Here is a 144179-nt window from a genome sequence, read left to right as displayed (position 1 = left end):
AATGTAACAACAAAATAATAATAAAATAAAATATCATAATTAGATGTAAGAAACCACTTAAGGTAACACCAAGGCAACTAACAATAATGAAAAAGCATTACCCTAATTGGTGCAAAGTCTGCATGCCCTATCAGAACATTTAATTCTGCGTGGATTCCTGAAAAAAAACTCAAGTGCCCTGTCGTAAGGGAAGTCATTGGGTTCGGGACCATTTATGGAGATTCGTAAGCAGGCTGCCAGGTGTTCCCCTTGGAGCCTATTCCTGAGGTCTGTTTTAATCTATGGATAAAAAAGTACATTTTCTTCATCATTAAAGCATTAAAAATTTCCATTACATCAAAAAAATATACAAAGGAATACTGAATTTCTATGTGCTTACCCTATTCATAGCTGAGAAATCCCGCTCGCAATTCTACTTCGCCAATAAAGCTAATAAAGATGTTTCTTAAAATATTCAGATTTTATGCTTCAGATAGCATCAACTAGGCATCCCCGCAAGTATAACATTTTATTTAGGCTAGTGGGAAATCCTTATTTATTGTGAATGTCAAGCCATTATTAATAACTTGCATGAATGCTGAAGCGGGATAAACGGGATAATGCAATAAGGCCAGTTCCTCGCGTCAAGCTGCTACTGTATGCATCAAAATTGGTTTATAGCCTGACTCAGGGATGTCCATTTCCTGTAAGCCAAGAAGGCTATGATAAAGCTCATCACGAGCACGACGTAGGCTACCTTTTAAAATAAGGGGTCGGAAGGCGAATTGGGAAGGCTGCGTTATTTTTAATTAGCCTAACAGGCCTACTTGCAGTCCGGGTATATGCGCAACGGCAGGCCTGTGTACACGCCTCTCCGTCTCTCTCTCTCTCTCTCTCTCTCTCTCTCTCTCTCTCTCTCTGTGTGGGTGTGTACGCGCGCGCGTGAACTAGAAGAAAGAGCACTATGAATGAATGGAATGATACGCAACGGAAATTTTTTTTTTTCCCCCCAAAATCGCGAGTCTGATTGTGTGGCGATAGGAATCCATTGTGTGGCGCTGCACCACACAGTGGTCTTTGTATGGGAAACCCTGTGATTCATGTAAATAGCTAACTATTTTAGAATATAACTATAGTTGTTTTGATGAAAAATATTGAGAGCTTAGTGGTCGGAATGATAGTTTTAAAAAAACACGGAAGTCAGAAACGCGAGTGTCAATTTCACTTCAGTTAATTGGAGTTGTTTTTGGATGCGGCTCACTTTTTTTTTTTTTCTAAATTAGCCTTGAAAACTGTGAATGTTAATCGAAATAATTTATATTCTTTCATATAAACACTAGTAGGCCCTACTTAGAAATACAAAGGCCTACAGAGCACAAAGAGGGTATTAGAAATATTCTTTTTTTTATGTTGATAGAGAATGGTAGATATGAATGACGTTCAATTCTTATGTATGTATATTTTATAATTAACATTGATTTCTCCTTTGTGATGCATAAATGTGAGTTAAGATCAGCTTTATATTGCACAAATAAAGCCATTTGGTGAAACTTTGAAGAAGAGTGTACCGATTTAACGTGTTACCTAATTAGCATAGTCAATACTAATTTGCATAATTGGTTTTTTCTAATTTTTTAAAACTTTGTATTCAGTATACAACCATCTATATAGAAAATATAAAAGAATAAATAAATAGAAAAGTTATTAAGAAAAAAAATTGATCTCCTTCGTTAATGAAACCCATTGTGGACCATGTGATCCTCGTACATAATATTATAGCCGTTTTCTGAAAATTAAGGTGTTTTTTTCAATCTTTGATTTGTAATATCTCAAGAACGGATTAAACATCTTTCAATTCTGTAAAAAGTATAACGTTTAGCATTCAACTCTGAATTCAGTGAGATCATTTCAAGCATTTTGGATTGAATTTGAATTTCCACCTGATATGCCGAGTAAGTGCTTTATCATATAAGTGATTTTAATAATGGTGGCCAGTATTGACCATTATAGTTGGAGGTATGGGTTTTTTTTTGTGAATGTAAACTTATTAATAATATTGTTTTCTGTAAAAAAAATTTAATTATAAAGGAAAGCAACAGAAATAATTTCTTATGAAATCTTAAATAAATGGGTGGCGCGGTGGTGTAGTGGTTAGCGCTGTCGCCTCACAGCAAGAAGGTCTGGGTTCGAGCCCCGTGGCCGGCGAGGGCCTTTCTGTGCGGAGTTTGCATGTTCTCCCCGTGTCCACGTGGGTTTCCTCCGGGTGCTCCGGTTTACCCCACAGTCCAAAGACATGCAGGTTAGGTTAACTGGTGACTCTAAATTGACCGTAGGTGTGAATGTGAGTGTGAATGGTTGTCTGTGTCTATGTGTCAGCCCTGTGATGACCTGGCGACTTGTCCAGGGTGTACCCCGCCTTTCGCCCGTAGTCAGCTGGGATAGGCTCCAGCTTGCCTGCGACCCTGTAGAACAGGATAAAGCGGCTACAGATAATGAGATGAGATGAGATGGTATGAACCATGAGACACTTCTGAGCCTAATTTTGTTTGAGTTTACGTCAAATGTAGTTGTATGACTATAGGGTTTTTTTTTTTTGGTAACACTGACCTTGCTATGCTAAATCCAGTGACCTTTCAGCCACCCAAATACCTGTCCACTCTCCTCCATACTCCTCCTTGATTTATTAAGTGCAAATCCTCTTGTGCAGGATCATCCTGACCTGATTTTGGCTGACCGCTTGATGAAACTTTAGGAGACATCCACCTGGAGTCATGCATGGAAAATAAAATGCTAAAGGATAGTTGCAAAAAACGAATGCTAGCTCATGTTTATACAACAGTTAGTTACGGTCCACTAATTTGATTGGTTATGCAGCATTCCAAGAGTCCTTATGCTTCCTATAAGCATGCCGGGACGTTTCACTGTTTGTGTCACTCGGCCTGTCTGTGTTTGCCATGTAATATTCCCAGAGGTAGGCAAAGTACCCAACTTTGTTACTTAAGTCAAAGTACAGATCCCACTGGTCAAATGTTACTCCGATACAAGTGAAAGTTGTAAAGTACTGAAGTACTTGCTTTTAAAAATACTTAAGTATTAAAAGTACATTTTCTGTCAACGCATCTCTGTATTCATGCACATATCAATCTGTCTGTGGAATCATGGTGGTTTAACGTTAAGCTAGCTAGTCAGTAAAGCACCACCTGACATGCTAGCAAACTCTTTTTAAACTTAAAATCATGTTGGGTAGCTAATGCTACTAGAAAAGAAAGATCTCTACATTTTGTTTATTTGGCAAGATTATGCTAAAACATATTTCTGAAAGGACTTCAGATAAGTTAACGTTATTCATGTTAGCGTAACTCCATTTTTACACGCTAACTAACAGTGTCCAAGTTAACTAGCTATGTGTAAACGTTAGCCGTGGACAAGGCGATGGCAGCTTGGCGGGTAAATCCATAGAAAGTCATTTGACTAACCAGACTGCATAGCTATTGCAGCGTTATCGCTAGCTGTAAAAGCACAGACAACTTCATTGCAATCTTTCTCTTGGAATAAAACATATTTATATACCTCAATATGCTTCTGCAGGTTGGACGGCAAGTTTTTGTAGGCTGTGACATGCTCTGTTTTAGGCAAACAAAGCAAACATTTAAAACAAAACGAATCTTTAATCCTTTCAGAAAACTGAAACATGGGTTCCAGGTAAAGCCATGAGTGCGTGCATTCCCCAGAAGAACCGCCTCCTTCCATTCTGCCATCAACTGATCGTGTTAAATAATGCTGCTGAGAAATCACTGAACTTGATTTTATCCAGTCTATGGACATGACGTGACCCTAGTGATTACTGATCGGCTGTCTCAGTGTCACCTGGGAAAAAAACAATCACGTTTTAGAAAAGAGAAAAAAAACATCCACTTTCAAAGCCGCTTCATAGTAACGAGGACCTTGACAGAAATGTAGTGGAGTGAAAAGTACGATATTTGCTTTTCAAATGTAGCGAAGTTAGTCATAAGTTTCCAAAAAAAAAAAATACTCAAGTAAAGTACAGATACTCAAAAAGTGTACTTAAGTACAGTACTCAAGTAAATGTACAGTGGGGCAAAAAAGTATTTAGTCAATCACCAATTGTGCAAGTTCTCCCACTTAAAAAGATGAGAGAGGCCTGTAATTTTCATCATAGGTACACTTCAACTATGAGCGACAGAATGAGAAAAAAAATCCAGAAAATCACATTGTCTGATTTTTAAAGAATTTATTTGCAAATTATGGTGGAAAATAAGTATTTGGTCAGTAACAAAAGTTCATCTCAGTACTTTGTTATATACCCTTTGTTGGCAATGACAGAGGTCAAACGTTTTCTGTAAGTCTTCACAAGGTTTTCACACACTGTTGCTGGTATTTTGGCCCATTCCTCCATGCAGATCTCCTCTAGAGCAGTGATGTTTTGGGGCTGTCGCTGGGCAACACAGACTTTCAACTCCCTCCAAAGATTTTCTATGGGGTTGAGATCTGGAGACTGGCTAGGCCACTCCAGGACCTTGAAATGCTTCTTATGAAGCCACTCCTTCGTTGCCCGGGCGGTGTGTTTGGGATCATTGTCATGCTGAAAGACCCAGCTATGTTTCATCTTCAATGCCCTTGCTGATGGAAGGAGGTTTTCACTCAAAATCTCACGATACATGGCCCCATTCATTCTTTCCTTTACACGGATCAGTCGTCCTGGTCCCTTTGCAGAAAAACAGCCCCAAAGCATGATGTTTCCACCCCCATGCTTCACAGTAGGTATGGTGTTCTTTGGATGCAACTCAGCATTCTTTCTCCTCCAAACACGACAAGTTGAGTTTTTACCAAAAAGTTCTATTTTGGTTTCATCTGACCATATGACATTCTCCCAATCCTCTTCTGGATCATCCAAATGCTCTCTAGCAAACTTCAGACGGACCTGGACATGTACTGGCTTAAGCAGGGGGACACGTCTGGCACTGCAGGATTTGAGTCCCTGGCGGCGTAATGTGTTACTGATGGTAGCCTTTGTTACTTTGGTCCCAGCTCTCTGCAGGTCATTCGCTAGGTCCCCCCGTGTGGTTCTGGGATTTTTGCTCACCGTTCTTGTGATCATTTTGACCCCACGGGGTGAGATCTTGCGTGGAGCCCCAGATCGAGGGAGATTATCAGTGATCTTGTATGTCTTCCATTTTCTAATAATTGCTCCCACAGTTGATTTCTTCACACCAAGCTGTTTACCTATTGCTGATTCAGTCTTCCCAGCCTGGTGCAGGTCTACAATTTTGTTTCTGGTGTCCTTTGACAGCTCTTTGGTCTTGGCCATAGTGGAGTTTGGAGTGTGACTGTTTGAGGTTGTGGACAGGTGTCTTTTATACTGATAACGAGTTCAAACAGGTGCCATTAATACAGGTAACGAGTGGAGGACAGAGGAGCCTCTTAAAGAAGAAGTTACAGGTCTGTGAGAGCCAGAAATCTTGCTTGTTTGTAGGTGACCAAATACTTATTTTACCGAGGAATTTACCAATTAATTCATTAAAAATCCTACAATGTGATTTCCTGAATTCTTTCCCCCCATTCTGTCTCTCATAGTTGAAGTGTACCTATGATGAAAATTACAGGCCTCTCTCACCTTTTTAAGTGGGAGAACTTGCACAATTGGTGGCTGACTAGATACTTTTTTGCCCCACTGTACTTCGTTACTGTCCACCTCTGAATATTCCCCTTCTAAGTTCAAAACCATTACTACAGTCAAGCCGGTGACATCAGCAGACATGGCAAATGATGCTTTTCAGGTATAAAACTTTTTGACTTAAAATATGTAAGCACATCAGATGAAAATATAAAAGAAGGGATACTAATTGTACCGTAAGGACCTTTAACAGGAATGTACAAAAAAAAAAGTTTTTAAATAAGTATTTTGTCAGTTTGCTTGACCTTAATATTAAAGCCTGACCAGGAGCATTTTAAGGAAGACAATCCCACACATGTAAATAATTTTGTGATGAGACTTAAACAATAAAACCGTATGCACATTAAAAGATGCTGTTTAGCAGGTTTAACATTGGACGTCACCCTCAAAATATTTGATCCAGCTCCTCCCAGAACAGCTTGATTCATTTAAGCTGTACTGACTGACTGATGGGAGGTCGTTTTGTTACAGACCTGCAGTGCCTCCTTCTTGTATTATCTCTTGTACATGCTTTTGGGGTTATTGAAAGTCAAACATAACTGTCAAGGAAAAGATGAACCTGGTGTCCCTGCGACTGATATAAAAGACCAGGATCCAGGGGTACAAGATGTATCCCATGTATATATTGTTAAAATATGTAACAACGAAGAGGGCAATAAAATCGGTACTGCTCACACAGGTTACTAGAAGGGAAAACTACTTCTGCACCAAAAGTCATAGGAATACAACCAAGGTTTTGTTTTGTTTTTTTTAAAGCGATTTTAGTATTTGGAAATTTGAGGTAAATTCCGATGTAACGCATAACATGAAAGCTGCTCACCAACAGAACTTTTATTCACTATTAAAAAAAAATGCATCAGTTTTCTTAAATTTTTTAATGAATTTTACACTTTGGCTCTTATGCTAACAATATAGACCCAAACTGGAGAATATGAAACTTGAGAATGAAAGATTTCAAGCAAAATAACAAAACGCGCATTAAAGCCTAGGTCACAGCCGGATGTACGATTTTTTGGCCGTGCGATTTTTGGCGTTTCCCAAATCGCTGCGGTTTTTTTTTTTTTTTTTTTGTTCGTGGAGAAAGACGCACGTTGGCCGTAAGTTTGTCTTGCAACCTGAAAAAAACGTAAGCACCCGTAGAGTTTGTTTGACATGACAAAGAACCTCTGCGGCCGGTCTGCGGCCAGTCTACGGCTCGAAAATCAGCATGTCATACGCGCGCCCTCCGTGCGTTTCTTGCGTTTTTTTGCACGTAGACCGGCCGTGGGAGCACGTACGGCCGGTTGTGACCTAGGCTTAAGCCAGTATCTCACTGGGCTGCGACAGCTTGTGACAAATTGCGAACGTCATTCGCGAGAGAGTTTCAAAAGTGTCTTGAAACATTCGCGGGGCTTCTCAATTTCCTCGCATGAGTCGCAAAGTGTCGCTCCTTCGTCGCTGAAATTTTGAACATGTTCAAAAAATTTGTGCGACAGAATTTCTCTCAAAATAGCCGCAAATGCGTCGCTGGTGTCGCAAAGCCGTCGTGAACCCTTCTCAAGTCGGTTTCCGTGAGGTTTCCTCTACTTCCCTGCCTGCCGAGGGAAAGCCGGGCTGCGACAGCCTGCGACTAGTTGGAGACACAACAATTGCGGTAAAATATGCGAATATCGATTCAGTGTGATTCCACGTGAAAATTTTATCGCAATTATTGTCTCCAACTAGTCGTGGGCTGTCGCAGCCCAGTGAGATACTACCCTTATGTAACATTGTTTTTAATTATACTCATATATATAAAATAAATCACTAAGTTTTAACTTCATACACTCTAAAGTTCTCTTCCAAAAAAATGCACGAGTTTTCATACGATTTACTTCCTGTTTGTGAATTTTCAGCTTTCTATTTCTAATAACGATTCCAAAATTACACTGAATTCTCAACCCCGAGCACATTTATGCAGATAAAAATTGCAGAACAAGTCAGCCATTTTGCTTTGGAAAATGCTTTCTTGGGATCGCGTCCAATGCATCTTAACAACGGCAAGGCTTGAACTGTCATTCTCATATCCCAAATGTTCTTTTGGTACCAAATCTTCTTGATTCCATCGTAAACAGCTCCCAAAATGACACATTTTCTGAAACCCCGAACACACATTTCGATCAACAATATCTCAGGATTGCTTTGCTTGTATCAGTTTACAAAGCAAGCGAGTGTCGTAAACAAAAAGGTTCGAACTTACTACTACTCTGCTCGCTTCGTGGCCATTTCTTCTTCGCGTGAAGGTCTTTTGATGAACTGTTAGAGGGGGGCTAATAAAATAGTACCCCTAGTAACAATAGATATGACGCACAGCCTTGCTAAACGTTGTGTGACTAGCGAAGCTAGCGTGACTTTTTACGCTGTGCTTGCGAAACAACATCACAATGGAAGGTTTGATGAATTCAGTAGCGATTTGGAGAAAAAAAACACAAAAGGAAGAAAAGACAATAAATGTGAAAATATCCAAAAAGACCATCCCTGCAATGCATTCTGGGTATTGGTTAAAATGAACAATATAATGGATAATCTCTCAAAATGACTAATATATTTGTTCTCGTGATCAAATCTAATAATCAATATTCTGATGACAGATAAGTGACTTTGTGAAATTGTTAGTTTTTCTCATATGTTCCACCTTTGTACCCCTGGATGCCGCAGCTGATCTTAAAGAACATCAATACAGTAGATGTCGTCATCTCCTATGCTACAGAAACGTATTACTAGAACACCAAATGACGAGCAAGAAAAGACCATAATCAGACTAAGAAATGAAGATGGCACATCCCAGGATGGTGGTGGTGATCCTCAGGGTTGGATGGATGAGAGTGTAAGGGAATATCTCTGTGCTGTCAGTCAGCCTGCTGTAATTATGGAAGGTGACCTACATTCTGCTGTTTCTACAGAGAGAGACTCCAGTTTGGTGGGGTTTTTTTTCCTGCCTCTAGAGGGCATTCACTGCATCCAGTTCTCTGGCCTGTCTCCCGAAAGCACAGGGTTGCTCCAGTTTCATCGTGGTGGTGGCGGCATGTTGCGCTACAGTACATGTCACTCTGCAGCAGGGTTCCTCAGTTCGTTTTCCCCACAGGCCAAATTACATCAAGCATGCCAGGCCAAGGGCCAAAACGTCCAGGGTTAAGCACTGATACACCCTCCAGCACTGAAAAATAAACATCGTGGCATGCTCCCCCCCCCCCTTTTTTTTAAATGTCTGACTCAAACCAAAAACATTTATTATTCTGCCTCAAAGCAATGGCTAACAGCGCTACAGCGGGAAAGGCCCAAGTATCCTGAGGCAAAGACGACAGTGTCAACATATTTACAAAGTATTGGCATACTGTATGTCTGCATACCAGCTATTACACCAGTGCTGATTGTTAAACAGTGCAAACATCTGCAGAATATTCAAACAGCAGGGATGAGAATTTTCCGCGGCTCTGCGGAATTCCGAGTTTTTCCCACTGAAAATGTCATTTTTGTGAAACGTGTAAATCCGTTGAGAAAATTTGGGGGGGTCGGTGCAAGGCGAGGCCAGGGTTCCCGCGGGTCCTTAAAAAGTCTTAAATACAACTTTCGGTTTTCAAGGCCTAAAAACGTCTTAAATTGTTTGGAATGACTGGAATTTTTGAAAGGGAGGTATTAAATTTAATATTGGACTGAACGAGTGAAATGTCCCCATCCGGTTTGGGGTATTTTTTTAACCGTAATTTTAAACGTGAGCAGCGTACCTTTTGGGGGCAGCATTGGTTCTGTGCATTCCGTAGATCAAGAGCTAACGTTAGGAGGCTACTGGAGGCGGTGTGGTGTGGTGTGGTGTGGTGGTTGTGAAGAGTGAGAGATGCGCAGGTAGTTTACGCGGGCGCTAGAAAGCGTTGATAATTATGTCTGTTTAATGACAAGTGGCCGGGGGATGACAGATACCCCCAAAATAAGGAGAAGAATCGTTTGCGATAAAGCGCTGGATCGCACAAATGTGTTTAAAGACGATAACACAGCGCTGGGGACACGGCGGACTGGGAAACTGGTTTTTCACCGACACGAGGCGCGCGCGCGTTAGAGGTCAAGCGCTCCGGAGTGAAACGCAGGGGGGTTCGCGCATGCGCACAAGAGTCAGGTGGAAAATGGGGCTTATAGGACATAATAATAATGATTAGCATCATTTTTTTTTTTTTTTACATAATTAACATTGTTTATTGTACCAAGTTTAATATAAATATATAAACAACCTTTATTTCAAAACTCAATTAAAAAGAACTCCAGAAAATACAATAATTCTAAATATAGTACAATATAAATAATTTGTACAAAAAGTTTTTTAGTTTTATTACTTATCGTCTACAAGAGTGTTTTTAATATAATAATAAGAATAATAATAACAACCACTAATAATAATTAGTAGTAATAATTATTATTGATTATTAATCATTACTACTTATGAATTAGTGATTAATAAATACTAGGGATTATTAAATGTTATAAAAGTAAGTTATTAAAAATTATTACAAATAATTATTAAAAAGTAGTAATTGGTAGAATACAAACAAATACTCATGGATTATAGATAATTTTTTTTAAATAGTGAACATTGATATAAAATAACTGTACTACTACTACTACTACTAATAATAATAATAATAATAAACAATAGTACTACTAGTAATACTTGTTGTTAATGTTATTATTATCAGTTCAATTGTTATATCAATGTTCACTATTAAAAACAAATTATCTATAATCCATGAATAATTGTTTGTATCACTACTACTAATAATAATTACTACTTTTTTAAAAATTTTAACTAATCTTATAACTCAATTTTATAGCATTTTAATAATCACTACTAATTTAGTAGTTGATGATAATTACTACTTATTATTAAATTACATTTTGATAATCACTGCTTATTGATTAAGTAGTAATTAATAATACTGAATTATAATTGCTACTCTATTATTAATTAATATAGCTAATAAGTAGTGATTATTAAAATGTTATAAAATTTAGTTCATTTTTTTATTATTATTAAAAAGTAGTTGTTGCTATTAGTAGTAGTAGTAGTAATACAAATAATTATTCATGGATTATAGATAATGATTATTTTTGAATAATGAACATTGATATAACAATTGCACTGATAATTAGTTTACAGTTATTACAACACATTGATTAATATTGATAATGGTTATGAAAGGTGACAGTTGTTTTTCTGCGTTTAATGTAACGCTCTGATTGTATGACTGCATAAACAGGTTTATGCTGTTACCTGCTATAATGCAGAAGATACTCGAGAACTTCCTCAGCCAGCTGTGTACTGTACGACACTCAGACTGATTTTGCTGTCGGACACAAAATCACACATAGTCAAAGATGATCTTTGGGGATTGAAATAATGCCGGCTAAGGTTGTTCAGCTGGTTCTACTTGCCGTTTATTGTTTTCGTTTTTGAAATGATTCATGGTGTTTTCTCCAGTAAACACCAGTCTTCTCCTTGCTGCTACAGTAGTTCTGCAGGCCCAGAACACACGACTTTGCTTCAGCTGTTTGCGTGTCTAACAGTTGGCATTGATGCACCCTGTTGTTCACCAATTGTGTGCATTCTTCTTAAAGTTAGTAAAAAAAAAACTATTGCAGAAAACAGTTTTAAGTTGTCGTATTTATCATTTTCTTTGCCATGGTACAGTCTTAATTTTTCCATTTAGAGGTCTTGAAAAGGTCTTAAAAGTCTTTAAATTTGTACTTGAAAAATGTGCAGATACCCTGGAGGCTTGTGGTGGCACAAGTAGGCAGGACCGACCGACCGCCCGCCAGCATCTTTCGGCAGCGCTCATCACAAAATTAATTGCAGCTGTGATAACAGAAATCGTCATTGCTTTCTTCAATATTTATGCTAACAATAACTCACGACGATTTCCGGCAACGTTTTGGCGCTAGTTTCATCTCACTTCTACAATTCACGGAGAAACAAGCTATACGTACACAGTTTTGATCACTTCTTAAGTTCTGGTTATTTTGGTTAGTTTTCAAAGTTACTTCGCCAATATGGCGAAAGTTTTGGACCACAAAAATGAGGATCGTGCCAGGGAAATCGATAAATTGAACGGGATAAAGAACTGTTTCCGATGGGCACGGCTCGATAGTAGCGTTACCGTGCATATAGGGACACAAACTGTGACGACGTGCCTTACGGAACATATCCGAAAAGTGGATGTGCTGGGAAAGGTTCTGTGTATTCTGTGCTCAGATATGATCAATTATGGAAACAGAGGAGCTAGAAACATCCAGGAGCACATCAAAACAAAAAAGCACAAAGGTACGTTTTACTTAAATTGTCAAAGATGGAGTCAGGAGGAATCTATATACATATAAAATTATATCTGTAGGGATTTGTTATCTTAAAGTTTATAAACGTTTTAAACCATCATTGAATTTGAGAACATTCATATATATATATATATATATATATATATATATATATATATATATATATATATATATATATGTGTATGTATGTATATGTGGGAAAGTTGGCAGACATTTCAGAGGTTTTTTTTTAAATGTCCCATTCTCATCCCTGAAACAGCTTTCCACATCAGGGCTCGACATTAACTTTTAAACCCACTTGCCCTGGGGAGTGAAGATCACACATTGAGTTGAAGTTTGGTTATCGGTTACTTTTTACTTGTAACGGACAATAACAATTTTATCCAAAATGGTTTTTCCTGCCTTAGCCGCTTTATTTCCATTTCACATGCATGCAGCTGTTGTAAAGTTCCGTGTGGTTGTGTAGAACTCTCTCTGACTGTAGGTCCATTACTCGATAATGTAGAAATCTATAACAAAGTTTGTATGAAGAAAACAATAGGGTGCCAAGACTTTTGAACAGTACTATGTTTGAGAATATTTATATAGCTTTTTTTTTTTTTATTAATTATCCACCTGTAGGTTTAAAAAAAAAAACCACACTGCGTCATGATGGACAGGATAATGTTTGAGTTTAAAATTACTGTTTAGTGTGTAGGTTGTGGGTGTTTTATACAGACCTGGCAACCTGTAACTGAATCAGTGTCTGTCATGAAGCAGCGCGTTTCTTTTCTTTTTTTAAACCTAGAGGGGGCGGCATAGTGGTGAGCACTGTCGCCTCACAGCAAGAAGGTCCTGGGTTCAAGCCCAGCGGCCGGCGAGGGCCTTTCTGTGTGGAGTTTGCATGTTCTCCCCGTGTCCGCGTGGGTTTCCTCCGGGTGCTCCGGTTTCCCCCACAGTCCAAAGACATGCAGGTTAGGTTAACTGGTGACTCTAAATTGACCGTAGGTGTGAATGTGAGTGTGAATGGTTGTCTGTGTCTATGTGTCAGCCCTGTGATGACCTGGCGACTTGTCCAGGGTGTACCCCGCCTTTCGCCCGTAGTCAGCTGGGATAGGCTCCAGCTTGCCTGTGACCCTGTACAGGATAAGCGGCTACAGATAATGGATGGATGGAAAACCTAGAGGTAGATGATATAACAAAAAACAAAAGATATATAAATATTTTGCACAGGACTGTGTTCCTCTGATAAGAGAAACAAAGCTCCAGCTCTCTCTGCTCTTAATCTGTTCTGTTGTTTCAGGATTTATCGCATATGTCGCTTCTTGCTGAGGTTTTTTTTTTTTCCTTATGCCCAAGGTTTTAAACCAATCTGGGTTTTCTGTGTCAAATAAGGAAGAGGCTTCACCTGTAAGAAAATCAAACACTTTCGTGAAGGCGCTAACTTGAATGCGAGCAGAAAAAAATAAAACGAGATTCTTAAGCAAACTTGTCCAGCCTCACTTCCGACTTTTTGTTTTTGTAAAATGCATTTTATATCAATCGTGAATTTCTCTGGAGTTTTCAGGCTGAGCTCCTCCTCATATTATTTAACCACTCATTTCCTCGTTGTTCTTGAAGCATTTGCTTCTATTTAACATTTTTCTTGATAGCGGGGAGACGGTAATGCCTTTCAATCTATTTCTCTGTTTGAACAAGCAAAAACAGCGCAAAAATGAACCATATTGAAGACAGATTAAGCCTTGTCTGTCTGACCCCAGCTGTAATTATCACGTGATGCGTGACGTCATGCACAAGGGGTCTATAAACTGTACGCGTAACATACTACAACAGTGGGGGTATATAAAATAACTTGCAAAGCAGTAAATGAAACAGAGACTAAGGCCCTGTCCACATGGCAACGGATTCAGGTGAATCCGATAAAATTGTTTATCGTTTCGGCCTGGCGTCCACACGGCACCGGCGTTTTGGGTGCCCCAAAACGAAATCTTTTGAGAACGGGTTCCAGAGTGGAAAGATCTGGCAACGACGCCGTTGCGAAGTCGTCTGGATGAGTAGAACGGATTTGTTTACGATGACGTCACAACCACATGACTGTGAGTGCTTCACGCCGGGTAGAAGTGTAACGAACTCGATGCGAGTTGTCAACAAATCCTATAACTTGGTTCATGAAACGCGCTTACAAAATATTTTCACTGTGAATATTTATTGTGTAATGGTGCAAAGTGAGAGAGAGAGAGAGACTCTGCCCTTAGGGCAGAGTCAATCCCGCCAGCAAAAATAGGGAAAAAAAGGAGCGATCTCACCTCTTCAGATGTTGGTTTAAGTCCTACAATACATTCCTCAAAAAGGGTGTAGAAGAACAAATTAATCCATCAATGTGTAGCATTCAATTTATTCCGGACCATTAAAGACGCCGCCTTCCGCGTAGAATCATACGTCATCCTCGCCGCCATATTGGATGGGGCAAAGCGGAGAATAAAGATGCCTCATTCATGTGCTGCGTTTAACTGTACCAACAGGTTTACCGTCCAAACGAGATCACATGGGATTACCTTTCACAGGTGAGACTGGAAAAATACTTTTCATTGTATTTGGTCATTATAACGTAACTTTACGAACAGATTTTCCTGACTTTGTGGCTAATATGAAGTCTCGCAGATAATAGTTTATGCGCATGCGTCCTTACTTCTTCTATTGTCCTGGTGTCTCCGATGGGACCGTCTTACAGCGCACCTAGAGTTGTGGCATGTGTATTGCATTGTTTTCAGCAAGCGTTGCGTTGCCATATGTACCTGATGTTTTACTGATCCGTTGCCCATGTGGACGCGATATTTTTTTTAATAACATCTCGTTGCCGTTGTCGTGTGGATGTAGCCTAAGAAAACAGCCAGGACATAATGGCGGATGCATAGTGAGGAACGCTTTTAGGAACTGAAATAAAAGATCAAAAAGCCTAATTTTTGTGGTGCTACTTTGTAATATATGCTCATTCCAACTTGCCCGGTCGGGCATGTCGAGGGCATATCCCACTTGCCCGAATGAATGTTTCACTTGCCCCGGGCAATCGGGCAGTCCTTAATGTCGAGCCCTGTACATAGAGGGCTATCAGCAGCATCTCTACAACCACATTCACCTCAAGAAGAGCCAACTGAGACTGTGAGCAAAGAGTCAGAATGGAAGACATTTTTACGCACACACACTGAGACAAAGATTTTCAGTTTGTCACTTTTAATATGAAGTTAAATACCACACTAACGCATTATAAAATTTGTGTTTGCAAACTAATATCAGGCTACAAATACCAGATTGTATTGCTTGCTTTTCTTGTGGCGGACAGTATAATTTGCTTTTACGCAGACAGCTGTGGTCTGCATGCATATCAGGCATGTCGGTTTAGCGCTGGCGTGAGCCGGTCAAATAAAACAAAACTAATCCGTTCAGTCACGTTTGAACTGTGGGTTTCCTGGACAATGTTGCACTTTTTCATGCAGGCCATGTTGTTCTTGGTTTAAGACAGTTAATGATCATCTGTTCCTGACTTGTGATAACAGGCAGAGATGACTGGGTGGCTTTAGCTCGCTAGTCGAGGACTGTACAGGGCAGAGCACAAATGACTTCTGACATCTACATGTGCTTTACGGAGTAGGTCAGAGAACAAGTATATGGTGTGGGATTAGACCAGAATAAAATAGAACAGCGTGCACTTTATTTAATCTTTTATGACGGGTGTGTTGGTGCCAGTGGGTCAGCGCGGGCCAGACAATTGGCGCTTGTGAGACAGACCTGGCCCGTGGGTTGCCGTTTGGGGTTCCACAGCATCCCAGTAGCCGTCTGATTGCCTGGTTTCTTGTGAAATGAGGCCTTGATAGAAAGCACAGGGAACTGATTGATTTAAATATGATTTTAATTAATCTATGCCTAGTATTAAGAGGATTAAAGGTCTGTTTCGGCTTTGTTCCACTGCAGCCAGTCGCGCTGGATGAAAGTAGCCTCCATCACAGCCTAGTCTGAATTTAAATCGTGACTGTTTGTGTTTGTCTGTACAAATTTTATTTTCTCATCTCATCTCATTATCTCTAGCCGCTTTATCCTGTTCTACAGGGTCGCAGGCAAGCTGGAGCCTATCCCAGCTGACTACGGGCGAAAGGCGGGGTACACCCTGGACAAGTCGCCAGGTCATCACAGGGCTGACACATAGACACAGACAACCATTCACACTCACATTCACACCTACGGTCAATTTAGAGTCACCAGTTAATCTAACCTGCATGTCTTTGGACTGTGGGGGAAACCGGAGCACCTGGAGGAAACCCACGCGGACACTGGGAGAACATGCAAACTCCACACAGAAAGGCTCTCGTCGGCCACGGGGCTCGAACCCGGACTGTAGGTTTGTGTACATTTTTAATTTTTATTTTTAATATTAATTGCTTCATGTATGTTGTTTCAGGATTATATGGGTGAAACCCCCATCCATAAAGCTGCAAGGGCAGGTAGCATGGATTGTATCAATGCCCTGTTGTTCTCAGGTGCAAAACCAGAGTAAGTTCTATTCTGTGCTTCTCCTTTCATTGTTACACTTCTCTTAACCATGATGCACTGTCCTTAAGGGATATCCACAAAAAAAAAAAAAAATTGACTGTCCGTCATCCTACTAGAGTTTCCCATATAAAGAAGCCAGATGATGTACAGTGCCCCAAGTCAAAATAATTTGACCACACTTTCACCAAATATGGATGGTTTTTGGTGCACAAGGGCTTCAAATCCATTTTGTAGCACATGTAGCTCTGAGTAAGTTGTTTGTTTCAGCTCATTTCTGAAGACAAGCCATTTCTATTAGCTGTATTGACTCGGTCCGCTGACGTCATAATAGTGTAATGTTTTCTGATGAGTCTGGCTTTTACTGACGTATCGGAGATTGAACAGCAGAATGAATGAATGAATTTCCCTGCTGTGTACCATTTTTAAAAAGGCCATTGGTATTAAACAAGCTGAGCCCTTTTTTTTGTGGATTTCCTTTTTTCAAACATTTGTTTTAACCTCTTGCTTTGACCTGAAGTAATTGATTTTTTTTTTCTTGAGTCTGTAATGAACAGCCATATTTCCTTTAGGTTAAAAAAAAAAAGAAACATATGCACAATTCCTAATTTATGCCCAATACTAATGTCCAAAATCATGAATATGACTCATGCCCATAAATTGTCATCGAATGGCTCTTCTTAGATATGCCACAATTAAATTTATTATTTTCATACTTGTAAGTGTTTTCTGTGTAATTAGGAAAAGTTAAGACTTGAAGTTTCTAAACGAGTGCATATTGTACTGCAAGCCTATCAGACTCTGCGATGCGTGGCTCATTAAGGCTGGCGTACTCTTAGTTGGACTTGGCTCGTGTTAAACTCAAGCCTTTGTCATAAGTAATCAAGCGAATTATAGCGTTAACGAACTTCATTTTCCGTCCCATGTTACACTTGTTTGATTTAATGCTGCGTTCAAACTAAAATTAGAATATTATTCGGTCTGGTCTGGTAGTCCGACCACGTCTTGTAATTCCCAGTTGGTTAATTAACGGACGAAATGGATTGTAGTTATGTGAATCCTCATATTACGTTCGTGACGTGGATTCTCTGAGATATCTGAAGACATGAGGCATGAAGAGGATTGTGCATTTGTTCAGTAAATGTAATGTAATTGTATAATGTGTTAAGGCAATAGACAAGCGTGTGTTGCGCGTTTGCTGCTAAAATCCGTACTTGAAGAGAGGAAAGCTCATTGTGGGGTTTTTGGTGGGTGGCCTGTGGTTCAGATTTAAGGGATTGGACTTGTCTGAACCATTTTATTAGGCTATTCGACCTCAAGTTCTTAAAAATTGTGGTGACCGAACACAGAATTATGTCTAATAAATCTGAACCTCGTAAGCAGACATTTCCATCCATTGTGCTTATTAAAATAGAGTTCATATAATTTATAAAGGACTTTCTGTAGCCAGTGATTGTCATTTTTCCCTGATTCCTGCAGAAATTACATAATATTGTTAGTTTATTGCAATTCTGTAAAGAAAATGATCTCTAGGGGATTTCTTTTTAGGGTTCCACATCTTGACTGATAGACTTATTACTAGGGCTGTCAAAATAACGTTAATTTAGATTAGATTAATTATAGAAAAAAAAACAACTTGTCAGGAAATGAACACAGATTAATCTTAATGATTACTCGCATTGATTTCCGCCTTGGCCCCATACGTCACTGTGCATAGCACAATTCGAACATGTGTTGCCTTCACGTGCTAGTCTGAAGGTACTACTACTTTTATAAATTCATATGTTTAAAATTTGTCTGGAATGTTATTTCGATATACAGCTGTTTTGTGACAGTCTGTTAATATAAATATTACACAAATACATTTAGACTTGAGTTGTGAAGTTGGAATTACGAGTATGTCATGTTCAAGCGCTTTGTTGTTGGAGTGAAAGGTCCTCTCCTCTGCCATGTTGAAAGGTTGAGGGTCGTCCTGACTCGGGTATCCGAATAATTTTCCAAAGTTCCCACTCGAGATTACGAGTTGATGGGACGTTCCTGTGTACTTCCAAATCAGCAACTCGTATTTACTGTCATTCTGGTAGCACATGAAGGCAGGAATAGTGCTATGGGATGTAGGACCTTCTGACTAGCATATAAAGGCAGCATTTAGAACCGCAATAGGTGGGTTGCATCCAACGTCCCATCCGCCTCCAGGCTTCAGCGTTAACGTTTGACACCTTAATGGTCTCAAAAAACTTTGACTTTCCTTTTGCCCTAAAATTTTGCGGTATTTTTGGCAAGTTTTCAAGTACACGGTTCAAGGCAATGCTAGTATGTTTTCTACGGGTATAATTGAATTATTCAGACAAAAGTACGTGTTTTTATTTTTAAAAACCTTTATTTCTGCAACAAAAGAACAAGACGACCTGAAAACATGAAACATAAATCAATATCATGTATGTAAGACTTGTGTACGGTACTAATATGTAATACGGTTTTTTATATAGAGTTTAGGACACAAAACACACTTTGTTTCGCCTATAACAATGACTAGCAATATTGCAAAGATGAATTATAAAACTAAAGACATTATAAAACCGGAGTCTGTACTGCCGTACTGTCTTATCGTTCAGTTTGCCATTGCATTGAGGAGGAAATTGAACAACCTGTCCTCATCTACATCAGTTTCCTGTGCAGCCTCTGCAAATTGTGGGTGCCGCTCACGCTGTTCCTCCATCCACCATAGGTGGACTGCCAATGCGCGCCTGAAGCGAGCCAGTCAGAATCAGCGTTACAAATCGGGAAGAAAAAAAAACAAAATGCCATTCACAGGGGAGGCAAGGATGCTGGTTAATACGTCTTGTTTTTTTTAATGTACTCGCTTGAAAATCTTTTTTGTGCTTAAAGAACCTGACCATAGGTGTGCCCGAACGGGCCGAACTCGCTAAAATATTTCTGCCCAAGTGTCTTAGTCGGGCAAATCGGGCATTCGGGCAATGCCTGGCGTTGAGGCTTGACCTCATTAGATATGCGAGGTATGAAGTGGTGGTCAGCTGAGCTCACTGTTCACAAAGCATTACTCTCGCTAGGTGCCTTGCTAGTCGTTAAAATGCCCAATGCTTGCGTTGTTTTGGGCTGCTCGAATCGAACAAACTGTGAGACTGATGAGTTTCTTCTTGGTTCCCCGTGAAGTGACAAAGCGTGAAAGAGCAAAGGTTTTAACAAAAAGGCGAAGAGAAAGGTGGCTTTTGAACTTTTCTCTGTGATCGAAGGGAACAGAGTCAGAGAACACTTGAGTTTGCAATGATCACTTCGTGAAAGGTTTATAAATTCCTCTGATTTATTTTGTATGGATTCGCAAATCCCTTTTCTCTCCGTTATTTTGTGATGTTTTGAAGTTCAGGTGACACTTAAATCCTCAGATGTGTTTTTGTTTACTGTTTGATCATGGTTGCCATATTGTAAACTAACGCGTATGATTTCACTTTATTTACAGTGGTGCTTGAAAGTTTGTGAACCCTTTAGAATTTTCTATATTTCTAGATAAATATGACCTAAAACATCAGATTTTCACACAAGTCCTAAAAGTAGATAAAGAGAACCCAGTTAAACAAATGAGACAAAAATATTGTACTTGGTCATTTATTTATTGAGGAAAATGATCCAATATTACATATCTGTGAGTGGCAAAAGTATGTGAACCTCTAATTAGCAGCTAATTTGAAGGTGAAATTAGAGTCAGGTGTTTTCTATCAATGGGATGACAATCAGGTGCGAGTGGGCACCCTGTTTTATTTAAAGAACAGGGATCTATCAAAGTCTGATCTTCACAACACGTTTGTGGAAGTGTATCATGGCACGAACAAAAGAGATTTCTGAGGACCCCAACAATGCTTTTTCTGCTCATCAGGCTGGAAAAGGTTACAAAACCATCTCTAAAGAGTTTGGACTCCACCAATCCACGGTCAGACAGATTGTGTACAAATGGAGGAAATTCAAGACCATTGTTACCCTCCCCAGGAGTGGTCGACCAACAAAGATCACTCCAAGAGCAAGGCGTGTAATAGTCAGCGAGGCCACAAAGGACCCCAGGGTAACTTCTAAGCAACCGAAGGCCTCTCTCACATTGGCTAATGTTAATGTTAATGTTAATGTTAATGAGTCCACCATCAGGAGAATACTGAACAACAATGGTGTGCATGGCAGGGTTGCAAGGAGAAAGCCACTGCTCTCCAAAAAGAACACTGCTGCTCATCTGCAGTTTGCTAAAGATCACGTGGACAAGCCAGAAGGCTATTGGAAAAATGTTTTGTGGACGGATGAGACCAAAATAGAACTTTTTGGTTTAAATGAGAAGCGTTATGTTTGAAGAAAGGAAAACACTGCATTCCAGCATAAGAACCTTATCCCATCTGTGAAACGTGGTGGTGGTAGTATCATGCTTTGGGCCTGCTTTGCTGCATCTGGGCCAGGACGGCTTGCCATCATTGATGGAACAATGAATTCTGAATTATACCAGCGAATTCTAAAGGAAAATGTCAGGACATCTGTCCATGAACTGAATCAAGAGAAGGTGGGTCATGCAGCAAGACAACGACCCTAAGCACACAAGTCGTTCTACCAAAGAATGGTTAAAGAAGAATAAAGTGAATGTTTTGGAATGGCCAAGTCAAAGTCCTGACCTTAATCCAATCGAAATGTTGTGGAAGGACCTGAAGCGAGCAGTTCATGTGAGGAAACCCACCAACATCCCAGAGTTGAAGCTGTTCTGTATGGAGGAATGGGCTAAAATTCCTCCAAGCCGGTGTGCAGGACTGATCAACAGTTACCGGAAACGTTTATTTGCAGTTATTGCTGCACAAGGGGGTCACACCAGATACTGAAAGCAAAGGTTCACATACTCTTGCCACTCACAGATATGTAATATTGGATCATTTTCCTCAATAAATAAATGACCAAGTATAATATTTTTGTCTCATTTGTTTAACTGGGTTCTCTTTATCTACTTTTAGGACTTGTGTGAAAATCTGATGATGTTTTAGGTCATATTTATGCAGAAATATAGAAAATGCTAAAGGGGTCACAAACTTTCAAGCACCATTGTATCAGGATGTCCTAGCAATCTTTACAAGGATGATGTAGATTGGGCTCCTACACTGAACTAGATAGACAAGATAATCAAGACACTCCCCGTAAACACAGAAGCAGAACGAGTTAACAACACGAAACTGCTTCCCCAGCCATGCAGTTACAGTGAGCTGTGATAACTTCTCTCTCCTGTTTCACCAATACCCAGGTCTTTTAAAGGGGTTCCTGTGGATCTGTGTGAATGCAGAGATGCCAACATGCACGATTTGGGCGTAGCAGTTACAGCTTTGAAGCACAATTATGGTGCTATGCTTAAACCTGAAAATAATACGTTTTTCAACCAGTTTTGCCTGTGTATCGATTGAATCAACACATTGTCGGCATTTGGACTGTTCACGTGTCATTGTTAACATTGATTCTGATAATTCTGGGAATTTCCATATCCTTATGTTAGCTGCGCCGTTATTGGCCGAGAGGTGACCTGATTCAAGCTCTCGGCCAATCACAGCACGTGTTAAATGCAGTGCTCAAAAACGCACAGTAGTGATGCGTAGTCGTCTTCCTGGAAACAAACTGTCTTCGTCGGTTGTGTTTCAGAACTGAAACTTTCAATTTCTCTCACAAACTAGTGTCAGGTGTGAAGTGAAAACAAACCATGGATTGTGAATGATGGAGTGTCCACCTACAACCCCGATTCCAAAAAAGTTGGGACAAAGTAGAAATTGTAAATAAAAACGGAATGCAATGATGTGGAAGTTTCAAAATTCCATATTTTATTCAGAATAGAACCTAGATGACATATCAAATGTTTAAACTGAGAAAATGTATCATTTAAAGAGAAAAATTAGGTGATTTTAAATTTCATGACAACACCACATCTCAAAAAAGTTGGGACAAGGCCATGTTTCCCACTGTGAGACATCCCCTTTTCTCTTTACAACAGTCTGTAAACGTCTGGGGACTGAGGAGACAAGTTGCTCAAGTTTAGGGATAGGAATGTTAACCCATTCTTGTCTAATGTAGGATTCTAGTTGCTCAACTGTCTTAGGTCTTTTTTGTCGTATCTTCCGTTTTATGATGCGCCAAATGTTTTCTATGGGTGAAAGATCTGGACTGCAGGCTGGCCAGTTCAGTACCCAGACCCTTCTTCTACGCAGCCATGATGCTGTAATTGATGCAGTATGTGGTTTGGCATTGTCATGTTGGAAAATGCAAGGTCTTCCCTGAAAGAGACGTCGTCTGGATGGGAGCATATGTGTTGCTCTAGAACCTGGATATACCTTTCAGCATTGATGGTGTCTTTCCAGATCTGTAAGCTGCCCATGCTACATGCACTAATGCAACCCCATACCATCAGAGATGCAGGCTTCTGAACTGAGCGCTAATAACAACTTGGGTCGTCCTTCTCCTCTTTAGTCCGAATGACACGGCGTCCCTGATTTCCATAAAGAACTTCAAATTTTGATTCGTCTGACCACAGAACAGTTTTCCACTTTGCCACAGTCCATTTTAAATGAGCCTTGGCCCAGAGAAGATGTTTGCGCTTCTGGATCATGTTTAGATACGGCTTCTTCTTTGAACTATAGAGTTTTAGCTGGCAACGGCGGATGGCACGGTGAATTGTGTTCACAGATAATGTTCTCTGGAAATATTCCTGAGCCCATTTTGTGATTTCCAATACAGAAGCATGCCTGTATGTGATGCAGTGCCGTCTAAGAGCCCGAAGATCACAGGCACCCAGTATGGTTTTCCGGCCTTGACCCTTACGCACAGATTCTTCCAGATTCTCTGAATCTTTTGATGATATTATCCCCTGTAGATGATATGTTCAAACTCTTTGCAATTTTACACTGTCGAACTCCTTTCTGATATTGCTCCACTATTTGTCGGTGCAGAATTAGGGGGATTGGTGATCCTCTTCCCATCTTTACTTCTGAGAGCCGCTGCCACTCCAAGATGCTCTTTTTATACCCAGTCATGTTAATGACCTATTGCCAATTGACCTAATGAGTTGCAATTTGGTCCTCCAGCTGTTCCTTTTTTGTACCTTTAACTTTTCCAGCCTCTTATTGCCCCTGTCCCAACTTTTTTGAGATGTGTTGCTGTCATGAAATTTCAAATGAGCCAATATTTGGCATGAAATTTCAAAATGTCTCACTGTCGACATTTGATATGTTGTCTATGTTCTATTGTGAATACAATATCAGTTTTTGAGATTTGTAAATTATTGCATTCCGTTTTTATTTACAATTTGTACTTTGTCCCAACTTTTTTGGAATCGGGGTTGTAAAAATAGGAGGCTTTGTGAACAGCAATTTCTAGCTGAATATATGGTCATGTATTGTTCAGTCGAAACTGGACAATCACCATGCCTACTGTACTCAATGTATGTGCAATTTCAGCGTGCGATACGTACCACCACTCGAAAACCACCGAACACAATTCCTACAAATCCGCTGTCGAGACAACAAAATGTTAAGTCCAGACTGGTGCACAGTTCAGGAAGTAAATATAGTATTAATTTTGTTGTTTGGCATTGATAACACTGTATTACAGTACAAGCTCGGTTATCTAAACATTCTCTTAGTTAGCCAACTTTTTCCCCCAGAGAGTTTGGATAATTGAGTACAATACAGTAATCCCTGCATTTATTTTCCTTAAAAAGTAGCTCAAAATGGCCGAGATTGCATCTCTGAGCTTCCCTGAAATTTGGTTTCTGGGTGCTTTGGTAGCCCACAGAGCCCTGGCCTAATAGGAGGCCTCATTTTGCTTGGCCTCGCTGTGCTTTGAGACGCTACTCTTTTTCATTTGTCAATGTTGGCATCTCTGGCGAATGATATTTACCTGGCGCAAAGAGCAGGGAGGATTCGGAGTCAAGTGGCTATGGTTTGTTTTCACCTGATACTAAAACTTGTAGCATCCACACAACCATCTCAAAGATGCGAACAAAGAGCCCAAAAATTCCTACTTACACGGGTATAAATGATGCAGGATTTATCTTGTAGTGTCTCAATCCCCAGATCTTTAACCTGAGGGGACACAAAAAGTTCTACACCTTCATGCTCTTCCAGGTTTTTATCTGTTTGTCCATGTAGAACGATGTCTGCAGCACCGGGTAGTTTGAGATGTCGGGGAACTCGATGGATGGATAATTTTCCAACTTGTAGGAAAAATCCTTCTTTGTTAATGTTCAAGTATCTATCCCATTGCAAAGAGCAACTTTCTGAAGGTATCTTGACCATGGCCTCTAAACTGCGAAAACGGGCAGAGACGGTTTCACTAGCTCTCTGCATAACGGCAGCTAATTTGGTTTGCCCGATCACCACTTCATTCACCGGAAGTAAACTTGCAAGCAAAAGTCACGTGACTGAATACAACTTATAATTCTGCCTCGATGCAAAGCAGTGAGCTCGGTCAGACCTAGCTTAGCCCCTGATGCTACCGTGAATAACCAGTCTCGTCAAGCCACGCTCGAACAGGTGTTCAGACGCAAACTGAGTAAGGCTACCTGTGACTCCTTAACCAACTCGATAACTAAATGAATTGTAATGGACACAGGCCAGTTTCAGTGGTAGTGGACAGGGGGTTCGGTTGATGGAGGCTTTACAGATTGCGTCTTCTGACACGACTAATTGTGTCCAAAATCCAGTGGTTTTACAACATTGAAAAAGGAGCAAAAGAGGATGCATTATTATAAATATCAAAATATTATTTTAATGTTTCTCACGGCAAATGCTGATGTACAGTGGTGCTTGAAAGTTTGTGAACCCTTTAGAGTTTTCTATATTTCTGCATAAATATGACCTAAAACATCATCAGATTTTCACACAAGTCCTAAAAGTAGATAAAGAGAACCCAGTTAAACAAACGAGACAACAATATTATACTTGGTCATTTATTTATTGAGGAAAATGACCCAATATTACATATCTGTGAGTGGCAAAAGTATGTGAACCTCTAGGGTTAGCAGTTAATTTGAAGGTGAAATTAGAGTCAGGTGTTTTCAATCAATGGGATGACAATCGAGTGTGAGTGGGCACCCTGTTTTATTTAAAGAACAGGGATCTATCAAAGTCTGATCTTCACAACACATGTTTGTGGAAGTGTATCATGGCACGAACAAAGGAGATTTCTGAGGACCTCAGAAAAAGCGTTGTTGATGCTCATCAGGCTGGAAAAGGTTACAAAACCATCTCTAAAGAGTTTGGACTCCACCAATCCACAGTCAGACAGATTGTGTACAAATGGAGGAAATTCAAGACCATTGTTACCCTCCCCAGGAGTGATCGACCAACAAAGATCACTCCAAGAGCAAGGCGTGTAACAGTCGGCGAGGCCACAAAGGACCCCAGGGTAACTTCTAAGCAACCGAAGGCCTCTCTCACATTGGTTAATGTTCATGAGTCCACCATCAGGAGAACACTGAACAACAATGGTGTGCATGGCAGGGTTGCAAGGAGAAAGCCACTGCTCTCCAAAAAGAACATTGCTGCTTGTCTGCAGTTTGCTAACGATCACGTGGACAAGCCAAAAGGTGATTGGAAAAATGTTTTGTGGGCGAATGAGACCAAAATAGAACTTTTTTGGTTTAAATGAAAAGCATTATGTTTGGAGAAAGGAAAACACTGCATTCCAGCATAAGAACCTTATCCTGTCTGTGAAACATGGTGGTGGTAGTATCATACTTTGGGCCTGTTTTTCTGCATCTGGGCCAGGACGGCTTGCCACCATTGATGGAACAATGAATTCCGAATTATACCAGTGAATTCTAAAGGAAAATGTCAGGACATCTGTCCATGAACTGAATCTCAAGAGAAGGTGGGTCATGCAGCAAGACAACGACCCTAAGCACACAAGTCGTTCTACCAAAGAATGGTTAAAGAAGAATAAAGTGAATGTTTTGGAATGGCCAAGTCAAAGTCCTGACCTTAATCCAATCGAAATGTTGTGGAAGGACCTGAAGCGAGCAGTTCATGTGAGGAAACCCACCAACATCCCAGAGTTGAAGCTGTTCTGTATGGAGGAATGGGCTAAAATTCCTCCAAGCCGGTGTGCAGGACTGATCAACAGTTACCGGAAACGTTTAGTTGCAGTTATTGCTGCACAAGGGGGTCACACCAGATACTGAAAGCAAAGGTTGTCATACTTTTACCACTCACAGATATGTAATATTGGATAATTTTTCTCAATAAATAAATGACCAAGTATAATATTTTCGTCTCATTTGTTTAACTGGGTTCTCTTTATCTACTTTTAGGACTTGTGTGAAAATCTGATGATGTTTTAGGTTATATTTATGCAGAAATATAGAAAATGCTAAAGGGTTCACAAACTTTCAAGCACCACTGTACGCAGTTACTTTCTGTTAATCAGAAAGCACATAATTAAATAGAATCTTTTAATCACATGACATCCTTACTTATTACTTTAAGTGTAGATGTCAACCCTTATGACATTTTCAAACTGATTATGATGAAATATTATACTTTGCACTGTCATGTAAAATGAAGAAATGTTTGTCTGCTTGATTTTATTGATTATCAGTGATCTCATGTTAAGGACTTCAAACATGCGTCAATATTTGAAACTTTGCCAGTAGCTTGGGCCGCTTGACCTCAAGGTTCGAGGGATTCCTGTCTGATCGGGTGATTTATCCAGCTTGGATAAACGAACATTAATAATATCGTACGTTCTGCCGTTTTTTTTTTTTTGTTTTTTTTTTTTTTAATTGACACAATGCAAGTTGGAATGTTTTCTACTATATATATATATATATATATATATATATATATATATATATATATATATATATATATATAAAACTGTAAAGTTGCACACAGTGAAGGGTGGCTAAATGAACTTCTGCTGCAAGTTTAAAGATTGCATTTGAATGCACTTAAATAGGAACGAGCCTCTAATTTAGCAGTATTTCTACACAGCTAAAAGTAGATCATGGAGACATAAACGTAGACTTTTTGCATTTTAATGGGTAAATATTATGAATAATGTTCTGTTCCGTCAGTCATAATTTGGAAACAAGATCTGGTTGCAGTAGTTCATGTCTTAAGGCTTTTAAAACTTGGCTGTGTTTTTAAAGATTGTTCTGTAGCTTCATTGTCAATAAATTTAATTTTACAGATTGCGTTGAAGATGCCTTATGAAGAACTTTTTATTAATATTAATTCAGTTCATCTCGATTAGGTCTTTTGTACCAGGTTAATGAAAATGTGTAGAGATGAACCAAAAACGAAAGGGCTCGTCATGAAATCTCCTGTAGGTTTTTGATTATCGCATAATTTATTGCCGGATCTCCTGCTGAATGCTCGAAAGATCCGTATCGAACCAGAGCAGAATTCGGAAACGATCTCGGCAGCAGTATTTCATTTTGCTGAAACCAATCCGAGGCGGTCACCACTACATGAGGCCAATAGTGTTAATCATTCAAAACTCCTCTTTAATGAGCTTTCAGCCCTCAAGCTTTCTTGAATATTGTAATTATATCCAGTCTGACCTGCACAAAATGAATGATTGATTGATTTTGATTTGTTGTCTAGATAGCAAGATTAGCCTGGTTCAGCAAGTGTAGGTTCTGTAAACAAATGTGCAAGTGATTTTTGTGCTTCGTAGAAATAAATGTATGTTTCAGTGTTGAACTTTTTTGAGTTTGACATTATATGAAATTATGTTGCTTTATTTTCTGAAAGTAGCATGTTCAAAAAAAAAAGAAAAAAGAAGAAAACTTATTGAAGCTACATTGTGAAACATTACAGAGAAGGAAAACCCCTACACATCTCAATGTTTTGCAGCCATTGAAATTGAACATGACTTGATTTTCTCAAGTAAAGCCCAGAAAAGGGGGGAAGCATTCCAAAAACTGCTGAATCTGCCACACGTGCTTCAGCGAACACCCTTACAGTTGTGGCAATGAGTGTTCTCACTATCGCTTCCTTCAGTATCTACACACTGGCAAACTGTCGAGGTATTTCTTGCGGTGATTGGTTTTGATTTTAGGAAATCAGTAATGATAGTATTGTTTAGACATGCATGCTTTGCTTAGACAGCATCAGCTTTGTTCATATATGTTTTTTGATTATTTAATGTTATGTTTTTTTGTTTTTTTTTCAGTTTGCAGGAAAGACTCGTAATAGCTAGTCTGAAGTGATTATTAAAACATCTTACATGTGGTTTTGTAGATCTTAGCATGAACTATTAGTATTATGCTTAGACTCACAAAGCAAAGCATTTCAGGAATGATGAAAACAAATGCTTCCTTGAGCAAATTGATTTACGAATTTGTGTATTAAAGTCTAATATTGAGTGAGTATAATCTTTAGAGATATAAAATGCATCTTTTCAATGCCAGACAATGACAAGTCATGTTTTCACGTGAAGCCGGTTTTCATGCCCTGAGACTTTGATCGCAGTAAAGTGTATATCACGGGTAAATTCAGAAGCAAGATCAATGTAATTCTCGTATTTTATATTAAACTTTGGTCAAATATCTGTCACATTTTTGCATTTTATGCAATTTTTTTTTTACCTTGCGCAATGCCAGAAAAATTCAGTTGAAATCAAGCCATTTGAGGCGAATTGGTCCACCTCTGAAAAAAACTTGGCATTTGGATTTCCCGGCAAACATTGATTTTCGTGACATCATCTGCGGGACGCCTCCCTCTGAATCCTACGTCAGCGCTGGTTTGTTTATGAGAAAACAACCTGGTGGTTTTCTGCAAATTTCTTCACCGTTATCACGTAATTATTAAAATGGTTAACAGATGTATCGTAGGAGGGTGTAGCAACACCAATCTTGATGGGATTAGTACTCCTCGTTTCCCAAAAGACCGGACAATGAGAGAGAAATGGGAGCGCTTGGTCTACACAGGCTGTGCACTGAAACCGTGCAAGCTCGCGCAGCCTGCTGGCGCTTCCGCAGGTGACGTCACGATTCTGGCTCCAGACTCCCTTGGGATTTTTCCAGACGCGTTTTATTATTTTATTTTTTTCTGCTGTAGACAGATGGCCTTGTGCAAAATTACCCTTCTGGATGAGTGTGTAAAGGGACATACTTTCATATTAAAAAAAAAAAAATTGGTCCAGAATATGCCCTTTAACGGTGGTACTTTGTTGTAATGGACATAATAGGAAAAAATAGTAAACATTCAGTAGCATCAATTAATTGTCAGCTACTTTTTGTTTAATCAATATGAGCAGAATATTACAAAACGCTGGACTAACAAATCCACCGTCGGTGATGTCCACAAGCACCGGTGACTGGCGGTTTTCTCCGCCTACACAGCCGGCCTGTGCCAGCTACTCAATCCCAGAAAAAAAAAAGTTGCCTTCCAGTGTTCAAGCAACTTATCTCTGCTGTCCATAATGTGCTGTAAATCCAATTATTTCACCACGAAATTGTCTTTGACTTGGGTCAAGCATGACTGGAAGCGACGCCATATTTGTTGATCGATTCTTGCGCTCTGATTGGCTGACCCAGATCACGGTCAGTTGCTGCAGACAATTTCACTCGGTTTTCACAAAATTATTTTTCATATCCAGAAGCTACCCAGAGTGCCTAAGTTCCCATAGCACAACACGGTGTTATTCATCATTCAGAGTCATAATAGACTGCAAAATGTTCGATATTAGCCGATTTTCAGGATGCACTTATACAGTGGTGCTGAAGTTTGTGAACCCTTTAGAATTTTCTATATTTCTGCATAAATATGACCTAAAACATCATCAGATTTTCACACAAGTCCTAAAAGTAGATAAAGAGAACCCAGTTAAACAAATGAGACAAAAATATTATACTTGGTCATTTATTTATTGAGGAAAATGATCCAATATTACATATCTGTGAGTGGCAAAAGTATGTGAACCTCTAGGATTAGCAGTTAACTTGAAGGTGAAATTAGAGTCAGGTGTTTTCAATCAATGGGATGACAATCAGGTGTGAGTGGGCACCCTGTTTTATTTAAAGAACAGGGATCTATCAAAGCCTGATCTTCACAACACGTTTGTGGAAGTGTATCGTGGCACGAACAAAGGAGATTTATGAGGACCACAGAAGAAGCGTTGTTGATGCTCATCAGGCTGGAAAAGGTTACAAAACCATCTCTAAAGAGTTTGGACTCCACCAATCCACAGTCAGACAGATTGTGGAAAATGGAGGAAATGGAGGAAATTCAGGACAAATGGAGGAAATTCAAGACCATTGTTGCCCTCCCCAGGAGTGGTCAACCAACAAAGATCACTCCAAGAGCAAGGCGTGTAATAGTCGGCGAGGTCACAAAGGACCCCAGGGTAACTTCTAAGCAACTGAAGGCCTCTCTCACACTGGCTAATGTTCATGAGTCCACCATCAGGAGAACACTGAACAATGGTGTGCATGGCAGGGTTGCAAGGAGAAAGCCACTGCTCTCCAAAAAGAACATTGCTGCTCGTCTGTAGTTTGTTAAAGATCACGTGGACAACCAAGAAGGCTATTGGAAAAATGTTTTGTGGATGGATGAGACCAAAATAGAACTTTTTTGGTTTAAATGAGAAGCGTTATGTTTGGAGAAAGGAAAACACTGCATTCCAGTATAAGAACCCTTATCCCATCTGTGAAACATGGTGGTGGTAGTATCATGGTTTGGGCCTGTTTTGCTGCATCTGGGCCAGGACGGCTTGCCATCATTGATGGAACAATGAATTCTGAATTATACCAGCAAATTCTAAAGGAAAATGTCAGGACATCTGTCCATGAACTGAATCTCAAGAGAAGGTGGGTCATGCAGCAAGACAACGACCCTAAGCACACAAGTCGTTCTACCAAAGAATGGTTAAAGAAGAATAAAGTGAATGTTTTGGAATGGCCAAGTCAAAGTCCTGACCTTAATCCAATCGAAATGTTGTGGAAGGACCTGAAGCGAGCAGTTCATGTGAGGAAACCCACCAACATCCCAGAGTTGAAGCTGTTCTGTATGGAGGAACGGGCTAAAATTCCTCCAAGCCGGTGTGCAGGACTGATCAACAGTTACCGGAAATGTTTAGTTGCAGTTATTGCTGCACAAGGGGGTCACACCAGATACTGAAAGTTCACATACTTTTGCTACTCATGTAATATTGGATCATTTTTCTCAATAAGTAAATTACCAAGTATAATAATTTTGTCTCATTTGTTTAACTGGGTTCTCTTGATCTACTTTTAGGACTCGTGTGAAAATCTGATTATGTTTTCGGTCATATTTATGCAGAAATATAGAAAATTCTAAAGGGCTCACAAACTTTCAAGCACCATTGTATCAACACGAGTGTATCCACGCTGGAAGAAGAATAATGTCTTGATCTAAACATTTTGACTTTATTTTTTATTGTCTTGAAATTGAAAAGGGGAATCGATAAGAACCAGAATCGAAAAATTCAAATGAGATCCAGCTCTAGAAACAGTTTGGAGACGTACATACATTTACGCTACGTTCACACTGCAAGGCTTAATGCTCAATTCCGATTTTTTTGTGAAATCCGATTTTTTTGTGAGGTCGTTCACATTAACAAATATATGCGACTTGTATGTGATCCTCAGTATGAACGAAAAGCGACCTAAAAGTGTTCCGCATGCGCACTGCAGGATACGACGACGTCACATGCAGTGAGCATGGCCAGTGTTTACGGAAGTAAAACCGCCCGGTTGCGGTATGACTCATCCAATCTAGCTTGAATAGCTGCATCCCCCCAAATGGAAATCAGCTCCCTAACCTCTGCGTCCTTCCATTGAGAAGATTCAGAACCTTCACAGCCCGAAGCGTCCCTCGCATTGATGTCATGCGCAGGGGCACAGATACGTTTTTTGAACTGGGGGGGGGACAAAGCTGCCAGCAAACCAACCCCAACCCTGATATGCCTGTCAAACTTGTTGTTAGTAACCATAGCAACCAAGCTCGAGCTCGCAACCTGTGCAGTCTGCGCAGCTCAACCAACCGAATATCAGTCTTTGTTTTGTTTTATGTGAGTTGTTGCAACTATATGTATACACTGCTGTGCACCTCAATAAACCGAATGGTAATTAGTCTTTTGATTTTTCCGTGAGGTTTGCCTTATGCAAAGAAAGACAGCATAGACGTTTTTTTCCTCCCTATAAGTGGGGGGGACCGAACGAGGTGAATTTAAATATGACTCGTCCCACCCTCTATCTGCGCCCGTGATTATGCGCCATGTTGTTGTAACTTTTTTGAGAGACCCGCCGCCTACTTCAGCGCAGAATAGTGACGTTTGTGGCTTGTTGATGACGTGAAAGTCGGATGAATGCGACCTGGCGGTTCAGACTGAAGTCGCATATGAAAAGAGCGGATAGGAATCGGAATTAGCACCACATATCCAAACGGCCTGGGTCGGATTTGAAAAAATCGGATCTGTGTCGTTCATATTGTCAATAAAAGATCGGATACAGGTCACATATGGGCGAAAAGATCGGATTTGAGTCACTTCAGCCTGCAGTGTGAACGTAGCCTTACTGTTAGCTTAGAAACCCCTTAGCACGGATTATAAAGAAGCTGCTTGTGAAGTGAACTACAAGCTGTCAGCATTAAACTTTGATATGTAATGACTCCTTAGTAAGTATGTCCTTACAGATATACATCTGACAAGGAGTGTAGTAAAAATACACTGCCGAGTTACGGCAACACCAGTGGGACTAAAACTCATCCATACTTGCAGGGGTCCCTGATGTGCTGTTTTAATGAGGTGCTTGTACAGTGATGCAAGGAAGCATTAGGTGGAGCATCTTCGATATGAGCAAATTACTATCCAGAAAATATAACATATACTTAATGTAATATTTCAAAAGTCTCATCATTGAACATGGTTGCAGCTCATCACAAGAGCCATCGTATTACAAAAGCCTAGCTGTGTTTTTAAATAAGTTGGAAGTCTAGGCACGTAATGCGCTCAAGGTTTTTTTTCTTTTTATTAGAAGAAGTAAACTTCTTGTAATTGGCCTTTAAAGTATTGTGATATGATAATTGTGCTAAGATTAGTGTTAATTTCCATTTCATCAAGAAAGAACAATATTGGCATATGCCTACTGTTGTATTAACTTAAAACAGATTATTTGTAATTAAATGTTTTCTAGTTGTTTGAATTACAAAGGATTAAATAAATGTACTACACAGACTAGAAGGGTACTCGGAAAGCGCAGATTTCCACCAAGGCCAAATGTCACGTTGCAACGATGACGAAACCTAAATTTGTGGATCTGCCCTGCCCGTGACTTTGATCCACTCTAAAATTTAATGGGTGGTTCTTTGGCCAATGCTACACTGTTCCACCAAGCTTCAGGGAAATTGGGTTGGTAGGTTTTGCACTATCCTGCTTATAGACCCTTTTCACTCACGTGACCTTCATAAACGCGACCGCCATTTTGGACATGAAGAAATAACGGTTTATGGCACAGACCCTTTCGGTTCTCGCTCATCTAGCTGCTACAATGACTGCTTAGACTGCAACAATAATACCTAACACACATTTAAGTATCCGTCGTAAAGACGTGAAACTCGTCGAGTGACGAGTGTGTTCATTGATAAGCTAACACAATCTAAAAGTAGACATACCATCACACTGCCCTGGCGCTGTGTACAGTTTACCTTCTATGGTTTGTGCACTCGCTATTTGCCATTACTTTCTCCAACCCAGTGTTCGAACTATGCCGATATTTTCAGGGGTCCCTTTTTTTCCCTTGGGGGGGGGGGTGCTTGCGCTTGTCTCAGAGCGCGGATCTCCAAACACATGAGAAGCCTATCTTACGCACATCACGCGGACTCCACACCTCCACACGCATCGCGTCTGAAGTCATAACTCATCAGGGGAAATCGTGTCCGCATTGGCATGTTCAAAAAACAACCTCGTGTCAACAATGATACCACACGCAAGAAAAAAAAAAAACAGTCAGGCTACTCAACACATCTGATCCACAGCAGCACCAAAGCATCACTGGAAATCATGTCAACAACCAATCTTCCATTTCAACACGCGTCAACAAACAAACGGCACCACAAACATGAACGAATCGGTCAGGCTACCGATTCCAAACCCACAGCAGACGAATAATTAAATGCATCTTACCTTAAAGCAGAATCGACCACAAAGGAAGTGTGTTGGTACACTTCCTTTCTACTAGTTTGTGTCCCCAACCTGGCAGCAGCAGTCGTTGTCATATCGGTTTATTTTATCTTTGATGTAAACACAACACTTCGGATATGCAAATGCTTCCCGTTACACACGATTGCTATGTCAATAAACATCATTTTGCCAATATTTTAGAGACCATCCATCTTCTCTGTCGGTCAGCATCCGTCGGGATCCGATAAAATGATAAATCTTGCCTTGTGTGTTGATGGTTACTACATCCAGGTGCACAACAATATAATGGCATGATGGAAGTCTTGCTGAAAGTAAAAACTTTCTTTGATGGCTGTATTCCTTTCGATGCTTCGCCGTCGTTCCTCGTTGTTGGCTGTGGTAGACTACTGGTAGTTCATGTCCAAAATGGCAGCCGCGTTTGTCGTGACGTCACATGGGAAGGGTCTATAGATAAACAAACCAACCAACTGCACTGAAAACATAACCTCTTTGGAAGAGGTAATAAATGTACAACGCAAATTTTTAATACAGTATCGGTGTATTAGTTTGATCTGTAAAGCTCTATAGGTTCATTTCAAACACCGATGCATGTTGGTGCTGTTTATATTCAGTATTAACACCTACACAGCATTTGTAACGTGGTTTCGTTTTTATTCTGAATACAGTGGTGACGATGACGTAATCCGTTCCATTTGCTTTTCCTTTATACCATCTTGATCCATTGTCTGGCATTGTTTAAAAATGCGTTTAATCTGTTCATTTCTGTTTCTCAGCAGATTCAAATGAAACTGATGCACTTGGAAGCATTTACAATTTCTAATTAAGCTTGGGGATTGTAGGTAGGAATTTTATAAAGGCAAGCAAGTCATGTTGTCTCTTTTTGTGTCAAAACTGTTTAACTTTGTCTTCTTTTTGTGCTCAGGATTTGTCCCAAATGAATTGTTTTATGTACATGGATGAAGTAGTGGTTAAGGGACAGTCGAGGAGAAACAAGTTCATGGATGAACCCACCATTTCAAACGGTCTTGTGAAGCTTCATTGTTGCGGCCTTTTTTCAGATAAATCATAAAACCATTCTGTTTAATAATTTAAATGTAGTTTCTTAGTGCAGTTAAACCATAATCGGAAATAATTTTTAGCAAAACGAAGCAAGTGATTTTCGATCATGGAAAAATTTAATTTTGAGGAATAATCTCCCAGAATGCCAGTATGTCTAATTGGTAGTAAAAATTACATCACGAATTAACTTGACTTGAGTTTTTGTTTTTTCTTAGGTCTCTTAACTGTTAACTACACTCTAATCATTTATAAGTAGAGTAATCTTGTTGTTGGATCAGAACGTTTTAATATTGTGGCTTTTTAAATTTTTCTTAGAAACAATTGCTTCTTATTCTTTTTACGGCAGATGTTTATTTCTTCGTTTTAAACGAATCCATGACATTCAGTGCACTTAGATTATTAGCCTAAATATTTTTCATACTAGATTGCTAGCTTCTTTACATTTTCTCTGTTACGATTGTAATTATTGTAATTATTATTGTTATTATTATTATTATTATTATTATTATTATTATTTTAATGACCTTTTTAAATGGGTTGGTTCATCAGTGAGTTCTTTATTTTTGTAAGTTACACACTGCAGATGGATTTGTGTATATGGACATACGTGTGTATACTGTTTGAACTGTTTCCCCTTGAGAGTGTGTGTGTGTGTGTGTGTGTGTGTGTGTGTGTGTGTGTGTGTGTGTGTGTGTGTGTGTTATTAGAATGAATAGCATGTCAAAGAAAACATCGTAACAATATTTGAAATTGGTTGAACTTCAAGTCTGTATCCAAATATAGTTTGTATTGATCACACCCAGTGTGTTGGTTACAGCGTGCCTGAAATGAGGACATTGAAAATAAATCATGTTCTGATTTAAAAAAAAAATAAAATAGTTTGTAAGTACAGATGATCAGTATCATATACTATCCTTTTGCAGTGTGTGTTCATTGAAAATCCCAAATTTAAAGATAAAAGCCATAGTAATAGGGACAGTATAGGCATCTCTTTGCTTATAATGATTGAAATGATTTTTCCCTGTTGCTTAGACATTGTTGTTCATCACTGTAGATGGTCGTACTGATCATCTTTCTTCGCTGTGCAGATTAAGGAACACAAACGGGTTGACTGCGGCCGACCTGGCCCGTGCACAAGGCTTCCACAACTGTGCTCGGCTCCTCTCCAATGCAGAGAATCGACTCGAGCACGTAAATGGGTTTGGCCATAATGGAACTGACCTCACCCACATCCAAGGGCGGAGTCTTTTTAATGGGATAACCAATAGGAAGAGGCTTCATGATTGTTCAGAGCCGAATCACGTCAAGAAAGCAAAATTTGACGGTAAGTTTGAAGTGTTGGTCTTCTGAAGGTTCTTGAAAATGGGAAGCGAATGTGTATTTACCTCATTTCTGAACATCTCTCCTTCAGATGTGGGTTTTCCTGTGAAGACAGTCAGTCCAGTGGAGGAGGATATTGAAAGTATGCATGTAGAATCTGCCCCAGACAACCAATCAGGTGCGACTGGACCTTTTCCACCTTTACCTACTGACAGTGAGCAACATGCGGACAGTTTTGCAATGGACAGTCGTTCTCCCACCGCACACATAGCGGAGCCTGCTCCTTGGCATTGTACAAACTCTTATGCCTACCTGTAATCTGTTATGAAATATCCCCTGTAGGTTACTATAGATTTTCCCAATATCCAGATTTGTGTGTGTTTTTAAAAATAATAATCAATTATTTATATATAATATTATTTCACATTTATTATCTACATTTCTAGTATTCATATTTCACCATGCTTAAAATTGAATGACCTTAGTATTATAAGATGCTTTCTGATGCTCCGTATTTTAAAATGGATCATCTAAAGTTTAGACAGCTAAACTCTCAGAACTCTGAATTTTTCAAATTGGATTTCTGATCACCGGCCAAACTAGCCTGGGAAATCCCATGCTGCTTTGCACAATCGTTCCGATCTGAAAAGACAGCATGGAAACTATGGTCTAAAGGCTCGCCTGAGTTAGGGAGCCAATCAGAGAGTGGGGATGGGTGGAAAGACGGTGACGCGTACTACTCGACAAACGGAAGCTTGTAGTTTATTTGGGACTGTTTACGGATCACATTTAACATGGCGGCGAGCGATACGAACCAAACTTTCGATCAAGCTTTAGACACTGTTCTGAATAGTTTAGAGCGAAAGTTTGTTTTAAAAAAAGAACAGCGTTTGGCGTTACAGTCTTTCTTCGCCTCTTCGTCGCTCTAACTACGTCACCGGGTACAACTGCCATGATTGGCCATGGGCTACGTATACGCCAAATGATAGACATTCGCAACGTCCAATAAACGGCCGTTGCCAATCGTAAACCACACCTCCCCTACAAGAAATTCAATAGGCGGATTCCAGACCATATTTCACTTGTGATATGGTCTGGTGTTAACCAGACTATGGCCAAACAGATCCCCCCCCCCCCCCCCCCCAATTTAGTCATAGACCATGGTTACGTGCATAACCTTCTGTTAATTGATTTGCGAACTGAAGTCATTTTTAAACTTGTTTTATTTCTTAATTAACGTGTTATTCAGTTACTTTTTCAGTTTTATTAACCTTGTATCGTGACTCGTATTGGCATATTATATTACACTTATCAGCCTTTTCGGTTTTTAGCCATGTTGAATTTAGATCGTTTGGTCCACAGCAGGCGTCGCTTATCCGCGTGATCTTCACGAGACTTGTGCGAGACTTCAAACATGAAGTGTCAGCGCCGCCATTTTGAAAACTGTTTACACAGCGGCCAGATCGCCATATCATTCCAATTTAGATTAATTTCAAGATTTGCCAGCTTCATCAGTGATGGAGTGTCAGTCCTGCGCACTGTGGCGCGTGCACCTGAAAGCGCGCCGAGTGGACTCCAGCACGCACGCCGTGAACAAGGCGCACCTGAGCTCAATTAAGGAACTGTGTGTTTGCCTATTTAAGGACTGTGCTGATGCATTTACATCGCGAAGTATTACGATATGCACGTACGCATTACCGAGCCTTTCTACCCGTTGTCTTGATTTCCTGTTTCACGATCCTTGTGCCTGTTTCTCGTTCTTGTCCTCGCTTAGTCTTTGATGTACTGTTTGCGCCTCGACCGGCCCTTTTGCCTGTATTCTCGTTTGTGATCGAGCCTGTCATTTTGGATTGTTTGCCTGTGTATATATTGTCTCACTGAATATATATTCTGCACTTTATTAAACTGTATACTTCTGCACATACATCCGCCTCCGTCACGTACGTGACATGGAGATTATTCCACACGACTTTGAACCAACGTGGAGTAGAGAAGAGTTGGAAAGACGACAGGATAAGGACGAGTCCGCCACGCTAGTATTTACGTCGTTACTGTCATACAATTAAAACGTGCCAGATCAGGCGGCTGGTGGTTTTCAAAATAATAAATACATGCATGTATTTTTGTGATAAATACATATTATACTGAGCACATTTCCCACATAATCCTCACTAAGGTTTCGGACAGCACTATAAAATGGCGTCCGCACTATGTAGTGAGTAGGGAGCGATTTCGGACACGGAAAACTTCCGGCTTGATTACATCAGCATTCGAAAGAGGGCGCATGCGTCTTTTGACAATGTTGGCAGATGTTGGTCACTTTGATTTCCGCTGTACGTTTTACTTCCGTCTCGCACAGGTCTCAGCGAATCTCGTTTATGGCCATTGCTTTAACATATGGACTGATATATTACATAGCATATTTCAAACACTCAACTTGCTATAGCAGCGACAAAATAGCTCTCAAAAATGCGTTCCGATATTTAATAAAATGAGAAATAGAATTTTGACGATAAATTTGCCTTCAGTTCCCCTTTAATTTCAGTAGAAAACTTTTATATTAAATATGTTAGAACGTCAGCTTTGAACTTCTGCTAGCTCACCATCTGATGTTGGATGAAATATTAGCTTTCTGCTGCACTGAAAACTTTAACATGCTGTGAAAACAGTTAACTAAGACCAGTCCTGTTGTACATGCTTCATGATCATATCGCTACAGTTTCTCCTCTGGTCTGACACTTTGTCTTGATTGGCCATTCACATCGATTCCTAGCAGTCACGCGGATTGGAGCTCCATATTTAAGAGTATATGGTAATGCATCGACCTGGTTTTTGATGGCTTGATCGTACAACGTGCGTACGTACGAATGACGAACGTGTACCACCACAAGATACCTAATTGTAAGTACAAGGCAACATATCTTAAACACTTGACCACCAGATAACGAAATTTTCTATCTTTATAAGCCGGGTTCTAACTAGGCCTTTTCATCATATCGGGCTGAAACGCAGTGTTTCTTTACCACTACGTCCCCAATACTGGCGAAACGCCTGTAAAAGTTGCTGCTACACTAATAAGACTTGTCAATCTTGAAAAAGTGTTTTTTTAATTTTCTCATGTTCTCCCCATGTAGTGGCGACGGCGTGCCGCCATGCGAATGTTCTCCATTCGGACATACTCCACTCCCCGTCTAAGTAAGCACCCAGTGCACAGCTACCTGAGTAGTTCCGTGTGGAGATCGTCACTGATCATGCTCGTCCAGTTAACCTCCTTCCTAAAGGCCTCTGTATGCTCGTGCGACAAGGCTTTCGCAGATAGCTTTTCGCAGACAGTTGTAATTTATTGTTGAGCGGAGATAATAGGCGTGCGCGATGTTATTCACCGGCACAACGCAAGGGGGCGCGAAATCGCTAGGAGTAGTTGGTGGGTGTGGTTAGTGGAGTGTTTATCCTCCGGTTACTTATAATGACTAGAACTGGAGTCGTATAGATGTACGTACTTCCTCGATCAACCGCTCTTCATGCTGCTCCATCTTCGCTCGTGTTTTTAAAAATGCCGGTCGTGAAAACAAACCAAACCGGGAAAGTAGGGAAGCGGAAGTGCGTGTACAGCGGATGTAGAGTGGACCAATCAGAGCCCTCTTGTCTGCGGCGCTGTCTGCGAGGCTTCTGCGGTGGTCACAATTTTTGGGAGGTGTGCGCAGAGCGTCTGCGAAGGTGGGGGGGCTACGCAGACACTGTCTGCGACGCTATCTGCGAGGACTGGGTTGTCAGCATAAATTGGCCTTTATGCTGTGTTCGCAGTAAAGTGCCATCCGTGTTAAGAGGTGCTTACGCACCATGGACGTAATACATGCCGGTCCCCAGCGATTATTTATTTATTTATTTATTTATTTTTAATGGCGCAACATTGAAACCATCTGAGTTAATGGTCAGTCGGGGAAGGTATGACACGAGTTAGATCTGGATAGTCATGTATTGTAATTGAATGGCTGAAGCTGAAAATAAAGCTGACACTTGGTGAACAATTTTTCTAAATCTTTTTAAATTCTTATTCCATAAATGTCACTAATATATGTATGTGTTATTTACCAGCTGGGAGGTCCGTATCGTGAAATACCGTGACTGAGGTCTTGAAAGTACTGATCAAGGCCCTCTGTGCCGAGGTCAGTATTCAAGGCCGAGGTCACGGTATTTCACCATACGGACCGACCTTAAGCTGGTAAATAATATATTAATTTTTTTCTTTACCAAATTCTAACAGAAAACGAGAGCGCCGAAAGGGAAAGCCGAGCCGAGGCGAGCCGCCATTTTGAATCCTCATTCACGGCTGTAATGCAAATTGCTTCCTCCTCGGTATACAAGTGCACTTCCATGGCAGGAAAAAAACTACATTTTGCCGCCTATGTAGCCCCCTATTTATACAAAATTGAGTCATTCAGGATTCAGCCATGTTTTTGCTCAGCGTTAGCAAGTTACAGGTTTTAGCTTTCTCCTGAAATGTTTTCTTTTATTTCCTCTTCCTCAGGGTAGTAAAACTCGCTTTCGCTGTGAACACTGTCGTTATCCCTATCCATGCTGTAAAATTAATGCTATTCTCCTGAGAAATGCTGGCAAAAATGTATAAGTTTTTTGATAAAAATCTTATAACTCTTTATAAAAAAGATAAATGTTGACAAAAATTGCTACTATGTATGTTATTGTTGTGAACGAGCGAGTCGCCAGAGGTCTGTATCCAGGGTCCGTATCGTAGGATACAGGCCCGCTCGCCAGCCAATCAGAGCGCAGGATTTGATGGAAACCGGACCGTGAAAAAAATAAAGTTGAATATTAATTATAATAAGTCTTCAATCAAAAACAATCACAGCAACTCATTACCAAAAAAGAGTGACTTTCAGGGAGGCCTGCAAGTGCCAGGAAATGCGCTAGAATGCATCTCCGAGTATATAGAACCCGTGAGCTTTCAGGGGCCTAAGACGGGCCCTGAACCCCTTGGCTGTTATGACTGGTGCCACTACGCTGATATTTTGGTCGAGTTAGAACCCTGCATAAGAGAGATGGGTTTTTATCCAGCACTTAAAAAAAATAATAACGTGGATTTATTTATTAATGCATTTCACACTCACTGGGAGCTCCACTTTTAGGCAGTGCATAAAAATAGGCGAGCGAGATGATTTAATAGTCCTTCTCTACATCATTAACAAAGTTGATCACATATTAGTGGTTACTAAATCGAATCTTGTGTCGTAGAAGATTCGGTGGCATTGTCAAATATTAAGTGTTGCAGGCAGCAGCGGAACAGGGGTCTAGCTGGATATGGGCAAAAGCCCGTTAGAGGAATGCAACAGATCACGACCCCCCCCAGTGGTGTTAAGCTGCTGGTGGCGCCAGGGATGGCGGTACCGCCTTAGCCACCGAAACTATGACCATCCCGGGTTGGCGGCTGACGAGGGGGGTGTCGTGCAGCAGAAGGCTGTATGATTTGAACATCTTTTGTAAAGCAGGTGAGCATCCCAGTGAGATGAAGGCTACTAAGCAGATGAGGCTTTTATAAGGAGCTGCCGATTGGCAAAGTTGCAGTTGATCTTGAGAAAGCTTTACAGTTTCCGGTCCATATTGCTATCACTAATGAAAGACCAGATTTGACGATATGGTCAGACTCTGCAAGGAGCATAGTACTTGTTGAACTGTTCCATGGGAAGAAAATATGGAGGAAGCATTCGAACGTAAGAAAGCGAGATACGAGGATCTTCGAGTCACCTGTATCGAGAATAGCTGGAGATGTTCAGAGTGGCCTGTAGAGGTCGGCTGTTGTGGTTTCGTGGGTCGTTCTATGATAACGTTCTTGTCTTACTTCGGCCTTGGTAGCCGTAAACTTAAACTAGCGAAGAAACGTCTGCAGGCAGCAGCGGAACAGGGGTCTAGTTGGATATGGGCAAAAGCCCGTAAGAGGAATGCAACAGATCACGAATAATCAAGAGATCAATGATAACCTAGTAAACTACTTAACCATCTTAGAAACCCACCCCCACCCCCGGTGGTGTTAAGCTGCTGGTGGCATCAGGGATGGCGGTACCACCTTAGCCACTGAAACTGCGATCATCCCTGGTTGGCGGCTGACGAGGGGGGTGTCGTGCAGCAGAAGGCTGTATGATTTGAACATGACTTGAGAATTAAAGCTATTATGCATCATGTAAAAGCCCGAGACTTACACTCCTATTAAAAATGATCCTGGCTGATTATTGGCTAGACCCGGTTTTATAAGGCTCTCTGTGAGGTTTGAAACATATTTTAGAAATTACATTTGACCGAAATACCAGATCGAACCTTATTATACTGAGGTCAGTTTTGTGCATATGCATTTAGTTTAGGATTGTGAAAGCTTCTCAGTTATGATTGTTAGACATGCAGTATTAGATTTTATTTCTTTCATACCTTTTTAATATCACACTTACTGTTCCAAAGTAAGTACATTGTTCAACTTTGGGGAATTAGCAAACATTTTTTTTTGTTGGTCAATCCAAAGTGCCTGTTTTGGTCATTGCCACTGTAGGTTACGTCGTTGGGTTGTTTCACCTTTTGTAATAATTTAACCGTTCAGATGGATGAATACGGAATTTGTGAAACAAAAACATTTAACTCCTTGAATGGTATGAAGTATAAGCACACAAAATCATTGATGTTTGACTTGGTGCTCCACAAAACTCCCCTGCTGTGCTGCTTCATCTTCACCCGTTCCCCCGCCTAGCTCTCTCTGACCCCATGTTTTGTTTTGAATGACAGATGACACCATAGAAATAGCCACAGGCTTAAGCAATGGCCAGAAACAACAGAAGAGTTTTGACACAAATGGCCATTGCTACCCACGCCAGCTTGATGCGACCGAGCTGGACAGCAACATGTGCGGCTCACTGCACCTCAATGGCAGCCCCAGCAGCTACATGTCTCACAGGCCCTTGTGGGCCATGTTCTCATCGGACATCGGCGATCATCTGCACTACGGCCACTACCACGGCTTTGGAGACACGGCCGAAGACCTGGAGGATGCTGGAAGCCATCACGAGCATATTACAACTGTGAAGCTTGAGCAGTACTACAACCAAGAGGTGTTAAATACTATGCAGCTGTTTCATGGCTCATGAAGGGATTAGAGCCAGTGTGTTTGTATAAAAGTGGGCGTAAAGAGCCACCCAGCCGCCTTAAACCTTAACCAGTTTACCCTGACTTTGCTCTTGCACCTTAAAAAGCCCACAGTAAAGGGGGGGATGTTTTTTTTTTTTTGTTAGGGAAAAAGCCTTTGTACCAAAGGGGTATTTGTTTTTGTATCTGACTTTTTGTGAAATCTTTATTTCACTGTATGTTGGAATAAAAGTTTAACTGATGATTAAGTAGAGCAACAGTGGATGATGTGTTAACTGGTGCATTCAGTTTTCCTATCTCCCCCCCCCCCCCCCCCCCCCCCCCCCCCCACTTTCTTACCATAGGAGTTTGAGGACTTATTGAAATAGCCTTTGTAGGATTTTATTACTCTTCTGTTTCTTTGTGGGGGTTTGTTCCAATATTTTTCCCCATAAGTAGTTTGGCACTAGCATTATTAAATGTATGGAACAATTTGTTTCTTGTTCCGAGTTTCCATGAGAAGTTGAGTTGAATAGGTTATGTAAAACTGATTTTCACTACAAAAGTATTTGTTTTGAGAAAATGGACATTTGACATTCCTTCCATCTTTTGTGTCGTGATATGTAAAAGAATTTGATAGAATATGTTCCTCTCATTTGTCTCCCCATCTTGACTTTTCAATGCAGTTTAATGTTTGGTGGGTTCTACTCAATCTGCCTTTTAATTCTGTGTATTAGATAAGGTTTGTGAAAATTGTCTATCGGTTAACAGGTGGAGTTGAATAAAATAAAATTAGAATGATTTGATTTTAAGCTCCTTGAGTCTGTCTCCATTCCCATCCATGTACACAAACCTCTGCCTTCAGAAAAATGTTGGTTCAACCGGAGTTAACATTAGCAAGGAATGTCATAACATCTCTTTCAAGTGCACTGAGACATTTAACTGCTTGAAGGCCAACTAAAGGCTCTTTTTAAAAATTTTTTTTTTTTTTAGCTCAGCGTTAAATATGGATATGGACGTAGCCTTCTGTCCATACTCTCCATTTGTATTTGTGTACATTTTCTGAAAGCTTATGGATGTGGACAAAGTAGGGTACTATTACCAGAAATGGGGGAAGTGTAAACCAATAGTTCAAGCTAGACATCCATTCATCCATCCTCTGTAGCTGTGTAACATGTTCTACAGGGTCGCACGCAAGCTGGAGCCTATCCCAGCTGAATATGAGCGAGAGGCGGGGTACACCCTGGACAAGTCACCAGGTTATTGCAGGGCTGACACACAGAGACAAACAACCATTCACATTCACACCTACGGTCAATTTAGAGTCACCAGTTAACCTAACCTGCATGTCTTTGGACTGTGGGGGAAACCGGAGCACCCGGAGGAAACCCACGCGGACACGGGGAGAACATGCAAACTCCGCACAGAAAGGCCCTCGCCGGCCGCTGGGCTCAAACCCAGGACCCTCTTGCTGTGAGGCGACAGCGCTAACCACTACACCACCGTGCCGCCCTCAAGCTAGACATGACTAATAAACTTATTAAAATGGTAAAACTTTTTGAGGAGAGGTTCTGCAATTTAGTATGAGATTTCAAACATCTACAGTACTGTGCAAAAGTCTTTGGCACATGTAGAGAAATGCTGTAGACTGAAAATGGCTTGAAACATTCCATTTCATTATTTTTTTTAACATTTTAAAAAACACTAAACAGCAGTAAGCCACAGTACATGAAGCAAAGTCAATATTTGGTGTGAAACGACCCTTTGCTTTAAAAAAAAAAAGGCTCAGGTACAATGAGTGCAGTTTGCTAAGGAAATGAGCTGTAGGTTTTACTGAGCATCTTCCAGAACCAGCCACAGTTCTTCTGGACACTTTGTCACTTCTTAATTTTGCACCAAAACCCAGCAGCCTTCATTATGTTTTCTTTTTTAATCTGAAAAGTGCTCTCTTATGTCATATGCTGCTCAGATACACAGACGTGCAGCTTGTGAACAAGCAAGGCAGGCAACTACTTGGGGCCCCCTGGCCCAGGGGCCCCCCGAGAGTCAGGGCCCGAGGGCTTATTTATTTTGTTTTTGTTCTTTACCATTGTATTTTCACATTTGGAATTTAAATATCTTTGGTTTCATACATTTTTCATTGGTGTCAGATTATTTATAACATATTGGTGATGAACACTGGTCAGAAGGGCCCCCTGGAAATTTTTGCTTGGGGCCACAACAGACTCTAGAATCGCCTCTGCAGATACAAACACTTTTTCTCTCCAACATTTAATTTTGTGCTGAAAAACGAACGTTTGGACTCTAAAATGTTTTTGTACTGACTTGATAATGTAGAAATCATGAAATGGAAATCTATAACAAAGTTTGTATGAAAAAAGGGGGTGCTAAGACTTTTGCATAGTACTGTACAGTATTTAGACGCCGTTTCTTCGTCGCCATGTTGTTTGTTGTCTTTGACTCTAAGCTGCCCCCTAGTGGCTGTATTGCTGAACATCTATGCCAACTTAAAGGATGCATGAATGTACTGTAAGTGGGAAGTGAGGTTATATCATTTGAAATAGACATTTCAAATCATTCACTTATTATATTTGTATGTAAAGGGAGTATGAGTGAGCCCTAAGAACTCTAAACATACAGAATTCTCACAATGAATTATGTGGACATGAGGGGATGTCTAAAGAATGACTGACAGGAAGCCAATCCAAATTCTGGAGCGGAAGGCAGGTTTTCAAACTGGGGTTTTATTTCAGCCATGTAATAAACTTGGGCAAGAACCATGGCTTAAAATATTTGCCATGAACTACATATTTTTACACATTTGTATGAGTAAGAAATTTCAATGATTGACTATTGCACCTTGAAGAATGAAAGAATTAAGAGTCAGATATCATACCAGGAGAGAAACACTTTTGTTTACTATTAGCTAACATTGTGGTTTGTGTTAATGTTCACTAGTCATGTTTTCTTCTTGTAAATTTATTCTAGTTTTTTAGCCTGGTGATATGTCCTTTTTGTTACCATAACAGTGTTATAAGTTGTGGGGGTTTTTTTGTATTACTTTTATTATTTATAGTTTGGGTATCTACTTACAGTGGTGCTTGAAAGTTTGTTTAGAATTTTCTATATTTCTGCATAAATAGGACCTAAAACCATCAGATTTTCACACAAGTCCTAAAAGTAGATAAAGAGAACCCAGTTAAACAAACGAGACAAAAATATTATACTTGGTCATTTGTTTATTGAGGAATATTACATATTTGTGAGTGGCAAATGCTTTCAGTATCTGGTGTGACCCCCTTGTGCAGGAATAACTGCAACTAAATGTTTCCGGTAACTGTTGATCAGTTCTGCACACCGGCTTGGAGGAATTTTAGCCCGTTCCTCCATACAGAACAGCTTCAACTCTGGGATGTTGGTGGATTTCCTCACATGAACTGCTCGCTTCAGGTCCTTCCACAACATTGATTGGATTAAGGTCAGGACTTTGACTTGGCCATTTCAAAACTTTAACCATTCTTTGGTAGAGCGACTTGTGTGCTTAGGCTCGTTGTCTTGCTGCATGACCCACCTTCTCTTGAGACTCAGTTCATGGACAGATGTCCTGACATTTTCCTTTAGAATTTGCTGGTATAATTCAGAATTCATTGTTCCATCAATGATGGCAAGCTGTCCTGGCCCAGATGCAGCAAAACAGGCCCAAACCATGATGCTACCACCACCATGTTTCACAGATGGGATAAGATTCTTATGCTGGAATGCAGTCTTTTCCTTTCTCCCAACATAACGCTTCTCATTTAAACCAAAAAGTTCTATTTTGGTCTCATCCATCCACAAAACATTTTTCCAATAGCCTTCTGGCTTGTCCACGTGATCTTAAGCAAACTGCAGACGAGCAGCAATGTTCTTTTTGGAGAGCAGTGGCTTCCTCCTTGCAACCCTGCCATGCACACCATTGTTGTTCAGTGTTCTCCTGATGGTGGACTCATGAACATTAACATTAGCCAATGTAAGAGAGGCCTTCAGTTGCTTAGAAGTTACCCTGGGGTCCTTTCTGACCTCACTGACTATTACACGCCTTGCTCTTGGAGTGATCTTTGTTGGTCGACCACTCCTGAGGAGGGTAACAATGGTCTTGAATTTCCTCCATTTGTACACAATCTGTCTGACTGTGGATTGGTGGAGTCCAAACTCTTTAGAGATGGTTTTGTAACCTTTTCCAGCCTGATGAGCATCAACAATTTTTCTGAGGTCCTCAGAAATCTCCTTTGTTCGTACCATGATACATTTCCACAAACATGTGTTGTGAAGATCAGACTTTGATAGATCCCTGTTCTTTAAATAAAACAGGGTGCCCACTCACACCTGATTGTCATCCCATTGATTGAAAACACCTGACTCTAATTAACTGTTAATCCTAGAGGTTGACATACTTTTCCTCAATAAATTAATAAATGACCAAGTATGATTTTTTTTGTCTCATTTGTTTAACTGGGTTCTCTTTATCTACTTTTAGGACTCGTGTTGAAATCTGATGATGTTTTAGGTCAGAAATATAGAACATTCTAAAGAGTTCACAAACTTTTCAAGCACCACTGTACAAGTGCATCCTGAAAATCGGTTAATATTGAACCCTTTGCAGTCTGTGATGACTCTGAATGATGAATAACACTGTGTTGTGCTTGTTTTCGAGTCCAGGTAAGAGAATTACTTTACTCCAGCAAAAGCTGAAAGAAGGCTGATGTTTATTCCAACGAACTTAAATGGTAGTTTCGCCTGTCAGTCACATCCTTCGTTGTTTTAATAAGCAGGAAGCGCTGAAAGACGCGTCCACAGGTTTCACAGCCTGCGAGTAAACAAAAGATGAAGTGAAATTTGATTAGAATGCTATTTCCGAGCTCCAGCTCAAGTGTCCGGACACACACGTCGACCTTTACTGCGTCATTCAATCCCCGCCCACATATCCGGACACGACCATTGGATCTATCCAGGGGGAGTCTTATAAATATAACCGCGTTTGGATTTTCTGTAATAGTTTGATAGAAATACCTATCCACGACGGCGTACGAGAAACTTTTCTAAGTGTCCTTATGCGATTTAAGAAATGAACATTCGCTCACTTTAGGTGTAAAATAAAGCCGCTCTGAGTGACCACTCCCCCCCGGTACAGACATGGTACGGTCTGTAATTCCGCGTTGAAATCCTCACAGCAGATTTCTAAACAGTAGCTGCCTGCCAGAGGCCGACTCTGGTGTTTGGTATTAAGATAAAATTAATAAATTATATATATATATTTTTTTGTTATAACAATTCGAGCCGAGCTGTTGTTTACCTGTAAGGATGTCCACTCCGGCCCGAAGACGGCTCATGAGGGATTTTAAAAGGTGAATCAGCAGAGAAATGATTAAGGAAGCTGGTGGTGTTTACCGTACGCTAGCTGCCTTGCTTGTTTGGATTAGATTAGAATAGAAATATTTCTTTTTATGGATACAAATGTTTACGTGTTCGTAATGTAGGATCAGATAAACCCTTAAGAGGAGTAATATCTTATTTGTGACACGTTTTTGAGCGGTTTTTGAGACTATTTTGCTTCACGTCCGACGTAAGTTTGACGTCAAACGTCACTCCTTTCTTCGACTGAAGAGTGAGCGCTTCAGTGTGGCATCATGGCGTCATGTCACGGATCTGTAACCACTAATAACACTAATAACACTTTGTTTTGTTATTAAATCAGACTTCAAGAGGATCCCCCTGCCGGTGTCAGCGGTGCCCCATCGGAGAATAATATCATGGTGTGGAACGCGGTTATATTTGGGTAAGCAAATGGGCAGTTTAGCAGGCAGGCAGGCAGGCCGCTGAGAGAACCTCATCAGGCTTTCTGTTTTTAAATCTCTTCTCCAACACCTCATCTTTGATCCAAAGGAGCTAAGCCATAGATCTCAGGCCTTGTCAGGTGCATTTGTCAGCTTACAGAGTCTGCTCATTCTCTCCATTCTCCAAGTGCCGCCCTTACTAAAATCTACCATGGTTTTTATGTAGTTACCATGGTATCTCATGGTGATTCTAAGTACTATGAACCAACCATAGTATTACTATGGTTCATCCATGGTAGTAACCATGGATCTACTATGGTATTTCATGGTGATTCTAAGTACTATGAACCAACCATAGCATTACTGTGGTTTATCCATAGTACTGCAGTAGCTGTGGTAGCATCATAGTTGTATGTGTAATAGGTCATAGTAACTACGAAATTAGTTTAAAAAGGGATAGTATGGTTTTTAAAAGGATGCACTAACTGTAGTATTACCATGCTTTCGTCCAACAGTCAGTGCTGTAGAGAAGGATCTCGATTAACAGCCCAGATACATTAACATTTACCATAGTGAAATCATGGTTGAACCAATGGTTTTCATGGTTACCCATGAATAACTATAAACCATGGTAAAACCATGGTTAATTTTCGTAAGGGTTCAATAAACTGTAATAAATTGTTTATTTACTACTTTTTCTTTTCTTTTTTCCCCCCAGACCAGAGGGCACACCCTTTGAAGATGGTAAGCATCCATCATTATTATTATTATTATTATTATTATTATTATTATTAGGCCTTTCTGTGCGGAGTTTGCATGTTCTCCCCGTGTCTGCGTGGGTTTCCTCCGGGTGCTCCGGTTTCCCCCACAGTCCAAAGACATGCAGGTTAGGTTAACTGGTGACTCTAAATTGACCGTAGGTGTGAATGTGAGTGTGAATGGTTGTCTGTGTCTATGTGTCAGCCCTGTGATGACCTGGCGACTTGTCCAGGGTGTACCCCGCCTTTCACCCGTAGTCAGCTGGGATAGGCTCCAGCTTGCCTGCGACCCTGTAGAACCGGATAAAGCGGCTAGAGATGATATGAGATATTCCAGATGTATTCAACGTTAAAGTGCATATTCTGGACCAATTTCGTGTTTTTTTTTATATGAAAGTATGTCTGTTTATACACTCATTCAGAAGGGTAATTTTGCACAAGGCCATCTGTCTACAGCAGAAAAAAATTAACAAAATCCCAAGGGACTCTGGAGCCAGAATTGTGACTTCACCTGCGGAAGCGTGAGCTTGTACGGTTTCAGTGCACAGCTTGTGTAGACCAAGTTTAGCAGCTAGCGATTTTGCATTGAAATATGGAATTGTCACCTGAGCGCAATGTTACCCTGGCGACAGTCAACTTGTGAATTGCTGATTTTCTTGGTCTTTTTCTCGGCTCTGCTTGGTCCTCGGCTTCAAGGGCCTCTTCGCCTTCTGTCAGGGGAGACGAACACGGCTGGTTCCTTTGTTGACACTGACACAGATGCAGACGGTGTTGCTTTGGGCATTCTGACAGATAGAACTGTCTTTTTTCAGATCAAGTTGCCTCGCAAAGCCCATTTCCCACTGCAAATAGTTCTCAAAGTCGTCGGGCCTTGTGAAATGAGCACCGCAATTAATGCTGTATTCTGTACAGTAGCATGTAGCCAATTTTTCCAGGTGCCTCGCACGAAGCGCTCCCATTTCTCTGTCATTGTCCGCTCTTTTTGGAAAACGATGAGTACTAATCCCATCAAGATTGGTGTTGCTACACCCTCCTACGATCCATCTGTTAACCATTTTAATAATTACGCGATAACATTGAAGAAATTTGCAGAAAACCACCAGGTCGTTTTCTCATAAACAAACCAGCGCTGACATAGGATTCAGAGGGAGGCGTCCCGCACGCGACGTCACGAAAATCAATGTTTCCCGGGAAATTCAAATGCCAAGTTTTTTCTGAGGCGGACCAATTCGCCTCAAATGGTTTGATTTCAACTGAATTTTTCTGGTATTGCGCAAGGTAAAAAAAAAATTGCAGAGAATGCAGAATGTTACAGATATTTGACCAAAGTTTAATATAAAATACGAGAATTACATTGATCTTGCTCCTGAATTTACCCGTGATATGCACGTTACGCATAAGCGTACACCTTTATAACACTCTGAGGTCCTGGGCCTGTCGGACACTCTGTGGCAGTCTGATAAACCTTGACATTTTTAACATCCATGCAAAAGTGACACACACGGTTATATTCTAGACACCCTCAGCAATAATAATAATGAGAGTAAAGTGAATGTAATTAAATGTTTTTATTTAAATTAAGTACAAACACAACCTTACAAAAAACTATTTTCAGAGTCTTCAAACCTTGTAAAAAAAAAAAACCCACACACTATAAATATATCTGCACAAGACTTTTGAAGTCTGAACCTTGTAAACATAGGTGTTGGCTACATAAAAGTAAGAACAGCATTCAGAAATGTTCTGTAGTTTCAATACTAATTGTAGAAACTTCAGACTACCTTTGTTTTCTCCAAAGCCACTTGCCCTTTCAAATGAATATTGGTGAGGTGGGTGTAATTCACCTGTAATCCCCCCCCCCCCCCCCCCCGTCACTGTCAGTAGTCCATTTGTCAAAGACCCTGGCCCCTGTACCTCCCTGGCCCCACACCTCTCTGCTTGGAAAGTTACTGCAAAGAAAAGAAGCCCTAAAAGCCAAAGCTATCACATTGGCCGTTCCTCAGAGTTTCTCAGTTGGTATGGAAACAAGTGAACATGTGCACTTGTTTATACCGGTGAAATGGGGCGTGTTCTCACCTCCCCTTGCTACGCAATGAGCGAATGACGACAGTGATGTTCCATGCGCTTAACACGTGAATAGCTGATGGGTGTGTTGTTAAGAGGCTGCTGCTGGCTGAAGTACTGAAATTCGTAAGATTTGTTTTTATTCTCTTTACAAAGTGCTAAAGATAGTTTGTTTTAAATATATATATTTGAAAACTAGAAGATTCAAGGTTTCTAGTGGTGTTACTTAAATGTTTCTAGCACAAAAACTCGCGGAGCTTTAGATGTGTGTTTACTAACAGTCCTAAAAGTCCCCTGTGGGGGGGTCGGCGACCTGAGAATGTTTAAAGGTGGTTCCTCACCCTTCCCAGAAACTTTTGTGCCAAGCCGTGAGTCGCCATTTTCGACGCCGTCGATATTCCAGTGTTACGTTTGAAAAACAACGCGGCGACACTCTAAGCCAGTGATCATAAATTGTAACGTGAAATTTGAAGGTATTTTGTCAAAGTAGTCATTTTTAATTCTTTCAACAGTTTTCATCCGGTTATTCCATTGTCATGGGCCGCAACCGTAGAAGAGAAAATATCGGCCATGCTGTGTTCAAAATTGTATGCTGTTTATTAGTGATGTTTGTTTTCTCGTAAAGGCTTGGTATTCAGCTAGGCCGGTGCACATGAGAACTAGCGGAGTACTGGTTGGTCGAGTGCTTTCAGAACGCAGTGGTCCATATGTAAAAAACGATGAATTGGGTTCTGGGAAGGGTCAGCTGGCCCCTTTAAACACTGCCTCAGTTAAAAATTTATTTTATTTTTTTATAGGTACTTTTAAGTTGACTGTTGAATTCACTGAGGAATATCCCAATAAACCACCTACAGTCCGATTCACCTCCAAGATGTTTCATCCTAATGGTAAAAACCCAAATTTGCTGCTCACTTTTAGAAGGGAGTTTGTTTTTAGGTTGTCATTTAAAGAGAAAAAGCAAGCTTTCGTAAGCACTACTAATCACGCTCTGCTTCTGTCATTTCAGTTTACGCAGATGGAAGCATATGTCTCGATATTCTGCAAAATCGCTGGAGTCCGACTTACGACGTTTCATCAATTCTCACCTCAATCCAGGTAAATACTTAAAAAAAAAAAAAATGATTGAGGTCATTCTTTAGAAGTGATTTTTTTTTTTAACCCTTTGGTGACTGACCCCTTGAAAATGGTTCCTCCAGGAACCATTAAACGTTTTTAAACATTTCAGTTGTCAAGACAACGGAAAAACTAAAATACAAGAGCATTTTGTTTTGTGCACAAGAGCATTGTGACGTATCTTTCTGTTTTTGTATTTTAGTTTTTCCGTTGTCTTGACAACTGAAACGTCATCGTTCCTGGAGGAACCATTTTCAAGGGGTCAGTCACCAAAGGGTTAAATCCCATTTAGTCAGTTTGGTTATTCGCACCCACTAGCAAGTTAAGATTAGCATGCACTTCAAGAATTTGACGGCAGCTGACAGTGAGTGATGCCATCCTTGCCACCCAGAACTCACAATAGGGTGAATGCTTTTCTGTTGTGCCACTTCCCATATGGAAAAGAAATAGAAGAAACTTAAAGGAACAGTCCACCGTACTTCCATAATGAAATATGTTCTTTTCTGAATTGAGACGAGCTGATCCGTACCTCTCCGAGCTTTGTGCGACCTCCCAGTCACGGTATCAGTGCGCTGTCGAAGCGCGCAGAAGGTGTTAGTACGCCTGTCATTATAGTGCGGACTTTCCATAGCATAGAAAATTGCCACGTTTCAATTTGTGTAACTGAACTTGTTTCATGTCACTGGTCATATAAACCTATGTAAACAGGAAAAATGCAGAAGAGTTTGGTCGCATCTAACTACAGCCCCCAAAAAATACCATTGGCCATACTGAGCCTAGCTACATTGCTAACAGGAGTAACAGTGCATCTGACTGCGTCTGACTGACTGGGAGGTCGCGCAAAGCTCGGAGAGGTACGGAGCAGCTCGTCTCAATTCAGAAAAGAACATATTTCGTTATGGAAGTACGGTGGACTGTTCCTTTAAAATATATACAACTTTCCATCACCTTCAGTTTGTTTCATGTATTGTGCATCATATAAGGAATATGATTTACTCCTGAAAGTGGAGTAAATCATACGCAAATCATACAAGTTTCATTTTGTTCAAATGTACTAAGGATCTTGTATCTGGTTTCACTGTTGTATGCTTTACATACAAGTTTCAGACGAAGGACATACAAATTTTATAAGCTTTATCTACATCTTTTCCATATGGGTTGAGAGCTAGTTAGGGCTCTTAACCTTTTTCTTAAAAAAAGTTCTCAAGAACTTAAGGAGTTTAGCTGAAGACCTGCTAAGGATTCTGGATCTGATCTTTTCTTAAAGTTTAGGGATGGCTATTTGACCTACATTATCTTTAAGCCTCTTAGTTCTGAAATATCTTAATCTGTTTGTTAGAAGTGGTCGTTCATCTCAAACATGAAGATTAAACCAAAAGTCCAACAGCTAGCTAGACATTCAAAACGATGTGGATGACTGAAAACTAATGACTCATTTTTCATGATCCGATTGTTTCTCTTTACAGTCTTTGCTTGATGAACCGAATCCCAACAGTCCAGCAAATAGCCAAGCAGCTCAGCTCTACCAGGAGAACAAGCGCGAGTATGAGAAGCGTGTATCAGCCATCGTTGAGCAGAGCTGGAGGGACAGTTGACCTGTGAACTGTGTGGTTATAGTTTAACTGAGTGAATCGTGAAGAATCTCGTTCCACCCACCTGTCCTCTCTTTTTCTTTGTCACTCGCTCCATCCAATATAGAGCTCAAATGCACTTTAATCTGCTTCCTCATCCCACTCTACCCATATTCTCCTCCTTTGGAGGACTTGTGCTGTCTTATTGACCATCTGGCCTCACTGTCCAATATGTAACCAAATACACTGGCCTTTTGCCATGGGAACCTGGAGTAAACAATGTTCTATTCAAGGGGCCTTGTTTAAAAAAAAAAAAGTCAAATTCCATGGACTGACATGGTACTCGCCTGACATTGCATTTGACCGTGCCTGGTTTGGAACTGACCTATCACACAATTATGCTGTATCGTGTGCTGTTACATGCCCGGAAGTGTGATTTTATATTCCATGATGTGTTGTAAACCTGCCTCTCATGTACCATATTGTAAGAATACACTTTGACGTTCATGTTTTGTCTGTGTAGACTGATTAAGTATGGGTGTGTGTGGCTGACTTTTTTTTAACTCGTACAGAAAAAGGAATGCCTATTAGTAAGTAAAAGGGACTGGACCTGTAATAGAACCTTAAGGTTTCCCCCTTCATTTTGAGTCGGTCATATCTTATTATTACAGTCCTAAATGCAGAGTAGAAACTCACAAAAGGAGCTAAATCATCTTTCATACATCTTTTATTACCAATTAGGACACTTAAAACACTTAACACGTAATAGCCACATGCTGTGAGCACCTTCATAAAATACTTCTGTCACCCTCTGTTCAAGTAACAACAAAAGAAATGAAGGTCAAATACTTCAAGAACGTCACTGTCATGTTTTGAAAACTTAAACTCAGGAGGTTGGAGTTTAAGCCCTTTTAGTGGTGTTTGGTAGTAAACAAGTTCTAAAATGTAGATTGAGGTGACAAGTTATTCCTAGCATTAAACAAATATATAAAATAAATAGAAATGTTAACAGTTCAGCAGGTATGTGGCTACCTGTTATATGCCCTCTCCTTTTTGGATTTCTCCAAGGCTTTGTCCATGGTTTTTTCTGTATCACCCCTGCACTTTGGGCAGTACCACTTGCCCTTGGGCTTATGGTTGAGGCCAACACAGGAGAAATGGAACCACTCAATGGGACATTCATCATTGTCACAGCCAATCATCTCCCCATAGGAGACCTGCTCACAGAGACAGTACGTGGGCTCATTGGGATCAATGGGCAGGTCAGCTGGTGAAGTCTCCCTCTCCTGCTTTGCCTTGGATCTCTTCTTCTTCTTTGAAGCCTTGGCCCGTTTCTCTCTGGCCACTTCATCGCGGTCATTATGAATCATCTCCCGGTTCTCATTGCTGTTGTTTTTCTGCCGCCTTGAGCGCTTGCTGGCACTTGCCATTCTTTCAACCGAACCAGGGGTCTCTTCTCTACGTTTTTCCTCCTCACGCCGTTTGCCAGGGATGACGGCCGTCACGGAGGTCACGTCATGGGGCTCATGCTGGGCTTCTAGAAGCTCGGCGAAAGCATCCACCTGCCGGCTACGGTTCTCCACCAGCTCCACCATCTGTCCAGCAAGCTGGATCTTTTCATCTCCCAATTCCTGACTGCGTATCAGTGCACGCTGGATACACTGCAAAAGGCGACGCCGCTGGACAGGGTCCTCCTCCTGCCTGTGCTTCTGGTATGCTTCATCTAGTTCTTTGAGGATCTCTGCAACAAACACGCATGACACATTCACCAAGTTAGATTTCATTACTGAAATTGAGATTTTTAAATATTAGCAAAGTAAGATATCACAAAGATAATTACTACACGCTGGCACAACTATTGCAATAAGTAAAAATGTTAAGCAAGAATAACTGTAGTGGTTAGCACCGTCGCCTCACAGCAAGAAGGTTCCGGGTTCGAACCCAGTGGCCGGTGAGGGCCTTTCTGTGTGGAGTTTTCATGTTCTCCCCGAGTCTGTGTGGGTTTCTCCCACAGTCAGGTTGACGTGGGGCGGCCTTGGGCTGAAGTGCCCTTGAGCAAGGTACCGAACCCCTGACTGCTCCCCCTGTGCTCTGCCCACTGCTCTGAGTGTGTGTATTTTTTCACTGCTTCATATGGGTTAAATGCAGAGGATGAATTTCACTGTGCTTGAATTGTGCATGTGACAAATAAAGGTTGTTTCTTCTTCTTAAATAACTATAATAAATCCTTTTTAAATACAGGCTCGAACTTTAAGCAAAGAACTTGGTACAAAAACACAATTAGACTCCACCTCTCGTGCATATTAACACACAGCCAATCACAAGAGAGCGACTGAACCACAGACCCGCCTTCTAGAACGTTACAAAACCAATCACTGCTCTCGAACTCGACCTGCTGCATCCGGAATGGGCGGAGCAATCAAGTTACTGACAATTCCTGGAACCAATCACTGCTGTTTTATGCAAGACAAACACGCGCAAAGCGACACGCGTTTGCCCAATCATAAGCCGAGGTGGGCGGAGTTTGTAGTGTGGGGAAATAAAATCTGTAGCGTAACGCCGTGTCTACACAACAGTAATGTCAAATGAGCTGACGCACGTCCTTTGGTGAAGGGAAGGGGGGAGAAAAAAAAAAAAAAACAACCCTGGGAATGTGGATTAATTCATTCGATAGTAGAAAATACACCTTGGCGAAGAAAAAGTTGAAGAAAGCGTTGCTAGCAGGAGTCGAGAAACGTGATTACGATTTTCGGTTCTGTCCGTACACACATACATAGTACACAAAAAGACTAAACACACAGAGAGAGAGAGAGAGAGAAGGGGAAAGAAACACAAACACACACAGCCGGCACACATTTCTCCGGCTGTTGCAACGTGCTCGTTTCGCCAAGTATAAACACAATGACAGCCTCGATTACAAGTGAATAACTGTATATATAAACACACAGCTCCTAAACAATTTTTCAAATTCTCCAACCAAATGCGACTATTCTGTCCAACCAAACCGTATACAAAGTATACACACACACGAGACGTAGTAAATCGCCATTTCCCCCAAATCATATGAGAGATATAGAAATACAGTGTACAGACTAAACGAACCCTCCAGCAGTCGTGATCTGATGGTCACCTTTCACATCAACACCGAATACACAAGAAAAATCAATGCGAGTCGATAGATTTTATTATATTGGTGTTTCTTCTAATGGAGCAGGGGAAAAAAAATCCCTGTATGAATCCTATTGTGTGTGTGTTCACTCAGCACTTCAAACACAACGTGATTCCTCCTATTCACACCACAAACAAACAGTCCGTTCACAGCTTGAAAAGCGGATTATGGAGTGAAAAACAGCGCATTACCTTGATATTTAGAGTCGATCTCTCTCATCAGAGACACGTTTCTTTGTAGGTCGAACGGCAGCGATTCGACCAAGTCCAGATATTCAGCTACATAGTGAGTAACCTGCAGTGGGTCCCAGCTGGCTGTATTTAACATTTTATCTCCTCACGGTTTACTTCAGATTCTCGGAATGAGTCCATTAAACGGCGACATAAACCGCATTTATACACTGATTATCCTGAGAACAACAACACACTGCAAAACCGCCCTATAAGCATCCAAGAGAAACTTCAAGCAAAAAAAAAAAAAAATGTAGTTCGAAAAGGATAAAAACAATCAGGGCAATGAACAAAAAACCCAATATGAAATATTTAAGTGGCAGGCTAATAATCAGGAGTGAAAATGTCCGTGTCGCATTACTTGATCCAAGCGTGGAGATCCTCCGGGTAGTTTCAAACACTTGGGGGAACAGTCTGGTTGTTAATGCGCATGCGCTAATGCAGGAAGAGAGCGAGAGTGGGGGAGAGGGATGAGGACGAGTAGTGAGTGTTGAGTCCTGATGATCAACAGCCTAAATCATTTTGATGACAGAACTGCTTTAGGATGCAAAAAGTCGCCACCGTGGGAACGCTTTACTCAGGAAAGGTTTATTTAAGGACCGGAAATGGTTTTAGTTTCCAGTTAGACTGCACGCGCTACCGGAAATAACATTTGTTTGCAGAAAAACGCACAGCACTGCAGTGGTTAGTTTAACCGGAGAATTAGTTATGTCGTTGTTGTTTTTACTGTTGTTGTTGTTTCTGTTTTTAGTTACAACCCGACAACCTACTGGATTAAATCTGGGTAACAGCAGTTTGTAGCTATTTCAGATTAGCTCAAGTTAGCCAATGACGTTGTAGTGGGCGGGGCGTTTCCACATCACATCACATGACATCACACACAGCGCCCACCACCTCATCTAGCTAATCCAGCCGGGGTTGCCAGATCTTTAGGTTACCCATGAATTTGGAATGCTTTTAATCTGTTGCAGGATTTGTTTCTCATCTCATCTCATTATCTGTAGCCGCTTTATCCTGTTCTACAGGGTCGCAGGCGAGCTGGAGCCTATCCCAGCTGACTATGGGTGAAAGGCGGGGTACACCCTGGACAAGTCGCCAGGTCATCACAGGGCTGACACATAGACACAGACAACCATTCGCACTCACATTCACACCTACGGTCAATTTAGAGTCACCAGTTAACCTAACCTGCATGTCTTTGGACTGTGGGGGAAACCGGAGCACCCGGAGGAAACCCACGCGGACACGGGGAGAACATGCAAACTCCGCACAGAAAGGCCCTCGCCGGCCACGGGGCTCGAACCCGGACCTTCTCGCTGTAAGGCGACAGTGCTAACCACTACACTACCGTGCCGCCCAGTTTTGTACATTATACATCCAAATATAATGTATTTTTGGACACCTGACCAGTGTAGGCTTTCCCCAGACTGTTTCCAAAACTCATATGCTGTAGCTTTAACACTTCTCATCACTGGAACTAAGAGGCCCAAACATGTTCCAGCATGACAATAACCCTGTGTACAAATAGAGCTCCAGGAACACATGGTTTGCCAAGGTTGGTGTGAAAGAACTTAAGTGTCCTGCACAGATCCCTGACTTCAACCCCGCTGATCACCTTTGGGTTGAACTGCACCCCAGGCCTCCTCTCTCAACATCAGTGTTGGACTTTATGAATGCTCTTGTGGGCTGAAAAATTGAGGTTATTATAGCAACAAACACAGGACTAAATCTTCAATCACATGTTCAAAAAGCTGCTATGGGTGTAACAGGCAGGTGTCCACAAACTTCTCGCCATTTCATGTAGTTCTAATATAATACAGATTACTAATGTAGGGGTTGCTGTGATTGGAAATATCTCATCTCATCTCATTATCTCTAGCCGCTTTATCCTGTTCTACAGGGTCGCAGGCAACCTGGAGCCTATCCCAGCTGACTATGGGCGAGAGGCGGGGTACAGCCTGGACAAGTCGCCAGATTATCGCAGGACTGACACACGGACACAAACAACCATTCACACTCACATTCACACCTAAGGTCAATTTAGAGTCACCAGTTAACCTAACCTGCATGTCTTTGGAGTGTGGGGGAACCCGGAGGAAACCCACGCAGAACATGCAAACTCCACACAGAAAGGTCCTCGCCAGCCACTGGGCTTGAACCCAGAACCTTCTTGCTGTGAGGCAACAGTGCTAACCACTACACCACCGTGCCGCCCCCGTCTCCTTCCATAAATTTTAAATCAACATCTCTTACAAAAAACAAAACACCATAACAATGATTATATGTTTCTCTTTGTTAAATAACAACATGTTCACTACTAGGATTAGTTAGACAAGTCCCTGTGGATGAATTGTTGCTATAATATCATCGTAGTCACTGCTGAATCTTATCCGAGTTGACTTGGCCAGAATTGCAGCAGTAAGTTCTGCGCACACACACAAATATTCACACCTATGGACAATTGAGAGCAGCCAGTTAACCTAACTGCATGAAGTCCTAACTGCTCGAACCCAGAACCTTCTTGCTGTGAGGCAACAGTGCTAAGCACTACAGCACCATGCCGCCCCATTACTAGAATATAAAATATATGTAATAACAGACCTTCTTAAGGTCATACTGAAAAATCTTTTTGATAAACTGTATAAGCACAGTGGCTCTCCAGGATCCCCGGTTCATTCCGAAGCCTGGGTTACGGTCTGTGTGGAGTTTTTGTGCATATTCTCTCTGTGTCCACATGGGTTTCCTCCAGGTTCTCTAGTTTCCTCCTACATCCCAAAAATGTGCCAGGTGGCTTGGCTAAGATAAAGTGTATCCAAAGTGTATTCCCATCTCACATCTAGTGTTCCTAGGATAGGTTTTGGATCCACCACGACCCTAACCAGAATATAACGTTTCTGAGTAAGTAAGCACAATAAAAATACTACAACTACTACTACTAATAATAATGATAATATACATTTTCCTATGATTGAAGGCTCTGAACTCATCATAGCTTGGGGATTTCATTTTGTTATTGTTTTTTTTTTTTTACACAAATATGGTAACATTGTAGAGAGCTAATGAAGTGTGTTTTGTATATAATTTAAACGAAAACTGGGCCAAGTAAAGCATGCTAACATTTTTTTCACATTTTAATAAAACGTTTCTATTTACTTCTCCTTTACAGTTGTAACTCAATGGAACTCTATAGGACTTTCTATAGAACTCCGGTGTTCTATAGGATTTCAGCATGGTTCTATAAGAGACTATGAATTGTGTCCTATAGAACAAGAAGTTTCTATAGGCTTTTCTCAGCGTTCTATAGAACTTGCCGAGTGTGTTCTTTCGGACAGAAAATTTCTATTAAAACCCAAGTTCTATAGGAAATCTATATTTGAACATTATTTATTGGCTTGGTGTTTTTGTGTCTACTCAAGAATATTTCCTTTATAATGATGGTGGTGGCACCACTGTTGGGTAAAGGAACTGGAGAGAGTCCAGAGGACCCCAGACGATTTGTCTTTTTGAACTTTAGGTTGTAAATATGACTAAAATGTCATGACCATGTCATGAAATTTCAGTGCCTCAGCCAATTGGTTTCAACTTAACTCACCTGATCACCAGAATTATTTGGAGGAGGAAGTAGGAATTATTTTTAAATGCAATATGGATTTCTTAACAAACAGGAGCTTACATGTAAGAGATGCACAAATCATGAAATTATATTATGTTATTAAATCAAAATAAGCAAAACAACAAAAATACAACTAAAAATTTAGTTACAGCTGTAGGTTTATTTTTCTTTGGGAAAATATGATCGTTTATTAAATTTATACATTTCGTAATAGTTGAAACTTCACACAGTAACTGCGTTTTAGTGGAAATAAACCACTGTGTCTATCTTGACGAATATAAATCCATTAGCAGGATGCACAATGACCTATCTTAAAATATTTAATAATTTTCACTCCAAAATATACTGCAAGTATTTACTAGTATGTGTATATCGAAGTGACAAATTTTAGGGACTGATCAACAGTGCAGCTTGCGTGGAAGAATGCCAAAAGAACCTGTAGCAATAGTAGCTGCGTAATTGCTGGGTACATTTCTTGTTTAGTTTAATTTAAACTTTATTATACATAGAATCCAAAAAAAGATAAACTTTATTTACATTGGAGTTGTGTTTAGTTAAAGGAATTATGTATAAGTATATAAAAAATAGATTAAAAATATATTTTCAAATAAAAATTAACAAAGATTAATAATAATAATGAAACAATAATAAGAAACTACATTAAACAATTCTGCATAGCATCGGATGAAATAATATCGAACGTCAGATTAGTGCTCAATACTTAAATACATAGAAAATACGCAGACTAATAATTAACTTTAGACCAGTAATTAGAAAGAAAGAAAGCACAACTTTATTCATCACACACTTGTGAAATTCCTCTCTGCATTTAACCCATCTGAAGCAGTCAAAACACACATGTACACACACACGTGAGCAATGAGCACACACACATACCCAGAGCAGTGGGCAGCCATGCTAACAGCGCCCAGGGAGCAGTTGGGAGTTAGAGTAGTATCTCACTGGGCTGCGACGGCCTGCAACTAGTTGGAGACACAACAATTGCGATAAAATATGCTAATTAGCGACAATTTTCACTTGGAATCACACTGAATTGATATTCATATATTTTATCGGAATTGTTGTGTCTCCAACTAGTCGCAGCCCAGTGAGATACACTCGCACTTCCTGTCTCACGGAAACTGACTTGAGAAGGGTTCGTGATGGCTTTGTGACACCAGCGACGCATTTGCGGCTATTTTGAGGGAAATTTTGTCGCACAAATTTTTTGAACACGTTCAAAATTTCAGCGACGAAGGAGCAACACTTTGCGACTCATGCGAGGAAATTGAAAAGCCTCACAAATGTTTCAAGACCCTTTTGAAACTCTCTCGCGAATAACGTTCGCAATTTGTCGCAAGCTGTCGCAGCCCAGTGAGATACTGGCTTTAGGTGCCTCACTCAAGGGCACCTCAGCCCAAGGCCGTCCCATATTAACCTAACCGCATGTCTTTGGACTGTGGGGGAAACTGGAGCACCCGGAGGAAACCCACACAGACACGGGGAGAACATGCAAACTCCACACAGAAAGGCCCTCGCTGGCCACTGGGTTCGAACCCAGATCCTTCTTGCTGTGAGGCGACTGTGCTAACCACTACACCACCGTGCTGCCCTATCCATCTATCCATTATCTCTAGCCGCTTTATCCTGTTCTACAGGGTCGCAGACAAGCTGGAGCCTATCCCAGCTGACTACGGGCGAAAGGCGGGGTACACCCTGGACAAGTCGCCAGGTCATCACAGGGCTGACACATAGACACAGACAACCATTCACACTCACATTCACATCTACGGTCAATTTAGAGTCACCAGTTAACCTAACCTGCATGTCTTTGGACTGTGGGGGAAACCCACGCGGACACGGGGAAAACATGCAAACTCCACACAGAGAGGCCCCTGCCAGCCACTGGGCTCGAACCCAGAACCATCTTGCTGTGAGGCGACCGTACGAACTACTTACACCACCGTGCCGCCCTAAATATTAGTAAAAGCCCTGACAGAAAAAGATTCCTTGATCCTGTCATCAAGACTATTAAACAATTTGGCAGCAGAAAAGGAAAAAGAACGAAGGCCAGACTTAGAAGAAACTTTTGACTTTTTCTACATAGTGTACTTCTGAATTCAAGCAAAAAATATTAGATAAATATGACGGGCAAAAGGGCGGCGCGGTGGTGTAGTGGTTAACGCTGTCGCCTCACAGCAAGAAGGTCCGGGTTCGAGCCCAGTGGCCGGCGAGGGCCTTTCTGTGCGGAGTTTGCATGTTCTCCCTGTGTCCACGTGGGTTTCCTCCGGGTGCTCCGGTTTCCCCCACAGTCCAAAGACATGCAGGTTAGGTTAACTGGTGACTCTAAATTGACCGTAGGTGTGAATGTGAGTGTGAATGGTTGTCTGTGTCTATGTGTCAGCCCTGTGATGACCTGGCGACTTGTCCAGGGTGTACCCCGCCTTTCGCCTGTAGTCAGCTGGGATAGGCTCCAGCTTGCCTGCGACCCTGTAGAACAGGATAAAGCGGCTACAGATAATGAGATGAGATGAGAAACACTTATGAAAATAGCCTGGTTAAACTAACCCAACCAAGGCTTCTAAATAATGTTTCTGTACATTCATCTCTGACTTTCTTTCTTAAGATAAAGAACTAGTCTATAGAATTTTTTTCTATAGAATGTGCCCATAGAACTTTATTCCTATTGAAAAAAGTACTATGGGACTCAAGTTCTACAGGATTTCCATGAAGTTTCTAGAAGATTTTTAGCATGGGAACCGGCTTTATTGGCCAATGAGTGGATGAATCTCAAATTAAACGATTCTGTGTACTACACAGGGCATAGAAGCCGTTATTGTGCACTGTATTTAGTGCACTTATATAGTGAGTGTTGTCTTTTTTGAGACACAGCCGCGGTGCCTGTGTTGCCCCGGCAAAGCTTCACTGTAAGCTGCCATCTTGAATTTGTTGTCAACAAGCTGAGCACTAGTGAAGCCGCATGATCACTTAGTCGTCATTGTTAGAGCTTTTTATTTTTATTTACCTGTTCATATATCATCTAAAAAGAGGACGGAGCTCATAAATTTACGCTATTAAAATAGAAAATGAAGAGAATGTGCACTTCCGGTCGACGTTATGGACAAGAGGTGCAAATTAAAAGCTGCAAGTAAGCCACACTGCAAATGTTTCATTTAATCACAAGGGAGTGAGAATGAGGCCTTGGGTGAGTCTGATCAGAAGTGCAGTCTGGAACTGCAGAGTCAAGGTTAGCTATGGAGTATTTTGCACAAATCCAACAGTCCCAAAGCGGACACTGTGCATGGAAATCAGGAACAAATGGACCAGACCAGCTGGCTATGATACTGGCATAAAGACTTTCAACAGTCTCACCAAACAGAAGGAGCCTCTGGTTTTGGCCCAAGAAGGAAGAGCAACCTGGTAAGGCAGCTTTAGAAAACTTTAGGCAAAAGTGAACCCATATGGGCATGATCCATTTGACCCATATGCTCTACTGTTATGTTTAGGTACAGCTGTGGACCCACAGTCTATGATCATGCCCATCTTGGACATGCATGGTAAGTCAATTGCACATAAATGTAAAAAAGATGACTATATGTCAAAACTGTCTTATTAATACACAGTACACTGTAAATACTCTGTATGGCCAAAAGTACGTGGACACCTTATCATCACACCCGTATCATATGTAAGCGCGCATTTGTCTAGAACATGGGTTCTCAACCTTTTCTGCTTCTAGGGCCAAATTACTCAATTCTGATTGGTTAATCAAGGAGGGCTTTTTTCCTTAACACGGGGCTGTATTTCTGAAATGCTACTGGCTAGTTTGTTGTTTGGTTCATCTCATCTCATTATCTGTAGCCGCTTTATCCTGTTCTACAGGGTCGCAGGCAAGCTGGAGCCTATCCCAGCTGACTACGGGCGAAAGGCGGGGTACACCCTGGACAAGTCGCCAGGTTATCACAGGGCTGACACATAGACACAGACAACCATTCACACTCACATTCACACCTACGGTCAATTTAGAGTCACCAGTTAACCTAACCTGCATGTCTTTGGACTGTGGGGGAAACCGGAACACCCGGAGGAAACCCACGCGGACACGGGGAGAACATGCAAACTCCACACAGAAAGGCCCTCGCCGGCCACGGGGCTGGGACCCAGGCCTTCTTGCTGTGAGGCGACAGCGCTAACCACTACACCACCGTGCCACCCCGTTTCGCTATATTTGACAAAGAAATGATAAACCAGTTGAAAGCTGCAAGTGGAAATGAAAATACCAAAAAAAAGTACGAATTTTTGGCTTTCCGTGTTTAAGAAATGGGCCGCAGAAAGACAAATAAATGACTCTTTAGTGGCATATGAATGCTGTGAGTTAGACAAGGTGCTATCGCAGTTTTATGCAGAAGTGAGGAAAGAAAATGGGGAAAACCACTTTCAAAATCCTTGTGTCGTGTCGCCGTGTCATGATGAAAGATGCTTTGGAAACTGACTCAAACGTGCAAGATAGTCTTACGCCCTGATTGGTTCCGAAAACGTGAATGACAAATGTTGTGAACTTGAATGGCTTCTGAAGTATGAATTTGGCCCTATATATTATAAACAAGTAATCGTATGGTTCCTCGTAAAATTAAGGATCAATTTCACTCGTGATTTCGCGACTCGGGCAATTTTCAAAACTTCGAAATCACTCGTGAAATTAATCCTTAATTTTACTTGGCCTCATACGATTACCTATACTAACAAGTCGGGGCCCATTAAAAAAAGATAAATTCATTATGAGTTGGAAAATTATCCATCCGTTGAGTTCGCCAACATCTCAAACTACCTGGTGCTGCAGGCATCATTCTACACGGACAAACAGATGAAAACCTGGAAGAGCATGGAGGCGTACAACTTTTTATATGTGACTGGGTTAAAGATCTAAGGATCAGGACACTACAAGATAAACCCTGTATTGATTTTGCCCTGGTAAAGAGGAATTTCTGGGCTTTGTATGCATCTTTGTGATGGTTGCTAGGACACTAGAAGTTTTAGTACTGGGTGTAAACAAACCACAGCTGCTCGATTCTCAATCCTCCCTGCTCTTCTCTTCCAGCAGGCATCACAGATCCATATTATTTACCCACAAACATATTTATTTATTCTGTCCACTGCGCGCGTGTGTGTGTGTGAGAGAGAGAGAGAGAGAGAGAGAGAGTGAGTGCGCGTGCACGGGGGGTGTTAACTACAAAGGAGGAATGTGACAATAATAAAGACTTGTTCTTCTTAATTTACCCACAAATGTATTTATTCCATTTGAAAGGTGTATGTCAAACCAGCTACCGGATTTGGGAAACTACGATGTCCCGAACTATTTAGTATTTGGCTTCAAACTTGAAAAAATTTCACAGCTCACTAGATGGCACTTCAGCCCAGTGGTTGAGAAACAGTAGTCTAGAATGTCTTCACACAAACCAAGGTCAATGAGACTTTGCCAAGGTTGGTGTGGAAGAACCTGAGTGGCCTGCACAGATCCCGGAACTCAACACCACTGAACACCTTTGGAATGAACTGGAATGCCGACTGTGCGTCACGGCTCCTCACCCAACATCAGTGCCTGATCTCAGTAATGCTCTTGTGGTTGAGTGGACAAGACAAGCCACAGCCCCACTCCAAAATCTCATCTCATCTCATTATGATGAGATATGATGACCTGGCGACTTGTCCAGGCTTTATCCTGTTCTACAGGGTCTTAGGCAAGCTGGAGCCTATCCCAGCTGACTATGGGCGAGAGGCGGGGTACACCCTGGACAAGTCACCAGGTCATCACAGGGTTGACACATAGACACAGACAACCATTCACACTCACATTCACACCTACGGTCAATTTAGAGTCACCAGTTAACCTAACCTGCATGAATTTGGACTGTGGGGGAAACCGGAGCACCCGAAGGAAACCCACGCGGACACGGGGAGAACATGCAAACTCCACACAGAAAGGCCCTCGCCGGCCACGGGGCTCGAACCCGGACCTTCTTGCTGTGAGGCGACAGCACTAACCACTACACCACCGTGCCGCCCACTCCAAAATCTAATATTAAATCTTCCCAGAACAGTGGAGTTTATTCTAACAGATAACAGCAAAGATGGTACAAAATGTGGATTGGGATGTTGAAAAAGCACGTTGGTGTCGTGGTCAGGTGTCCACAAACTTTTAACCATATTGTGTAGAGCATAAATGTTTGTCGACTGGTAGTATTTGCCTTATTGATCTCCTTGCTTTTTTTTTTATATCAAAGCTCCTACGTCAGATTTGACACCCTGCAGAGAATTTTAACCAGGATATTCGGAATAAACGTAGCTCATGTCATGGTCATCACTGACATTGATGATAAGATCATACGGAGAAGCCTTGAGGCAAGTATGCTTTGATTGACGTTGTATTGCACCATACTTATACTATAGTATAGAAAAATAGATTGCAGGCATTTTGTGATCTTAGTTTGAACTGATTATTGTTCCTCCTGGTAGGAGAGGATCTCACCGCTTGTGCTCGCCAGAATGTATGAAGAGGAGTTTAAAAGAGACATGCTGGCCTTGAAGGTTTCAAATTTCAATTTAATATTAAATACACACTATATGTATTGTACATATAGATAACTTTGTGGCTCTTGTGGCATTTTTATGCTATAGTTTTTGCCTATATATATTTATTCTCTTCAATTAAGGGTCAATGCAGATCAGTACAAAGTTATTCTGGCTGATCATCTAGAATCTTATGACGGACCATTTCTGTCTTTTGATGGGAGTGGTCTCTTCCACATTGATCCCACCCCATACATAGGGTGCAAGGGCTCACTAAGTGGTTTGATGAGTGTGAACGTGATGTATGGACTTCAGTCACCAGATCTCAACCCTGCTGAATATCCATGGGGGTATTTTAGAGAGACATGGTAGACACTGCTCTCTTCTACCATCATCAAAACACAACTTGACGTTTTCAGAGATTTGTAGAATCGATACGAGGCTTTTCTGGTGGCTTATGTTGGCCAAATGCCTACATCTTGCTAAGACACGTTTATATTGTTTTTTTTCCATTAATCTTTTCATTAATCTGTGCATATTTATGCGTATGGGTCCGTCTCAGAAACTGGTCTCTCATTTGGGACATTATGGTCAAAAAATAATTTTTCTAATTTTACTATTTTTTTTGCATTTACCGAACACTCAATGTTTCTTTTGTCGTGTTTAATAAGAATAAAGATAGCATCTTGCTTTATCTGGCCTCCACTGTGGAACATTTTTTTTTAATTACAATTCAAATGCTTTTGTAAAATTGATTTTCATATAAAATAACTCCATCATGAAGAATTAAAGCCCCTCCTTCACAGATGAGTGAAAATATTGAATAAATTTCCTCTTTTTGATTGCTTGGGTTAAAAATGCCAACTTATGATGACTGAATTGATTATTCACTTAAATATGAATAATATGATACATTTTGGGGATTTGATATGGTGAAATAGGACACAATGGAAAAATCAAGAACACACCGGAAAGATGAGAATAACGGCGGTGGTAAAAGAACAGCGACTGTACCGGCTGAAGGTCGCGCGGGTCTCTGCTGCGGCGTGCGAGCAACGGGACATCACTACTGCACCGGACGGAGCGTGAGGCGGGGGCGGGGCAAAATGACTGGCCGTAGATTCTATCAAAAGTTCGATCTAAATTGACCAAGGTTGCAAAATATTGGCCAAAAATACGTGAACACTACGAAATATGAAAGTAAGATGAAAAAGAAACATTCTATTGCCTTATACTGCAAGACTAAAACAAAAAACTGCCAAAACTCACCTTTTCAGCGATAACGTCCGAACAGATCACCCGCGTAACAGAAAGACCGCAAATGGAAGCACGATCAACTTCTAACTGTTGGAGTGGAAAATTCCATTCTACACATGCAAATTGTTAATGTGTCCTTCCCCGCACACAAATAACATGCTACGGTAAAAAATAGACCACAACTCATTTTATAGCTCAGAAATTCATACAGGACCAGCTACCATCGTAACATATTCTGTAAGAAACATATTCTATACCTAACTTTCAGCTTTTGTTTTAAAAAACAAAATCGCAGATTTATAACTAAATTTTTATATGGCGTAGTGATTTTAAGTTACTACTTTTGGTGAGGTAGTGACCTTGACCCTGAGGCTTTCCGTTTAGATCAAAACACACGATCGTATTGGTTTTGGGTCTGCGGAAAATGGAGTTACAACGGTGATCAAATATTTTGCATGATGTTTTATTACGGTTATGATTATTCTGTGAGCGCACCAATCCTTAGGTGTATAAAGTTACAACTTAAAATAGAATTAGTGATAACTAGACTTTTCAGTGGACTACAACCTTTTTAAGGGAACGCGATGTAGTCAACCATTTATCATGTCCCAGATCAAGCCGCCATTTTTCCACAAATTTGCAGAATTTTTGCCAAATTCTGAATAGAGTATTCACATCAAATATTTAGTTTTATCTGTATTATTTCTTTCATCATTTTATTTCAAATTAAAACCAACATCACCATTCAAAACCGTATAGTTTATTGACTGAGTATATTTAGTGGGGTACCCCCACAGTACCCAGTTTCTGAGACAGACCCATATATGAAATAATATACCGTATGTATGACTGGATGTGACTTTAAAGCATGCAGTGGTGGCATATATATGATTTTTTTTTTTTTTTTTTGTGCATGTTAGGTTCTTCCACCAACTGTGTATATGAGAGTTACAGAGAACATACCTCAGATTGTAGCTTTTATTGAAGGCATCATCAGAAATGGCCATGCTTATACCACAAGCCAAGGTCAGTTCTTCTGTGCTGCATCTCTAGCAAGCATGTGTCTACCAGCATGGTGGTACACATTTATATTTATGCTGTTCGGCATAATGTTATTACATTGGCACAGCTATTAAGACAAGTAGATGTGTAATCAAGTATTAGAAAAGAGATTCCATGTGGTGCTTGTCTGAAAAATTAGAAAATAAATGTAATGTTCCTTATTCAAATCTGTGGAGAAACAACCTCAGGTTTGGGCTTACAAAATGACTTCCGAACGACTCTGATTTGAAAGCACTTACCGAATCAGCCTAAGTTCTGTGGACGCAAGTCATATGCAGACAGTACGCCCCCAGTTTGCCCTCATATACATCTAATTTACATGTAACGACCCAGTTTATACAGGTGTTGTAATAAAAGAAAATGATTCAGCAGGCTCTAGTTATGTACCAAGATCCGAGGAAAGAAGTAAATTGACAGGGCGAGAAATGCACCAAATTCGAAATCGGTAAATAACGAAACTGTTGGTGGAATTTGCGTTAAAGCAAGGGTAGGCAATAAGCATTTTTGTTATGTTTCTTGAAATTCTCTTTATATCCAGACAGCAATTAATAAATCAAATGCTCTGACGATCAAAAGAAAAAATATCCGTCATTTGTGGCAGTCGCAGGGCTGTAAGAAGCCCATCCAATCCGTTCATTTGGTCTGAATGAAATGATTGGATGGCTTACCTGCTTGTCTGCCTACCTGTGCGCACTCTGCTTGTGCACTCATTGTGGCGAACGTATTCAAGACGTATTGCTAAAGCTAGCAATCAGGTTGACAACTGTGAATACTAACAATAGCCAAGTTCGGTGTTTACATTCATTATGATAATGTTAAATGTTTTCTTACACATGAATGAGACATGAGGTAGTTGGATATGACAACGATGGGCTACATTCCTCTACCCAACACTCTCTCTCATGGACTCGTCCTCTAGCGGTAGTCAGGCAGTGCGCGTTCATGTGTTTTGGAGGTAGTGGGATTTTTCAGTTGGATACTTTCAAAATCTAGCTTACTTTTGCTGGTTTCTCCAATGTTACCTACCCTAGCTTTAAAAGAATGCACTTTTAACACAGGGGACGTCTACTTTGATACTCAGTCCATCGGCAGACGTTATGGCAAGCTTGTGAATATGGAAAATGCTGCTGTAGAATCAGGTAGGCATACATTGTACACATTTCATTAAAACTTCAACAGATGTGATTTCTCATACGTGTAGACACTGACATTGCATTGCTTCTTCAGTGATCAAAATAGAAAAGTAATTTTTCACTATTTATTACCGAAGTACTGTACATTATATGGATTTTCTTATCATTTAAGGGTCTGTAAGTTCTAGTGTGCTACGTTTTGTATGTTTCACTTAACTAGACATTTTATTTTTGTTGAGATGGTGTACTTTTGTCTCACTTGGTGATTCAAGATGATTGGTTTCTCAGGGAGCAATGATAAAAGGGACCCCCGAGACTTTGCCCTGTGGAAAGCCTGGAAGCCGCTTGAACCTTTCTGGGAGTCTCCATGGGGAAGAGGAAGACCTGGCTGGCACATCGAGTGCTCCACTATTGCCAGGTCAGCACCTCTTTTGTTTCCTGCTGATCTTTTTTTGTTGTCTGTTTGGTTAAATGCACAAATATTCATGCTTCAGCATTTGTCTATGCTTTGCATAAGCAGATTGAATCCATCTGTAGTGTTTAACCTCATGGCACTATTCCACACTCACAGTTTAGATATTGGTGTATATTCTGGTTTAGAACCTAGCCCTGATACTATAACTGTGACCCCATCAGGACAAAAGCAAAGTGGGTTATCTGTAAAATAGATGTGTTGCCACCATAAAGTTAATTATTTTCCAATACCAGCATGTACCCAAGTGTTTTTTTCCCCTCTTATATTACAGCAATTTGACAATGTTTACAAGTTTTAATTATTAATGAGCAACACATTGTACTTGTCCAAAAAACAAGTTAGTTCCTGTTCTCAGTTATGTTATAACAGTTAAAAACAGTCATTCTCTCACCCCCCCCTCGTTTTCCCCCTTTCTTGATGTTAGTAAGACCTAAAAAAACACACACACACACACAAAACCCCCCCAATTTTGTCATGTTACAGAGATCTTGAAAGCACCATGGGAATGTCCCAAACAGTTTTCCGTGGTGGAAAAGTTCCTGACTGTAACAAAGTACAAAATGTGATATATTTATTATTAGCCTTAGGTTGTGTAGCGCGCCTGTCATATGAGTCCACGTAAACGGTCTCTTACAATAGAAATGATAATGTATTACAGTAGAAAGAATGCATTAATATACAGTTGTGGTCAGAAGTTTACATACAGTGGCATGAATGTCATCTTGGATATGAATGTCATGGTAATATTTGGGCTTTCAGTAATTTCTTTGAACTGTTCTTTTTCTGTGGCAGAATGACTGTACAGCAGGGGTGCCAGGGTGAAATTGGTAAGGGGGCCAGATTTTTTTCAAGTGGGACCTTGGGGGCCGAATTACACTTTTGGCCTGAAAAGACCAAACACTAACTCAACAAAAGGACATTATTTTATATGATTTTTGAAGGCCTATACGCCCAAAAGGAATTGTAAAGCTATAGCCTCAAAATGAGGCGCACAATAACATGGCAGACAAAAGCAATTTACCCTCTGAAAATGTAACAGTCTAAGCATGCAAGTAGCCTACATTTATTAAAAAAAAATGCTACAGAAATGGACTAAGACACAAATAACACAAGTGTAAACTGTAAATGACTTAGATCAGATTTATTGATCTTGCACATCAAAAACATAATGCATAGGCCTAATTAGGCCAATTAAAACGATTGGCAAGTAGGCCTAAACGAGTCAAAAGAAAGAAGTGCCAGGGTAAATAATTCCACCAATAGGTCAAGTGACTAAATATCCAGTAGCATTAGTTTAAAAGAGCCAAATATGACCGAACATACCAATAAAAACAAACTACAGATGGCACATTAACTTTGCTGGTCAAGTCCCACATATATTTCCACACACCCATCCTGTTTATTTCCCCTCAAGCACACAGCACAAGGTTACATGGGGGAGAAATACCAGCTACATTTTACATGTGGAAGCCAGAAGTCTTTTACTTTTTACCAGCTTGTCGACACTGGGGGACAGACTCTGGGCAGTTGCTATTTTCATAACATCGTTGAGATGTCCATGGGTCAGACGACTACGCAGTTTCGATTTATTAATATTCATTACTGAAAATGCCTGTTCACATAAATATGTTGTCCCGAACATACAGAGTATTTTACCGGCAAAGGCCGTGATAATTGGGTACTCTGGTGGCAATGACTGATAGAAAGATTGGATTCCAACAGATGCGTATTTATCCTTGACGAATGCACCCTCCGAAAATGGCTTGGACACTTTTTTGCGATCTCCCACGCGATGATGTAGCTCACCTTCACTGCCCCTAACATGAAATAAAATGTACAACAAAGATATTGAGACACCCCTCTTTGAAAACAGCCACATTTAACATTAAAGGAGAACTGAAGATGATGTATGATATTAAAACGAACCTTCATGTGTCTCTCGAGACTTTGAGAAAGCTGCTTGCTGTTTTTGAAGGTTTGAGGCAAGCTCATTTAGCTTTTCAGTCCTGCGTTGCCCGGTGAATTGGCTGTATTTGTCGGCGTGGGTCTCGTAATGTCTTTTGACATTGTATTCCTTCGGTACAGCCACTTGTTGCGAACAAATCAGACAAACAGGTTTTCCCCCTACTTCCCAGAAAAAGTATTTCTCTCTCCATTTTTCCTGAAAGATGTGACCCTCAGAATCAACTTTTCTCTTTTTAGACTGTTGTTGCTTGTGAACGAGCAACAACTAGCCTACTCTACATTAAATCCGGGTCATTGCACCTGCGCGTGCTGCAGCAAGCAGAGAGCAGCTAAAAACGAACCGATGGATTACACGAAAATGGAATCAAATTGAAACATTAGATTTAAAATCATTACAAAAAAACCCCACAACATTCGATTTTTATTAATTTATTATTAAAAAAAAAAAAGTCTTATGAACCACCGGGCCGGATGTGATGACCAATCGGGCCGTTACCATGGCACCCCCCAGCTGTACAGCATACATCTTTAATAAAAAAAACACTAGAATTTGGTGCACAAGTTTGAATTTTTGGGGGGTTTTCTGAAATCAACACAGGGTCAAAATTATACATACAGCACACCTAATATTTGGGTAAAATGTCTCTTTGCAAGATTCACCTTGACCAAACATTTTCGTTTACCATGAACAAGCTTCTGGCAGAATTCTGGTTGGATCTTTCACGATTCTTCATGGTAGAATTGGTAGAATTCAATTAAATTTGTTTTTTTTTTCTTGGCATGGACTCGGCTTGTAAGCGCGGTCCATATATTTTCAATAGGGTTGAAGTTAGGACTTGTTTTAAGCTTAATGTTAGCCTGCTTTATCCTCCACAACCAGCTTTGATGCATGTTTGGGTTCATTGTCCTGTTGTAACTCCCAAGTCGTGTTCAAGTTTCTGATGGTTTATGATAAAGAATTCTGAGGTAGTCCTCCTTCTTCATTCTTCCATCCACTTTATGCAGTGAACCAGTTCCACTGGCTGTAAAACAGCCCCAGAGCATGATGATCCTACCTCCACCAGCTGGTACAATGTCTCTCTGTACATGGTGGTCATTGAGGCCAAACAACTCAATCTTTGTCTCATCTGACCACACAGCTTTCCTTCAGAAGACTTTTTCTTTGTCCGAGTGGTCAGCTACAAACATTAGTTGAGCTTGAAGGTGTCAATTTTGGAGCAGGGGGTTATTTCTTGGATAACAGCCTCTTAGTCCATGGTGATCTGAACTGTAGACACTGATCCATCAGCTTCTAGTTCATGGCAAGGCTGTGCTATGATGGTTCCCAGGTTGTTCCTGACCATCCAAACCAATTTCCTTTCAGCTGAGGGTGACAATTTGGGTTTTCTTGAAGCAAAGTGGCTTGGCAAAGTGACTACACCTCACAACTAGAAAAGCACTCGGAGAGTGCAGACCTCCGCCAAGAATCCTTTAAAAAAATCCGGGATCCAGAAGGTGATCTGGATCACCGCCAAATTTTAATGGATTGTTACTTGTGCCCAGTCACACCTCTGGAAAAAATTTCAGAGCAATCCGTTCACTACTTTTTCCGTAATGTTGCTAACAGACAAACCAACAAACAAACCAACACTACTGAAAACATAACCTCCTTGGCGGAGGTAATAATAATAACTAGAAGGCATTTCCGGAGAAAATGCGAAAGTGTGCTTGCTCAGGTGCGCCGCCATGGCAACCCGGCAAGAGAGGCGACTGCACGCCCACACGACAAGTTTTGTGTCAACACGCGAAAGTTTGGCCAAGACACAAGGCGGATTCTCATACGGAGATGACAGGCTGGCAAGGTTCTTTACAGGGACATCCCAGAGCGTCACTAACATGAAAATTTAGATGTAATTCTAAATCCGTAAAGAGATATGACCCAAAACACCTTTTTGCTCATTGTGGCGCCCCTAGTGGCCAAATGACACCAAATTTGATGAGGGTACATGAACTGGTGCCGAAAGTCATCTCAACAAATATGGTCTTGATACGTCAAAGCGTTTCTGAGATATGAGCCAAAATACGTTTTTGCTAATTGTGATGCCCCCTAGTGGCTAAATGACACCATATTTGATGAGGGTAGTTTAGATGGTATCCAAAGTCATGCCACTAAATATGGTCTTGATACGTCAAAGCGTTTCCGTGATATGAGCTCACTTCCTGTTTGGTGGCTTTGCCATCGATTTTGATTGGCTGCCACGGGCGAACGCTTCGACGTATGAGAGCGAAACGAATATCATTCATTAGGCATGGACTGGACATCATGTGTGCCAAGTTTCGTGATGATCGGACAAAACATGCGGCCAGGGTCACTCTACCTTCACTTTGGACAAAATTCAAAATGGCGGAAAATCTAATTAGGCAGAGAATGACGTTATAGGGTGCGTTGGAATCATCTAGCTCCAAGGATTCCAACAGCACCAGACTTATGAAAATCGGACATACGGATCAAAAGTTACGTGCATGAACGCATGTAAGACTGTGATCAGTTGGTGGCGCTAGAGCGTGAGACGTACCAACATGAAACTTGATGAAATCAATCAGGGTCCACTCCTCTATCAGTGTACCATGTTTCATGACTTTACACCTTGCGGTTTGGCCTCCAGAAGGAAAAATCTGTTTTTTGCGTCGCGTGCCCATTCATTTCAATGGGGAAAAAATTAATCCTTTAAAAAAATCCGGGATCCAGAAGGTGATCCGGATCACCGCCAAAATTTAATGGATTGTTACTTGTGCCCAGTCACACCTCTGGAAAAAAATTCAGAGCAATCCATTCATTACTTTTTCCGTAATGTTGCTAACAGACAAACCAACGAACAAACAAACCAACGCTACCGAAAACATAACCTCCTTGGCAGAGGTAATAACTTGGATACAATTGTTTGAACTGATCTTGGAATTTCCAGTTGTTTAGAAATGGCTCCAAGAGACATTCCGGAGTTGTGTATCTGCGATCCTCATTCTCAGATCTGCACTGAGCTCCTTGGACTTTCTCATTTTACTGTGTGTTTGGTCAATCTGAGTGCTGTAAACAAACCCTTTTTATGAAGGCACAGAGAAGCTACCAGCTGTAGCCAACCATGATCACTAACAGGAAGTTAAGAGACCTCGGCCTTGCCAAGATGATAGACATTTTGGAAGTTTCAGCACCTCTGAATTAATAATCTAAATGACCGTATGTAAATTTTTTACCCTGTATGTATAATTTTGACCCTATGTTGATTTCAGAAAACCCAAAGAAAATTAAAACTTGTGCACCAAATTCTAGTGTTTTTTTTTAAATTAAAGATGTATGCTGTACAATCATTCTGCCACAGAAAAAGGACAGTTCAAAGAAATTATTGAAAGCCCAAATATTGCCATGATATTCATATCCAAGATGACATTCATGTCACTGTATGTAAACTTCTGACCCCAACTGTATAACATCTAATCTCATTATCTGTAGCCGCTTTATCCTGTTCTACAGGGTCGCGGGCAAGCTGGAGCCTATCCCAGCTGACTACGGGCGAAAGGCGGGGTACACCCTGGACGCCAGGTCATCACAGGGCTGACACACAGACACAGACAACCATTCACACTCACATTCACACCTACAGTCAATTTAGAGTCACCAGTTAACCTAACCTGCATGTCTTTGGACTGTGGGGGAAACCGGAGCACCCGGAGGAAACCCACGCGGACACGGGGAGAACATGCAAACTCCGCACAGAAAGGCCCTCGCCGGCCACTGGGCTCGAACCCAGACCTTCTTGCTGTGAGGTGACAGCGCTAACCACTACACCACCGTGCCGCTCACACTGTATAATATAAATGACAAATTATATAACATCATTTAAAATGTGATAAAAAAAATCTAAGCTATTTGTTACATTTCTGACTGGACTTGCAGGCTTTTTAGGGCGTATTCACACCTACGTTGTTTGGTCCGGACCAAACAAACCAAATTTCCCTTGGTCCGGACCTTTTGGGTTGGTCTGAATACAAACCACCGAACTCTGGTCCGGACCAAACAAGCGGACCGAGACCGAGCTGCAAGGTCGGACTCGGTCCGGACCAAAGGAACCCTGGTGCGGACCTTTTGGAGGTGTGAAAGCAGACCGGACCTAATCCGACAGTTTTGCTTTTTTGTACCTCAGGAGCTTCCGTCGTTTGTCGAGCATTATGGGAAACAGAGTCTCGACACTCCACCGCAAAGTGCAAACACTGTTTCGGTTGTCAAGGGAACCTTACAACAGTCATTCAGTCATTCAGATCAGTGGTAGGCTAGACTACAGAGTACAAAAAATGAGTACGGGGCAAACGTGGGCCGAGGAAGAAACACGTACCCTTGTGGATATATGGGCAGATGTCCACATATCTGAGCTTTTGGAGAGGACACACAAAAATGCCGACGTGTTTGCTGTATTCAGTGAGAAAATGAAGGAGAAAGGGTTCACGCGCTCCCCAGAACAGCACTTTGTGCGCGTGTCGTCTCTGACCAATAGCTGAACGACCTCAGGGCGCGTGGCTTTGTTGGCAGATTTTGGTCCGCTTACTAAAATGTACAGTGTGAAAGCGAACCGCACCAAAATGAAAAAATAAAAAAAACATTTGGTTCGGACCAAAGCAAGTGAACTATCGAACTATCCTGGTCTGAATACACCCTTAGTGTTGTGGTGGGATTGACACTGTGCATGTGTGTAAATTTGCTTTGGATTACATGTAACATGCATGCAAAGAGACTTTTATTAAAGAAGCGAACTGTTTACATGTACTAAATGACTTTAGGTTGCATATTAGTGATGGGAAGTTCGGATCTTTTCACTGACTCGGATCTTTTCATCTCATTCAGTAAAACGAATAAATCCTTTTTTTTCAAATCATTTCGTTCATTGGAACTAGTGTGGTGCTGTAGCCATCATACACTGTGTGCACAATTATTAGGCAAGTTGTATTCCTGAGGATTAATTTTATTGTTGAACAAATACAGTGCTCTCAGTCAATCCAAATTGTTAATAAACCTAAAATCCGAATGTTTAACAAAGGAAAAGGGAGTTTAGGCTTTCTCAGGGGAATATATAAAAGTGTGCAGAATTATTAGGCAGCATTTATTGTGCAGAATTATTATGCAACTAAAATGAAAAGCTAAAATTTTCCCATCTCACTTGTTTATTTTAATTTTTAGAGTAAGCATAACAAGTAAACAACTCAGAATTAACAAATCAACACTTTTGGCATTTCAAAAATATTCAGGGACCAGGGCGGCACGGTGGTGTAGTGGTTAGCGCTGTCGCCTCACAACAAGAAGGTCCGGGTTTGAGCCCTGTGGTCTGCGAGGGCCTTTCTGTGTGGAGTTTGCATGTTCTCCCCGTGTCCGCGTGGGTTTCCTCCGGGTGCTCCGGTTTCCCCCACAGTCCAAAGACATGCAGGTTAGGTTAACTGGTGACTCTAAATTGACCGTAGGTGTGAATGTGAGTGTGAATGGTTGTCTGTGTCTATGTGTCAGCCCTGTGATGACCTGGCGACTTGTCCAGGGTGTACCCCGCCTTTCGCCCGTAGTCAGCTGGGATAGGCTCCAGCTTGCCTGCGACCCTGTAGAACAGGATAAAGTGGCGAGAGGGAATGAGATGAGATGAGATTCAGTGACCAGTATAGCCACTCTTCTTTTCAATAACTGTCATGAGCCTTCCATGCATGGAGTCTGTTAGTTTTTTGATTTGTTGACGATCAACTTTTTGTGCAGCAGCAACAACAGCCTCCCAAATGCTGTTCAGAGTGGTCTATTGTCTTCCCTCACTGTAAATCTTGCGTTTAAGAAGTTCTTCCTGCACCACTGCTTGAAGAATGTATCTTCTAGAAATTGGCAGTAGGTTTGGGAGTTGATTTTAAGTCCATCTTCAACCCGAAATGGTCCAACTAGCTTGTCCTTAAAGGAGATACGCAGAACCTTTATTTTTAAATAAATTTCTGAGTGGGTAGTATCTCCATCCTTGACTCTTGTATGCTGCATAAATGGGAATAAAAAATGTATATTTTTGAGAGTTAAAATCGACCGCAAAGTTGGCATTTGAGCTGCCCCGCTGAGCCAGCCAGCCCTGAGTGCGTGGCGTCACAGCGGTAACCGGTTTTAAGATCGAGGCCTTTGACAGCTATAGACCAAAGTCATATAAATAAAAATTTATAGTGAAAGTAAGAAATCCCGTTACCGACTTGCTCAGCTAAGACTGATTTGACTTCATTGATTGTGAGTTGACTCTCATTAAAACAGGATAGGTGTTATAACTTATGTAACATACATGTGCATGCATGCATTTTCACTGATAAAACGTAAAAGGCTAATTAAATAATCAGATGAACTGAGACAATCACATTCTGAAGCAAATTAAATAATCTTATACCGGTAACTTAAACACACAATACAAGTTACATGCATTAATCTAAATGCAGGTAAACGATGTGTGGTGGTTTTTTTTTTTTTTAATCCAAAGGAGAGTTGGAGCTTACCCATCTGTGTTCTCGCTTCTTGAAGGCTGATCTTTTGGCTGATTGTTTTGAAGCAATCTGACTTACAGTTTTTCGTTCAGTTCTCCGTTCATTCACTTCTCCCACATAAGGGCGAGATATTGCTGCTGAGGCACGTGTATCCAGCAGAGAAATCAGACGGCTGGTCCACTCATTCTCCATTTTCTCCATACTGAGTACTCTGCCATTACTGCTCGGCTCAGGTTGTTGCTAAAACCGGGATGGGACGTCACCAGTTTTAGCAACAACCGCGGGGAGGTCACTGCCCAAGTGATATGTCCCGTTCCATCCCGGGTTTTAGCAACAACCCTCGGCTCACTCCGGGAGAACTGGTGCAACTGAACTTACTTTCCCTTTTCTTATAGTTTTATTTTCACCCTCTTTCAATACGGGCTTATAGCCAACGCTCTTCAACAGATCAGAGGTCTCGTACGAGTCTTCAGTAAAATGTGCAGAGCAGAGGAGAGACCACTTCGTAGGCGCCCAATGTGCTTGTGAATTTCTCACAAAACGTGTCATTGATTGTCATTGAGAATTACATTGATCTTGCTCCTGAATTTACCCGTGATATGCACTTAAAATCCAATTAGCATTCAAGTGCATATAGCTTGGGGTTGGAAAATATGCATAGAAATAATGGTCGAATCAGAGTACTCACTTAGCCTAATAATTATGTACGCAGTGTATACGGTTCTCAAACACTAAGAGCAACGTAGTTTGCTTTAGTTGGTAAAGTATAATACATGTTCTCTTTTGTTAAGCCCTTAAGTGTTATATTCCATTCTCGAGTCCCCAGTGTTTAAGTCCGAGTCAAGTCCAAGTCATTAAAGAAAATTTAGAGTTGAGTCCGATCCAAGTCGAGTCCACTATTGATCCAAGTTGAGTCCGAGAACAAGACTCCAACCGCACCATTTGACGGTGGCTGTTGCTGCCTTTATGTGAAACTGTCTCTGCTACTGTGTTGGACTAACGTTACTGCTTGACTGCCCCATTTTAGTTAACAGGCTACAGATAAAAAGCTTGTTCATCACTCAGCAAGCCCCGCTATCAACAGGGCAATGAACATAGCGTGTCACTTCCTTCTCTGGGTGGAGTCTTGCCAAATGATGATTGAAGTTCGAGGTTGTCCCTGTCGTCTCCTCGATAGTTTTTCTACATGGAACACATAGCAGTGCATTTTTTTCCCACTGCATGAGAAGTCTGTATAAGCAAAGCGGACAATCCTAGGGGCTTCTCTCCAGGCATTTTAGCGCCATTAACGTTAGTTTGTTCCTGAACATGACGTATGAACGGGTGAATGTGCGTTCTCTTGCATGAAACTAGTATAAAAAGTAGTGTAGATATAAATATCTTGCGCCAAATTATTATGGCATGGGCAGCACAGTGATGTAGTGGTTAGCACTGTCGCCTCACAGCAAAGAAGGTCCTGTGTTCGAGCCCAATAGCCAACAGGGGCCTTTCTGTGTGGAGTTTGCATGTTCTTCCCGTGTCTGTGTGGGTTTCCTCCGGGTGCTCCGGTTTCCCCCACAGTCCAAAGACATGCAGGTTAGGTTAACTGGTGGCTCTAAATTGACCGTAGGTGTGAATCTCATCTCATCTCATTATCTCTAGCCGCTTTATCCTTCTACAGGGTCGCAGGCAAGCTGGAGCCTATCCCAGCTGACTACGGGCGAAAGGCGGGGTACACCCTGGACAAGTCGCCAGGTCATCACAGGGCTAACATAGAGACACAGACAACCATTCACACTCACATTCGTAGGTGTGAATGTGAGTGTGAATTGTTTGTCTCTATGTGTCAGCCCTGTGATGACCTGGTGACTTGTCCAGGGTGTACCCCGCCTTTCGCCCATAGTCAGCTGGGATCGGCTCCAGCTTGTCTGCGACCCTGTACAGGATAAGCAGCTACAGATAATGGATGGATGTATGGAAATTATTATGACATTTTACAAAAAATAAAGAAAATCAGAGTCCTCGTCTCCAATTTACAAGTCCGAATGCAGTTAATGCACAAGTCTGAGTCGTCAGTGCTCAAGTTGAGGCACGAGTCCTTAAAATTGGGGCACTTCGGACTCTTGTCTGAGTCCTGGACTCGAGTACTACAAGCCTGGCCCTTAAGCAACCTTTTGGACGATAGCCTTTTGAGTTATTCAGTTGAAATGACTGATTACTTCAAGTTTAATTGCCCATATGCCCTGGTCGGGTGCTGAAGGACTGCGCTGAGGAACTAAAGCATGTCTTCACTGACATCTTTAACACCTCACTGGAACAAGCCATCGTCCCCTCTTGCTTCAAAGCCGCCACCATCATACCCGTGCCAAAGAAGCCATCACCATCCTGCTTCAACGACTACCGTCCTGTAGCACTGACACCCATCATTATGAAGTGCTTTGAACGACTGGTCATGGCACACATCAAATCCACCCACCCTCCCACCCACCCACCCTGGACCCCTTCCAGTTCGCATACAGGGCCCGACGCTCCACAGAGGATGCAATCTGCTCTGCTCTTCACCCAGCCCTCACTCACCTGGAGAAAAAAGATTCATATGTGAGAATGCTGTTCATTGACTTCAGCTCAGCATTCAATACCATAATACCCCAACAGCTGATCTGCAAACTGGACAAGCTGGGCCTCAGTACCTCCCTCTGCAACTGGCTACTAGACTTCCTCAGCAAGAGACTACAAGCAGTAGGTGTCGGCAACAACACCTCGAGCACCATCATACTAAGCACAGGAGCTCCACAAGGCTGTGTGCTCAGTCCTCTGCTCTTCACCCTGCTGACACACGACTGCAAAACAACCTACAGTACCAACCACCTGGTGAAGTTTGCAGACGACACAACTCTGGTGGGTCTCATCACCAACGGCGACGAGACGCACTACAGGACTGAGGTGGACCTTCTGGCCAAGTGGTGCAGAGACAACAACCTCCTGCTGAACGTCAGCAAGACAAAGGAGATTGTTGTCAACTTCCAGAGAGGCCACAGCCAACACCTGCCACTGACCATCGATGGTGCTGCTGTGGAGAGAGTGAGAAGCACAAAATTCCTTGGAGTGCACATCAGCGAGGACCTCTCCTGGACCAACAACACCGCATCACTGGCCAAGAAAGCCCAACAGCGCCTCTACTTCCTGCGCAAACTGAAGCACGCCAGTGCCCCACCACCCATCATGACTACGTTCTACAGAGGGACCATTGAGAGCATCCTATCCAGCTGCATCACTGTATGGGGCGGGAGCTGCACTGACCACAACAGGAAAGCCCTGCAGCGTATAGTGAACACAGCTGGGAAGATCATCAATGCACCCCTCCCCTCCCTGCAAGACATATACACCACCCACCTCACCCGCAAAGCTCTCACAATCGTGAGAGATGAGACTCACCCAGCACACAATCTGTTTAGCCTCCTGCCCTCTGGAAAGAGGTACAGGAGCCTACGGTCCAGAACCACCAGACTCACCAACAGCTTCATCCACCAGGCCGTCAGGATGCTGAACTCCCTCCCCTCTCTCCCATCACTGACAGCTCCACTCACCAGACAGCCAAGAAGTTAGGATCTTGCCCCCCCCCCCCCCCCCCCGCCCCGCATGGGAAAGACTCTGACTCAGGACCCCCCCCATACACACACACACACGGAAAGACTCTGACTCAGGAAAGACTGACTATGGAACTGCACTATGTGACTTTGCACCTTTACCTGCACTACCTCACTTTTTTTTTACACACCATACACTGTTTCTTGTTGCTGCTGCCCTCCACGGAATAGACTTCTCTATGGAACTACACATGTGACTTTGCACTTACCTGAACTATCTCATAAGAATTGCCTTGGGCCCTGCAATATAACAACTTACCATATGCTGCTTCTGAATGCTGCTACTATGATAACCTCAACTGGTCTGCCCTGGACTGTGCTGTACTGTACTGTGTCTTGTATACTAGTCTTGTTCTTATCTTCCTGTCTTTAGCCTAGATTATTTTTCTAAATGTTAAAGGAACAGTCCACCGTACTTCCATAATGAAATATGCTCTTATCTGAATTGAGACGAGCTGCTCCGTACCTCTCCGAGCTTTGCGCGACCTCCCAGTCAGTCAGACGCAGTCAGACGCGCTGTCACTCCTGTTAGCAATGTAGCTAGGCTCAGCATGGCCAATGGTATTTTTTGGGGCTGTAGTTAGATGTGACCAAACTCTTCCGCGTTTTTCCTGTTTACATAGGTTTATATGACCAGTGACATGAAACAAGTTCAGTTACACAAATTGAAACGTAGCGATTTTCTATGCTATGGAAAGTCCGCACTATAATGACAGGCGTACTAACACCTTCTGCGCGCTTCGGCAGCGCATTGATACGGAGCTCAGATATCAATGCACTGCCGAAGCGCGCAGAAGGTGTTAGTACGCCTGTCATTATAGTGCGGACTTTCCATAGCATAGAAAATCGCTACGTTTCAATTTGTGTAACTGAACTTGTTTCATGTCACTGGTCATATAAACCTATGTAAACAGGAAAAATGTGGAAGAGTTTGGTCGCATCTAACTACAGCCCCAAAAAATACCATTGGCCATACTGAGCCTAGCTACATTGCTAACAGGAGTGACAGCGCATCTGACTGCGTCTGACTGACTGGGAGGTTGCGCAAAGCTCGGAGAGGTACGGAGCAGCTCGTCTCAATTCAGATAAGAGCATATTTCATTATGGAAATATGGTGGACTGTTCCTTTAAATGTTTCAATTGTTTTTTTTTAATCATTACTTTATTATTACTTATTGCTTGTTACACTGTTATTGGTCCTGTCTTGCACTTTAATGTTTGTCTTGTTAATGTCAGTCCTATGTTTGTCTATGTCTTTGCATGGGATAGAGAGAAACGTAATTTCAATTTCCTTGTATGACCTGTGCATATGAAGAAACTGACAATAAAGCTGACTTGAACATATGAGAGTGCTGTGCCTATCAATACAAATATCATTCTGTTCATTGTATATTGTATATTCATTGTTATAATTCATGAATACACACTCAAACGTACACTCAAACTTTCCGTACATTATCAGTAACAGATATTGGTTGGCACTTGTCTGTGCAAGTTGTCTTTTTTTTCACTATCCTTGTTGTTTGCACTTTATGTTCTTTGTGGAGTTTATTGTCTGCAATGTTTGCACTCACTGCACTTAGGCACTTTATTATATGTAGATTTGTGGTCCTGTGATGTTTAATGTAGCACCGTGGTCCTGGAGAAACGTTATTTCATTTTAACTGTGTACTGTACTAACTGTACATTTTAACTGTGTACTATATGAACTCCTTCCAAAACTTGGGCAAATTAAGCATTCATTCAGTACCTACAGTGGATATAAAAAGTGTACACACCCCGTTAAAATGATAGGTTTTTCTGATGTTAAAAAAATGAGATCATGATAAATAATTTAAAAACTTTTCCCACCTTTAATGTGACCTATAACCTGTACAATTCAATTGAAAAACAAACAAATCTGTTCAGGGGGAAAAAAAAAACACACAAAAAAATGTACAATAAGCTGGTTGCATAAGTGTGCGCACCCTTAAACTAATACTTTGTTGAAGCACCTTTTGATTAAATTACAGCATTCAAGTCTTTTTGGGTCGGAGTCTATCAGCCTGCCACATCTAGACTTGGCAATATTTGCCCACTCTTCCTTGCAAAAGCGCTACAAATCTGTCAGATTGCGAGGGCATCTCTTGTGCACAGCCCTCTTCAGGTCACCCCACAGATTTTCAATTGGATTTAGGTCTGGGCTCTGGCTGGGCCATTCCAAAACTTTTTTGGGATCATTGTTGTGCTGAAAGATGAAATTCATCTTCATCTTCAGCTTTCTAGCAGACACCTGAAAGTTTTTGGGCCAAAATTGACTGGTATTTAGAACTGTTCATAATTCCCTCCACCTTGACTAAAGCCCCTGTTCCAGCTGGAGAAAAACAACCCCAAAACATGATGCTGCCACCACCATGCTTCACCGTGGGTATGGGGTTCTTTTGGTAATGTGCAGTGTTGTTTTTGCACCAAACATACCTTTTGGAATTGTGGCCAAAAAGTTCAGTCTTGGTTTCATCAGACCATAACACATTTTCCCACATGCTTTTGGGAGAATTGATGTTTTTTTTTTTTGCTGCAAAATTTAGCCGGGCCTGGATGTTTTTCTTTGACCCTACCTCATAGTCCAGACATATGGAGAATATGGGAGATTGTCATCACATGTAGTACACAACCAGTACTTGCCAGAAATTCCTGCAGCTCCTTCAGTGTTGCTGTCGGCCTCTCGGCAGCCTCACTGACCAGATTTCGTCTTGTCTTTTCATCAATTTTGGAGGGACGTCCAGTTCTCGCTAATGTCACTGTCGTCCCATATTTTCTCCACTTCTTGATGACTGTCTTCACTGTGCTCCATGGTATATCTAATGCCGTGGAAATGTTTTTGTCCCCTTCTCCTGACTGATACCTTTCAACAATGAGCTCCCTTTGACGCTTTGTAAGCTCTCTGTGAACCCTGGCTTTTGCTGGAGGATGCAACTGAGTAAATGTCTGAACTTTATTTGGGGTTAATCAGAGTTATTTTAATTGATGGCAGGTGTGAACCCAAAAAGACTGAATGCTGTAATTAAATCAAAAGGTGCTTCATTAAAAGTATTAGTTTAAGGGTGTGCACACTTATGCAACCAGCTTATTGTCTCATCTCATCTCATTATCTCTAGCCGCTTTATCCTTCTACAGGGTCGCAGGCAAGCTGGAGCCTATCCCAGCTGACTACGGGCGAAAGCCAGCTTATTGTATGTTTTTTATTTTTTGTGTTTTTCTCCCAAACAGATTTGTATGTTTTTCAATTGAATTGTACAGGTTATAGGTCACATTAAAGGTGGGAAAAGTTTTGAAATTATTTATCGTGGTCTCATTTTTTTTTACATCAGAAAAACATAGCATTTTAACAGGGTGTGTACACTTTTTTTTTTTTTTTTTTATCCACTGTACATTACACACAGATAGCTAGCTACAAAAATGTTCTGGTTGACCAGCTAACATCAGCAAGTTCTTCTCTCGTTTCCAATAATAGCATTAGTCATGTGATTGCTGTAAGCACATAAATAATGAACGAGACTCAGATCTGAAAGACCTGTAATTATGATTTGTGAACGAATCGGTCATTCCTACACTGAAAGTATGCAGCGATGACTCGTTACTCCAGAGTCGTACAAAAGGTTCGTTCAGAATGAACGAATCATTTACGAACACCACATCACTATTGCATATTGGTTATTGCCCTTTGAATTCTTCATGCTGTTCAGTCTGGACCTCATGTGATTTCGCTTGGAATGACCCTGCTTTGCTCTTTTTTTTGGCAGCTCTGTGTTTGGGAGCCAGTTGGACATCCACTCAGGAGGGATCGATCTGGCCTTTCCTCACCACGAGAATGAAATTGCTCAGTGTGAGGCCTACCACAAGTGTGACCAATGGGGGAACTATTTCCTGCACTCAGGTAAAGCCGTAGCTGTACACCGTTCACCTCAGGTCTTGGATACATTAATGTAGATCAGGCTTGTAGTACTCGAGTCCGGGACTCGGACTCTAGTCCGACTCATGCCTTAATTTTTTGGACTCTGACTCGGGCATTAACTGCATTCGGACTCGTAAATTGGAGACGAGGACTCTGATTTTTTTCTTTATTTTTTGTAACGGCGGCACGGTGGTGTAGTGGTTAGCGCTGTCGCCTCACAGCAAGAAGGTCCTGGGTTCGAGCCCCGTGGCCGGCGAGGGCCTTTCTGTGTGGAGTTTGCATGTTCTCCCCGTGTCCGCGTGGGTTTCCTCCGGGTGCTCCGGTTTCCCCCACAGTCCAAAGACATGCAGGTTAGGTTAACTGGTGGCTCTAAATTGACCGTAGGTGTGAATGTGAGTGTGAATGGTTGTCTGTGTCTATGTGTCAGCCCTGTGATGACCTGGCGACTTGTCCAGGGTGTACCCCGCCTTTCGCCCGTAGTCAGCTGGGATAGGCTCCAGCTTGCCTGCGACCCTGTAGAAGGATAAAGCGGCTAGAGATAATGAGATGAGATGAGATTTTTTGTAACATGCCATAATGATTTGGCATAGGATATTTATATCTACATTAATTTCGTACTAATTTCGTGCAAGAGTGACACGCCTGCGCACGTGCATCAGATAGACTCTTGGGTGCGCTCCGGACAGCGTGCATGCCGTAAACGACTCGTGTCTTAATCCTGTGCAGGTGCAATCATCGCCCCTATGTACGTAAAAACTGTGAAAACGCACTTCCTTTGTGAAGTATTGAGTTTAGGGCTGCGTACCGGTACTGTGTACTGGTACTGTACCGTGAAAATCGATTCGGTACAGGTCCAGAATACCGGATCATGAAGTACCGGTACTGTACCGATATAAATTTACACCAAGTCTATGCTTATTTTGTGACTGAAGACGCGTAAATCCTACCACAAAGACGAAAATTTAGCACTGGAAAAGACGTAAAATGCCGCGCTGAAACTTGAAATCAGAGCCATCTTTGATTTGAGATCCTCTCGCCACAGTCTCACGAGACATTGCGAGAGCTTGGCTGATCCAGCGTTCTGATTGGTCAAAAAGACTCAAAAGCAGGTCAGCCATTTTTCCTTTGCTGGCATTGGCGGCCTTTGTCGCAAGGGCCTCTGCATGCTCTTGCGACAAGGCTTTCGCAGATAGCTTTTTGCAGACAGTTGTAATTTATCGTTGAGCGGGGAGTAATAGGCGTGCGCGATGTTATTCACCGCCACAACGCAAGGGGGCGTGAAATCGCGAAATCGCTAGGAGTAGTTGGTGGGTGTGGTTAGTGGAGTGTTTATCCTCCGGTTACTTATAATGACTAGAACTGGAGTCGTATAGATGTACGTACTTCCTCACTTCCTCGATCAACCGCTCTTCGTGCTGCTCCATCTTCGCTCGTGTTTTTAAAAATGGCGGTCGTGAAAACAAACCAAACCGGGAAAGTAGGGAAGCAGAAGTGCGTGTACAGCGGATGTAGAGTGGACCAATCAGAGCCCTCTTGTCTGCGACGCTGTCTGCGAGGCTTCTGCGGTGGTCACAATTTTTGGGAGGTGCGCGCAGAGCGTCTGCGAAGGTGGGGGGCTACGCAGACGCCATCTGCGACGCCATCTGTGAGGACTGCGTTGTCAGCATAAATTGGCCTTAAGTTAAAGGCCGCGGACTGCGTGTAGTCTGTAGTACTCTAGTGTAGTCACTTCTCGCTGTGAGACAACTTATGACTTTTTGTCCCACGTTAACTATAGGGTGACTGAGAAGTGAGGTAGGAAACCTAGTTATGTTTGGTTTTCTTTGAATAAAGATACTGACAAGTTGTCAACAGTTTATTAATGTTTCTGTCATTATTGAAGAAGTTCAGAAGAATTTGTCAAATTGTTCAGGTACAGGTCCGGACCTGTACCTAAACCTCTGTACCGGTACCTGTACCTGATGTTACGTTTAGGTACGCAGCCCTAATTGAGTTGCATTGTTGACACATTACACATTACTGAGCTTACTTAGTAATGTGTTACTAAGTAATGGACACTGAATGCACATCACTACAGTATGTACTGATGTAACAAGTTGTCTTTACTAGTAAAGGCAACTTGCACAAACAGACAGTACCGTGCCAACCAATACCTGTTACTTACTTAGTACTTGAAAACTAAGTAAGCTTAACTCCTTGTTTGGGTTCCTCATCCCTGATTTCCTGTTTCTCGTCTTTGATTCTGCCGAGTCTACGATAGCCTGTTTGTGCCTGCCTCGACCTATTGCCTGTTTCATCGTTTTACGATTTTGCCTGCCTTTCTGGATTGTTCACCTGTCTTCACTTGTATTAACCCCTTCAGTGCCCTTGGACGAGTCACATACGTCATGAAATCTTTTATGTACCTTACATGGCACATTACCATGAGTTGGCCTAGTGGTTAGCGTGTCCGCCTCTCGATCGGGAGATCGCGAGTTCTATTCACGGTCGGGTCATACCAAAGACCATCATAAAAATGGTACCCAGTTACTTGGAATACATGGACCCTTGGTGTACATTGTGTTTTCAAGTACTACTAATTCATGTTTATGGACAGGTTCTCATTGACAAGACCCGTTTTCTTGTTGGATTTTTTTTTGGATGTTTTTGAAGTTATTTTTGATTTACTAAAGTTATTTTTACTCTACAATAGTGTTTTTTGTGATTTCTTTTTTTTCTATACAAATATTAAAAAAAGTTCTGAACAAGTTAGAGAAAGATTATCAAAATATCCTATTTTTGTCCTATATGCCCGGCACATTACAATTAATTATGCATACATGTCAACCTATACGGATTGTCTGGAAATTATACAGATTTTAGCTCATTTCAAGGGCGTACGGGCGTATAAACAAAGTCTTATGGATTTTCAGTATTTTCTGACCTAAATTTATTTTGTGTATCTTACTTGAACATCGTCAGCTGATCGTCGCAAAAACATACAAAAGCTCGATTTATAGACAAAGAACAGCGTGTATGCAGGGGCAGATAACCTAGACTATGTGAAACTGGATGTTTATTCCTCAAGCCTCGTGCAGTATCGCGACTGCGAGACTTCGCTCGTTCCGGTCATGCGCACGATCTGCATTTAAACGTGCCAAACGGTCATTGTTCGAACGATTTTCTTATTGTGCAGAGCGACATTGTTTACACCTGAGAGATTTTGAATAGCGTCTGCAGAGTGAAAGAATGGGAACACCGAGAAAGAAAATGAGATATGGCGGGCGGTATCTTCCTGACTGGAAGGAGACATTTAATGGTGTCATTGTTCAGGCGAAAAATGAGGAGTACACGCACTGCACAGTTTGTGTGCGAGATATAAAAGTTGCGGCGTCTGGAGTTTACGACGTGAGGGAACACATGAGGTCCAAACTACATCAGCGAAATCTGCACCAGAAACAGAATCAGCCGCAAATGACGATGTTTGCAAAGCCTAAGACCGATGATCAACCAACAAGTGTAATAAGAGCAGAGGTCAGGAAAATCCACACTGACTGCAGAAAAAACCTGGGCACAGACACCCTTACTGCACTACTGCAATGCAAACTGAACACAGACTTCTGTTGTGACATCACCCCCACAGAAAGGCAGTTACAGCTGGCAAAGAAGGCTGCCAGTGATTATAATCAAGATCATATGTAAACATGACTGATTGTGGACAAAAATGGTGACGTTTGAGTGCTTTCTCTGGCTATATGAAAAGTTGACTGTGGACAAAAATGGTCTCCGTGAAAAGTATCCCATTGAAATGGGAGCAGCCTACACTTTGACTGACAGTGCACAGACAGTCAGTGCGTTTACATGCACATAGAGAAAATCGAATTTCTGCCGTTGCTCGACTGAAATCGAGGTTCTAAATGCCATGGAAACACCTTAGCTCGGCTGAAATCGAACCGAACTTGATTTCTCGTAATCGAGCTACACGACCTAGATTATGCGATTGTAGCCGAGCTACTTAGTGCATGTAAACCCTATCGAGCTACGTAGTCGAGCTACTTACTTCAGCACTGCCGCTTCCGGGAGTGACGAGTGACGAGACCACAAGCGGGAAACACGACAGCCTCGGTCGGCATGACAACGAATCATGACAACGACATGAATCGTTTCTTTTTGTGGCATTGTTTGCACTATTAAAATTTAGCTCACTTACTGTATCACCAAATACATCTGTACAGCTGTTGCATAGCTGTGAATTGTGTACATAAACAAGTCACTGTATTTGTGTGTGTGTGTGTGTGTGTGTGTGTGTGTGTGTGTATGTATATATATATATATATATATATATATATATATATATATATATATATATATATATGAAGAGTTCAGATGCAAAACCCTCTAAACGCCATCTCCGTGAAAAATGAGTTAAGGATGTTGTGTGAATCCTGGTTACATCTAGTATATGTAAATGAAATATTTTTGTAAAAAAATAAAATAAAAACCACTCCCCGTCTTGTCTAAAAAATCGGTTTAATATCAAACCCCTCTAAACGCCGCTTCAATTTAGCAACAAAAGCCTCTATATTCAACAACCAATCAGAACGTCACTTGGACTCACGTGCTTTAACGCTAGTAAACAAAGTCTCATCAAGGAAGCTGCAACTTTATTCAGAGGGAGATTTCGCGAAATGGCAGATAATACCAACATGGATTACGATGGCATGGATGAACCTGTCCTCCAGACAGTGAATGGGCGGAGAAAACGTCGCATTGTTGAAAATCATGTTTGCTATAAAGCGAAAATGAACCGATATAGTGGCGAAAATACTGAAAATGGAATAGCCTGCAATCACAACAGGTTGATGTGTGCTGCGGCAAGCTTAACTCAGAACGACCTGGCATACTTTAAAAATCAGCTATACACATCTAAAGATAAAGTTGAACAGGACACTATACTTCTGTCCCACTTGGAGATTATGCCGGTTCAACGGAGGAGGGAACAAGTTGATGATGAAGACAAGAGACGGCAGAGAGACGTGACCATCAAATACTCCGTTCTGAAGGAAGATAAAACAAGGGTTCCTGAGAGGTGTTAGTATTATTAGGTATTACCTAAAAATATGGTGCAATTTGCTCATGATCATAGGTCCCATATTAAATTAGCTATGAGTGAGCCAACCACACCACCATCACCATCACAACCACCCCATATGTGTGGTATCATAATTTTCAATATTTTCAATTGTATCTTTGGTGGTTTTGTAACACTTACCTATGTCTGTTAGGAAAAAATGGATTTAGAGGTTTTTGCATACAAACCACATATGGATTTAGCTGGTTTTGACGCTAAATAAAAAAATAATTGCTAAAAAATAGTAATTTGGCTGAAGTACCATTTGTGAGATTAACATATATTTTTCACTAACTAATAACCTTGTGATTTCAAATAAAACTAGCTTTCTATACTTAAATATGAAGGCCTGATAAAAAATGGCCTTTTTCTCAAAAAGTGGTCAAATGGATTTAGGGAATTTTGCATCTGAACTCTTCATATATATATATATATATATATATATATATATATATATATATATATATATATGTCCAACATCTGAAGAATGTCAATAAAAACAAAACAATTTAACTTTTTGTGTGTTTATTAAGACATAAGTTAAATTGTAAGCAAAAAAAAAATATATTTTTGTAAGCAAAAAATGGACTTTAGAAAAATATACAATTGTGCAAAATAAGTTGTCTTACAAAACAGTGGTCTGCGCAGGACAGTTTGTAGCCATACAGTCTGTTAGAGCAAGCCTAACAGCTTGAGCATGGAACTTGTGAACACGGAACTGATAACTTTGTTTACACTCTTGAATAGCTCTTCTTCATGACGACAACCAGAAGTGTACCAACACGATGGGGCGTGTAGCGCCACCTGTGGCTCGGGTGCACAATGTACCTCACACAATAGCTCGATTTCCTTGTGTGCATGTAGGATTGGATTTCTCTGGCACCCCTGCTGGGACCCTTAGCTTGATTACCGACAGCAGCTCGATTTGGATGTGCATGTAAACGTACTGAGTGGAGTTTGAGTGTTTTCCCTGAGTCTGTAAAAAGTATTTTCCTTTGGAGTGGGAGCAGCCTACTCTATGAACAATAGGATAGCAGTAAATGTGTATTGTACAAATGTACATCAAAATAAGTTTGGTGCGATCCGAAGGCTATAAGGATTTTATGTTGATTTTATGGATTTCTTCCTCTGATACTACAGGTGGACGCCCAAAGGGGTTGACATGTATGATTATGGGTGGCAGCCAAGGGGTTAAGAAACACACCTTCTGCTCTTACATCCGTCTCCCAACCATCTCTGACAGAATACTTCGCACTCGCTGATAGAGAATGCACATTCACCTGTTCAGAAACAAACTAATGTTAATGGCGTGAAAACAGCCACCGTCAAATGGTGCGGTTGGAGTCTTGTTCTCGGACTTGACTTGGATCAATAGTGGACTCGACTCTGAATTTTTTTTAATGACTTGGACTTGAACACTGGAGACTCGAGACTGGACTCTGACTCGAGGTTTAGTGACTCGACTACAACACTGGTGTAGATACATTTAAAAAAGGTGTAAATATATGTTTCGGCATTTTGCAGCACTAAAAACTCGTCTTTTTTTGAAAAAAAAAACATTCTCCAGTAATATTTGAAAATGCTGCGCAGTTTAGTGTGGCTGGGGAAATCAGAGATTTGAAACCGTTTAACATCCTGGTTCCTGATTCAATACGTTCAAAACAGAGGATGAGTTTCTCTGACTTGTTGATGCTGTTTTGGTTGCTATGGTGATCTATGGAAAGTATAAACTCTATTCCGTGACGTGGTTTACATTAGTTGTATATCACACTATGATTTGTAACACCTTACTATCACCTTGTGCATGCGATCTGAGATTTTTCAAGAAGACCACAGGTTCTGGATGATCAGGAACTGTGGTGGTTCTCAGGGAGGGGTTCATAGTGTCTAGTCAGTCTGTAGGCAAAAGTGATGGCACCCACCATCCAAAGGTTAACCTCTGCTTTGGCATAGGAGCTCCTTGCGTCTTACCCACACAGCAAATATTGAGCAATTATTGGACAAGGTTGAACAAAATATCGTGATTTGTTAGTGGCGAGCAAGCAGCAATTATTTACTGATGCCAAAGATGGACACAAACAAATCATGATATTTTGTGAAAACCGAGTTCAGTAATTTTTTTTTTTATTCAAATTATTATTTTTTGAAATACTGATGAGTTCAAATGATGAGTCAAACAATAACAAAGAAATCAGATGCAATCACTGTTTCAGAGATGCCTACTAGTACGGATTGGCCGTATTTTGTACAGAAAAGTTACGTAAATACGATGTTACGGCAAACAGTGTTATTCTGTACGGAATTATTATAGTCTTAAAAAATTCCAGTGAGTTGTTTTTAAATGTCCAAGCGACTTTTTCAATCCATGCGCGATTCACGGCTAGGCTATTTATTTTTACGACAACCACACATGCTGTGTGTGACATGCGCAGATTCCGCACATTTGTTCGCACTATTTTCGATACGGTAGAATGGCCATGCATTACACCCAGTCAAAAGGGCAATGGATATGCGCACTACAAACTGTGTAGAACTGACATTAACATCACTCGTGGTGGTCGGGATGACTGCACGTGGCATGTCAACTACAAAAAAAACATATGGAGTATGCTGAAATGGCGAGTCAGGCGGAAAGTAAATCTGGGGGTATCCAGCAGTTTTTTACGAAATCTGTGGATGAAAAGACACGGAACGTGACACGTGCTGAAGCGGTGATGGTTGACCTGTGCTTGGAGTTGAACTTGCCAATTAGTGCCATGAAATGTGAGTTAAACTTATTCAGTTTCTTTTTACGTGTGATTTTTATTCACTGAAATATCAAACACTGGCTGTACTTCTTTAATTCAAAGTCTTTTCAGTGTTGCAAGTGCAAATGTACATGTAGTATGATCAAAAACAGAATTTTATGATTAGTGCTGTTGGGATTGTGGCAAAAAATTGATCATTCCACTGTTTTAAATACAATTATAAATGTCATTTTATTCAATGTCTCTTCTGAAGCATTATGCTGAAGTATTTATATATTGGGACATTAAGATAACAATGTCGGACTCTCTTTGGCATGAAATAAGAAATTTTTTTTTTAATTTTATTAGAATCCGTTAACAGGTAGAACATTTTGCCAGGCAATATAATATAATACTTTTGAGGAGTTACATTCAATACCAATGACTGGTAGTCAACCGTAATGTCTGCAAACAGGGAACACTATTGTATTTATAAAAATGTGATATATTGTATGCTCTAGAAATTTGTTGAGTGGAAATTCAGTTGAGATGGCTGCTCGCGTTTTGTTTATTCAATTCACACAAAACGGTTCTTTTTAATAATTTAAATGTTAAACATATTGGTATATATACCTCTTTATAATGGAAATGCGCATAAATGAATGTTACTGAAAGTCATTCTAAAATACTGAAAAATGTTTTCAAGAGTACTGAAATTCAAAATTTGGGGTAGGCATCTCTGCTGTTTTATTTACATCTCACAGAACTCAAAATACAAAAGTGCGAAGTAACTGTGCATGAGCGGACCATTATTTGTAGGCAGCTATTTGCAGCCAATCAAAACGGCGTTAAAAGTAATTTGAAGCTGTTATGAATATCAGAAGAAAAGCTCAATCAGTAATAGGGATGCAGCTGAAACGAGTAACCTGCTTAGTATTAAGCAATAAAAGCATTAACAGTGAACTCCTCACGCTGAAAGTTGTGATTAAGATAATCATGACCAATGAGCACAAGACACCTTGACCTGAGGGGAAATGAAGTACGTGTGGCTCAGTGCTCGCAGAGGTGAAGCGCTTTCACATACATCAGTGTTTCTGCATACTTTTTAACCACACACTCGTAAGAAACTTTGTGTACACACAACTCGCAGCACTTCACAATCATTTTTAATGCCCACACTTGCTGATACTGTTCTGTGTGCTCAAGTCAGCCGTCCTTGCATTCTCGATTAAATATACTGTTTAAATGCCATAATGTGTTCTATCAGGTTACTTGTCCTGTGCTATATGTGCTATATCTCAGCATGCGTACACACATGCAAGTTGGTATTCAGGTGTTAAACAGCGTCCTTGATGGTTGGGAAGCTGAAATTGAATTATGTGATAAGTGTGGAGTCTCAGTGCTTTCAGCAACCATACAAAGATTCTTTATGTCACCTAACATCTAACTGTTAAACTGATACATTTTTTAGGGCACCTTCATTTGAAAGGCAGCGCAGAAAAGATGTCCAAGTCCTTGAAGAATTATATTACAATAAAGGTAGGTTCTCTTAACATACTGTACTGATGTACATTCAGTATCCAGGTTAATCCGAATAGAATGTAATGTACAGTGGATATAAAAAGTGGACACACCCCGTTAAAATGACAGGTTTTTCTGATGTAAAAAAAAAAAATGAGACCACGATAAATAATTTCAAAACTTTTCCCACCTTTAATGTGACCTATAACCTGTACAATTCAATTGATAAACAAGCAAATCTGTTCAGGGGAAAAACATACAAAAATAAAAACCGTACAATAAGCTGGTTGCATAAGTGTGCACACCCTTAAACTAATACTTTGTTGAAGCACCTTTTGCTTTAATTACAGCATTCAGTCTTTTTGGGTTCACACCTGCCATCAATTAAAATGACTCTGATTAACCCCAAATAAAGTTCAGACATTTACTCAGTTGCCTCCTCCAGCAAAAGCCAGGGTTCACAGAGAGCTTACAAAGCGTCAAAGGGAGCTCATTGTTGAAAGGTATCAGTCAGGAGAAGGGGACAAAAACATTTCCACGACATTAGATATACCATGGAGCACAGTGAAGACCGTCATCAAGAAGTGGAGAAAATATGGGACGACAGTGACATTAGCGAGAACTGGACGTCCCTCCAAAATTGATGAAAAGACAAGATGAAATCTGGGCTGCCGAGATAGTCTGGCTAACACGACTTCAAAGCTCTGCGAGCATTTGGTCTGGCAAAGATATTAAGCCCAACCGTTTCCCAAAGGCGTGGTTGACCCGCCTCCCTGAAATGCCTCAGTTTGCTACTGGTCGAAGCCAGAAAAGGCTGTGACGAAGCTTAAACCAATCACATCACTCTTTCCTCTGACGTATGTGACGCGACGGAAACTGCTTGAGTAACAGGAAGAAGATAAATACCTCCAGGGCTGCTCTTTGCTCCATTTTCAATGAGAACTTCCCGTTGAATGCTTTCAATACAGCATCTACCGCTGTGTCAAAGGCTTGCCGCTGCTCCATGTTCGTAATGTTTCTAGTGAATGAAGCGCTTCCGGCATAGATTCTGTAAACAATCTATGGCTTCCGGTCGCAGTTCTGCTACGTCACTGCCTTGAACACGCCTCTACCCAGGGCCGTTGGAGATGCTCAAAGTTGATTGGCTCCCGATTTTTCGGGAGCTTGGAAGAGCTGGAGATAGCTTGCCTTGCCAGACTAAGCTCGCAACAGGCCCTCGTGTTGCGTCACACTTAGGATGGGCGGGCCCAGGCTACTGCCGAGAGGCCGACAGCAACACTGAAGGAGCTGCAGGAATTTCTGGCAAGTACTGGTTGTGTACTACATGTGACAACAATCTCCCGTTTTCTCCATATGTCTGGACTATGAGGTAGGGTCAAAGAAAAACATCCAGGCCTGGCTAAATTTTGCAAAAAAAAAAAATCAACTCTCCCAAAAGCATGTAGGAAAATGTGTTATGGTCTGATGAACTCAAGGTTGAATTTTTTTTTTTTGCCACAATTCCAAAAGGTATGTTTGGTGCAAAAACAACACTGCACATCACCAAAAGAACCCCATACCCACGGTGAAGCATGGTGGTGGCAGCATCATGTTTTGGGGTTGTTTTTCTTCAGCTGGAACAGGGGCTTTAGTCAAGGTGGAGGGAATTATGAACAGTTCTAAATACCAGTCAATTAAACCTTCAGGTGTCTGCTAGAAAGATGAAGAGGAATTTCATCTTTCAGCATGACAATGACCCCAAAAAAGTTTTGGAACGGCCCAGCCAGAGCCCAGACCTAAATCCAATTGAAAATCTGTGGGGTGACCTGAAGAAGGCTGTGCACAAGAGATGCCCTCGCAATCTGACAGATTTGTAGCGCTTTTGCAAGGAAGAGTGGGCAAATATTGCCAAGTCTAGTTGTGGCAGGCTGATAGACTCCGACCCAAAAAGACTGAATGCTGTAATTAAATCAAAAGGTGTTTCAACAAAGTATTAGTTTAAGGGTGTGCACACTTATGCAACCAGCTTATTGTATATTTTTCATGTTTTTCCCCCGAACAGTATTTGTTTGTTTTTCAGTTGAATTGTACAGGTTATAGGTCACATTAAAGGTGGGAAAAGTTTTGAAATTATTTATGGTGGTCTCCTTTTTTTTTTTTTTAAACATCAGAAAAACCTATTATTTTAATGGGGTGTGTCCACTGAACATAGTTTGAGGTTATTATCCTCTTGTGCATGCAGTGTAATATGTCTGAAGATTCCAGAAGACAGTGTTTTCTTCTGCAACAGTTTTTGCTTAAGACTAGTTGTGGAGCAGTTTTGATCTCTGTACAGTGGTTCTAGTTCATGTACATCATGCTTTATTCCAGTCTATTAACTGTTTAATGTGCACTTTTTACTGAAATGTGCAGGTTTAAATTTTTTTTTTTAAAGTGTTTCACCTCGTATGAAATGGCAATATAATTACATTAGAAAAACTGATATTTCCATGAATTCAGTCTCACTAGCTTGTAGTTTCATACTTCTGTCGGCATTTTTCCTGGAACAGAAATTAAGTTTGTCGTGAACAAAAGCCCACAAGGGATATGTAGTTTCAACACCGAGAGTGGGCTTGGATGGAAACGAGCTTTAGACTGAAGTAGGGTGGGCAACAAGATAAAAATATCATATCAGAATTATTGAAGACATTTCTATGATGCATGATATGGATCTTGATGTATAGGTTTGCTCATAAACTGCCAGCAATACAGTGGTGTTGCATTTAAAAAAAAAAGTTTGATGATCCTTTTTAATGTCTAAAAATTTAATTTTTTTTTATTTTAAAAATATTTATTTAAAAATATTTTAACATTAAAAAGGGGAAACACTACTAAAAATCTGCCAATCCTTTTAAATGTTGACATTTTCATATTTTAAAAATTAAGTTCAAAAGTTCAACATTAAGTCACTAATTAAATTTAATAAATATTTTTCAAGATACAAGATGCCTTTATTGTCACTGTACAAGTACAGTGAGATGTCGTTTGGAACAATCCAGCAGATGCTCAGTTAAATTTACTAAAGTATAAAAGTACTTCAATAAAAAAGTAATCAGTTCAGTTATCCCTTGACTGCTGAGGTCGTAGGGGTGCCATGCTAGACTGGGTGGTCAACACCTTCCACTGGTCACGGTCCTCTGTGAGGCGAAGAAATGGGTAGTGGGGGTTGGTTTCCCAGCCTGAGGAGCAGTAAGGCGGCGACTCCTCACCACAGCCTGGGGGTGGTGCCATGGGAGGCTGGTACCTAGCACCCTCTTAGTCTCCCAAATCTAGGTATGCATCTGTTCTGGAATCCAGCGGCTGCCTAGTCTGCAGTACCTCTGCGTCTGCCAATATTTGGCGGCAGATACTGTCGTTGCCGAGTCTTGGAGAGGAGATGGGCACCACCAAGTGACTCTCATGCCTACTGTATGCCCATTGAAATGCCATAATGGACTCACACTCAGTCAAAAAAGTAATACAAACACAAATGTACACAAAATCGAGGTAGAACAGAATTGAGGTAATATGTACAAATGAAGGAATAAGATTATGTACATGATGAAGTGCTTGAGTATTGCACATATTTTTATAAAATCTAAAAAGATATTACGATCTCGGAAAAGGGTATTATGACAATTTATTGCAATATCAATACTATAACAACATATTGCCTCGGCCCGAACTCAGGCTCATTGGAAGAGCAGTTTCCACCACAGGCAACAGAGGCCTCTAGAAATTACAAACTGCTCTTTTAATGTTTCTCCTGAACGTCTGTCTTCTCTCTTTCCTTTGTGTAGGAATTCTTACAGTCCTATACTGCCAGTGAGTTTCGACTGTTTTGCCTCTTATCCAAGTACAGATCAGGTAAGCTTTATTACCATATCTATATCAACCACAGATATAAACCATTAACCACAGAGACGTCCTGACACAGAAGCTTACGTGTGAAAATTTGCCTTTGAAAATACAGAGGTTTTACAAAAATAATGTCATTACAGCTATGAGGGAATACTGAAAAAGGTCACATTTCCCCAAAATAGTATTCGGAGCTACAACTCTCTTTTCCTCCCCCAGCGATTGATTACAGTGATGCGAGTATGAATGAAGCTCGTTCTACGTTGTCCTCCATCTCGGACTTCATCCATAATGCCCGGGCCTACATGCAGGGTCACCTACAGTGCCAAGACATACATGAGAACTTTTTATGGGAGAGGTAGGAGATTCCAAATTGCTGCTATACTGAAACTGAAGAACTGAATGAGCAAAATTTCCTAACCTTGAAGTGAAAATAACTTGTATAAGCCAGCAACTAAAATGTTTTGCTGTTTTGTTCTTCCGTAATGAACATGGAAAGTCATTTAAAAATCATTCAAAAATTATGCTTAGGTTATTTTGACATGAGCGTAATGAGCTGACGTAAAAATTACTGGTCTTGCTTACAACCTCAATTCCAAAAATGTATTGTATTGTATTGTTTATTTTTGAATAGGGACAGATACAAAGACATAGATATCTGGAACAGTTATCTGATGTATGCATCACAGTATTTGTAGCCAAAGCTAATTCACAACACTTGTCCCTAGTTGGGCTTTTAATTAAACAAAACAAAAAGAGAGAAAATGAATATTTAAAATCTATGAGAAAAAATATATATACATAAAAATAAAATAAAATAAGAAAATAATGGTCATAATAATAACAAAATTAAAAATAACAATAGCAATAGTAAAAATAAAAAGACAAATAGCAAGCTAAGTATCTAAACTAGTGATTCAAACTAAATATGAGAGCAGGATTGCTGTTGAACTAGCCATTGTTTTGTTTGTTTTTTAAAAGGGAGAAGTGTAGCTATGGATTTTAAACTATGGATTTTAAAATGTTGGCACACTCTGTAAAACATAAATAAAAACAATGTGAAGATTTGCAAATCTTGGAAACCCTATACAGTGTCTTGCAAAAGTATTCATCCCCCTTGGTGTTTGTCCTGTTTTGTCGCATTACAAGCTGGAATTAAAATGGATTTTTGGGGGGTTAGCACCATTTGATTTACACATGCCTACAACTTTAAAGGTGAAAATTGTTTTATTCTGACACAAACAAACAATTAAGATGAAAAAACAGAAATCTGGAGTGTGCACAGGTATTCGTCCCCCCACAAAGTCAATACTTTGTAGAGCCACCTTTTGCTGCAATTACAGCTGCAAGTCTCTTGGGGTATGTCTCTATTAGCTTAGCACATCTAGCCACTGGGATTTTTGCCCATTCTTCAAGGCAAAACTGCTCCAACTCCTTCAAGTTAGATGGGTTGCGTTGGTGTATGTTATGTCCCTCTTCTACCTCTAGGTGGCTGTAAGTTCTCTCTGATAATCTAATTCTTTTTCACGAATGGGCAGTTCTTTTAAATGAATAGCCTCTTTTAAATCAACAGGTGGCAGGATTCCTTTTTCAACTAGATAGGGTAGGACGACAGACTTAACAGTATTTTTCAAACGTTTCTCACCACTACTTAATTCAATCTGCAATAAAGACGCTACCTCTATCAACTGCTCTTTGGTAAGGCGATGAAAACCTTCCACTGATGGATTTTCAATGAAATCCTGCGCTACCGCAGACATGATTAACAAGCTCAAAGAAATAAAATCAAAGCAAATGGCTGCAATATACAAACTTCAAACAAAGTGGCCACAAAAAAAAAAAAAGACCACGAAAACGTTCGGGTGTTGCCAAATACCACGCCAGCACAAATTATTACAGGAGGATAAGGGATTAGACGATCAAAGGGTCAAAACCCGGAAATCACAGCAGCCCAAAGTCTAATGCTGCGTTCATGTGCTATGGGAAGATGATATTTTCCAGTTGGGAAGTGGTATTTACCAGTGTGTTGTGTTCACATGCTTTTGTTGTTGTTGACTAATTAAAGATGGTGGACCAGATTCAGAATCAGGCCTGTTATTTGGCTAAAACAATTATAGATTGCCTTGTTCATCAGCTACAGCAGGAATGAGTTATCAAAAGTCAAAAGGTAAATAATGCTGAATATTTCCTCATCATGACAAGTAGAGATTTTCTTAACACATTGAATGCCACGCAGTTTTTGGAAATTTGGCTGTAGCCACAATGAGAGTAGCCAGTATCTAGATCATTGTTGGCATTCTTTGGACAGCCACAGAATATTTTGTATTAGGCTATAATATACATATTATAATAATATAATATACATAACATGACTCGTTTAAAAGGTGAGAGTCAGCTTTCCGTAGGTGAAAACCACTTCTTTCTTGGTTCATAAGCTAGTCTTGTACTGCTCGCCGCCATGTTGAAAAGGTTAAAGTTCATATCATCTCAGCAACTCGTGTATCAAAATTTTCTACGAGTTGCCCAGTGGAAAATACCACAAGAGGGGGCGTTCATGTGTGCTTTCCATGTCGCCGTTTGGTATTTACCGTAATTCCCATAGCACATGAACGCACCATAATCCCTAACAAATATCAACCTGCACTACACTACAATCGCAGTACACAAAAATCTCAAGGCATCAAAACAAAAGAGCACGTTAACTGGGTGGTTCACTGCTGCACCACAACCCCTACTTACCTAACCTAAGAAAACTAAGTCAAACTCTAGTCTTCAGTGGTTCCCCTAAAAGGCGAAGTTTAACCGCGAACTCAGGGGTGAAGAACGTCACCCCTGAAGCAGGCCAACTAAGGGCTACAACCAAAAACAATAACTAAAATAAAAAAGTGGTGGACTCTAGTGTCCACCCGACAACTACCTGATTATGGTGCACGCTAGACACCCAGAAAACAGTACTCACCAACACAATCACATTGAGACAACTTGCCGTATACCCACAACACAGGCCCACTAGGAAACTCCCGGACGAGCCCCCATTACTACCCCGTTACTGTAATATTATGTTACAACCAGCTAACCAGCGTAACACACGAATGACCAAAAAAACCAACAGGCTCAAGTCTAGGGGGTTTATTACAAATAAGGGGTTTACAATATAAGAAAATAATAAATAAAAATAAAGACAATCACTAAATATGATAAGGGTAAATAACGGCATCAGCTGCTGGCGTGAAGACAACCCCTTTCTTGCTCCTGGTCACAGCTCCCATTTATAGTGCACAACATGCCAGGTAGACCAATTGGAGACGTCCCACCAACAGGGAACACCTGAAAGACAATCAACAGGCAAAACACAAGGAAATACGAGAGAACCTACAGCCACCTAGAGGTAGAAGAGGGACATAACAGTGTACAGCAATCTTCAAGTTATGCCACAGATTCTCAATTGGATTGAGGTCTGGGCTTTGATTAGGCCATTCCAAGACATTTAAATGTTTCCCTTTAAACCACTCCAGTGTAGCTTTAGCAGTATGTTTAGGGTCGTTGTCCTGCTGGAATGTGAACCTTCATCCCAGTCTCAAACCTCTGGCTGACTCAAACAGGTTTTCCTCCAGAATTGCCCTGTATTTAGTGCCATCCAGCTTTCCTTCAGTCCTGACCAGCTTTTCTGTTCCTGCAGATGAAAAATATCCCCACAGCATGATGCTGCCACCACCATGCTTCACTGTAGGAATGGTGTTCTCAGGGTGTTGGGTTTGTGCCACACATGGCATTTCCCATGATGGCCAAAAAGTTCAATTTTAGTCTCATTTGACCAGAGAATCTTCTTCCATGTGTTTGGGGAGTCTGCCACATGCTGTTGGGCAAACTCCAAATGTGTTTTCTTAAGCAAAGACTTTTTTCTGGCCACTTTTCCATAAAACCCCACTCTGTAGAGTGTACGACTTAAAGTGGTCCTATGGACTGATACTCCCATCTCCGCTGTGGATCTTTGCAGCTCCTTCCGTGTTATCTTTGGTGTCTTTGTTGCATCTCTGATTAATGCCCTCCTTGCCCGGTCTGTGAGTTTTGGTGGGAGGCCTTCTCTCGTCAGGTTTGTAGTGGTGCCATATTCTTTCCATTTTGCTGTAATGGATTTAATGGTGCTCCCTGGGATATTCAAAGTTTGGGATATATTTTTTTTTTTATAACCCAACCCTGATCTATACTTCTCCACAACTTTGTCTCTGACCTGTTTGGAGTGCTCCTTGGTTTTCATGTTGCTTGCTTAGTAGTGTTGCAGAGTCAGGGGTTTTCCAGAACGGGTTGATTTATACAGACATCATTTGACACTTTGATTGCACACAGGTGGATCTTAATCAACTAATTATGTGACTTATGAAGTTAATTGTTTGGACCAGCTCTCATTTGGAGGTTTCATACGAAAGGGGGTGAATACCTATGCACACTCCAGATTTCTGTTTTTTTTTCATCTTAATTATTGTTTGTGTCACAATAAAAACAACAGTTTTCATCTTTAAAGTGGTAGGCATGTTGTGTAAATCAAATGGTGCTAACCCTCCAAAAATCCATTTTAATTCCAGCTTGTAATGCGACAAAACAGGACAAACACCAAGGGGGATGAATACTTTTGCAAGACACTGTATTTTGTTGAAAATAGTGCAAAGACAACATATCAAATATTGAAACTGAGAAATGTTATTGTTTTCTGAAAAATATATGCTTATTTTGAATTTGATGTGAGCAACATGTTTCAGAAAATTTGGGATGGGGCAACAAAAGACTGAAAAAGTTGTGTAATGCTAAAAAAAAAAAAACTATTTTGGTTAATTAGAAACAGGTCGGTAACATGATTGGGTATAAAAAGAGCATCCCAGAGAGGCGGAGTCTCTCAGAAGTAAAGATGGGGAGGGGTTCACCGCTCTGTGAAAGACCATGTGGGCAAAGAGTGCAACAATTTAAGAATAATGTTCCACAATGTAAAATTGCAAAGGATTTGGGGATCACATCATCTATGGTACATAATTTCATTAAAAGATTCAGAGAATCTGGAGAAATCTCTGTATGCAAGAGACAAGGCTGAAAACTGACATTTGATGCCTGTGATCTTCAGGCCCTCAGGTGACACTGCATTAAAAGCAGACACGTGTCTGTAGTGGAAATCACTGAATGGGCTCAGGAACACTTCAGAAAACCATCATCTGTGAAAACAGTTCATTACTGCATCCACAAATGCAAGTTAAAACCAGATATAAACAATATCCAGAAACACCGCCACCTTCTCTGGGCCCGAGCTCTTTTACGATGGACTGAGGCGAAGTGGAAAATTGTCCCGAGGTCTGACGAATCAAAAGTAGAAATTCTTTTTAGAAATCATGGACACCACGTCCTCCAGGCTAAAGAGGAGACGGACCATCCAGCTTATCAGTGCACAGTTCAAAAGCCGGCATCTGTGATGGTATGAGGGTGCATTAGTGCACATGACATGGGTAGCTTGTACATCTGGGAAGGCATCATTAATGTTGAATGATATTTACACCTTTCAGAGCAATATGCTGCCATCCAGACAAAATCTTTTTCAGGGAAGGCCTTCCTTCTTTCAGCAAGACAATGCCAAACCGCTTTCTGCACATATTAAAACTGCATGGCTCCATAGTAAAAGAGTCCAGGTGCTAAACTGGCCTGCCTGCAGTCCAGACCTGTCTCCCGTTTAAAACATTCAGTGCATTATAAAGTGCAAAATACAACAAAGGAGACCCTGAATTGTTGAGAAACTAAAATTGTATATCAGGCAAAAATGGGACAAAATCTCTCTTTCAAAACTACAGCAATTGTGTCCCTCAGTTCCCAAACGTTTACAGAGTGTTGTTAAAAGTAGAGGTGATGCAACACAGTGGTAAACATCCCCTGTCCCGACTTTTTTGAAACGTGTTGCTGACATCAAATTCAAAATGAGCATTTTTCAAAAAACAATGAAATTTCTCAGTTTAAACATTTGATATGTTGTCTTTGTACTATTTTCAATGAAATATAGGGTTTCCATGCTTTGCAAATTATCGCATTCTGTTTTTATGTAGTTTACACAGCATCCCAACCTTTTTTGGAATTGGGGTTGTAAAATTAGACAAGAAGATGGTGTTAATTCCTGGTACATACAGTGGGGCAAAAAAGTATTTAGTCAGTCACCAATTGTGCAAGTTCTCCCACTTAAAAAGATGAGAGAGGCCTGTAATTTTCATCATAGGTACCGGTATAGCTCAACTATGAGAGACAAAATGAGGAAAAAAAATCCAGAAAATCACATTGTCTGATTTTTAAAGAATTTATTTGCAAATTATGGTGGAAAATAAGTATTTGGTCAATAACAAAAGTTCATCTCAATACTTTGTTATATACCCTTTGTTGGCAATGACAGAGGTCAAACGTTTTCTGTAAGTCTTCACAAGGTTTTCACACACTGTTGCTGGTATTTTGGCCCATTCCTCCATGCAGATCTCCTCTAGAGCAGTGATGTTTTGGGGCTGTCGCTGGGCAACACGGACTTTCAACTCCCTCCAAAGAGTTTCTATGGGGTTGAGATCTGGAGACTGGCTAGGCCACTCCAGGACCTTGAAATGCTTCTTACGAAGCCACTCCTTCGTTGCCCGGGCGGTGTGTTTGGGATCATTGTCATGCTGAAAGACCCAGCCACGTTTCATCTTCAATGCCCTTGCTAATGGAAGGAGGTTTTCACTCAAAATCTCACGATACATGGCCCCATTCATTCTTTCCTTTACCTGAATCAGTCATCCTGGTCCCTTTGCAGAAAAACAGCCCCAAAGCATGATGTTTCCACCCCCATGCTTCACAGTAGGTATGGTGTTCTTTGGATGCAACTCAGCATTCTTTCTCCTCCAAAGTTGACAAGTTGAGTTTTTACCAAAAAGTTCTATTTTGGTTTAATCTGACCATATGACATTCTCCCAGTCCTCTTCTGGATCATCCAAATGCTCTCTAGCAAACTTCAGACAGGCCTGGACATGTACTGGCTTAAGCAGGGGGACACGTCTGGCACTGCAGGATTTGAGTCCCTGGCAGCGTAGTGTGTTACTGATGGTAGCCTTTGTTACTTTGGTCCCAGCTCTCTGCAGGTCATTCACTAGGTCCCCCCGTGTGGTTCTGGGATTTTTGCTCACCGTTCTTGTGATCATTTTGACCCCACGGGGTGAGATCTTGCGTGGAGCCCCAGATCGAGGGAGATTATCAGTGGTCTTGTATGTCTTCCATTTTCTAATAATTGCTCCCACAGTTGATTTCTTCACACCAAGCTGCTTACCTATTGTAGATTCAGTCTTCCCAGCCTGGTGCAGGTCTACAATTTTGTTTTTGGTGTCCTTTGACAGCTCTTTGGTCTTGGCCATAGTGGAGTTTGGAATGTGACTGTTTGAGGTTGTGGACAGGTGTCTTTTATACTGATAACGAGTTCAAACAGGTGCCATTAATACAGGTAACGAGTGGAGGACAGAGGAGCCTCTTAAAGAAGAAGTTACAGGTCTGTGAGAGCCAGAAATCTTGCTTGTTTGTAGGTGACCAAATACTTATTTTACTGAGGAATTTACCAATTAATTCATTAAAAATCCTACAAGGTGATTTCCTGGATTCTTTCCCCCCATTCTGTCTCTCATAGTTGAAGTGTACCTATGATGAAAATTACAGGCCTCTCTCATCTTTTCAAGTGGGAGAACTTGCACAATTGGTGGCTGACTAAATACTTTTTTGCCCCACTGTATTAGTTGCACTCACAGTTGTCATGAAGAGGATACTCAGGCATATGAAGGTTTACTTGTCTGATTCAAGAAATATTATTGAAATTGCTGATAACTGAGGTAAATTTATGATATATAGGATATTTTGGGGATAACTGTTGCAGTTTTATTGTCAATAAGAAATCCAGTGATAAATAGTACATTGATTCTGACTTAAAAGTGTGTATCTATCTATCTATCTGGTAGTCGTCAACTTACGACTGCGCTTGGTTACGACTGACCGGTCGTAAACCGTTCTGGTCGTAAGTCAGCCTATGTTAAATGAACGTAAGTATATTGTGATGTGTAATGATATTGTAATCATCTTAAAGTCTTATTTTATCAACATTTTCTTATTTCATTACCGTGGCTCATTATTTGGTTTAAGTCAAACACTGCATACTACACTGCGTACAGTACAATTCGTTTAATATGTGCAAAACAAAAAATACGAAATACAGGTGTGAAAAATAGAAAACATTTTAGTTTGAAACATACCAAAATACAAATGTAAAACATGGCAAAATACAAAATTTAGTGACCGCTGGCATCACTGGTGCTTGGCTATGGGTCGTCTACATCGTCATCAGCTGTTGCAGCGCTCGGGCTGGTGGGAGCATTTGCTCGTTTCATAAACCAGGAGCTGGGGCGGAAACTGTATGATGGAGTGCGCGAGGGAGCGCGAGAGAGACTGCGCATGTGCCTGGAGCTGGGACGGAAACTGTATGACGGAGTGCGCGAGGGAGTGCGAGAGAGACTGCTCATGCGCCTGGAGCGGAAACTGTTGTACGTGGCGAGAGGCGCTGCCGGGAGCTGGGGCGGAAACTGTCGTACGCTCAGCTAGCTCAGCTGGGAAACACTTGCCAGTCATAACCAGACGGTTGTAAAGTCGATCGGTCGTAAGTCGCATAGGTCGTAAGTCGACGACTACCTGTATATATATGTGTGTGTGTGTGTGTGTGTATATATATATATATATATATAATTTTTTTTTTCTGTTTTCCATTCTGCTGTGCCTTGTTTAGGTTATCAGTCACACAGGCCACCGTGCGAAATGCACTTGCAGACGACTTTGACACACCAAAGGCAATGGATGCCATCATGAACCTCATTCACCATGGAAACTGTCAGCTCCAACCTGTTACCAAAGTACGTACATATGTGCATCAGTCTATGTGTAAATGTATAGAGATCTTGCAGTCACGTGACCGGAAAGTACACAGCTGCCATCTTGTCGGTAAAAAACACCGCTGAATACTGCTGCACTCGTGTACAGAATGGATCAATTTCAACCGACGGACTACACGGCTCATTTTTCTAATGAACAGATAACTAGATATATGTCTAAAATAAACGACCTACAGATTAGTGACCCTTATGGCTTTCCGGACGGAGTTTTCACGACCGTGTCAGTGGATATTGAACTGCCAGAGGTGGAATACCCAGACGTGTATAATTACCTCATCAACTTTCCCTCGCTGTTCAGTGGTGAAGCACTGCGTGCTTATAAATCTCTGGACAGTTATCTTTACAGAAATTCAGGATTTGTCAGCGACTCAGATGTGGCATCTTGTAAACAAGAAAATAACAATCCTCATTGGACGGGTAAGTCACTTAAGTATTGAGTACTAATACTATTTATATCAGTATCTAGTATAGCACTGACCAGCCGATTATAGAATAGAATAAGGTAATTCCAGCTGTAATTCCAAATCGTCCGTCTTGTTTACCATGGATCTGGCGTTGGAGAGGTAGAGGCTTAGCAGTGGAGATTTGAGTGGCTGTTTTCTGAGCTTAGTCAACAGGCCGGCTCTGCAGCCTCGCTTTTGCTTCCTCTCCCGACGCCGCCTCCTTCGCTTTGCTACCGATAACAATCCACGGAGACCCCGCTGGTCTCGCTATCTCGTCCGGAATGTTGTGCATGCGATGGAAATCGCTACAAACCATCATTTTCTGCTGGAAACCAACGTCCAGTAAGTCCATATGGTTGTAGTGGATATTGAAGTCCGATACAGACGAACAACACGCAAAAATACACACAAAAAACATAAAAAACGTGCACAGGTAGGGAGAGCTTGTAGCCGCAGCCGTTGTAGTAGAATTGTATATAGTAGGGTTTTCCAGAAGAAAAGGTAGAAGTAGAAGGCGGAAATATGGCGTTTGACCGACAAGATGGCGTCTGTCACAATCTGGATCGGCTGTGACGTCACATGCAAGTGCTCCATTGGATGTTGTTACTCCGACTTTCGGTCACATTACACTGATTTTCTGTTTTGGATAAAACTTTATTTTTTGTGTGTGTATTACTAGTATTCTTTACTTAAATAATCTGTAAAAAAAATGTCCAAATTGGCAGCAGCACAGTGCATAAAATCATGCAGATACAGATCAGGAGCTTCAGTTAACGTTCATATCAAACATCATTTTTGGTTTAAAAAAAAAAGTGATCTCAGTGAAAGATATGGTTGTTGCTGCCGATCTGCTGATATCCCTGTGTTTTCACACACAACCATCTCCAGAGTTTACACAGAGTAGTGCAAAAAACATCCAGTGAGTGGAAGTGCTTTGTCGATGAGAGAGGTCAGAGGAGAATGTCCACGTTGTATTGAGTTGACAGGAAAGCTATGGTAACTGAAATAACCACTGTTTACAAGTGTGGTGTGAGAATCTCAGAATGTTTAAGATGTCAAACCTTCAGGCGAATGAGCTACAACAGCAGAAGGCTACATCGGTTTCCACGCCGCCTGTCGGTGAATCTGAGGCTACAGTGGGCACAGCCGCAAAAAAAAAAAAAAAAGGACAGCTGAAGATTGGAAAAAGACCAGGCGATTGTGGTAGTGGGGGCGTGGCCAAGCATTAGTTTGTGAATGGAGGGTGGGGTCAGGGAAAGTGAGTGGCCAAGTCATTACACCTATTGTCAATGTGTGTGTTGCAGTGATGGTGGAGCATAAAAGGAGAGGGAGAGCAGAGAAGTAGTCTCTCCTGACCAGAACACGTACGTGTGTGTGCGCGTGCGTGCAGCGAGCGAGTGAAGCTGAAAAGCAGCAAAGTAAAGGAAAATAAAGTGTGTGAGAACTTCAGCCCCCGCCTGCCATGCTTCTGTACTCCATCCACATCAGGGACATATTACAGTGGTGCCGGAACGCCTGGCGATCTTCCTGCTGGGCCAGCATCAAGGCTTCAAAGCGTTGCTCTTGCTCCTTCCGGAGAGCGGTCAGCACTTGATGCTGGTTCTGTTGGGTGGTAGTGAGGGCATGGATGAGCTTCTTAAATGGAGAGGACTCCATGCGGTGGTTCCCTTGCGTACGTCCCAGGTTTCGGCACCACTGTAATGCGTCCCTGATGTGGGTGGAGTACAGAAGCACGGCAGGCGGGGGCTGAAGTTCTCACACATTTTATTTTCCTTTACTTTGCTGCTTTTCAGCTTCACTCACTCACTTCACGTGCGCACACACACACACGCGTGCGTATTCTGGTCAGGAGAGACCTCTACTCTGCTCTCCCCCTCCTTTTATGCTCCACCATCACTGCGACACACACATTAATTGACAACAGGTGTAATGACTTGGCCACTCACCTTCCCCGACCCCGCCCTCTATTCACAAACTAATGCTTGGCCACGCCCCCGCTGCCACAGCGATATTTTTCCAATCCTTACCAACTTTGTCGGAGGAGGTTATGTTTTCGCCTCCGTTTGTTTGTCTGTTCTCAAAGTAACTCAAAATGCAGTGAATGGATTTTTATGAACTTTTGAGCAAAGATGGGCCAAGGAACAATTGATTAAATTTTGATGCAAATCTGAATATGTGGGCGGCACGGTGGTGTAGTGGTTAGCGCTGTCGCCTCACAGCAAGAAGGTCCGGGTTCGAGCCCCGTGGCCGGCGAGGGCCTTTCTGTATGGAGTTTGCATGTTCTCCCCGTGTCCGCGTGGGTTTCCTCCGGGTGCTCCGGTTTCCCCCACAGTCCAAAGACATGCAGGTTAGGTTAACTGGTGACTCTAAATTGACCGTAGGTGTGAATGTGAGTGTGAATGGTTGTCTGTGTCTCTGTGTCAGCCCTGTGATGACCTTGCGACTTGTCCAGGGTGTACCCCGCCTTTCACCCGTAGTCAGCTGGGATAGGCTCCAGCTTGCCTGCGACCCTGTAGAACAGGATAAAGCGGCTAGAGATGATGAGATGAGATCTGAATATGTGCCTACCGAGTGCTTTTCTAGTTTCTCTGTGTTAGCGTCAATAAACTTTTTCAATGAACTTTACAACTTGTTTCAATAGTGAGGAGTTTTGCTGATTTCTTTCTGCCTCGTTACAGGTGGATGGGAGCTCGAGGTGTCCAGCAGTCTTTGGAGCAATGCTGTCTTACATCAGGGATATCATGGATGTCTTTGGAGTTGAACTGCTGGATGAAAAGGTTAGAGGCCTTTGGTGGGATAACTTGGAACTGTTTGATATGATCTGAAAAACGTCTGCAGTAACAGTTGAGCGTGCAATGCGTACCTTGAACTCAATATGTCGATGTTTTTATGTAGGAAAAACAGCAGCCTGATGCACAATACCAGCGCTTAGTTCCAGCCAGTCAGTGGATTGAATCAGTTCAATATTTTACTTAGACTAAAACTTACATTCCGTCTGTGACATACTTTTAACCACCCGAAACATTTGAATTCTTGGACAGCAATATAAGATACACTTCCATTGTAATGTTTCTCAAATGTTATTAATTGTAGGCAAAATGAAAAGAGAGAGAATTGTGTTGAGAATTTCCATGTTGTATTAAGTATATGTGCTGATGAGGAGCCGTAAGTAAGGGATGAAACATGACCGGGCATGGTGTTACAGGAAAATAATCAGTTATGGGCTGGCGTGGTGCAACCCAACACTACATTTTACTTTACCAACCCAAAGTGGATTATTTTTCTGTAACAGCATGCCCTGAAGTATTTTACTTCTCTTATACCAAAGAAATTCACAAACTGGATCTCAGCGTAGTGAAGAAGCATGTTCCTGAAAGGCCCCAGAGTTTGCTCTGTTTTGCCCTCTAGTGGAATAACAGAGACTAGAGCTTATTTTCATGTATTGATTTAATTATGGGCGGCACGGTGGTGTAGTGGTTAGCACTGTCGCCTCATAGCAAGAAGGTCTGGGTTCGAGCCCCGGGGCCGGCGAGGGCCTTTCTGTGTGGAGTTTGCATGTTCTCCCCGTGTCCGCGTGGGTTTCCTCCGGGTGCTCCGGTTTCCCCCACAGTCCAAAGACATGCAGGTTAGGTTAACTGGTGACTCTAAATTGACCGTAGGTGTGAATGTGAGTGTGAATGGTTGTCTGTGTCTATGTGTCAGCCCTATGATGACCTGGCGACTTGTCCAGGGTGTACCCCGCCTTTCGCCCGTAGTCAGCTGGGATAGGCTCCAGCTTGCCTGCGACCCTGTAGAACAGGATAAAGCGGCTAGAGATAATGAGATGAGATGAGATCCACTGTGGCGACCCCTCACAGGAGCATGCGAAAGAAGAAGAAGAAGAAAATTATTTATTTATGGTCCATAAACCATTTTGATTTAAACACATGGACTCTAAATTCATTTGGTTGGCCAGATTAGAACCTTAATTGGTCAGGTCCCAGCCCAAGGGCCGTATGTTTGACACCCTTGGTTTATGTGGCGCATTTGCCTTACAAGGCCTTGTGTAAGATATTACGATAGAAATAATATATTCCAGTAAGTGCTGTTGGAACTACTGTCTGAGTGCTCTTATAGGAAATTAATCAACACCTTCTGACCAGTCAGAATATACAGTGTCTTGCAAAAGTATTCATCCCCCTTGGTGTTTGTGCTGTTTTGTTGCATTACAAACTGGAATTAAAATAGATGGGGGGGTAGCACCATTTTGATTTACACAACATGCCTACCACTTATTAAAAAAAAATTGCACCTTTAACGTGGTAGGCATGTTGTATAAATCAAACAGTGCTAACCCCCCAAAAATCCATTTTAATTCCAGCTTGTAATGCGACAAAACAGGACAAACGCCAAGGGGGATGAATACTTCTGTAAGACACTGTATCATTCAGTATCACTGTGGTATAATATAATGTAGGCTAATCAAAAGCGTGCCAGCCAAACAGTGTCACAGGGAACCTTAAAGGAAATACGCAGAACCATGGCCTCACTTTTTGTTTGTAAATGCCTTGAGACCTCAAGAATGGCACAGGAATAGTTTTAAGCGTTAACAATAAATCTAATATAGTCATTTTTACGATTAAAATGATTCATATAGGTAGCAGTCTGAGTGAATGACCTTGACATCTGTGATGTCAGAGCAGGAAGTCTATCGGTCTCATCGCCATTTCCGCTATACTAAAACACAGAGCTGACTGCAACTTCAAGCTTCCATTTTGAGCGAATTTATCGCCATGCCACATTAGATGTGTTGCTGGCGGGTGCAGCAAGACGACAGGAGGTGGATTTATGTTGCATTCATGGCCCAAGAATGTTCAAACTGCAAAGATTTGGACGCGTTTTGTGAGAAATTCACGGATTGGGTGCCTACGAAGTGGTCTCTCCTCTCCTCTGCTCTGCACATTTTACTGAGTACTCGTACAAAACCTCTGATCTGTTGAGGAGCGTTGGCTATAAGCCCATATTGAAAGAGGGTGCAGTACCAATAATTAAAGGAAAAGAAAACTACAAGAAAAGAAAAGTAAGTTCAGTTGCACCAGTTCTCCCAGAGTGTGAGCCGAGCAGTAATGGCGGAGTACTCCGTATGGAGAAAATGGAGAATGAGTGGACCAGTTGTCAGATTTCTCCGCTGGATATGCTTGCCTCAGCAGCAATATCTCGCCCTTACGTGGAAGACGTGAATGAACGAAAAACTGAAAGTCAGATTGTTTCACAACAATCGGCCACAAGCTCGGCCTTCAAGAAGCGAGAACACAGACGCGTAAGATGCGACTCTCATTTGGTTACATAACAAAAACAACAACACTCATTGTTTATCTGCATTTAGATTAATGCATGTAACTTGTATTGTGTGTTTAAGTTACCGGTATAAGATTATTTAATTTGCTTCAGAATGTGATTGTCTCAGTTCATCTGATTATTTAATTAGCCTTTTGCGTTTTATCAGTGAAAATGCATGCATGTACTGTACATGTATGTTGCATAAGTTATAACACCTATCCTGTTTTAATGAGAGTCACATGAGTCTGTCAGTTCAATTCCATCCAGTTCTCTCGACGGCTTTGTTCTCTGGCTTTATTTCGTAAGGTGGGGGCCTCCGTGGCTGACGTGTTACTCTCGGATTCACTTTCCGATGGTTCGAATTGATACGATTCTACGTGTATAGCAGTAGCATGTACACACACTCCAATTTCAGGACTATCACAGTCACATGTACTATTATCTGAGGAATCCGAAGAATCTCCAATAAATCCGAACGAAGGGGCCATTGCAACCACTCTCGCCTGCCAAGTCTGGCTTTGGTCTATAGCACCAGTTCCCACTGTGACGTCACCCACTCAGGGCTGGCTGGCTCAGCGGGGCAGCTCGAATGCCAACTTTGTGGTCGATTTTAACTCTCTATATATTTTTAAATTCCCAAGTATGCAGCATACAAGAGTCAAGGATGGAGATACTATCCACTCAGAAATGTATTTAAAAATAAAGGTTCTGCGTATCTACTTTAAATACACGAACCACAAAAACTGATTTGCAAATATTTTGCAAAATACTTTTATTGAGAATTTCAGATTTAAAATGTGCACAAAACGGGTGGATAAAATGCCACTATTAACAATCTCGCACACAATTGCATTTTGTCTTCTTTCAGGAGTCATCCAGTGCCGAATCATCCAGTATTTTACACAATGTAGTGGAGCAGCTGGTGCGCTTTCGTAGTGAGGTTCGAAACTTTGCTCTCTCTGTGGAGGATGAAGCAACTCAGGATCAGCACACCAGCAAAGTGCCTCAGAGAAAGAGACCACAAGCAGACCGATTACCCTTATTGAAGGCCTGTGATGCCCTTCGCAATGATCTAATGCCCTTGGGAGTTCAAATTAAGGTAAATCCAATTTATTTTACCCCCAAAAATAGAACACTGGATCTTTTATTTAGAAGGAAATATTTAAAAATTCTTTAATTTACTTAAGATCCTAATGTAAATCCAAAATGTTATGTTGTCCCGGAACATCTTTCTCGTCTTAATGTTTTCTTTCTTTTTTTCTTTATTTTTTCTTTGTACACACTTCCCAAAAAGAAACCGAGGCAATGTAAAAGATATGGTTTATGCTTGGCATATGATTTAGTTTAACCTTTCTTAGTTATATAGAATCAATCTGTAATACTATCAAGAGTGTCTGGTTGTTAATACTAAATGACCGATACACTGTGTGTTTTGGGTTCAGGACAGAGGTACCAACTCTACATGGGAACTCAAACCACAACAGAAGGAGAAGAGAGACAAAGAAAGCTAGACTCCACCTCAGCCAAGTATGGAGAACTGGATCAGCTTTTTTGTTAACTGGTCTGAAAGTTACTTTTAAAACTTAAAAAAAGAAATATGAATGTGGTTTACTTCCTTAGAGCCAGCTACTGACTCTTTAATTATCATCTGTGATGATACTGTAATTTACCAACAGTCAATGCAACACAGTTACCTGAATCACAAATCATTTGATCGCTTATCTGTAGAATAAAGGATGTTATGCACTGTATTTGGCTACCATCTTTATAATAAATTGCTTTTGTAATATGCCTTTGTCTGTTTTAAATCCATACATACAGTTGCCGTCAGACAATTACATACACGGGCATGAAAGTCATCATGGACATGAATGTCATGGCAATATTGGGCTTTCAGTGATTTCTTTGGCAGAATGACTGTACAACATGCATCTTTAGTAGAACAACAAATACAATTAAAAAAAAAATCAACATGGGTCAAAATTACACATAAAGGGTCAAAAAAAAAATATATATATATATATATATATATATATATATATATATATATATATATATATATATATACAGAGCACACCTAGCAAGCTTCACTTTGACCTGACGCTTTTAGTAGCCATCGGCAAGCTTCTGGCAGAACTTTAGTTGGATATTTCACCTTTCTTCTTGGTAGAATTGGTAGATTTCAATTAAATTTGTGTGTTTCCTGGCACGAACCCAACTTTTAACCACAGTCCACATATTTCAATAGGGTTGAGATCAGGACTTGTTTTAAGCTTAATGTTGACCTGCTTTATCCATTCCACAACCAGGTTTGATGTGTATTTGGTGTCATTGTCCTGTTCGAACACCAAATTGTGTCCAAGTTTCTGATGGTTTGAAGTTATGATGATAAAGAATTCTGAGATAGTCCTCCTTCATTATGCCATCCACTTTGTCCAATGCACCAGTTCCACTGGCAGCAAAGCAACCCCAGAGCATGATGCTACCACCACCATGCTTAACAGTTGGTACAGTGTTCCTCTGGTAATTGTGGCCAAAAAACTCAATCATTGTCTCATCTGACCATAAAAATTTTCTCCAGAAGACTTTTCTTTGTCCATGTGGTCAGCTACAAACATTAGTTGAGCTTGAAGGTGTTGATTTTAGAACAGGGGCTTCTTTTTTGGGCAGCAGTCTATGGTGATGTTAAACTCACTTGACTGTAGACATTGTTCCAGCAGCTTCCAGTTCATGGCAGGCCTGTGCCTTGGTGGTTCCTGGGCTGTTCCTGACTATGTGAATCAATTTCCTATCAGCTGAGAGTGATGGTTTGTGTCTTCATCCAGCAAAGTGGCTTGGTAAAGTGATGACATCTCCCAGTAATTTGTACTTGCGTTCAATTGTTTGAACTGATGATTGTGGAATCTGCAGTTGATTAAAAATGGCTCCAAGAGACATTCCTGAGTTGTATGATCCTCTTTCTCAGATCTGCACTGAGCTCCTTGGACTTTCCCATTGACAGGAATCATTGGATTGACCAACACACAGTAACAACAAACCTTTTTTATGTTGGCACAGTGAGATGATCAGCTGTAGTCAATCATGATCACTAACAGGAAGTTAGGAGGCCTTGGCAAGTTAAGTCATTTTGAAACATTCAGCACCACTGAATTAATAATCTAAGTGGGTGTACGTGTATTTTTGACCCTGTGTTGATTTCAGAAAAAGCCAAAATAAATTAAAACTTGTGCAGCAAGTTCTTTTTTGTTTTTCTATTAAAGATGTATGTTGTACAATCATTCTGCCACAGAAAAAGAACTGTTCAGAGAAATAACTGAAAGCCCAACATTGACGTGGCATTCGTGTCCACAGTGACGTGTCTGTGTATGTAAACTTCTGACCGCAATTGATTTCAAACACTGTTACTCATAGGTAGAATATGAATTGTCATCACAAAGTTACCGGAGGATCATGCCAGAAAAAACTGCTTTGTCATGATCTGACTGGCAGCTCATGATGAAGCTATTCTCTGCATCCAAATCACCACAGCTTATTATGTATGACAAAGTGTCAGAAGGCCTGATTACAAATTCATCACCAATTAATGTTTAAAGAAGCAGTTTGTAATTTTAGAGCTCTGTGGTACTTGGGAGGCAAAATGGCATTTTTGAATGAACAGTGACAATCCTTTCCATTATCTTCTCTCCAACCTGAGTCCATTGTTCAAATGCCATACGTATGCCTTGAGAGTTAAGAAAAAGGAGCAAAGATCAACAGATTGGTTTCACCTGGGGGTGGACCTAATTTCAGGGCCAGAAATATATAAACAGAGTCCTGAAATGAAGGAATTAGAAATTGTAGTTGTTTACCAATATTGAAAACCAGTTTACTTTGATGTCTCATCTCATCATCTCTAGCCGCTTTATCCTGTTCTACAGGGTCGCAGGCAAGCTGGAGCCTATCCCAGCTGACTACGGGCGAAAGGCGGGGTACACCCTGGACAAGTCGCCAGGTCATCACAGGGCTGACACATAGACACAGACAACCATTCACACTCACATTCACACCTACGGTCAATTTAGAGTCACCAGTTAACCTAACCTGCATGTCTTTGGACTGTGGGGGAAACCGGAGCACCCGGAGGAAACCCACGCGGACACGGGGAGAACATGCAAACTCCGCACAGAAAGGCCCTCGCCGGCCACGGGGCTCGAACCCGGACCTTCTTGCTGTGAGGCGACAGCAGCCGCCCTTTGATGTATCTTTGAAATTATATGATTATTTTCGGTCTGGGAATACTATTGTAATGTAATTTTTTTTTGCCTGATTTTGTTGTCACTGACGAAATAATCACACTTCTTAAAATTATTTGTTGTTAGTTGAAATTACTGGACGCATTATGTGGCATACTCACCAGCATCATATTCAGTGTAATTACCAACCAAAAGTTCTGGCAATGCCATATTTGACTAAAATGTCAGAGTGTGTGATTGATTCAAAGACATTTGAGTCTAAGAAGAAGAAACCAAGAAGCCTTTATTTGTCACATGTACACTCAAGCACAGTGAAATTTAACCTCTGCATTTAACCCATCTGAAGCAGTGAACACACACGTGAGCAATGAGCACACACACATACCCAGAGCAGTGAGCAGCTATGCTACAGCACCTGGGGAGCAGTTGGGGGTTAAGTGCCTTGCTCAAGGGCACTTCAGCTTAACCTCAGGCCATGGCTGCCCCACGTTAACCTAACCTAACCGCATGTCTTTGGACTGTGGAGGAAACCCACGCAGACACGAGGAGAACATGCAAACTCCACACAGAAAGGCCCCTGTTGACCACTGGGCTCAAACCCAGGACCTTCTTGCTGTGAGGCAACAGTGCTAACCACTACACCACCGTGTCGCCCACCAATAAGTCACCAATAAGAGGATGGCATAGGACAATGTGAAACTCCGGACATCTCCAGATACGGTATCAACAATGGCAAAATATGAACGAAACATGCTAATGGACACAAAATGTATCCTAATGACCTCAAGCTCCTTTTGAAGAATGTTTCTTATTTTCTGCACTAGCCCAGATCTGAATGCTGATAGATGACATAAGCAAAATATATCAGTTTTCTTTAGTCACAGGTTCGTCATTAGAGCATAATTGTATAATCAGTCATGGAGAACATAGTGCGCTATAGAATTTAGTCAAGGATGTCGTGCTAGAGTCTGGTCTCAAAATTGATTATGGGCACGAAATGTTTTTCGATTGTCTCAGACTTGTCTTGGACTCACTGGTATTTGTGCTCTGACTAGTTTTGGTCTTAGCCATTGGTTTCGCCAAATATTCTGGTTGGTCTTGACCGATTCTAGCTTATCCATGTTGGTTTTTCCCTTCAAGTAACTCATCCATTCAAAACAATGTAATTGATTAAGCAAGCTTGTTCAGAAAACAGGCATTGGTTTAATTAATTCAAAATCCATCTCGAATGGGCATTCATATCAGCCGCCTGCTTTTTGATAATTACACACAATAGTACAAAATGATCATCTTAAAATGCACAATATACTGTGTCAGCAGCATCACACAAAAATTATCAACATGTAAGTAAGTGATCTCAAAGAGGATTCTTTTATTCTGTCTCAGTCTTGATTCTGTCTCTCTCATATGAAATCAGTCCTGACCTGAACCTCTTTGGACTCGGTCCTGACTTGGACTCAACAAAGGTGGTCTTGACTACAGCTAGAATTAGGCAAACAAAAAAGGTTTGCAAAAAAGTATACATTTATTTATACTTTTTTGCAAACCTTTTTTGTTTGCCTAATTCTAGCTGTAGTCAAGCCCACCTTTGTTGAGTCCAAGTCAGGACCGAGTCCAAAGAGGTTATTTAAAATAAGTCCAAATACTAGTCCGAGTCCAAATACTTATTTAAAATAAGTATTGTGCAAGTAAGGAGAGAGGACATTGCATTAGCATCTAAATAAACAGGGTTCCCACTCCAAGTCAAATGTCAAGTTCCCTTACTTTCCCTGACTAAAATGCTGAATTTCCATGACCTATAATGAACAGAAAAACAAGCCACCTTTATGCCGAACAGACAAAAAACAGCCACGGTATTTTAAACCCATCATTTTGTGAGCTGTGGTTGGTAGAAGAGAGCAACTGGACTTGCTTGAAAAGTCTTGAAGACGTTTCGCCTCTCGTCCGAAAGGCATCCTCAGTTCTGTCTGTCTAATAGGGAGTATCCAGTATTTATCCTCTCATGGATCATCATAGAATCCGAATCAGAATGCTGATGGCTGCATTGTAGGTGGCTGATAGATGTCATAGACACCCACCTCTGTTCAGTGATGGTCGTTCCAGGTTGACAAAAATGAACGATCCTCTCTGGCTAAGATGTCTGCCAGTTTTCTGGAAGTCCTCTCACACTCCCGCACCAGTCGAAGGGAACTCATCCCAAAGTGCGTAGAAACATATCTGTGAAGATACTCAGTCAGAACTGAGGATGCCTTTCGGACGAGAGGCGAAACGTCTTCAAGACTTTTCAAGCAAGTCCAGTTGCTCTCTTCAACCAACCACAGATTACTATGTACCTGGATGACTGAGTATCTTCACAGATATGTTTCTACGCACTTTGGGATGAGTTCCCTTCGACTGGTGCGGGAGTATGAGAGGACTTCCAGAAAACTGGCAGACATCTTAGCCAGAGAGGATCGTTCATTTTTGTCAACCTGGAACGACCATCACTGAACAGAGGTGGGTGTCTATGACATCTATCAGCCGCCTACAATGCAGCCATCAGCATTCTGATTCGGATTCTATGATGATCCATGAGAGGATAAATACTTGATACTCCCTATTAGACAGACAGAACTGTAAGGATGCCTTTTGGACGAGAGGCGAAACGTCTTCAAGACTTTTCAAGCAAGTCCAGTTGCTCTCTTCTACCAACCACAGATTACTATGTACCTGGATGACTGAGTATCTTCACAGATATCATTTTGTGAGCTTTATTCACTAATTCACAGATGTTTTCAGTACACAAATTAGTTTTCACTGCTTACAGGTGCTGACTGCAAAGTCATCTAAAATTTTCAAATTTTTTATTGTGCATGGCATTTTCCTATGTCTCACAAGAACAATATTATGCAGACGAGTTGTGATCATTTTGATGTGCTGTGGGTCAGTTTTCTCCGTTTTAGGACTGTTTTCCTCCCTCTTGAGGAAAACAGTATGGCCCTACGGAAACAGCCAAATGCAAGGAGCTTTAACTATGGAACTGCGTCACACCAAGATGGCGATGCGCAGAAAACATCGTGACTCTGCATCGACCTCGGAGAGTTTTGAGTCGCAGGGATGCAATTTGTGGTTGATATTTGCAAATAGATACGTGAAACAAAAGACAAATATATCTTTTCTCCGTTACTGCTTCAGTGTTATCGTTTCTTTCTCTGCAAGATCTAAACATTAGGTGTGCAACTCCACACTCGCTACTGTGCATTCGAACCCATGCATTCTAAGGCTTAGATAGCTAAGCGCTAGCTAGAATGATTTAGTTTTCTGTCCAGAAAATTTGTCTCATCTAACCTTCCAGTTGCACTCACTAGGCAGGCTTTCCTTTTCTTTTCCGCTGGCTTTTAGCGGGCAGGAGAGCTGAGTCCGCCATGTTTGCCTTTGCTGACTTGTTTTGGTTAAAAGGAGGTCAAATACGCCCCACGGTGGTCACGCTATATTGTTGCTCACTTGCTTCGGCAATCTCCGGAATCGTAAAATGTGGGAAGTATTTTGTCTCTGCAAAACTTTTACACATAGGATGCACAGTGTGTGCAGCAGCAAAACATCTCGAAACTCCAACAGCAAGAGAAATACAACATTTTGCTCAGAATTCAACTTTGCAGTCAGCAAAACTTGAAAATTTCGCTTTAAACCTAGTGATGGAAAATCCATCCATCCATCATCTGTAGCCGCTTATCCTGTTCTACAGGGTCACGGGCAAGCTGGAGCCTATCCCAGCTGACTACAGGCGAAAGGCGGGGTACACCCTGGACAAGTCGCCAGGTCATCACAGGGCTGACACATAGACACAAACAACCATTCACACCTACGGTCAATTTAGAGCCACCAGTTAACCTAACCTGCATGCCTTTGGACTGTGGGGGAAACCGGAGCACACCCATGCAGACACAGGGAGAACATACGGACTCCACACAGAAACGCCCTTGCTGGCCGCTGAGCTCCAACCCAGGACCTTCTTGCTGTGAGGTGACAGTGATGACCACTACACCACTGTGCCACCCCTGCATGGAAAATCCATCCATTATCTCTAGCCGCTTTATCCTGTTCTACAGGGTTGCGGGCAAGCTGGAGCCTATCCCAGCTGACTACGGGCGAAAGGCGGGGTACACCCTGGACAAGTCGCCAGGTCATCACAGGGCTGACACATAGACACAGACAACCATTCACACTCACATTCACACCTACGCTCAATTTAGAGTCACCAGTTAACCTAACCTGCATGTCTTTGGACTGTCAGGGAAACCGGAGCACCCGGAGGAAACCCACGCAGACATGGGAAGAACATGCAAACTCCACACAGAAAGGCCCTCGTTGGCCACTGGGGCAACAGTGCTAACCACTACACCACTGTGGAAAATATTCCAAAAATTCCCTAATATTCCAGAAATTCCATGACCCGGGGCGGCACGGTGGTGTAGTGGTTCGCGCTGTCACCTCACAGCAAGAAGGTCCGGGTTTGAGCTCCGTGGCCGGCGAGGGCCTTTCTGTGTGGAGTTTGCATGTTCTCCCCGTGTCCGCTTGGGTTTCCTCCGGGTGCTCCGGTTTCCCCGACAGTCCAAAGACATGCAGGTTAGGTTAACTGGTGACTCTAAATTGACCGTAGGTGTGAATGTGAGTGTGAATGGTTGTCTGTGTCTATGTGTCAGCCCTGTGATGACCTGGCGACAGTGGCGTGCACAGACGTTTTGGGGGGCAAGTGCTCTGGGGGGAAAAAAGGGCACTTTTTTGCACATGTGGAACACCTTATTATAAAAGTCTGAGATTTAACCCTCCTCTTGTGTTCATAATCATATCAAAGTTTTGGGTATTTTTCTGTAGTTCCATCTTTAAAAAGTCTGATAAAGTCTGAAAGTCTGATCTTCCCGTCACTGACTTGAGTCTCAAGACTGTGTTTATTCACAGATTTCCGTGAGATCATCTTAAAATTTGTAACGAAATATACACACTCAGTGGGCTCAACGGAGCTCTCCTTTATTTGCATAAGGCCTGCATACTAGCATAACGTCATATTCTTAATCATGTTATAAAAACAGGTCGGAATTGATGGAGAGTGGGGTTGCCTCAATGGTTTAGGCTACATTTAAAATGTTGTTCAGTTTGTTTCTCCATATGGAAAGGGAGCAAATAACCTGGCAAAGGCTGCCATGTGCAGTTGTTTCTGTATGCGACGGGCTACTTCACGACAAAATAATTACAGCTTGGGCTTAGAGGGCAAACAATACATTTTCACTCGATTCATGTGTTACCTGGCTGGTGGGGCAGGGGAAGAACTGACTGACTGCCCGATGTGTTGTCTGCGCTACGACAAGGCCGTGGCTTCCAGGACGCTATGCTGCTGCAACCTCACATTGAATGCACTGCACGCTTGTTCACGTGACAGAGCAAGAGAGACAGAGGTCCGGTGTGTGCGCGGAGGGGGCACACATCGGGACATTATTTTCACACAAGCTTTTAATGCCGCGGCTTTTCTAAAAGATCATGTGGACATTGGCCTCAGTAAACTGTAAAAAAAAAAAAAATTCAAAAGGGCACTTTTTTGGACAGAGGGCAGAGGGGCAGCTGCTTGAGCACCACCTCGTGTCTATCTGTGCATGCCACTGCCTGGCGACTTGTCCAGGGTGTACCCCGCCTTTCGCCCGTAGTCAGCTGGGATAGGCTCCAGCTTGCCCGCAACCCTGTAGAACAGGATAAAGCAGCTAGAGATGATGAGATGAGATGAGATGAGATGAGATGAGATGAGATGAGATTCCGGGGGCGGCACGGTGGTGTAGTGGTTAGCGCTGTCGCCTCACAGCAAGAAGGTCCTGGGTTCGAGCCCCGGGGCCGGCGAGGGCCTTTCTGTGTGGAGTTTGCATGTGCTCTCCGTGTCCGCGTGGGTTTCCTCCGGGTGCTCCAGTTTCCCCCACAGTCCAAAGACATGCAGGTTAGGTTAACTGGTGACTCTAAATTGACCGTAGGTGTGAATGTGAGTGTGAATGGTTGTCTGTGTCTATGTGTCAGCCCTGTGATGACCTGGCGACTTGTTCAGGGTGTACCCCGCCTTTCGCCCGTAGTCAGCTGGGATAGGCTCCAGCTCGCCTGCGACCCTGTAGAACAGGATAAAGCGGCTAGAGAGAATGAGATGAGATCTAGAACACTTTAAATGCAATATATTTTAGATCATTAATATTTCAGACACAGGTAACACCACAGCCTATTTGGAATTTCTCCAGTGTGTTTTTGTGTCATGTGTCATTTCCTGTAGCCTTCGTGACCAAAGACACATGTTGGAAGATTACGCAATGTTTCAGTAGGTCATCCCCCCCCCCCCCCAGCGTGTGTATTCTACACGCCAGTTTCCGGTGTCGTCATTTCTTCAGGAGGCGGAGAGGGCGGAGCTTGTGGGAGTGAGAACAGAGTTACTCCTGTCTGGGAGCCTGGAGACGCTCATATGGCACTGGGGATCATTTTACACAACACACACCCAACCTGGAGAAGAGCATCATGACTCAAATCTGACGTGACGTCATTTAAAGCGACGAGATTGTGTTTGTTTGTTTGTTTGTTTGTTTTTATGAAAGGGGGACAAGAATAAAACCTCAAAACAAGGAAAATTAATTGCTTTCTAAAATTGTTAAGCACTGTTGCAGTCATGCCAGCAGCAAGGAAAATAAGGAAGCCTGATATTAAGGTGGTCATCTTGGGAGACATGAACGTTGGGAAGACATCTCTCCTCCACAGATACATAGAGAGGAGCTTTAAAGACACCCTGAGCACAGTTGGAGGAGCTTTCTTCCTAAAGCAGTGGGGCCCCTACAACATCTCCATATGGGACACAGCAGGTGGGTCTGATTAGTCTTTAATAACTGCATGGTAGTCTGGATTTTCAGGATGAAGCTGTAGGTGTGAAGCAAGCTGTCTGTATTTTTGGACAGAAAGCAACTCAGACTTCAGGTATCTTTTATATAAATACAGTAATTGTTGGTATTTAGCCTAAATTGTTTTTTGTTTTCCCCCCCACCCAAGAAAGTTCTTCTAGTTCCACTGTGCAGGTGATTCATGTGTGGAAAAAAAAAAAAGTCTCATTTTTGTTTTTCCCTTCAGTTTGAGCATGATCTAAAAATAATGAATCAGAAATATTTCACAGTTATGGTAAAATGTTAGAACTTTTAATCGTTCCTAGAAGATTAAATCTCAAGCCTGTTTTAATCCCTGAATCATGATTTAATCCTTCTCAAAGGAATATGTGACCTGGAGTTTAGTCATTCAAACAACCAACAGGTTGTTTAAAACTTTTATTTAAAAAAAAAAAGTTAATACGGACAGAGAATTTCTTTGTTTCATTAATATAAATTTTTTTTATTTGAAGAGAAACTGTAAAATCGGTCTATAATCTTCATCCAATAAACAAGAGAAATGCATACATTGTATGCCGTTTGTGACCCAAGTAACTGTTTTAATATTTTAAGCCTAGTGATGAAACAAGTCTTTAAAACATCAAGTAAGGAGGCACAAAAACGGTTCTTGCGTACAGTAGTGGACTCGAAATCTGCCTACAATGAGTTATATAGGTTCCTGTTATTGTGGACACGTCAAAGTATGACCTGTAGTTGACTTGGGAGGAGGTTTCCTAAACAGTCAGCGTTTGGATGACTTAAAAGTAATTAATTAAAATTATACAATCAGTAATTCAATTATATTCTCCTAAACTGTGGTTCTGTCATGGAGTCTGTTATATCACCCCCCACATCACTTCTTTTGTCAATGTAACTTTGGAAATGAATGAGGGGGTTTTTATGCTTTTACTTTTTGTTCTTCTTGACATGTTACAAAACAAGAATGGAGGAAAAATTTTCCTCTCAGCAGAATCATTTCTGTCCCACTCTATAGCGTGATTAGGCAAGTTATGCAATGATGGAGTTTTCAGAGGTTCAAAAGCTTTCATGTGTCCATATGGGGAATTCAGTGAAATCGATTCAGTGTCTTCCCCCCCCACACACACACACAAATGAGTGTTACTACTTTGATTAAATACACACACTGGCCAGTTTATTAGGAACACCCATCCACCTGCTGTTTTATGCAGTTATCTAATCTGCCAATCCCTTGACACAATTATGCACAATGCATAAAATCATGCAGATATAAATCAAGAACTTCAGTTCATGTTCACTTCAAACATCAGAATGGGAAAAATTGTGATCTCTAAGTGTGACTTTCACTGTGGCATGGGTGTTGGTGCCAGATGGACTGGTTTGAGTATTTCAGAAACTGCTGATCTGGGATTTTCACACACAACAGTCTCTAGAATGGGGCGAAAAGCAAAAAACATCGAGTGAGCGACAGTTCAGTGGGTGGAAATGCCTTGTTAAGCGATTGGGTCGAGCTGCCAGGAAGGATATAGCGACTCTGATTTGATTAGATTAGAAAGAATTTTATTGATCCCTTTGGGAGGGTTCCCTCAGGGAAATTAAGATTCCAGTAGCATCATTACAGGATAAACAGAGAATAGAAAATACAGAAAAAACTTATAGATAAATTAAGTATTTACATATACAAATATAAAAAGAATAAGATATGGGGAAGAGAGGAAGGGAAGCAGCAGGAGAGATATTGCACATTATATTGCACATTGTCCAGCATTGGGGCAGCACGGTGGTGTAGTGGTTAGCGCTGTCACCTCACAGCAAGAAGGTCCGGGTTCGAGCCTCGTGGCCGGCGAGGGCCTTTCTGTGCGGAGTTTGCATGTTCTCCCCGTGTCTGCGTGGGTTTCCTCCGGGTGCTCCGGTTTCCTCCACAGTCCAAAGACATGCAGGTTAGGTTAACTGGTGACTCTAAATTGACCGTAGGTGTGAATGAGAGTGTGAATGGTTGTCTGTGTCTATGTGTCAGCCCTGTGATGACCTGGCGACTTGTCCAGGGTGTACCCCGCCTTTCGCACGTAGTCAGCTGGGATAGGCTCCAGCTTGCCTGTGACCCTGTAGAACAGGATAAAGCGGCTAGAGATTGTCCAGTATTGCTTATTGTCAGGCTAGGCTACTGCTCCTTCCTGTCCTCTGTTACCCCACCAGAGAGGAGTTGTACAGTCTGATGGCGTGAGGGGCAAAGGAGTTTTTAAGTCTGTTCGTCCTGCACTTGGGAAGGAGCATTCGGTCACTGAACAGGCTCCTCTGGTTGCTTTACAACCGTGGTGAGCAGAAAAGCATCTCAGCATGCAGCAGAAGACCACCACATTGGGTTCCAGTCCTGCAGCCAAGAACAGAAATCTTAGAATCAAGAACAAGTTCTTATTAAAGTGGCTGGTGAATGTATTTAGTCTGAAGGCATGAACCATACCAGTTAAAACCAAAGAGTGCAGCAGACCCTGTATTTGTGATGTGGTGAACACATATGGTGAACATCTGAAAATTTTCTTTAAAAAAAAAAGTCAAGTTATCTGAATTAAATCAGTCAAACTGACTGTTACAAATACTCAACTTCAATTCTGATTTCTTATTTTAATGCACAACTTCAAGCTGGAAGTAAACTATAAGGTAATTACACAAGATGTGAACAACAAATCTGAGCCATGCAGGCACTATTTCTGTGAGACTTAAACTGATCTTGTGTTCCTTATTTGGTTTCTGATCAATGTATCAGCAGTCCTAGGACACTGTCTTGTTTGTCTAGTAATCAATAATTTTAATTAGTAAAGCTTTAGGGTGTGAGTCCCCCTTTTTTTCTCTTCTGTGCTTCCTTATTTTTATCTTTTTAGCTGCTGTATCGATTAGGACTTGTTTAACTAGTGGTGATAAGAGACTGAAAGGAACCACTTTATTTTCTTTTTAATGCAGTTAAGTTACTAATCCTATTAGGCAGACAGTTGAACTAAAGTGACTAGAGGTGGATTTTAATTGTTTGCCATGCTTTCTGTTAGAAACTTTGGGAATATTGAATTGAAGAGGTAGAACATGAAGGTCAACAGAGGGGGAAATGGTTATTTATCTAGGGAGAGAATTGGATAGCCTCAGCATTCAAACAGGCTTCAAGGCTATAAAATTCAGGTTTATTGTGCTCAAATCCTACATTACATGTACACTGAATGTCCTTCATGGGGCATGTTCATTACTCCATGTTTGTTCCTCTTGTCTAAATCCATAAATCAGAGGTTTGTTGGGTTATTAAGCCATTGGAAATGTGACTAAAATTTTACTTTTAGTCTTTATTAACTGACTTTGATCCCATAAAACTTCTCAGGTCGTGAGCAGTTCCACGGTCTGGGCTCGATGTACTGCCGTGGTGCGGCAGCCATCATCCTGACATATGATGTGACCAGCTGGCACAGTCTGATTCACCTTGAGGAACGGTTCCTGTCGCTTACCGACTCGGCCAACAGAGACTGTGTTTTTGCTGTTGTAGGCAACAAGGCTGATCTGACCAACCCGTGTGCCCAGATCCCTACCACCGAGGACACCCCAGCTGGCCCCACCCCTCCATACACACCTACTGTCCACAAACAGGTGGCACGGGAAGATGCTGTGGCGCTCTACAACCGCATAATTCGCTACAAGGCACTTGAGACACACATACTCCCGTGTGCTGAGGATGTGTGCTTCGAGACAAGTGCAAAAACGGGCTACAACGTTGATTCACTGTTTGAGACACTGTTTGAGCTGCTGTTGCCATCCATCACCAGGAAGCAGGTGCAAACGCAGACCGAGTCAGCTACTGTGTGTTTGGAGGACTGTCAGGACGGAGAGAAGAAAAAAAGTCAATGTTGCGCATGAAGAACAGGAATACTAGTAGATGCTTAAAAATTTCAGTCATCTGGCTTTCTATGAATAATTAATAGTAGTAAATCAAAGTGACAACTTTATTAAACACGTCTTGAAGACTTGTTACCACAGAAGAGTGACAGAGTCTTTCTAGCTAAACCCCAGCTGCCTTGACTTTGTGATGCTCTAGCTTGGCCAAAAACACAATCTTTACATGAAAACCATGACCACTGACCTCAGTCCTGTACCTGGGGTCAGTGATGGTGGTTTATGTTTTAGCATGTAGATCACGTTTTCTGACACATTTGCTTGATGTTTGAGTCTTTGGGGAAGTGAATGTGAGGAAGAGATTTTGGGGAGTCATGGTAGATGCTAGCTCTAGCTTGGCCTCTTTACACCAAAAGACATTGTTACCAGGACTTAAGTAATACTCAAGACTGCGGATTTCAGATCAGCCTGAAAAGGCCACAGTCTTTCACGTCACTGTGGTTTATGTCAGAAAATTCTGTTTGTGTGTGTACTGTTAAGTTTGTTCTTTACCTTCTCTGCCTCTGATGATCATACTGTGCAGCAGATTCTATGGTAGCACTTATAAGCTTGGATGTGTGCAAAACACGCTTTGGTGTCTGTTGCGGTACAAAATTATTTGGACCAAATTCAACTTTTGTAACTCTACTGTGAAAACAACTTGTATAATTTTACATATTTGCAAACTGATTTACTGTATTATAAATTAAAATAAAGGATGGTTAAATTATTTTTTACTTAATTTGGACTTTGTCTGTGTTCAAATATTCATTTGATTTTGTTTAAACCGTTCCTCTTCTTCCTCCCCCACCCCCCATTTACAGTGGCACTCGAAAGTTTGTGAACCCTTTAGAATTTTCTATATTTCTGCATAAATATGACCTAAAGCATCATCAGATTTTCACACAAATCCTAAAAGAGCAATTCCAGCGTTATGGACGTGACACTTGAACTCAAAATGGCAACAAATGACCCAGTGCATGTTTTATTGTCTCCCAGTATTTAAACAGGTGTTGCATATTTTAAGGCTGTACCATACTGGAGAAGTGATAGAACAAGAACAATTTCCATAGTACATCTAGGGCATGCCAGAAAACGCCAATAAAAGATGCGTTATGGATGTGACAGAAAGTATCACTTTTCTTGGGTGACTGTACATTTTTATCAAACTCTGTGAAATTGTAAACCTAATGTCAAAATGGAGATATCCATTTGATAAAGGGGTCCAAGGTGAATATTAAAAAATCTTTGTTTTAAAATATTTTGTATTTTATGCAGAGTTTCGGAAGGAAAAGTCAGCGTTATGGATGTGACGAAATCCTGTTATGGATGTGACGCGTCTGAAATAGACATGGCATATGTTTAGAAAATCAGCAATTTAACCACCATAACCCTTTGAAAAACTCTCTAAATATCAGCTAAAACTATCAAAGTTCTTAAATAATATTTAGGATGGCTATTGTTTTGCTGTTTTGTGGATTTTAGCATACATTTCTGTGGCTTGTGGCAATAATATAGAATTGTACATGATCAAAGTTATTCGTGTCATTAGCTAAAGTAGTGAAGGCGAAGGGAACAATTCTTGTGACAAATTGGTTCAACTTATTCACATCTGTAAAATACAGGCCTAGGTGATATCTCTGGGAGTGGTTTTGATGTATTACATGTTGCTTTATTTTTGCATGGTGAGGTTGACATTTACATGGAATTGCCCAAAAGTAGATAAAGAGAACCCAGTTAAACGAAACAAAAATATTATACTTGGTCATTTATTTATTGAGGAAAATGATCCAATGTTACATATGTGAGTGGCAAAAGTATGTGAACCTTTGCTTTCAGTATCTGGTGTGACCCCCTTGTGCAGGAATAACTGCAACTAAATGTTTGTGGTAACTGTTGATCAGTCCTGCACACCGGCTTGGAGGAATTTTAGCCCATTCCTCCGTACAGAACAGCTTCAACTCTGGGATGTTGGTGGGTTTCCTCACATGAACTGCTCGCTTCAGGTCCTTCCACAACATTTCGATTGGATTAAGGTCAGGACTTTGATTTGGCCATTCCAAAACATTTAACTTTATTCTTCTTTAACCATTCTTTGGTAGAACGACTTGTGTGCTTAGGGTCATTGTCTTGCTGCATGACCCACCTTCTCTTGAGATTCAGTTCATGGACAGATGTCCTGACATTTTCCTTTAGAATTCGCTGGTATAATTCAGAATTCATTGTTCCATCAATGATGGCAAGCTGTCCTGGCCCAGATGCAGCAAAACAGGCCCAAACCATGATACTGCCACCACCATGTTTCACAGATGGGATAAGGTTCTTATGCTGGAATGCAGTGTTTTCCTTTCTCCAAACAGAACGCTTCTCATTTAAACCAAAAAGTTCTATTTTGTTCTCATCCATCCACAAAACATTTTTCCAATAGCCTTCTGGCTTGTCCACATGATCTTTAGCAAACTGCAGATGAGCAGCAATGTTCTTTTTGGAGAGCAGTGGCTTTCTCCTTGCAACCCTGCCATGCCCACCATTGTTGTTCAGTGTTCTCCTGATGGTGGACTCATGAACATTAACATTAGCCAATGTGAGCGAGGCCTTCAGTTGCTTAGAAGTTACCCTGGGGTCCTTTGTGACCTCGTCGACTATTACACACCTTGCTCTTGGAGTGCTCTTTGTTGGTGGACCAGTCCTGGGGAGGGTAACAATGGTCTTGAATTTCCTCCATTTGTACATAATCTGTCTGACTGTGGATTGGTGGAGTCCAAGCTCTTTAGAGATGCTTTTGTAACCTTTTCCAGCCTGATGAGCATCAACAGTGCTTTTTTTCTGAGGTCCTCAGAAATCTCCTTTGTTCGTGCCACGATACACTTCCACAAACATGTGTTGTGAAGATCAGACTTTGATAGATCCCTGTTCTTTAAGTAAAACAGGGTGCCCACTCACACCTGATTGCCATCCCATTGATTGAAAACACCTGACTCTAATTTCACCTTCAAATTAACTGCTAATCCAAGAGGTTCACATACTTTTGCCACTCACAGATATGTAATATCGGATCGTTTTCCTCAATAATTAAATGACCAAGTATAATATTTTTGTCTCATTTGTTTAACTGGGTTCTCTTCATCTACTTTTAGGACTTTTGTGAAAATCTGATGATGTTTTAGGTCATATTCATGCAGAAATATTGAAAATTCTAAAGGGTTCACAAATTTTCAAGCGCCACTGTAAATTGGGTCATGAATGTTTTCACAAGAGCTTCAGTTTGTCCTTTCTCCACTAGAGGTCATTAAATGTGAAGAGATTATGAAGAGATTTTTGTTTAGAATTACAAAACATGGCATAGTACCATACCCAGGATTATATTAAACATCTAAGACCTCAGTAGGTACTACTACCTTCCCAGCTATTCTTTTATTATTAAAAAGGGTTTTTGTTTTAAATAAGTCATGAATCTGTGATAACCTACATACAAATTATCAAAGAGTGGTTGTAGCTGACCCTGTGTTCCAGACGGCTGCTTAAATGGATTCACAAAGTGTGTCAAAGTGTACAGTAGACTAGTGTACACCAGCAACTGGTATCACTTCTCTATCTTCTTTCTAAAATCCTTCAACGTTACATTATGCGCGGTCTTTGTCCGTTTCATCCGGAATAACCTCCAAAAGTTTCAAAGCAGCCCACTCCACAGAAACTGCCCTTGTTGTCGGTTTCTGAGAAGCTTCATACTGCTATTTCAGCAGCCTTCCACAGTCACAAGACTCTGTTGTCTAGCCTCATGATTTGTAACGTAGCATGGCACTGGTTTGCTTTTTACCTTCCTTCAGAGACCATCATACTGTATTAGATGATATGGAGGGAACTGAAACCATCTCTCAGGGCACAAAGAAGACCTGCATCAAGGCTCTTCTCGGTCTTGGCACCTAGGTGGTGCAATGAACTTCATATGGTTGTCTGAAAAGCTGATTCGCTGAGTGTCTTCAAATGAAGAATAAAGACCCATGTCTTTATCACTTTAACACTCTTAAAAAGAATAAACCAATAAGAAGACCAGAGGGTGGGGAAAAGATCATTTGAAGATGAGAAAAGAGTGGAAAATTGATCAGAGCTGTTGCACAAGCATTGAGCAATGGACTGTCTTGATAAAGAAAGAAAATACTGATATACTAACAACTAGACATCAAACTCGGTTAGCCAAGGAAAACAGCAGCAGTTGATGGAATTTGCAAAGAAATAGAGAGATGATCCACAAAAGTCCTGGAGCCAAGATTAACTTCTACCAAAGTGTAGAGAGAGAAAGGGTCTGCTCATGATCCAAAATATTAAGCTTATTGGTCACACGCGTTGGCAGTAGTGTCATGGTTGCTTCTGGAACAGGCTCACTAATCTTTATTGATCGAACTTATGATGGGAGCAGAAGTTTCCAGAAACATTCTATCTGCCAACACAACAAAAGACTTCATCAGGAGAAAAAAAAAACTGGAAGGTTTTAGAGTAGACTGTCGATCACTAGACCTCAACCCAATTGAGCATACACTTGACCTCATTAAGAGGAGCCTGAAGGGAGAAACCCCTCAAAACAAACAAAGCTGTAGTACAAGTTTGGTAAAGCATTACAAAATGTGATGTCATTTGCCTGCTGGCTTGATGCAGTTATTGAAAGCAAGGGATATTCAACCAAATCTCATCTCATCTCATCATCTCTAGCCGCTTTATCCTGTTCTACAGGGTCGCAGGCAAGCTGGAGCCTATCCCAGCTGACTACGGGCGAAAGGCGGGGTACACTCTGGACAAGTCGCCAGGTCATTACAGGGCTGACACATAGACACAGACAACCATTCACACTCACATTCGCACCTACGGTCAATTTAGAGTCACCAGTTAACCTAACCTACATGTCTTTGGACTGTGGGGGAAACCGGAGGAAACCCACGCGGACACGGGGAGAACATGCAAACTCCGCACAGAAAGGCCCTCGCCGGCCACGGGGCTCGAACCTGGACCTTCTTGCTGTGAGGCGACAGCGCTAACCACTACACCACCGTGCCGCCCACATTCAACCAAATATTCTGTGTTGTTTAGTTTAAACCTAACTGTTCTAATTCTTCTGGTCACTTACAAATTGGGTGGTCTGCACCAAATGTACCATGTTGTTTAACACATCTAAAATGTAAACAGCAGGAAATGAAAGCAGAAATTGTGATCTGTTGTCTCATTCGTGTTTTGATCTCAAACCCAAGTGTTCAGTGTATAGCATGGTTGGTCCACCATGAATAGCCAAACCAGCTGAGCTGATTATACACTGATTCCTTTTAAGCATTTGTTTCATGTCTGCCTATCAAGCACAAAGCAGAAGTCACCCTGAACTGCAGCCCAAGTTGCAAAATAGTATGAACGAAATAGTTTCAAGCTTCACCATCCTCTTAGTTAACATCCTTAAATTTCTATTTCTTGCTTTCACTCCTCATGACAAAGTTTCCACACACACACCAACTCCCTGTATCTTTCCTAATATTCACCAACATTTACCCAAGACTGTTCAGTGACGAGGCCTGGCTGTTTAGTGCAAAGCATAAGCTGGTCCAAGCTCCAGGCCAAGTTCTCCCTCATATTACAGTCCTCTAATTACTTTCCATGGGTGGCACGGTCGTGCACTTTCACCTCACAGCAAAAAGGTTCTGGGTTCAAGCCTCATGGCCGATGGGGGCCTTTCTGTGTGGAGTTTGCATGTTCTCCCTGTGTCTGCGTGGATTTACTCTGGGTGCTCTGGTTTCCCCCACAGTTCAAAGACATGCACTTAGGCTAACTGGCTACTCTAAGGCCCTGTCCACACGGCAACAGATTCAGGTGAATCTGATAAAATTTTTTATCGTTTCGGCCTGGCGTCCACATGGCACCGGTGTTTTGGGTGCCCCAAAACGATATTTTTTGATAACGGGTTCCAGAGTGGAAAAATCTGGCAACGGCGCCGTTGCGAAGTCGTCTGGATGAGTAGAACGGATTTGTTTACGATGACGTCACAACCACATGACTAGAAGACCCTTCAACAGACTGTTTTGTATGAACCACTGCATTGCATTAACTTTTGTATACAGCTTTTCTTTTAAATAAACAAGTAACTGAACCATTTCTTGAATTTCTTTTTTTTATTGGATAAGACTGCTTTTCAAAATGTTCACACACAATATAAAAAGGTCTTTGGGTAATGAACGAAAGAACAAGATCGCGGATACAAGCGGCCGAAATGAGTTTCCTTCGCAGGGTGGCTGGGCGCTCCCTTAGAGATAGGGTGAGAAGCACAGTCACTCGGGAGGAGCTCGGAGTAGAGCCGCTGCTCCTCCACATCGAGAGGAATCAGCTGAGGTGGCTCGGGCATCTTTTTCGGATGCCTCCTGGACGCCTCCCTGGGGAGGTGTTCCAGGCATGTCCCCCCGGGAGGAGGCCCCGGGGAAGACCCAGGACACGCTGGAGGGACTATGTCTCTCGGCTGGCCTGGGAACGCCTCGGTGTCCTTCCCGAGGAGCTGGCCGAGGTGTCTGGGGAAAGGGAAGTTTGGGCTTCCATGCTTAGACTGCTGCCTCCGCGACCCGGTCCCGGATAAGCGGCAGAAGACGAGACGAGACGAGACAATATAAAAAGTTATATAAATTTATATAAAAATGCTTTTCAAAATGTTCATACACAATAAAAAAATTAAGTTATATAAAACTATGCACACTAATAAAACTAATTTGTACACACAGAAGGCACGATTTCCTCGCGTAGTCGCAGCCATCTTGTTGTTGTTGTGTGTTTGTTCCTGTGAGTGCTTCACGCTGGGTAGAAGAAGGGGTTTATGCGCATGCGTCCTACTTCTATTGTTCTGGTGTCTCCGATGGGACCGTCTTACAGCGCACGTAGAAGTGTGGCATGTGTATTGCATCATTTTCAGCAAGCGTTGCGTTGCCATATGTACCTGATATTTTACTGATCCATTGCCCATGTGGACGCGATGATTTTTTTTTTTACCCGCTAAAAAAAAATCTCGTTGCCATTGTCGTGTGGATGTAGCCTAAATTGTCCATTGATCAAGCTTGGAGAGGGATGGGCCCCACCAAGTTTAAAATGTCCTAGACACACCAATGATGGACTGTTAAAACGTCATCAGTGGCGCCCTTACGGCCCTTGCTGGCTATGGGAGGAAGAAGGATCACTTTCCATATCGCACAGTTGAAGATATGGTCTGCACTTACAAAAAAGTCTCTTTGAGACGATGTATAGTTTAATCATAATATTTTAAAAAGATGTGTATTATAGTTGTTAAAAATCAGAAACAATTCACATTTTATAATGGTTCTCAATACAAGTATGAGCAATTATATTAAATATGATCAAATTGTGAGGTGGATTTATGTTGCATTCATGGCCCAATAGTAGAGCAGATAAGCAGATGAATCGTGCACAAGATGATAAAAGCATGAAACTTTCAGGGTTTGTTCTTGAGGGCGCAACAATTAATTTAAGATCTGGAGGCGCTCTCAGTTTGATCTTGGAGGTCAATTAGAGGTCATAGAGGTCATCAGTAGGACATTTCTATGCATGAGAGCTGAAATGGGTGTGTTTTTGGGAGCAATTTTGCTAAAAATGTACAGTAAGTATAAATATGCATGTATTAAGGCATAATCAAGTAAATAAACATAAATAGATATACACCCATAGAGGTAAATGAATGAAATAAACAAAAAACGTAATGATAATAACGTAAAATTGGGAAATGGCAGATGAACTGTAACTGATAGATACCCAGGTAAACTACATAAATTTAATCATTATTAAACTGGAAGGATTTCTTATCTGTTAGTGAAAACAAAACAGAATTGTTCCACTTTCTTTCTGTTCAAATTGCTGCCATGGCATTAGCTCCTGGCAAAGAAGTATATGCCACAAACGAAAAAAATGTCCTCAGCTCTCCTGTTGACTGTGATGTAAGTAATTTGGTTCCATGCACTCAAGAGGAGGCAGACACAAGGCTATTCCTTCATGTGGCAGATGCTGCTAAAAAGGGAGTTAAGAATGTTAGTTAGAACAGTGGATTCAGATGTGGTCGTCTTGGCAGTAGCTGTATTTCAGAAAGTTGACCTTGAAGAAATGTGGATAGCCTTTGGAACTGGTAGCACTTTCTGCTATATTGGCATCCACAAGGTGGTTGCTGCTCTTGGTCCTTCCACTAGCGATACTTTGCTCGCATTTCATTCTTTCACTGGCTGTGATACAACATCAGCATTCTGTGGCCGTGGTAAAAAGACTGCTTGGGACACGTGGCTTGTGTACCCAGAAGTCACGGAGGCTTTTCACGAAATGTTGCAAATGCCACAAGAACTGAGTGACCTGTCTTTGTCACAGCTGGAACGCTTTGTTCTCATTTATGACAGAACAAGTGCATGTGTAGGTGTCAATGAGGCACGGAAACATCTTTTCACATGAAAGTCAAGATCGTTGGAAAACATCCCCCCCTACACAAGCTGCTTTGAGACAACACATCAAACGAGCCATGTATCAGGCTCATGTATGGAACCTTGCCTTGGTTATTAGGCCCCAGTTGCCAAGTCCTTCAGACTGGGGATGGGTTAACAGTGACGATGGATGGCATCCACTTTGGACAACACTACCTGAGGCCTCACAGTCGTGCTATGAGCTTTTGCATTGTGGTTGCAAAAAGGGCTGTTGAGGTCACTGCAAATGCAAAAAGGCAGAATTGAAGTGTACTGCCCTTTGTGCATGTTCTGGAGACTGCAATGATTAGAATACTCACATTAGTCCTGTATCACTTGTATCACTCATTTGGAAGTCATTTTACAATTACAAAGTATATACTGCTTGGCAATATGCTACAAAATCATAAAAGTTGTTGAAATTGACATAACACATCATATATTTTAGAGTGACCTTCATCTTAACCTTGACTTCTAAGTGTAATATCACTATAAATGGACCCTCATGACCTAGAAAAATGGAAATCCACATGCAATTACAATTTTTGTCACACTTATATGATAAAATGCCCCAATTTTTAATCCTGTCCATTGAAATTGCACATAACAAGGGTCGATGACCTCTAAATGACCTCCAAGGTCAAACTGAGAGCGCCTCCAGATCTTAAATTAATTGTTATGCCCTGGAGAACAAACCCTGAAAGTTTCATGCTTTTATCATGTTGTGCACAATTCTTATGTTTATAGGGCCTTAACAGCTCTACTACAAGAACTTGTGTGAAAATCTGATGATGTTTTAGGTCATATTCTCATCTCATCTCATTATCTCTAGCCGCTTTATCCTTCTACAGGGTCGCAGGCAAGCTGGAGCCTATCCCAGCTGACTACAGGCGAAAGGCGGGGTACACCCTGGACAAGTCGCCAGGTCATCACAGGGCTTAGGTCATATTTATGCAGAAATATAGAAAATTCTAAAGGGTTCACAAACTTTCAAGCACCACTGTACGTACCACATTTGGTGGCTGAACATCGATATTAACACCCCAAAAGTTATGTGAGTTCATATTTCCCGACCTCTGATCCAGTTAGGTCAAATATAGGTCAATCTCGCTGCCGTTTGAATTAGATCATACCCAGAAAGACCTAAAATTTAAATTTGGTGCACGTGGGTCAATTTTAACTGTCAAAAAAGTATGTGAGTGTTATGGACGGACAGACAGACAGACAGACGGACGGACATAGTGAAAGCATAATGCACCCACCGATTAAATTCGGGCCAGGGCATAAATAAAAAAACAGGAAAATGCTTTGATTGTGGACATAACTGCTTTATCTTCTGTGTTACCTGAAAATATGTCAGAGATTCAAAGCGCAAAATTACAAACACTGCAGTTGAAACTAGCTCAATTGTACATCAGCAAAGTCAAAGGTGCATTTGTATGCTCTCGGGCAAAATTCTAATTACATTTTTAAACCAGAAAAAATCAGGCAAAATAAAAATAACTAAACCGTACTCATCTCATCTCATCATCTCTAGCCGCTTTATCCTGTTCTACAGGGTCGCAGGCAAGCTGGAGCCTATCCCAGCTGACCACGGGCGAAAGGCGGGGTACACCCTGGACAAGTCGCCAGGTCATCACAGGGCTGACACTTAGGCCAAGTTTACATTAGACCGTATCTGTCTCGTTTTCTTCGCAGATGCACTGTCCGTTTACATTAAAACGCCTGGAAACGCCGGGAAACGGGAATCCGCCAGGGTCCACGTATTCAATCCAGATCGTGTCTGGTCCGGTGCTGTGTAAACATTGAGAATACGTGGATATGCTGTGCTGAGCTCTAGTTGACGTCGTCATTGGACAACGTCACTGTGACATCCACCTTCCTGATTCACTGGCGTTGGTCATGTGATGCGACTGCTGAAAAACGGCGCGGACTTCCGCCTTGTATCACCTTTCATTAGAGTATAAAAGTATGAAAATACTGCAAATACTGATGCAAATACTGCCCATTGTGTAGTTATGATTGTCTTTAGGCTTGCCATCCTTCCACTTGCAAGTGGTAAGTGATCTGCGCTGGGATCACACACACAGCGGCTCAGTCCCAAATCACTGCTTGTGCACTTCACTTGCGCGCTCTGTGAGCTGCGCAGGGCCGGAGTGCGCACCCTCCAGAGGGCACTCGCTGTTCAGGGCGGAGTGATTTGGAGCGCAGGATGCCTGCGGAGCCGAGCGTATCCGTGTATTGGTGTTGCTGTGTGCACGCGAATCGTGTATTGGTGTTGCTGTGTGCACACTAATCGTTTTAAAAATGTTAATCTGATGATCCGCTGATACGGTCTAATGTAAACCTCACCATAGACACAGACAGCCATTCACATTCACACCTACGGTCAATTTAGAGTCACCAGTTAACCTAACCTGCATGTCTTTGGACTGTGGGGGAAACCGGAGCACCCGGAGGAAACCCACGCAGACACGGGGAGAACATGCAAACTGCACAGAAAGGCCCTCGCCGGCCACGGGGCTCGAACCCGGACCTTCTTGCTGTGAGGCGACAGCGCTAACCACTACACCACCGTGCCGCCCCTAAACCGTACTCAAAAGGTTCAATTACAGAAGGTCTAAAAGACATTGCTAAAAATATATGAAAAATTTTATGGAGCTCTGTATAAATCCAACTGGTCTATTTCAGCTATGGAGAACTTCTTTAATTCATTGTATGACATTAGGACGAGTAGTGATGATCAATTTTTATGTGAAAGCCCCATCACTATTGCAGAAATTGAAGAATTATTAATAATTAATTATTAAGAAAATTAAGTACAATAAATCTCCTGGGGTGGCACGGTGGTGTAGTGGTTGGCACTATCGCCTCACAGTAAGAAGGTTCTGGGTTCGAGCCCAGTGGCTGACGAGGGCCTTTCTGTGTGGAGTTTGCATGTTGTCAGTGTGGGTTTCCTCTGGGTGCTCTGGTTTCCTCCCACAGTCCAAAGACATGTGTGGATTAGGTTGATTGACTACTCTAAATTGCCCATAGGTGTGTATGTGTACCCACCACTAGATGAGGGTTTGGGTCCCTCTGGTGTGCTATAATCACCCAAGAGAATTCATGGACGCTAGTTGATAGCTTTCTGGATCGCTGACCCTCAACTCTGAGGATGACAACAGACAGACCGAAATCTCCTGGAACAGACGGGCTGACACTGGAGCTTTGTAAGATGTTCTCTAAAGATCTTTCCCCTTTTTTTGCTCAGAGTTTTTATTAAAAGTATTAATAATGAAAAGCTTCCAACTTCTATGTGCCAAGGCCTATTCAATTTAACACCCAAACCGCAGAAAGATGTGTTACTATTGGATTCCTGGCATCCAATTTCCTTGTTAAATACCGATTATGAAATTATTGCCTTATGTTTTGCAAATAGGTTTAAAAAAAAAACCTCAATCACATTATTGATGAAACCCATCTTTTTTTGTCTGGTAGGTATGTAATTGATGTAAGGCTGGTTCTTGACATCCTCGATTACACTGACTTGATAGTTGGCAGTCTTTTTCCTTTTCTTGGATTTTCTTAAAGCCTTTGACTCTGTACAGCATCAATTTATATTGAAGACACGACTTATTTGGCTTTGGTGAACAAGCGAGCTGCTTATTTTAAAC

At 41.4% G+C, this 144179-nt stretch overlaps 5 protein-coding genes across 7 annotated transcripts in view; 4 read left to right on the top strand and 1 right to left on the bottom strand.

Annotated features, from left to right (window-relative positions):
* ankrd10a (ankyrin repeat domain 10a) overlaps positions 1-44541 on the top strand; it is a 55876-nt gene extending 11335 nt beyond the window's left edge. The window contains exons 3-6 of the mRNA XM_060898752.1: positions 16443-16534; positions 36865-37100; positions 37188-37274; positions 43880-44541. Of these exons, the coding sequence (XP_060754735.1) occupies positions 16443-16534; positions 36865-37100; positions 37188-37274; positions 43880-44238 (774 nt within the window). The 3' untranslated portion in view covers positions 44239-44541. The remainder of the gene's footprint in view (positions 1-16442; positions 16535-36864; positions 37101-37187; positions 37275-43879) is intronic.
* Positions 44542-49423: 4882 nt separating this feature from the next.
* On the top strand, positions 49424-56041 carry LOC132866151 (ubiquitin-conjugating enzyme E2 A-like). Of its 3 annotated transcripts, none has more exons than XM_060898749.1 (6): positions 49425-49599; positions 49950-50030; positions 50747-50772; positions 53648-53737; positions 53857-53945; positions 55430-56041. In XM_060898749.1, the coding sequence occupies exons 1-6, from the start codon at positions 49556-49558 to the stop codon at positions 55556-55558; spliced, it is 459 nt and encodes a 152-aa protein (XP_060754732.1). In that variant the 5' UTR covers positions 49425-49555; the 3' UTR covers positions 55559-56041. The 3 variants fall into 3 exon arrangements, with proteins under 3 accessions (XP_060754733.1, XP_060754732.1, XP_060754734.1); XM_060898751.1 differs by lacking the exon at positions 49425-49599 and adding an exon at positions 49606-49817; XM_060898750.1 differs by lacking the exon at positions 49950-50030 and having other exon boundaries at positions 49424-49599.
* Positions 56042-56243: 202 nt separating this feature from the next.
* On the bottom strand, positions 56244-59370 carry LOC132866150 (inhibitor of growth protein 1-like). The gene is made up of 2 exons (XM_060898748.1): positions 58895-59370; positions 56244-57275 (listed from the first exon to the last, which is right to left on the bottom strand). The coding sequence occupies exons 1-2, from the start codon at positions 59028-59030 to the stop codon at positions 56563-56565; spliced, it is 849 nt and encodes a 282-aa protein (XP_060754731.1). The 5' UTR covers positions 59031-59370; the 3' UTR covers positions 56244-56562.
* A 6081-nt stretch (positions 59371-65451) lies between these two features.
* cars2 (cysteinyl-tRNA synthetase 2, mitochondrial) lies at positions 65452-118815 on the top strand. Its single transcript, XM_060899504.1, has 15 exons — positions 65452-65966; positions 66053-66103; positions 68828-68945; positions 69060-69131; positions 71291-71396; positions 72491-72571; positions 72854-72983; positions 88927-89060; positions 98386-98453; positions 102233-102299; positions 102510-102648; positions 111100-111223; positions 114384-114482; positions 117893-118123; positions 118467-118815. Exons 1-15 carry the CDS (start codon positions 65740-65742, stop codon positions 118533-118535), a joined length of 1716 nt encoding a protein of 571 aa, XP_060755487.1. The 5' UTR covers positions 65452-65739; the 3' UTR covers positions 118536-118815.
* An 8928-nt stretch (positions 118816-127743) lies between these two features.
* On the top strand, positions 127744-132782 carry LOC132866722 (ras-related protein Rab-20-like). The gene is made up of 2 exons (XM_060899503.1): positions 127744-128113; positions 131508-132782. Exons 1-2 carry the CDS (start codon positions 127924-127926, stop codon positions 132035-132037), a joined length of 720 nt encoding a protein of 239 aa, XP_060755486.1. The 5' UTR covers positions 127744-127923; the 3' UTR covers positions 132038-132782.
* The last annotated feature ends 11397 nt before the right edge of the window (positions 132783-144179 follow it).

This window comes from Neoarius graeffei, chromosome 18 (assembly GCF_027579695.1).
Source record: "Neoarius graeffei isolate fNeoGra1 chromosome 18, fNeoGra1.pri, whole genome shotgun sequence".
Classification (NCBI taxonomy): domain Eukaryota; kingdom Metazoa; phylum Chordata; class Actinopteri; order Siluriformes; family Ariidae; genus Neoarius; species Neoarius graeffei.
Note: the sequence above shows the minus strand (reverse complement) of the source record. Positions and strands in the feature narration are given on the sequence as shown.

Bases quoted from the DNA above. Each gene is read 5' to 3' on its own strand.
- LOC132866151 (XM_060898749.1), top strand. From the start codon at position 49,556: ATGTCCACTCCGGCCCGAAGACGGCTCATGAGGGATTTTAAAAG. The intron at 50,031-50,746 runs GTAAGCAAATGG...TTTTCCCCCCAG, and splicing joins TGGAACGCGGTTATATTTGG to ACCAGAGGGCACACCCTTTG. The intron at 50,773-53,647 runs GTAAGCATCCAT...ATTTTTTTATAG, and splicing joins GGGCACACCCTTTGAAGATG to GTACTTTTAAGTTGACTGTT.
- LOC132866150 (XM_060898748.1), bottom strand. From the start codon at position 59,030: ATGTTAAATACAGCCAGCTGGGACCCACTGCAGGTTACTCACTATGTA. The intron at 57,276-58,894 runs GTAATGCGCTGT...TGTTTGTTGCAG, and splicing joins GATCGACTCTAAATATCAAG to AGATCCTCAAAGAACTAGAT.
- cars2 (XM_060899504.1), top strand. From the start codon at position 65,740: ATGAGGCCTTGGGTGAGTCTGATCAGAAGTGCAGTCTGGAACTGCAGA. The intron at 65,967-66,052 runs GTAAGGCAGCTT...TGTTATGTTTAG, and splicing joins CAAGAAGGAAGAGCAACCTG to GTACAGCTGTGGACCCACAG. The intron at 72,572-72,853 runs GTAGGCATACAT...TTGGTTTCTCAG, and splicing joins AAATGCTGCTGTAGAATCAG to GGAGCAATGATAAAAGGGAC.
- LOC132866722 (XM_060899503.1), top strand. From the start codon at position 127,924: ATGCCAGCAGCAAGGAAAATAAGGAAGCCTGATATTAAGGTGGTCATC. The intron at 128,114-131,507 runs GTGGGTCTGATT...AAAACTTCTCAG, and splicing joins CTCCATATGGGACACAGCAG to GTCGTGAGCAGTTCCACGGT.